Source organism: Poecile atricapillus, chromosome Z, assembly GCF_030490865.1.
Source record: "Poecile atricapillus isolate bPoeAtr1 chromosome Z, bPoeAtr1.hap1, whole genome shotgun sequence".
NCBI classification, from domain to species: Eukaryota; Metazoa; Chordata; class Aves; order Passeriformes; family Paridae; genus Poecile; species Poecile atricapillus.
This window is the reverse complement of record NC_081289.1, coordinates 44,819,769-44,963,947: the sequence shown is the minus strand read 5'-3', so window position 1 is coordinate 44,963,947 and position 144,179 is coordinate 44,819,769. Positions and strand designations below refer to the sequence as shown.

The 144,179-nt window shown below is 35.9% G+C and overlaps 1 protein-coding gene across 1 annotated transcript; it reads left to right on the top strand.

The window, feature by feature from the left end:
* The first annotated feature begins 24,488 nt into the window (after positions 1-24,488).
* Positions 24,489-104,002, top strand: LOC131592831 (monocarboxylate transporter 2-like). Its single transcript, XM_058864635.1, has 5 exons — positions 24,489-24,771; positions 71,862-72,105; positions 91,877-92,020; positions 93,587-94,399; positions 96,801-104,002. Exons 2-5 carry the CDS (start codon positions 71,892-71,894, stop codon positions 97,070-97,072), a joined length of 1,443 nt encoding a protein of 480 aa, XP_058720618.1. The 5' UTR covers positions 24,489-24,771; positions 71,862-71,891; the 3' UTR covers positions 97,073-104,002.
* The last annotated feature ends 40,177 nt before the right edge of the window (positions 104,003-144,179 follow it).

Sequence of the window (144,179 nt, the reverse complement as noted above, 5' to 3'; positions counted from 1 at the left end):
TGACATTTCCCCACAGTTGATAAAGCTGGATTATAATGGCAGAGGTGCCATCAATTAACTACTATTAATCCAAGTTCTACTGCCTAGGATCAAGGAATGTATTTCAGTTGGAAGTATGATGTTCAAAAAATCAGAACCATTGGTCACATTCTTCAGTTACTATGATACCCACATTTTGGACAGTCTTCTGATTTGCCCCTTGCCTCAGATTAGGCTGTTGATTATAAATGTTGATTCATGAATGACTTACTGCAATTCTTTGAGTTTCTTGAAAGAATTCTTCAACTGAAAAAAACCAGCAAAACGCATTTCTCTTTGCATCCTGTTATCCTGATAATCCTGATGGCCTTGATCATTGCATAACTCAAATCTTTCCCTGTTGCACCATTCCTCTGGACACCATCTATAAACACGCCTCTTTTTCTACAGATACTGTATCTAATGAAGTCCCTGTAGTCTCCAGTACTGTCAACAGGAGACTCACACTTCACCTCAGAGACAGACTTGAAATTCTCAGTCAAAACACAGAGAAATTTGTTATTCTGAATCCAGTTACCCAGAATGGAATTTAAACACGATGATATATCAAAATTTGTTACACTGTGATATCTACATAGGAAAGTTTTGTGGCATCTTTCTGAGCTCTAACATCTTTCTTATACTCTAAAAGGATACTGCAATAATCCACTGGGAAACTCAGTGTTGAACTGTATTTTTTTACTTTTGCCTGAGGACACAAATTAAGAACAAAAAAAGGAATTAAAAAATTCATTCTATGTCAAGCTCTTGATATAATTCTTAATTATAAATTATATCATAAAAATGCAGAGTATGTGAAATGATATTGAATACTTGGCTGCTTGAAAGATGGCCTAGTCTTCACTTATGAGAGATAATAATAATAACAACAATAACAATATTTTGATAAAAATTATTTGAACAACAAAATTCCCAATATGTTTGGCTTTCATGTTCCTTATGGAACCCTGTGATATTGCCAACAGATGAGGCTGCTTTTATTGAAAAGGGAATTTTAGGGGAGCCTGCTATGCACTGGCTGTGACTGCTAACTAGGTTAATTTCATACTGGTCCCCTAGGAAAATCATGATGGAAACAGACACTCTTGACATTGCTATATTTTCTGTTGCCAGTATAGAAATCCTTATTATCATCAGACTTATTCTTTGTATTGCTAAGGAATTTCTGTGAGGGAAAAAACCCCCAACAAACAGCTCAGTACGAAAAAAAAATGGAAAAAAAAAGCACGAAAAAAAGCACCCCCAAACAAACAAGCAAACACACAAAAGAAAACTTCATATGCTAAAACATGTTTCTCTGGAGCCACTTCTTTTTCTCTGTACTTATGCTCTTAATACAGGATATGGAGTTCTGTCAAAGGATACAGATTTATCAGCAGCAAATTGACACCATTACAGTCCCTTCCACTCACTAACAGAGAGGATGCTACAAATGTAAATGTCTTCCAACTATTCCAGACCATCTCAATGGAAAACTTATTTAATATTTCCCCTGTAAAATATTTATTCGCCTGTGTACACATGTAATGTTTATCCTGTTAAATGCAATGTTTTCCTATGAAAGGAAAAAACACCAAACCTTCTTACAGAAATGGATGTATTTCTCTATAAGAGCAGGTAGACCCAAAATCCAATTGCTTAGAAATTTTGCAATTCCATGTAATCTTTATAAGAATGTAGAATTCACCTTCCAGATCTACAAAACAGAATGACTTTCATGATGGCAAAAGACTAAATATTCTATGAGGCACAGTTTTTCGTCTGTGATTATACTTGTGTGCTTAAAGTGGTTGCCTGTCTTGCTGGTTTACAGAAATTCTGTTCATCTGCAGTAGCTGCTCTAAAATAACATTGATGTCAAATCACTGCAGCTTGATTTTCTTACTCATTCAAGCATATGCTTCCTAGAGTCTCATATGTGGAAGGAGCATTAGGATTTCTTTTCTCTTTTACTTCTGTATCTCTCCTTTGGTCTGTTTCTGTGCTCTACACATAGTGATTCCAGGGTTACCGAAAAACACACTGCATTCATTTTTTTGACAGCATTTTCACAGAATGGTGAGATTATAAAAGATTGAAGTATATAAAGCTACATTGCAAAGGGGACCTTGTCACTGCAACTTAATATTTGAAATAGTAATCTTTTCACCGTAAAGAGATGTTCATATAATCATCATAAGTTTGTATATTAAGTCTTTTTTTGATGCAACAAGAATTGCTTGCTCTTTTTGCAGCAGTTATATGATCTCATAATTCAAACTGGCAGATTCAAAAATGTAGAAAAGTAAAAATGAATATATGTATGTTTATATATGTATGAATGTGTGTATGTAAGTATATAAGAGAAAAAAGACCCTGCAACATAAAAACTAGGTAATACTTGTAAATTACATTCTGGTTGAATATTTCTAGGGAAAAAATGAAAAAGGATCACTTGGAATAGAAATAGATCTTACAATATGAACTATTTATTCATAGAAATGTCATAATAGACAGTAATACCAGCATGCTAAGAGCAAATTATATTTAGGAACAAGTCTGACCTTATTTGTCACAGACTCATTTTTCACTTTCAGTTTTGCTAATAATAATTTTCAGGAAAACAGAGGAAAAAATGTTGAATTGATGTTGTAGTTTTTCAAAAGCTAGGGACTGAATATTTTAAAGACACCTATTATTTTTTTATTGAAACTACCTGTGTTTCCAGTTTAGGAAATATATGAAAGAACCAAAGGTTTTTAAAGCAGGTGCTTTTCTTTTGTTACAGGTACACACCCACACACCCCCACACACCCACATAACCCAAGACAACAGGCAGAGCTCTGGACTGCATGTCTTTCAGCTGTTTAACTGGCTCTTTAACTCAAGACTAGAGCTGTAAACTTCCTTCTGAAGGGAGGCATTGCAAGTTATGTGCCTCCCTTGCCTGTTCTTCTCCTTGGAAGGAGAAGAAAACACCTATCAACCAACTTTTGTTCATGGCCATGCTTGCGAAGCGCATGTATTTGTGTTGTAGAGATGGAGCAATCTGTCAAGGACAGAAAGAAATTGTTAGAATTCAGTTAAGGGAAACTTAATTCAACTAAGGGTAATTGTCTGTTTAACATAGGACCTGGGAGAATACTGTTTTGGTTCAGTCTGTTTTTAGAATGGGGAATGTTAGGCTAATTTGTATAATAGGAAGTTGAAAAATGGTGGCCATGCGTAGGTTATATGGGTATGAAAAAAATGCTTGAAAAATAAGTGGGAATATCAGGTGTTCAGAGAAAACTCCTGAAAAAATTAAGAAAATAAAGATCCCAGGAGAGGTTTATCTACCTTGAACTTATAAGATGAAGAAACTCAGGATAAGCTATGCCACCCAGACATGCGATGGCCTCTTGACAAAGCACTGAACATTGGGAAATTGTGGATAATCAGCCCAAAAAGGGATCCTTAGATTAAAGAACATGTCTGATATTTACTGAAAATGTGGAGATTTTTCTGAAATCACCTGCCCTTCGTACATGCCAGGTGATTGTCTTAAACATCAATATCTCCATGCAGTTGTTTCTCTTCATATAAATGACTGAATATTCTTACTAGAGAGAAGGAAACAAAAATTCACCCCTGTGGAGAACCACGGTAAAGGTGAATTCTCTTCTTCAATTTTTATCTGTGTGGAAAATTAATTGCAACAGGAGATGTGAAGACAGACTTTTTCTGCTTGTTCAGTTGTCTCATGTTTTGGGTATTAATTTGAGAGAAGAGGCAATAAGATTAAAAAAAAAAATAGTAAATAGAGCATGAACAGGTCTCACCTTGGAAAAGAAAAACATTTCCATAAGGAAAAATCTGGAATGTATGTTATTTCAAACTATTTTGATTGATTTGAACTTGGCAAGAAACTGTTTCCTCAGAAGGATCCTCTTCTGTTCTGCTAAGTGCCCAAAAATTTAGTTCTGAATTCATTACAGTGCATTAACTATTTGGAAGAGAAAAAAAAGAATATATTCTCTTTCTTCTCTTTCTCTAACTCCAGTGTTGATGTCATATGTACTGACACAGTACTAACAATGCCACAAAAAACCCCAAAAATTATAGCATTCTGTAATAACCTCAAGACAGAGAAGTTCTGGAAAGAATAATGTTAAATAGGGCAGACTTCTACTGACAAAACTTATAACCAAATTTACTGTGGAAGGCATTTTGTCTCATTAGAAAGTAAAAGTATAAGACATTCATTAAGATGAAAAATAATCTTTCCTACTTAATAAAAATATAATAGTTGCCATATCAGCTGGGACACTCCAAGAGTGAAATTACTACATATTTCATATTTCTAATTCTAACACAAACATACCTTCTCTTTTATAAAATGCAAATCACTGTACTTTTTCCACAGTTCATGCTGGATACAGACAATAGTAATGGCCTGGAATAAAATAACTCTTACATTCACTGCTTAAGAATAAAAGGATAATGTTCATTAATTCTACTGAATAGTCCTCTGTATCTTAATCTGCACTTAGTCCTGATACCTTTATTTTCCTCCTTTAATATATGAGTGTGCTTTCACTGAAACATATCAAACTCCTGCATTTTAAAGTTGGACTTGTGCTACTAAACATAGAAGGCTCATGTTTGCCACCTTACTATCTTGTGCAAAAATACACAAGAAAAAGCATATTTATGCACCTCATTTCATATCAGCTTCAATTCTAAGCAAAAAATAACAAGAAGCAAAAACATGTAATAAGGGCACATGGAGAAAAAAATGCTTTTCTGTTGCAAGGTGATATTTCTGACTGGCAAACAGCTGACAGTGAAATACCTCACAGTGTTTTCATTAGGAATATGCAAATTGTTAATGCAAAAATGTTCCAGACCATTAAGCATGCTAAAGTCAACAACGATTTTATTAAATCATCCCAAAAACTGACAGGAAGGTTATGCAGTGTCTGAAGGACAAATCTTATGTGCTTACAATGGCTGAGCAGTGTCATGAACAAACTATGTTGGAAATGGATTTCTCAGGTAACAATAAAACTGGAAATACTATAGCCTTAACTGATAAAATCATACAGAAAATGCCTATGAATGTATACAATATTTTGGCTACAACTAGCTTTGAACCTTAATTACATCTTAACAAACAATTCCTTGCAGTCAGATTTAAGCACTCTGATCTTTTTCAAGGGTAAGAAAAGCAGCATGGTCTGCAAGGAAACTGAAAAACTATTTCACTAACTCATGACCTCTTAGATATTATTAGTATTTCATGTGTTCCCATTCCAATCAAATCATACTCCACCAAAATATTGTTTTCTTCTGTAATTTCTAACTACTCTTCAAACAGTAGAAGCTTTGCAATAAGTCTACGTTGCAGACAGGTAAGCATTGGATACAGTATGCAAATTCTCTTTGCTAGTGCTTGCACTACAAGTAGTTTGTTCAATCACTAGCCCCAGCTGATTGTTTTGGAGCTTTTTCAGGCTTTTATTTTATAAACTGCTAACTAGTTGATTTCTCCTCTGTTAAAGGCTTGTGTGATAAAACAATGGCCAACAGTCTGTGAAAAGTTAGCTATCTTGGAAGTGAAGTGAAAGCTGATCAACTTTCTATCATTATAGAGGATTTCTTCAGGACAGTGTTGTAGGCCAAAGAGGTGGCAGAAATACGTATGGCAGAAATACGTATGGCAGAAATACCAGTAGCACATTACTGTAGCTGAGTTAGACACTCTAAGCCATCTTTAGAATTTAGAATTGATGGATGACACTAGACAGCTCAAGAGCAACTTGTTAGAGCAATTTTAGATCACTATATTAAGATGAGCTGAAACTTTTCTGGAAAAAAATCCATGCTCTTAATAAATTACTTGACTGGGTGGCTAAGGCTGATCATCATCATCTCATCTATGCAGATCAGAGATCTTTTTAAGCCAGTTTAAAAACCTCTCAATACAGTATATACACACTCAAGTTTGTTGGGATTTGTGCTTGTAACTGGCCACTGGAAGAAGCAGTACAGCATCTTTTCTCCTAGTCACGAAGGAGATCTGGATTTCTCAGGCTCATCAGTGATTGCAGCCCTTTGGGCTTTGTTCTGGAAGAGAAATCCTTATGGTACAAAGCCCTTGTGATAGATTTGTTCTCAGATTTTCATCTTTAGATGGTAATGCGGAGCACAGAGCTGTCATTCAAGCTTTTCCCACTGTCCTCTTTGCTAGTAAATAATGTACTTGATTCAGTACGTTTGCAGCTTCATATGGCTGTCAATGCACTAAAAAATAATAGGTTAGTGCTCCTGCCAGTAGTAAGAGAGAGTTATAGTGGGGGGATCATCAAAGGAATCAAATGTGCTACAGTTATATCTTATCCCTCCTTCCCAACTTGGGATCTTGATTTCTCAGCAAACATTTCTTACAGATTTGCTTATCCCCTTGAGAAACTAGAAATAATATTTCTCAGAGAGACACTATGAAGCCATGTCCATGAGATTCTAAAACCAGCAGGCTGATGATTTACTTTTCAGTGACAAAAGGCTTGATCAGCTCTTCACTTCAGGCCATTATTCTGTGAAGTACCTCTCACTCTAAGTCTCAAAAATCATACTGGAACTGAAAGGTAAAAACACTGCATGGAGAATGACTTGCCAGTTCAGCCCTTTACAGATCCACATTTCTACTGCAGTCAATGCACTTGGTTGAGGATGTAGTCACAGCATTAAATTTATCTTATTGAAATAAATAGTATAAGCATGTAACTGATGATCACCTATAATATTTTAAAAAGTGATTTAACATTCCTTTAAATAAATATGTCACAAAACTATCAGCATGGAGCGTTGTGAGAAAATTACAATAAAAGAGACTTTTTCAAGAAGCAACAACAATGTTCTGCATTTTAAAAACATTATTAGGACTGAATTGTAATATAATTACAATTAATTCAAATTAATACAATTAGATTATTTTTCTTTACGTGTCATATTATTTGTTTCAGAAACTTGCCAGCTGCAAAATCTCTTGTCATTTCTGTTGCCCTTAAAAAATTGAAAACAGTAATTTTCAGCCAAAGATTCACAAATTATACTAATGGTAGGAATTTGAGTAAATTGGAGTCAATTTACAAACAACCAAAATAAACAAAATCACCACTTAGGATTAAATGATAATATAAAAAATCTATGAAGAATGGAATAAACTGCCATACTTCCATGTTTATATTTTGAATGTATTTGTGTATTTCTATTTTATTGTTCTTTATAGACATACTGTCTCAAAATGTTTCAAAGGATGATGTCTACTTTAATAATTTTTAAGATAAACAGATTTGGATACCAGGGTTTCCCAAAGATGTATCAGTTCATTTTTAAAATTCAAGAAGCTTTTCTATTTTACTGGAGTATCTCTAGACTAATTTATTACTTGGAACTGCTATTTAAAACAAATACCTGAAAAAAATGTGATGCCATAGGTGCGATGTCAATAGACTTTCCAAACCTCTATTGTTGGTCTAGGATGAAGGTGTCATTGAAATCTGCTGTACTTATGAAAGTCCTGTTTAAAGCCCCTCTTTACTCACTTCTCTAGTTCTGGATTTATTACACATTCATAGTTCTTCTGCATATCTGTGATCTGGTTTCCTTTTACTTTCCATTTGTGATCTGGTGTCCCTGCAGCATTCCCATTCTAAAGAAATCAGCTAAACACATGTGTGTAGTAGAGGGTAAAAGAATAGTTTACTTCAGCTGTGAAGGGGAAAACCAAGCCTTCTGTGCTACCCTTGCCCAGTCCTTGCTATTGAAACCAGCCTGATGTTATCTGCTTCTATCTCCTTCCCTACTCATGTTTGAACATTTTCTGGATTAGGGAAAATGACCCCAGCAGTAAAACCATATCTCATTTGTCTATGTCTACACTGCTGAATTAAGCAGGATTAGAGAGCAAGCTCAAACCCTGAACTCAGCCATTCATACTGCTTAATAATTGACATACTCTGGCATGGTTTTCATGTGTACCCTCTAACTCTTCTGGAAAATGCTTGCCATTGTAAGAGCCAAGGGCCATTCCCCCACCCAGAGCTCTCTCCACCCTGCAATCCCATGCTAACCTACTACCACCTCCAGCACTATTCCAGCAAGTCTTCCACCTTGAATACACCCACAAGTCCTATCTATGACACCTCAGAACCTATAACAGATGCCCTCAGTAATAAGCTCTGAAAACAACATTCTGGGCTTCAACATTCTTTCATTTCAAACATATTAACTGAAATATAAAGCAAATGAAAAGTCAGTCTGTCAAGGATACTGCCCCAGGCACAGGCCCAAGGCTAAGAATATTATGTGGCTGTGGCCAGTCTGTGTCAGTTGTCCTTAGAGCTGAAGAGCGTTCCCTGGCTGCTACAAGTAGGAGTGTCACCAGTTGTTGCAGGGTGAAGATGCAGGTCAATGTTACTGCTGATACACTTGCCAAGGCTTAGATATTTATGGGTCACATATTCTTAGTATGAAGGCCTGGAGGGATACAGAATTTATATGAAGGGTTTGACCAACCAGTTTTCCTTTTGACTTCGTTTTTTTTAATCTAAAGAGACTTCATTAAGCATTTTGGATCCAGGTGCTAAATTCTTTCCTTAGGCTAATCACATAAACAGTCAAGAAGGGCTCAACTTTTTAAAAGCACATCTGATGCTACCTACCCTTTGAATGCAGCTCAGTATATGTTTCAGAGAATGATGTCTTTCCCTTCTACTCCAACAAGCTTAAATCCACAGCTTTCATATCTCAAGTAAACTGCCTCCCAATTAAACTATAGCTTAGCTTGGGGCTGACAGTGATATCCAAAGCACCCAGCTAGAAATGTTAGTTTTGGATAGGCTCCATTGTGGGTGAATAATGTTTTTGGCATTATTATTTTGTTTTAATCCTACACTAGATGTGATGTGCATAAATTATCTAGGGAGATATTAAACCTATGTATATTGCCTTCCACCAGGATGCTCTGACCTCCAAGCAGTGCAACATGTAAATGCACCCCAGTAATCAGTTTTTTCTGGGCAATGTTCTCTGAAGGAAGCAGCCATGTCACGCCATAGATCGAACTCTCTCTTGCCAGTTCATGAGACTGTCCAACAAGCATTTTCTAGATTGGATCTTTTGGGAAACAGTCTTCAGGTTTCTAAAACATAATAGAGTTCAAATGTAGAGAAAGTGTTTTTCAAGACAAAATAATTCTGCAATCATATACATAACTACAAAGATTTAGACAGAAAAAGAGGGGCTCATTACACACAGACATCTCCAGATTCAGAATAGCAGGAGTATGTGTCTTCTGAAACATTTTGATCAGTTTCAGGTATGGAAAGCATTGAACCAAAAATCCAATCTATGTGTATCACAGAAAATCACTTTTAAAGGTCTTAGCAAAAGACATTTCTCCATAAAAATAATATAAAGGCTACTATCTGAATTAGAATAACTGTGAGGAGTAGGGAACTCAGTGCTGAACGATTTAAGAATTATATTCTTGGTTTGCGTAGGAAGTTGAAAGCAAAAAGAAGTGTAGGGAGAGAATCTGCCTGGCCTCTGCAAATGCAGCAGAATATTATCAGCTTTGGAGAGAATAACTACTTGTCATTTGGCAAAATTCTTATGGTGTGTTTTAAAAATAGTTCTCTGCATGAGACATCCCAAGACTATTGCTAAATCAGTGGTTGCCTACTGTTGTGAATGGCCTCAATCAAGAACCAGGGTAAACTCCACAGATTGATGAAAATGCTTGCATTAATACACTTCTTAATGGACAGCTTTATTTAATTGCATAGTGCAGTGAAAAAATACTTCACTCGTACATTTACATCATGAGTTCTTTGAATGAATAAGTTTTATCCTTTCTTGAGTCAAGACATAGCTAATAGGTCAATAATTACAGGGAGCAACTTGAAGCTTGAATAAAAAAAGAAGACATATTCAAAAAGCTAATTCAGAGCTTTTTTTAAAAGAGCTTTTAATTTTAAAGCAATGTCAAAATAAGGTAAATATATATATGTGAGTAAGGAGAAACCTTGGCTGTGGCTAATACTGTATCGCATTTCAGTAGAAAGAGATCATAACACTTATCAGACAAGAGAACCTCTAAAAGGCATCCATTTGGAGTGAAGAGCTTTGGGAAGAAAATATTGAGGGACTCTGGAAAGAAAAGTTTGTTTTAATGTAGGTGTCCAAATCTTTAAAAATATTGAAACAGCATAGTCAGAAATAGCGGAAAATTGAACTTGATTGCCAGAAATGTCATTTGAAATCCTCTTTCTGAGACTTACAGAAAGAAACCTGTGATAGCACTGTGCATGCACATTTCCTCTCCAAGAAATTTTAGGTTCTCAGTTACACACTTTCATGACTTCCCTAAAAACTTCAAAATTGCATAATCAAAAGTAACTTTAGTTTAAACAAATATAATTTACATCATTTATGTTCTTTCTTTCAAAAACAAGTCTATATAGCACTAATAGGTTAAAATGGCCTCTTGTTTCCTTACTAATTTGGATTTAGTTTAGGCTCCAATGTCATCCACAAACAGAAACCATCAGATTATGAAAATTCATTTTTTTCTTGATTTTCTGTGTGTAAGTATATATTTGAAGTTGGAACAGAGAGAAAGGAGACTTTTGCATTAAGGAGGTAATAACATGGCAGAAAATAGAATGTGATGAAATTCTGGTTGATGTCCCTTTCTTCAGTCTACAAAATACTGAAATATGTGAAAAAGAAAAAAAAATCTGTCCAAATAGAGTCAAGGAAGTCACTACACCCTATAAGCAGAGGAATAGAGGGAGCTACTGCTGTATTTGTAAATTTATTTTTTTCATACAGTCATGTTCCAAATTTACAATGCATCAGTATCTTCTATTTATTTTTTTTTTCTGAAACTGCATTTGAGCTTTTCAATTCTTAAAGTCAAATGTTTTTATTCTGTAAGTTCAACACTTGGTGCATTTGACGAACTAGAAATAGTTCTTCCCCCCTTTTGTGTAAGTGCAGTAATTTAGTAACATGATGCAAAATGAAACACACTCCATATCAAACACCCTTATTGTGATAAGTGTTCCCAATGGTGTCTTTTATTTCTGCTCCATCTTCATCCATTGAAGGACTGCAGCTAAGGCTGGTGTCAAATGAGGAGACATGAGTAGAGATAATGATGACGATAATCTGACGAAGTATAAATTCTTCTGCAAAATGCATTTTCAGTCCCTTCAAAATTATGTGAGACCAAGCCAAATGTGCTCATTACCAGAATTTTCAAAATTTAATTGCATACACACAAATGTATCATTATGCCTGTTTAATCTATTGCTCCTGACATTCATACAAAATATGGCAATCCATGAGTCAGTTCTCAGCTTTCTCACAGATCCTAGGTTAGCATATAACTTCAGAGTACAAAGTGAAAATCAGAGAGCATTTTTAGCTTTAACCCTGTTGTATTTTATTAGTGCTTCTAAATCCAGTGGTTCTTTGAAAGGTTCTCTGAACCCCATATTATCAAGCTATTGCTCTCTGTTTCAGTGATGTCTCATATAAAATGAAGTATACCCAACATGTCACTATCCTGTCCACAAATTTCCCAGCCTTTACACGCTCCACATCCCATCTCTAATGGTTCTTGCCTGAACTCAGGTTTGTTCTCTTTCTGACTAAGGGTAGAAATCTGAAACCATTTATTTCCTAGTTTAAATTATTGATTTCTCCTGGGGTTATAGAGATTCTAACAATAATGCAGAGAAGAGAGGAGATGAGGCTTCTCTTAATTCTGGTAGTACTGTCCTCTTTTCAAAATCATTCACAGCTTGGCATTTAGGATCAGAGAAGTTTAAGATTTAATTCCTGTAAGCTGAACTGAAAACTAAACCTTAGGTGCACAGTGCAAATGGATGTTATAACACTCAAATAGAAGATTTGGCTTTGTCCAGAAGCTTTGTCTGGATCTGGTCTATCTTTGTCTTTGCTTTTTCTTAGCTGTGCTTCAAGAAAATTGTTTATACAAGGCCACAAGATACTCTAGTCCCAAACTAAGTGACTTTTTTTTGGCATTCTGGGAACTAAAGTGGAAAAATAAAAAACCAACCTCAAAACACTTGTTTTTCAGAACAAAAACCATTTCTATTACTTAATTTGGAAGCTAAATTAAAAAATCAATTCTTTGCACAGCAATAACATATAATCAGTCTCATTGACATAAATGTACTGAAGTACACAAATGAATTGAAAACTGTATTCCTCTGTTATTGCTGAGATCTGCCACAAGTAATTTTAGAATCACTTATTGATTCTTTCATTACTAAGATTTAGAAAGGCACTCATTTGCTAATCTGAACACTTCTGAGTTCATTCACAGTAAAAATAATTACTGTACCCCTATCAAAATGAAATACTCAGAAAAACACCAGTAATTTATCCAAGTTTAATTTATACCCCAAGCATTACTCCAATATAGGAAAGTATTTTCTCCATCAGAACTTTTGGGTTGGATTTTTTCTTTTTGTAATTTTATTCTAGTACTAAATAAACACACTTCTCTAAGATAAAAAATTAATTGTATAGTCATAGATGCATAACAAAATATGCGTGTTGGTTTATAAACAAGAAATCAGTCTCATTGTGTTCACTCAAAACATGACTAGAATTTTCCAACTTTCTCTCCTTTAAAGATTTTCACTGAGAAATAAATGGAAATTGAATTCATTATATATACACATTCAATTTGCTCCTATTGAGTGTCACTGCCTTATTTTATCTGACAATTCTAAATGATCCACATCACTACTACAAGACTGGTAGGCATGGTTTTAAAAATAATTTTACTTTTTTTACTGTACTTTTGTAACTCTGATTTGCTAATTTTTTATGAAGTCTATAAGAACCAGAGAATATAGCTGTCGTATGTGGGAGAAAAAACTCACCAAACACAAGTGTTTCCTCTCAAAGCAGAAAATAGCTGAACATTGAATATTTCTACCTGTGCCAAGTCTGACCACACTCAACAAAGAGAGGCTGCACACATCAAAAGAATGCCTTCCCTAAGAATATCCCAGCTCAGCTGCCAGCTGAGGCAGGTCTGTGGTAGCTGCATTGCTGACCTGGGTTCATCAGCCGTAGCTCTGGGCTTGTCAATGAACTAAATACTTCCTGCAAAGCTTTAGAGGGTTCACAATTTCTGTAAGAAAATTCTTTATAACGTACACAAAATACAAGTGCAGCAAAACTGTGCTATTTTTTAGCTTCTGTTGGATATTATTTCCACATCTTTTCAAAGCACACTTCAGGATCTTTTCAAAGCACACTTCTCAAATGGAGCACATTAGCAACTTTGGAGTACTTTAGCAACCTGCAGTTAAGTGAGCTGACCAACAAAGTTTTATCCTTATGTTTAGTTGCATACACTGGTGGGCTGGCAGGACCAGGCTAAAATTTCTCTCATTGCATCTAAAATAAAATCAGGGAATATACCACAGTCCTCATCTTTTCAATTTTTGTCACTGTTTAATGTTCAAGACTTTAGAAGGAAGTCTATTACCCTGGAAATTCATAGGTTAGCATGCATAACATGGCTTTTTGTTTTATTTTCTTCAGTTTAACTAATAATGTGCTTATCTAGTACAGAAATATCACCCAAAATTTGAAGTCTGTAAAACATTACTGTACTATAAGACACAGAGTGGGTATAATGAACTATTGAGCAGTCAAAAGTCAGCTAAAGGAAGTATGATAAATCTGGTTTGATCCACTGATTAGTTTTTACATGAAAAAGGATGGCAATATGCAAATGAAGGAAAAGTCAGAAATAAAGAATTTTATTCTTTTAGATTTTTGAACTGCTGCTGTTTATACTTGTACTAACATACTGGTATGTCTTTATAGTCAATAGAGACAAATGGGAGGTTCCAGAACACAATTCCATCAACCCACTTTAGACATTTTTGGTGAAATTAACTGTGTCCTTCAGATACCTATTTCTAATCACTAAGAATAAGTCAAGATTCTTAGCTCCAATGTAGCTGCTACTTTGCAAGTTTCATTTGGTTTTATGTATCTCACGTAGAGTAACTGAAATTCGAAATGCCACTGGCAAAGGCTCCTCCCCATGAAGGAACTCTTTAATGTGGAATATTTGTGACCTTGCTGACCTTTCCTATGACCTTGCTGCACACACAGAACACTTTAAGCCCTTTGGAGTGGGCTGCTATATTTCACTGTGTCTGTCAGCACAACTCACCACTCTTCAAAACGTAAAGGATAGGAGCAGTAGTTTGCAATCAGAGATGACAGGTCCTCTCAGCCATTCCTTTGCCCTTAGCCAAGAGCAGGTATATTTTTTATTAGATATGTCAAATTGTACTTTTCCATGAAAGTAGCAAAATGATGTTATGAATTATTACTGAAGAAAGAATAACCGTACCAGGAAACCTAACTCTGTTCAGCTACCCCAGATTTGTGAATAGGTGGGCTCTTGAGAAAAAAAATCCTGACAAAGCTCTATTCAAATGCTTTGGCCATTCTAACTGCAGTAGTGGTAAAATGTTCCTACATTTCTTTTTATGGCCATGATGATTTTATATAAAACCTATACCCATTATTCCAGTGATTTGTATGGGACAGAAATATCTGTAGATCTAGATGGTTAATGTGCAGGCTAATGGGAGCTACAGGGTAATAGTCTGCCCTTAATTCACTGACTTCTTTCAAAGATCCAGCTCTCTGTGCAGGCTATTAATCTACTAATGAGTCAAACCATTTCTAAAGTATACAGGCATCAATTCCAGCCTTGCAAGAATTTGTTTGCATCTCACTGGTTTTCTTCAATGTCAAAGCACTATCCACAGCATCAAGCTAGTCTATTTTAAGAAGTGCTTTCAGAAAAGATGTCCTTATCAGGAAAGATTTTTTTATTTAACAGGAAAAAAATATACACAGTATACAGCACAGATTAACTAAAACTTAATGGAAAAAATTCTATTGACATAAAAGAAACCCCAGTTTGTTTCATATGCAATACCACAACACAGTTCTACGGGATATTTTCATACTGGAAAATTGAAAATGTTTAGAGGACTGGTTCTGACATCATTTATTTCCACAGCTAATTCTGAGTAATACCGACGCAGAGTAATGGGGAGGGTTGCAGACAGCTATTCTGCATTATATTCTCTGCATAGATATTTTTGAATTGTATTTCTTTTCATCCTTTTTCAGCTATTTAATTGACAGTTTTTCAATTGCCATGTCTTTGTGTCAGGGTCCTCAACTATCCAGTAAAGCAATAATATCTTTATAAATAGGATGGGAAAAATAAGTTTTTCAGCCAGCAGAGATCACACAGCTTACACAATCCATCTGAAAAATGTAGTTTTCAGAGAGAAACAGGGCTTTCATAAATAGTTACTGTTCGTTGAAAGAACAATTAAAGTACACAAGACTGAGCAGAGTATCCACATGAAGAGTGGGCTAGTTAGGGTACTAAAAACAGTATAGCTGGGATAACAGATTCTAATTCCCAGGCTAAGAAGGAAAACCAGGATTACCTTTGCATAAACTGTAATGTGCCTGTGAAGTCATGGCCTCAATTTATGGCCTCACATTTAAAAAAAAAATTAAAAAAATTACTGGGTATATGATGTATTTGAGGGCAAAGATTGTGTATGATGTACCTAGTAGAAACAAATTTTTAGAACTAAATATACCTTAAAAGCTAATATTTTTAAAATACTTTGGTAATGATATTTTCTATTTGAAAAGTTGCACAAGAAACTTCAAGGACTTTGTTTCCAGCTAGCTGTTCTAGATCTTTTCTGGGTATGTAAGGTTCTTATATAGCTTGTTCATTCCATATTAGAGAAGCTAATATCTGAGATTTAAGTCCTCCTCCTTTTGGCCTCATCTTCATCTATTCAGGCATGCTGGCTGGCTGCCACTGCTTTGCAGCTGTCTAGGTTCTGTCTCTGTAGCTGGGGCAGTAGCCACACTGTGTAACCTTAGTTTGACCATAACTTGGACTGCATCCTTTGCTATTGCTTTATGATCTTTATTTCAGGTTGGATTTCAACTTGCTCAATAGTACATTAGCTGGAGATCTTCAGATTAACCCAGTGCTTTAAAAAACCCTGTGGTGTTGGTTCTATGAGAAGCAAAAATGTCTGGGATAAGGGATGAATTACTTTCCAGAATAGACAGAATCACTACAAAGGAAACAAAGGAAAAACTATGTTTAAAGCAAAGCATTTTATTCACATGGGACTGTAAAGTAAGTAAGTAAGTAAGTAAGACATTTGGACACAAAATTCAGAATAACCTTCTGCAGGTTATTCTGAATAAATGCAGTGTCAGATTATTTCAGGTTACCAACTCAAATAATCCTTAAATGCATTAATAAGCCTGAGATCCAAGATATACATTGGTACACATTTTCAGAACAAAGGCACACAAAGATATCCAAGATTACTTTACCTGGCCAAGAGCTTTGGTTGCTATTTTTTGTATGATGTGCACAAGTCACAGCAAATGACAAGCAAAGATCCAGCAATTTTACCGAACCTTGATTCGTCTTTGGGAGAAACTCAAGAAAGTTCTTTTCACTATTTTTGTCAGGAACTTACTGATTAAAATATATTTATAAATGCATTTTCCCAGTTTCTGGGAATTTCATTCTGTAGAGAACTGCAAGACAGAAACTGATATGACATCATTTCAGATGATGCCATAATTTTTGTCTATGTTCAGATGGAGCTTGGAGAGCAACTTGGTTCCCTCTGAAACATATGCAAAGCATTTCATCAGCAGACAAGGCACTGAGAAGGGTCCACAGACTGCATTTACTCTGTTGTCTAGAACAAGAGTTTACATATATAGCTTACACCTGAGCCCTTCCATATAGATGCCTAAAATGTCTTAATCTGCACCCAAGTCTCTCCCCAGACCACAATAAATTGTTGCAGAATTCAAGCTATTTGACAAGAAGTAGATATTTTAATACCAATTTAGTATTTAGTAGACTTGTGCATCCAAAGACATTACTGACAATAAAATGTAAATGGGAAAAATAAATTATTATTACTGAGTTTGTGGAATAAACAGTGTGATCCTGGGGCACCAGCAGAAGCTCCATCAGGCCTAATTGTTAAAGAATAAGAAAGTCACCAAAAAAAGTAAGAGGACATATGTGAATATCTGCAAACACACTCTCATGCTACATATTTGTTGTGGAAAACAGAATTTGGATTAGCAATCTGGGACCTTCCCCAAACAGAAAGTTGACTTCTGCTTCCTCATACTATACTTTAGAACCACACACATAAATATTGTGTGCTTTTTTTATTTCAGAAGTCTCCTGGTGTTGATTTGTGTGTTGGGAGAACTTGTTTGGCATGTGTCCCCCAAAATGCCGACACATATTTTTGACCTAATCAGTAAGGAAAGTACATACATTATATACTGATGATTTTTACAGCTTTGAAACACGCAAAGCACTAGTATTCCAACCATACTTCTATTTCTAAGGTTTTACCCACTCCATAAAAATGTGATTATGCCAGAATTGAGTTGCAAAGTAAACCAGGATTATAATAAGAAGTCATAATGACATGAAAACTTTTCATGTATGAATTTGATCATATACTCCAGAACTTTCATCACAATGAATAAAAAGTGAAGTACTGAAGTTTAGTTCAATGTACTCATGGTATTCAAAAGGTTCACTATGTTCTGTGAACCTGTTCAGGAGTTGGACTGTCATGTTACCTTGAGTGCAGAAAATGATCCCATCAGAGTATGCTCATTGATGCTCAACATTTCTGCAAACCCATCTATTCTTGAGGGCCTTATGCAGAATATTATAGGTGCAGGATGGTTCACATGTTGCTTCTCAGGCAGCCTAGCTCTCAGATAAGAAAGGGTTTTAGTGCCACCACGATGAAATTCATAACCTTTAAGGGGGAAGCCTTTTCCTTTTTCCTGATGATAAAGCAAAGAGCTTCGGAAACACTCTGGCATGTTGTTTATCTGAGCAGTTAATCTACGTCATGTGACTATATAGAACAGAAACCTTCATTCCCTGAGATTGAGAGCACTCACTTAATATTTGAGCACAGCCAGATAATGAAGGATATCTCCCTTCACGCACAGTTAGTGCACTTGACCACAGAGTTTCCCAAACCTTCCTCTGGTCAGACCTCCTACAGTAGTACCTAAATCTCAGAGTTATACAGCATGAGCCTGAGCTGAACTATTTATTCATCACTTTTCTTGTTGAATCTGGATCACAGCACAGAAAAATGCTGAAATACTCAAAGAATTCATAAGAGAGAGAAAAAAGTAAAATAGATCTGTTTCTATCCTAATTATGTATCCCTCTGAGTGATACTTTCCTATTTCTGGCTCTGCATGTTATTCTACTTGCTCTGTTTACAACAGCATATTGTCAGCATCTTTTTAGATTAAAATTATTGATATATTTGATTCTTATACAGTAAATATTTAGGCAGATTCTGGAATTTTATCTAAAAAGCAATTTTTTTTTGGCTATTTCATTTAATCTTCTTTTAAAAGAAAATAAAATACATAAGTCAGAAAGAAAATTCTCCTGCTACCTAAGAAGTATTGTAATCTAATGAAGTAAGGTAAATCTTACAACACAATGGTATTTTACAATCATACAGTTGCATCTAAACTGAGAAACTGATATGAAAAATTGCTCTAGACTGACCAAAGTCTACCACTAGGATTATAATCTAGGAAAGATGAATCAGGCCTCAAAACAGCAAATGGTAATTTAAAACTTCCCATGTTTTTGTAAGCTTTAAAACTTTGCCATTTTTTGTTTAAGCAATCACAGAATGAGATATGGAAGGAAAACATCCTCAACAGTCAATACACAGAAGCAGAATTTACATATACATACAACTATTTCATGTCCAGTACCACAGTAAAACAGATATTAGAACAATACCTAAAAAATAAAAATGGCCATTACTTTTTAAGATTTACGGAGACTGTTCAAATGAATCATATTATTTCTGCAACCAGCAACACGGACACATGCAAATTTTTGTTAATGGATTTTGTGAAATTAATATGTTTCTCTCCTAGCTACTGTACTGTAGAAACTAATACTTTAACTGCCAGTGTAATTGTAGCAACGAATATAGCGAAAAAAATTGATGCCTGTGTTTTGCTCTATGTACTTTCAGCATTAATGCACAGAACTTTTTAGACAGAATTTTTGGAGACAGATTTTTAAAAGTGTCTTTCAAAGTAAATTGAACAGCAAAAGTCTTCCCTTTTTTTGTTTTGTTTTGTTGTTTGGGTTTGGTTTTTGTTTGTTTGTTTTGATCAGCTCCACAAGAATTAATATTACACTGGCATCAGTTATTTCCTGTGATCCACCTGAGTGGTTTAACAAAATAGACAGATGTCAGTGGATCAATTCAAGCACTTCTCTGGTGGAAAGATGCCAGTTTCTTTTTTTTAAAAGGCCAAAAGCTTATTTTCTGTGCCCACTCTCACAAAAATATCTCATGCTCTCTCTCTACAACCAATATTGTTCTACAAGAGATCAGAACCTAGCAAGAAGAGTTACCAAAGGATATCAGTTATCTTGCATGTTCATGCAAGATTTCACACTTTCTGTAGTCAGAAATTTGACAATCATAGGAGTGACTTGAACAGGAGGACTCTTTAGGACTCTTTTAAACTGCAGATACTAAGATCAACACATTCTTTTACTCATAGACATTGGCTTTTTCCTTCACTTCTCTGCACTCATGGTAAATAAAAATAGTTACATTATTTTAATATAAATATAGATTGCACAAAAAAAGAAATCACTTACCCCACACACAACTGCAGTCAGCCTGGCAAGAATACTACTTGTTGCATGGCAGTATAAACAAAGTAGCATGGAGGGTAAAAATGTTGTGCAACAACAGTTAGTAGTTAGTAGTTTTCTATTTTGGCAACTGCATTTTAACAAAGGGCTATGTTGTTCCTGGGACTTTGGTCACCTGTCTTTCAGCAATACAATCCTCCTCCCTCTATTGCAATTATGATTTGAATAACTGAATATGCCAAACTGCCTTTCCAATGACAATTTGAATTTTACTTCAGAGCTGATGGGCATAAACTGCCACTGTATTTTCAGTGTTATTAGACAAAGCTGATCTGGGAGATGAGTTCCTCAGTGACCTATCTGAGTTGTTACCTTCTTTCTAAAAAAGAGGCTTATCTCTCCCAGGTTTCCAGATTGCTTTTCAATTATCTATTTATCTTGTACAGTTCTACTTACTAACTGCTTCAGCTGATAACTGCCAGCTCCCTCAAATTCTCTGTGATGCCTGATAGAGATCTTTCACAGTCGAGTCTGCTCTTGTAGTTACAATGTGCTGTGTTCTGTGTCACCGTGAGCTGCAAAAGAAAACAATTTTATTGGGCCTAGAATAGACATGGTTGATGGTTACAAAGAAAGCCCACCTCAATGGAAAGACATGCTTTGGCTATATATTATCACAGAATTCTACATTCTAAATATATTTGTATGAATTTTATTACAAAACTTGAAGTACATGTACCTCTTTCACTAACAGGACTAGGATTAAATTTTATCCTGTGACAAATTGTTAGCTGCTGGTATAAAGCTTACAGAAGGTGGTCTAGATGATTTGCCAATATAATATTTATGATATTATCCTGTGTACCACTTGGAGACAAGAAGAATACAAGCCATACCAGCCTGCTTATGGACATGAGAGCAGTCTGAGTTGTGTATTTATGGAACCAAAATCAGTGCAGAAAAAATAGAACATAATCAGAATGTAGGCCAGAACGACACATGATCATAAACATTCACTCTTTAGATTCAGACTCCGTGACAAAAGAACACAACCTGCAATGTAGCAGAGAATTTCTAAGCTTAGAAGAGGACCTGTAAAATTCTGTATTCATCTAAAACTGTGGGACAAGTGGTATGTGGGAAAAAGGGAATATTCTAGTAGGGGACTTACCCAAACAGTGGAGAGACTTACAGAAAGTACCATCAGGTATTCAAGATTTTCAGCATTTTCTTTTTCTCTAGTGGAAAAAATAATACTTAGAGACTATATAATATATAATATCACATAAAAAACCTCAAGCTGTTACAACCAAAACAGGACAGTGTTTAACATGCAGCCTCACAAACAATCTATCAACTGGACATGAAATTAACAACCAGAGAGGTGGCTCTTCTCATACACATATGATAGATATGTTGATTTAATTTCTTCTAACAATTAGTTCACTGAAAAATACAGAATGCCCACACTCCCACACACAGACCCACACATAGAGCTCTGAAACCTTTTGTAGTTTCTGAAAATTCACTCAGAAATTAATAATTGCTATCACTCAAACATTTTTAATTCGAATAATGGGCTTCCTACGGCAAAGGTGCACTAAGACTGGAAAGATGCAGAATGACAACAGGGGTTTTTCAATCTGCAAATGAGAACCAAATTATTTCAGCCCATCCACTCTACAGAAACTCACAGAGGAGTGTATGCACTTAAAAACATGATATCACTGCAATCAAAGTGTAAATAAAAAATTAATTCATACATAATTTTCTAGTCTGAGGGTTCATGGTAATTTTTGTGGCTTGAAGCAGATTTCAGGCACTTAAGACCCTGTATCTGAATTTGTGCTGACTGTAAACCAGAATCCCACACTGTTATACCTGCAGCTAGTTTATGTTCTGACTCTGCCTCAGACTAGGAAACACCAAATGCAATGAAGCACACAGCAACAGTAAGTCAATTAAGATCACCTTTCCTACAGAGGGTTTCTGAAAAGAGGTATTGAAAAAAGCTGCATGAGGCACATAGGTGTGTACAGAAGATGTATATTACTGTAATGGTTAACATATGATAATATAATCTGCTATTTCTATATAGATGTTAATATATGAAGTATAATATAAATACAAACTTATTTACTAGTACAGAATACATCAAATTGTACTGTATGTAGCACTGTTACATACAGTATGCAGCATGAACTACGTAGTGCAGCAAATACTTTGTTTGATATACCTTACCACATATAAGTGTAAAATTATAAATTTTACACTGTGTATAATATATAGTATACATTTATAAATTAAAAGTATATATTTATATCTATATAAATATGTATTTATTTAATTAGAGCATGTCAGTGAAGGAAATAGAACTATGCAATGAAAACCAGGTATCATTTTTATCTTCATTTTTCAGCTCTATTTGAAAATTACTTTTCTAAATTTATATAAAACAGCATGTAAACTTTACAATTTCACCATGAAGGGCAATGTAGACATGCTTTGCATGTTTTACAGGAACTGTCTGAGGTCCTATATGGCCTACAATTTTCTTCAGGGCATAAAAATTGTTTGAATATGGAAGCTTTAGATTGCTGTAATTCCAAGTATACAACTTTGATTTCAGCACTGGAAGCTTTTGTTACAAAAGATTTTAAATCCAATTTCATCTTAATTTCAACATTTTTAACCCTGTAATTATGGGCCTGCTTCGAAGAGTTTGACCATGGGCATCAGTATCCAAGCTTTCTTTGCTTGCATGCCCAAGAGTTATGGATTAGTGTCTGTTCTCTGCTCCAAGAGGCTTAGTGGGCTCCTCCTGGGTCCCTGGCCTTCCCAAGCCTGCAGTGCAACCTGCTACCAGGACAGACACTGTGACTGTGAGGGTGCAGGGCACAAGCTCCTTTGACATACTTGCACAAGAGATGACTGATATTTCTACCTAAATTAATGCAACTGTGACTTCCACTAGCTGCCCTGGCAGTCACCATGTTTGCTCCTAAAAATGCCCCTAGAGTCAGATGTGTAACTCAAGTACCACATAGCTTATGCAATGTGACAAAAATGACTCTGTGCTGCTCAGTTTGTTTCAGGAAGAATAGTATTTGCTGTCTTCACCAGTGAACTACTTACTGCTCCTTACGAGTAAAGTGCCAGAATCTGCCCAGAGACTGTGTGGACCTGGCTGCTTTACAAACATGTGACAAAATACTCCCTCCTGAATCTGGAAGACTTGCCCTGGAAATGGATGATACAAAAACAATAACAACATCCTAAAGAACAAATGAATGTTAAAATGTTACTTTACTGATTTTCCAGGTCTGTGTCTTCTGATTTAATGGTTATGGTTCAAAACATAGGAAAGTTCCACTTTTCACATAAAAGCAATTCAATACATAAGAAAATAAGACAAAGAAAGCTGATTTCTATTAATTCATGCTTCAGACAGCAGTTCTCTGTGGATGGATTCTTTGATATAATAGGTATTGCTACTTATGCTGCTGGTTTTTGAGGGGTGATACGCTCCTTTTCAGATTATTTTTTGAAACTTTTTGTTCATTGTGGCTGATTCTAGATAAGGGATTTAAATATTATTAATGGAAAATAAACAGACAAAAATAAACTGCCCAAGTTCAAGTCTTTCCTTCCTTTACTAGCAGCTCAGGAAACTAGAATACTCCCAGCTACAGCCCAAGTTCTCCTCCTGTCCATACACAGGCAGTCTCAGTTCCTAACATGCCTGTAGTCATCCTGTTCATAAAGCTCTAACAAATCAATTTTTTTAAAAAAAGAAATATTAATGTTTCCTTTTGTACATTTTGCAACACAATGTCAACAACTAAAATTATTCTAGTCTTCTCACAGTACTTAAGTATTGCACATAATGCACAACCTTTAGACCAGAATAGGTATTATGGTGAAGACTTTAATTATGCAATTATATGATTACGTTTATCTCTTTCCTTACAGGATTTTAGCCTTAAGGATAGGATTTCTGGATAATTTAGCGGCCACTTTCATAAATATGTTCATCATATGTAAAAAATACTTCTCATAACTTTTTTTTTCTTAAGGAGACGAAAAGGCGGCAAATGCTGATGTGACCAAGATTTTCACCATCAACTCGATGCTGACTGGCCAAATTTCAGTTCCTGTTTCAGAAGAAGGTCCTGCGTTAAGCACAAAACGAACTCGGTTAATTTAGTTTTTATTTTTCCCGTAACTCGAGGAGACTGATACACCGTTTTCTAGATTTTCGGTGGACCAGAGAGCGCAAGCTGCCCTTAGTGTGAAATACTTGGCACTCTCAGCGCTGAAGAGGAGGAGATCGGCCTGGGACGGGGGCGTTTCGCGCTGCCAGAAGTGAGGTGCCCTCCTGTCCCCCGGCCGCAACTCGGCGTGAGGGGTCGCCGGGCGCGGCGGGGCGGGCAGGTGGGCGGGGAGCGCTCATTGCTGGCCCCAGGGGAGCGGGGCCCGGCGCTGCCCGCCCGCCCCAGCCCTGTACATCCCGTCCTGTCCCACCTCCCGCGGTGGCGCTGGCTCCATCCCCTTCTCCCCGGGCCGGGCGCCGCGCCCCCGCCAGCCCCGCGGAGCCGGGTTGGGCAGCCCGGGAGGCGTCTCCTCTGCAGCCCCCGCCCCCCCGCGCCGGTGCTGAAGCGCCTCGGCCGCTCCCCGGCAGCACCCCCGGGACAGCAGCACCCGGGCCTCCCTCCCTGCCGCCCGGCCCGGGCTCTCCCGCCGCTGCTGCGCTGCAGAGGACACCTCATGGAAAATAAATAAATTAATTCCCCCACTCACCCCCGCGGCCGGGAGAGGAGCCGGCGGCGGCGGCGGGATTAGATCCAGTCCGAGCTAGAGACCAGGTAATGTAACCTACCCGCCAGGAGGGAGGAGGAGGAGGACGAGCAGCGAGGCCGCTGAGGTTGTCCCCACCGGGGAGGGCTCCGGGGGACGGAGAAGTGGCTGCCGCAGCCGGGGCGCGCCGGCGTGGCCCCGGCGGGCTGCGTGCGAGCGGCTGCCCCCGCGCTGTGCGCGCCTCACTGTCAGTCACACACACACACGAGCCGCCGCCCACGCAGGGATGGATGGATGGATGGATGGATGGATGGATGGATGGATGGATGGATGGATGGATGGATGGATGGATGGACGGACGGATGGACGGACGGACGGACGGACGGACACCGCGTGGGACGCAGCTGTCGTCCCCCGGTACCAAAGCAGCCACCGCAGGGAGACGCCGCACACCCCGCCGTGCCCCGCTGCCACGCGGGCGGCCGGCTCTGACAGAGGGGCAGGGAGGGAGGCGGGCGGCGGGGCCGGGCTGAGGCCGCAGCTCTGGGGGGAGCGAGCGCGATCCCGCCCCCGCGCCGCTGCGCGCATCCCCGCGGGGCTCGGGGCTGCCACCGCGCCTGAGGCAGCGCCCGCCCCGAGCCCAGCCGCGCTCCGCGGCCCCCGCCCCGGCAGCTCCGCCGGGAAATGTGGGCGGAGAGCAGCGGAGCACAAATCGTGCCGCCGCGCTTGCCGTCATCAGACGCGGGCCTGCAAGGAGCTCCGTGGTCGAGGTGACCTTGGAGAAGGTGGATCTGGATGCAGCCACTATTGCCCCATACCAGCTGCAGTTCCGTGCTCTGGGCTGCTCCCACAGCTCTTGCATTATTATCTCGAAACGCTGCTGGCTTTAGTTAATGGTCGTGTACAGAGGTCCTGGTGTAAGTAATACCAGAGCCACGGAAACAGTCCTCTTTACTTGACCTCTGCTAGCGCACGGTCCTTGAAGGGAGTGGTCTCCCTGGCAAGGAGCAATCCAGGGTTCATCTATGTTGAAGTGGCCCCTAAAAGGCAGTAAATCTTCGGAGAGACTGAGAAGTTACCCTGTTCCCATTTCAGAGACCGAAGTGTCCCCGTGTACTCCAGAGAAAGCACATTACCTTTCAGTCCTGCAGGGTCAAGGAACACATGTCAAGATTCAAGTTCTCCACTGCTTTTCCAGTTATGCCGATAGGAAAACAAAACAATGCAGAAAAACATTTGCAGGTACCTGTATTTTCCACTGCCAGCCTGAGCTTTCAGTAAAAGAGCTGAAATTATTGTTGAAAGCTCTTTTGGAAAAAAGAGAGAAACTAAAGAAAGCTGGTGCCTCATGAAGATGCCCATTCTTGTTTAGTTGGTCTCCATAATAATTGCTCATGTTTCCATAGTGGTTCCCATCTGTGGTTCTCAGGTTACTGATCAAATAGTAATGAAAAGGTGTTTGCGGCTTCCATTGCAGGAATGGGGCCATACACTTTAATCACACACCAGCTGAGCCAACAACTCAAGAGCCTTAGCTCTGTCTAGATGAATCATGATGGAAAAGTTAGTCATTGAGACAGGGACGTACAGTTATATTTAAAAGAAGGAGGAAACTGACAAATAATTCAATAACAGTGATATGTACTTTTATGTACAAGTATTAAATATGCGAATAATGCATAAGTGATTACCTTTTTATTTTTAAATCAGCTCTCTCTTTCCTTGTATTATTGTCTGCCAACTTTGAATAGTGTACTTGAGCCTGAGTGCTGAACTCTTTCTACATGATGGAATAAATTTATAGAAGAGATTATACTACAGTTGTTTCTATTATTTGTGCAATTCATTACAGAACTGTAACTTCATGTATCTGTAAGGGCCCAGCTTAGTTTGCATGATAGTGTTTACATTGTAAGTGGCTTCAAAGCAAAACAGCTGATCATTTTGAATAGGCAGAGGGGTGGCTGGAGGTTATGGTGTTTATTTTATTGCAGCTTGAAATAATTTTGGTAGTGAAAAAAACCTGATTTTATTTCTATGGTGAAGATGTACAATAGCCTAAATACAAACTGTGGTCTTCAAGAAAGGTCTTTATGGATGGTGGAAAACCAAATTCACGCATTTTAAAGATAGGAAAACTCTGTGGATTGTGCAGTGATACACTGGTTTGAACAGGTATTTTGCATGTAAAGGGGGAGACTTTGAAATATTACAAAAAGCAACAGCAAGAAAAGCCTAGAGTGTAGTTTAATATTGTGGCTCTGCAGCTGCAGTAAGGAGTGAAGGAATTATTTTCCAGCAATTTTCATTGTAAATAAATACATTGTTAATAGTATATTTTAAAAGTTTCCTTACGGCTCTTTAATCTAATTTCAATTGTTATTTCTCTGTAGTGTATATTGTATTTAAGCTCATTCAACTCTTGCTATGGCAGAATTTTTATTCTAGAATCCAGGTTTTATCAAGACAGGAGATCTTTGGGCAGCCTAAATTTATGGACAGGCAAGTTAAGGGAGAGAAAAAAACATTTCTTGAATCACAAGCTGGTGTTTTCTAAAACTGTTTTTCTTTCATTAGTCTTCTTTCTTGGATGTGGTTCATACTTTTATTTCTTGATCATTTTTTTTCCCTGGAACTCAATGCTTTTATTTTTTCTTCATTTTAGGAAAAAAGTCCTCTCAGTTTCCTTTGTTTATTAAGTAAATTATCTTGTCCTCTTTGCAATAGGGAGGTGCCTTTATTTCCAGTGAATATGGTTATTAGACCCATTTTATTTCAAGGAAAGAGGCTATGACTTAGCTGATTTTATTTCCTATTGCAGAATCACATGATGCTTTTGAAGAGTTGCATTTTTCTTGAGAAGTTTGCTTTAGCAAGGATGGTGTCTGAATATAATTCTCAATTAAATGGTATCCCTTAACACCATTTGCCAGAATTTAAGCTATCAATTTTCTTGTATGAGAATCAAGAGGAAGATTCTTGGGCCATGCAAATAATTTGTGTTGTTACATTAATTTTATGTTTCAAGGTTGGTATAATTGCAAAAATGTGATTATCTTTGAGTTTTATTGAAGTGGTTAGGTCATAGCTATAAATCATTGATAGAAAATGTTACCAGTTTCTGTGTCTGTTTGTGTAATATATATATGGCATAATGTTTGCACAGCACCAGGGAGGAGGTTAGATGGGAAAATGTGATGTCATTGACCAACTGTTTTATGTGTCAAATGAATATGAGGAACTGGCTGAGTCCCACATACGCATCTCAGTCCAGACCTGCATTCCTTGACTTGCATGTATTTGTGATCTGTTGCTCCAGCTTCTCTAATTTTTTTGTGAATTTTGGAACGTTTGAAGAAAAGTTTGCGGTATTCAAACAAAAGTAATTTGACTACAGGAGTAAGGAGACAATATTCTATGACTTAAGGAGTAGAAGATGTTGGACACACTGACTGCAGAGCTCTATTTGGCTTTACAACCTATCCAATATTTTTTTTTTATTTCCCAGTCTTATTATCAAAAAGTCTTGTTAAACTCTTATTGAAGAGCAAAGGCTTATCTAACTAGGTCACAGCAGCTGATGAACTAGAAAGAGTCACAGTCTTTATTTCTCTGTTTTTATCTTTTCAATCTTAAGATTTAATTCATAGTATTTTTTGAGGGGAGGCGGGTGGTGGTGGTGAGAAGGAAGATTCATCATCATCAGCTCCTTTTGTAGATCTTAGTTTTGGTTTATGTACTGTCTTGAAGTAGTTCCTTTATCTGTACATTTTCAAGGTCAAGCTTCCAGTTCCATGCTAATTTTATATTTTTGGGAAACAGTGCTTTTCTGTCTTAAAACACTTACATGAAGAGTTTGATACAAATGAAGAGGTTTCCATGAAGAGCTGATAAAAATTAATAAACATTTCCAAAAAGGATATGAACATGACTAGGCCACTTTAAAAGCTTCCCAGAAGTGAAGGAGGAAAATAATGGAAAAGAATTGAGCCTTATAACAATATACTCTTTTCCTTTGTAGTTGTAAGATTTAAGATCTTAAGAAATGGAACTAATATTATTTCATAAAGGCAGGGAGCACTAGAGGACAAACTTAAGCCAGGTTTGTTTTTTGTTTTTTTTACAATTTAATGCTGATGCATTTTCTTTCAACTTGGTGTCATGATCATTGAATGTTAGCTATTGAATGTATTTCAGTTCCACCCAACAAGAATGCAGTGCTTTGGAAAATATTATAAATCATATAAAATTTGCTACAAACTTTAGACTTTAGGAAACTTGTACTCTTAAGTTGCCTGTCTACAAACAACAGGATGCCCAAAAATTGTAGAAATTGGAATATTTTGGAATAGGTGGATTTGACATTATTTTCATATAGTCACTAAGAAAGATAAAGACAGTATGAAACTCTGCAAAAACCAGTCAAAGCATAAAACTCTACAGATGTTTCCCAAATACACAAGATTGTTTAAGAAGTGTTTGTTTTTTTCAGCATGAATATTTGTCTCCCCCAAAAGAGCACTTTCCAGTTGTTTTGACAGCAAGCTTGGTAGTTATTTCACTTTTGTCTTAAGGTTTTCCCATGGAAGACTCATGTGTAGGTGATGATCAAGGTTCACAAAGCATGTTGCACAGAAGATGACTTGGAATGACTGTATTTCATCGTTTTTCTTATTTATATATTTTAAATGTTCTCATCTTCCCATAGCTGCAAGCAGACTCCTGTTGCAGCTTCAGGCATGACCATTGTGTAGTGCCCTTCCATCATGTGGCCCCAGAATCAGCAAACTTGGCAACACTCCCAAGTTTGGCACCTAGGGGTAGCACATAGAACAAAGGGTTGTTAATGGTGTTCAAAATGTGCTTGGCGTCAAAAAACTTCAGCATTTTTGTCACTGCAGTGGTGGTAAGGAAAGTGCAATGAGGTACGTTGCCTCTTCCATATGGTCTACAGTTTTAATCAAAATTGGTAAAATCAGTCACAAAACAGCAGTACATCATTCCAAAAGATAGGATTTTTTTTTTTTTTTCCCATAGAAATAGGTTAATTAAGATTTTAGCATTCATACTTGCCCCTCAGCACTTCAGCACCCTTAGAGTCTATGGTGCAAACAAAAAAGAGACAAAAAAAAAAAGAAATCTCAGTTTGTATGTTGTGTGAGTTTTAACCTTATCGTGTCACCTTCAGAGCTTTACTTTTCAGTTTGTGTGCTCTGAAATCAGGAAATACTGAGAACAAGTATTTGTTTTAAAGTACTAAAAACATGTGAAGAAAAAAACCAAAAATAAATCCCCATTTTTGTGCTGACAAAAATGGCGAAAGCATATATGCAAAATGTGTATTTGATTTTTTTTTAACATAGCTAGTTCCTACTGCAATGTATTTGATTCGTATTTCAGACAGAGAAATGAGCATATACTAAATTCCAGCATATGCTTTTGTAATTAATTGTATTAAAGTTGTTTTTTAAGCCATTAGAAACTAGGTTCTATGTGGTATTTTCAGAATTCTGGGATAACAATATAAATACTTGGTGGCGAAGATAAGAAGTTTTGATATGATGCAAGACTGTGTTCAAACTACCAGCTTTAACAATTTGGCTTCTGAGAGACATAACTGATTTTCTGTGCTGACCTTATTGAGAGATGGAAATTGGAACCTAAAAATATGGGGTATTTCAACAATTACTTCTGCTATTGAATTAAGATGCCATAGGAGTTGTCATTATTAGATTGAACTCCTATAGTTTGCATTTTTGCTATGGCCCTCAGGGCAGGTTCTCAAAAGAAGCCAAGAAAAGAACAACTTAATGATGCAAATAAACTCCCCTTGGTAATGTAAGTGTCTGATTTCTTAACAATTGGAATTTTATGTGCTAAATTCCTTGATAATTCAGCCTTTGCTGAGTGTATTTTCCACTGAACAGATCTTTTCTGGAATTTAATTGCTTTTGCATGCTCTGCCAGGGATGGATTTGGGTCTGAATCAGGACAGTGGACCCTGTGTTCTCAGCAGTGCCTCCTGCTGATGGTAGAAAGTTGTTGAGATATATACTTTAAACTGGAGCTGAAGACTGGTTTCAAAGACAAAAGAAAGTGTGCCTAGGACAAAAATTCAAGCAGGCTGAGCAAGGGGATTGCATCTGGGAGCAGGTGGAGAGAGCTGAATAGACTATGGAAGGGAATCACTGCTGGGAGCTGAAGGCGGCAATGGGCCTATCATCCTATTACCAGCCCCTTTTAAGAATGTACAACTTTATAGTAATTTGTACATAGTGCTAATCTAAAGGATTCCTTTCTGCCCTGAGGAATTTGTAAGATCTCTACTCATTTTATCACACAGGGATCCTAACTCCTTATCTTCCATTAGGCAGCCTCTTTCCCTTCTTCCCACCAACACTATAAAAGGCGAATCAGGGGACTCAACAGCACATGATTAGAAACCACAACAACCTATTTTAGCAAGGAACAAAAAAAGCTTTTGTATTTTTTGACCTCTGGGTTGTATGTATATATAAAATTGGTAGAAAAAAATATGCCGTAATAGCTTGTATTTACGAGGTATGCTTTATATTTGTGAAGAATAGGAAAAAAGAGAACCTGTTACCTTTTTCTTGTGCAGATATAATTATGTTGGCTAGAGGCATAAAGTAGGTTTTTCTGTCACATTTTAATTATGAAGTTATTCAAAAAGTAGTATGTAATATGTAGATATGCTGGAAATAGGGGTGCATTATTTCAATTTAGCATTACCAGCATTAGAACGTTATGAGTGCCTTGCATGACCTGTGGTCTGTTTCAATTTTAGCTCCATGAAAATAATGAAAGTGGTTTTTAAGCTGATTAATATAAGGGCCATGCTCACATGAGGTAGAGAAATCCAGGAAGGGCATTTTTAAGTGACACCTAAAGGCACTGTGGTGATTTCTCTCAGTCAATTAATATGTCAGTGTTGCTTGATTGGCATTTCCTCTCTTTCTGTGACTGCAGGTCCACACTTGAGCTCCCTTTCTGTTATCCCCCGGGTTATAGGGGATTACTCATGGTTTACACCCAGTAGTAGTAGTGGCTGAAGAGACTCTTTGATCACTTCTTAAGACCCCATTATTTAGTGTTTTTGATCGCTTGCTTTGACTTGCCTGGTTAGGTTAAATGGAAATTATTTCTCATAATGATTACCAAAATGATGTCTCTGTTTCCAAATACAGGCTTTAATATGTCCATCTTCTCTGCCATTCCCATCTTTATTTTGGTGAGAACTTTGTCTTTCTCCCCATTTATTAGAATGAAAACTAAGATACAAGTTAATATTTTACTCTGCTCACCCTACTAGCATACTGGGTTTTCCACTTTAAACTGTGAGTGGCAGTTGTCACTTGTAGGATGCCTTTCATATGATACAGAGGATGCTCCTCCATAGCTACCAGTATTGATGTTTTACCATGCTGTTTTTAATATTTAGAGTTACAAATGTTTGCTTTCTTTATTGCTATTGTTTTTAATTCTGTCTCTCAAGTGTAGGGTACAGAAAAAATGTAGCCTTTGAAGAATGACACATTAGGAGGTAAAAACAGGGTAGATGGGAGAACACATTAACCTGAGGAAATACTGTTTTGAGGAGTTTCACAGAGGCAGATATCTTCAGCCTAGCAGAAGTGGAATAACATCTCAGTGTCATGTATTCAGTCAGAGCTAGTTTTAGTTGTCTTCTGATTTTAATTTTTTTTTGAGAAAGGAATAGAGAAAATATTGGCGTTTGCTTTTTTGTTCTCTTTATTCTAATTGTAAGCCATAGGAAGGTTTTTGTTGTTGATGAATGGTATCATAATAGGATACAAAAGCCTGTCCTTCCCACAATTAAAATAGATTCTTCTTTTGAGTGTAATAGCACAGACAGGTGTTAATGAAACAAGATGTTGTTGCTTAATTGGATAATGAGCTTGCAGTTCTGGACACACTTCAGCATTGCTGAAATATTGTATATGTAAAATGTTGACTTTAATGTATTGTTCTCAATGAAAACGTATTTTAGCTATGAGGCCATGATTTTTTTTTCTTGAAAGTATTTCCTGAAACATTAGCAAAGCTATGTAGTTGTCATATCCAAACTTACTTTTGAATTATTATACTTAAAATGATAGTTCAGTTGCACTTAATTATATGTTTTATTAAGTATCCCGGATATGTTTTTAACTTTAGTAAAGTAGTTACAAATTTCTTCTCAATTTTTTTTTTCTTGTCCCCCATTTATTAGTTTTATCCCAAATGTATAAATAAAACAATTTTTTAACGCAGGACTATATTCTTGTTACACCTAAATTAGCTACCTAAATTAGGCTGTCTAATTTCTGTGTTAGTGGATCCTGGGTAAGTAGGTTGTTATCTCTTAATAACTGAAGCTTAAATCCTACTTTTAAATCTACTAATGAACATGTACTGGATGAAAACGGAAGTTATAACTGTATGTTATGCTCCCTTTTTTATAAGTCCTTTGAACAGCAGTTATAGCTGTTTTATATGCAGAGAATCTTGCATTCTGGTGTAGTCTGAAGGAAGCATTTACTTCTCAATATGGCAGCTAAATTTACATAAGTGAGTAGACAGTTTTCCTATAGTAATAATTGTATGTATACAAATACATAAGGTGATGCGAAAATAGGAAGAAATATGCAACATGGTGCATACTAGGAGATGAAGTGGGGAAATGAAGAAAGCCCTGGAAGGGTGCAATTATACTGCTTTGATGTTTTGGTAAATTCTAGTGTTGCAGTATGTTATTTACAGCCTGTAGTAAGCAGCCATAAATACCATATATACATGTGTATGTGTTTTCCACATGATCCTTTTGACCTCTTTGGAGCAGTTCTATGACCAGGTGCATAGAAGGAGTAGTAGTGGGTGATGGGTGATATTGGCAGTACAGGAGTGTGAGGAGATGCAGGATTTGGACCAGCTACGAAAACAACAGAATCAAATGCCTGGGGGAGAAATTTCAGTGCCTGTACTTTGACGTGGCATGTGATGTCAGAACTGAATGGATGAATTTTTAGTTGGCAATTAATACTAAGTTTAGCTCCTCATTCTAGAATGGAGGACTTCTGTAATCAAGGAAGTTTTTAGTGATCCAGCCAAAGCAGAGCAGGTGCTGTTTTCCTGTGCCAAGAGGCTAAGGCTGTTTGCTTCATAGCTGTTCGCACTGCTCCAAAGGGGATTTTGGACTGTTTGGTCAATCCCTGCTGCTTTCATTAACTTGGTGTGTTTGTTTCTATTACCCCATTGAGAAGGGAATGGTAAGTGTTTGTGTTCCTAAAAGTTTGGACCTGATTTATTTAACCAAATCCCACTGAGCACAGAACCTTTTATATTTGGTTGAACTCATGCTCCCAGGCGCATTTTATTCTGCTTCTGTGATTTTGACAGAGGGAATCCCTATTTGTTTCTTTGTTTGGTAGAACTGCTTATCTGGGCCCTGCTGAGGATAGAAGTGGGCTGCCTACTTTGTACTGCAAACAAGAACCATAAGAGACTCTTGTCCTAAAGAGAGAAAAGCATATCCAAGATGGTTTCTAATTTTTTTTTTTTATCTTTCAGAGAACTGCTAATATGCAGAGGGTGTTGCAGTGATTCCTTAAGCAGGAGTAGAAAGGTTGGTGACAGCAGTGAAAAGACACAAAGTCTTGAAGATATAGGAAGAAGGAAGGAAGGGTACATCATAGTTAATATCAGCTACTGGGCTTTAATTCTTGGCAGTCCAGCAACTCACTGCTCTGCTTTTGAGGAAAGCCATGGCAGTATGAGCTACCCAAAAATCCCACTGTGCCTCAAAGTGGAGGTTGTCAAAGCACTGCCTTTAATTTCCATCCTAAATGCAGCAGCATAAAAAGATTAAATGGAGCAGTTCTGCTGTGGACATTGGGCTGGCCTTTGGGAGGTGGTTTGTGTTACGACTAAGGTTACCATCTCTAAAATAACATGCTGCTGTAGAGCTACAGTGAGACTGTACAGTCATCTGCAAATTTCACCTGTGGCAGCGAAAAATGTTGTATTTATCTCAAATAGACCTACTCAGGACTAACTGATTAGTCCAGAGCGCAGAAAAAGAAAAGAAAAGTGAGCTGTAAGGAGAAGGTGCTCTGTTGTTGCAGTTCTCAGACATGCTAGGAGTTGCATAAAATGTTTCTGTCTTCTGAGGACCCTCAGTAGGCATGATTTGTGTGGATTTTTACCTGTAAAAAAATCTGCTTTAGCTTTGTAGATGCTACAGTCAAGAGCTGATCCTGCAGGGGTAAAAACTTTTAGCTGCCCTTCAAGGCAAAGTAGAAATATATTATACTACACCCTTTAATCAGTTTGGGTTGCATATTCTTCTTGTCTTTAAACAAAATTCCTTTGTCAATTGCTGAATCTTTGTATCACTATGCTTGTCTGTTTAAGTAGTATATACCCAAGCACAGTTGTCATTTTCCCACTATAGCATATACCTACATTTATTGCTTACTTGTTTTAAATGCCACTCTTAATCATGGTCCAAATCCAGATGAAAATCTGAGTGAACCTTCAACAAATATAGTACATTTTTAGCAAGTTATATATCTGTACATAAATCATAAACTTTCAAGCTCAAGAACATCTTGCATTTTCTTACAGGTGAGAAACAAGTATTTTTTTCTCAACATCATAATTGTGCAAAGATTGCTAAGTTAGAAGTAAGAGGTACTAGCTTTCAAAAGATGTATACCATTAAAAATTAATTGCTAGTAAAATTATTGCTAGTAAAAGCAATAGTAATATTGCATTCAAGCTCATTATACTTCTCACTTTTATTTTGCAGTGTCTCCACAGCATCTTCTCCCCTCTGAAAAACACCCTTTAATTTCTAGTACTCAATCTCAAGCACACACTCAGTTCCACTGAATTAGGCTCGCATACTTTATCTGATCTGACTAGAAAAAGAATAACACTCTAAAAAGAATACTTGCCCACAAATAAGTTTTAAAGGGTAAAGAAATGGATTTTGTATAAGCATCTAAAATTATCTGAGCAACGGAGGAAAATTACCATCATGTATTAATGACTTGAATATATTTGGTCGTCATGACCTACTGCAGTGCTTTAAAAAAGCAAGAATGTTAGTGGCTAAGTTCATGCTTCTTTATTTAAGGCAGAAGGTGATACTCAAATAATCACAGCTAAACTCTGCCCTGACAGCGTAGCCTTGAAAGTTACTTCTTAAGTATTTAATCCTTTTATTTTGCGTATGATTATCTATGCATTTATACAGATACATTTAAATACAAGATAGTGAGGACAACTGAAGGGAAATCAAGGAACCAGAGGAAACCTAAAATACCAGTTTTGTGAAGAAGAAGCTGTAAGTTATTTGTGGAGTAGCTTTTCCTTACCTTGGACTTTGTATGCTGGCATGTTTTTGAGTTACTAGAGCAAGGAGGGGTGAGACAGCTGGGTGAAGCTGGGGGATTAGGGAGGAAGAGTGGAGGGAGGGCAGTGGGCAATCTGTGGAGCAGTCTGAAGTGGTGTCTGCAGGTGGAGAGGGCTGGCAGACTAAGGGGCCGGTGAGGGAGCGCTCTCACTACAGAACCATTGCAATGAGCGTTAGTGTCCTGCTTGGAGAGAAGGAAACCGCTTCTTTACTTCTCTTTAACCTCTGTGTTTGTGACTTGTGCACAGGGGGTTTTTAACCCTTCAGTGTGTCTGGCTCATTCTAAAGGGTGGTGTACAGGAGGTAAGAGTTACTGCCACGTTGACAGATGAGAAAATCCATTTCACATTGCTCAGCTACAGCAGGTCTTGTCCTGCTCTTCTCCATTCGTGGTTCCTGATGGTATTCTCTCTTCACTCCTTAATATCCTTTGAGTCTACCCAGTGATAAAGAATGCTTGCACAGAAATAGGCAAGAAGCAACCCAAAAGCTGGGATGTTGGGCAATATGACCGGCAACATACCTTTCAGGTTTGTATTTCTTTCATACCTAACACACGCAAACTTGTGTACTGGCACACCCTATGGCATGTCTAATTACTCAAGCTCTTGTGTATCTGCAGTTATCTAAGCCAACAAAACTTCAGGCTGCATTACAATACTTTTCAAATAATTCACAGAGAGCAGTTTTTAAATTAACATTTTTTATTTTTTATTTTTTTTTCCCTCTGGAAAGGGATCTGCTATGGAATTCTTGGGCTTATTCAAAAAGGTTTTGGCAGTATCTTGAACAGTTACTGGGTTTTTTTTTGAGTTTTGAGCAGTCCCTGATGCATATTTGGTATCATAACAGACTGCCCTAGCTATTTTGTTGCCTGAATCAAATCTAATTCTCTATTTCACATTTGGAAGAAATTGTATTTACTGCCAGGTACTTTTATAGAACTATAGAATGCCACATATTCAGATATTATGAAATACAGTCTCACAAAATTTCACAAAAATATGAGACAAAGTATGTATGCATTATAAAAATTGATGTCTTGTTAGCAATTTAATCAGTGCAGTCAAAAATTGGCTCTAAAAATGATGCCTCCACTTCTGCAGATCTGGGCAAGTGTCCAGCCTTTACATAAGGTAAGCTGTCCTCTATGTTGTTCTGTAAGGCGTTGAACATTGTTTCAAGTTTTAATTGAGTGGTTTATCCAGTGACTTAATTGAGTAAATTGTCAATTAAAATTGCACATATGCAATTTGTCACTATTTTATTTGACTTGGCAGTGGTATTCTTTCTTACGCTTTTTTGTATAAAACTTGACTTCAAGATTTACTTTCAAAAAAAATAGTTGTATGCGGTATGCAAAGCACAAGATGGTTTGTCTGCACTTTCCATAAATTTTCTGCTATGAAGCCATGGCAACCACAAAAATGTTTGTGATGCAACAGAGTTGCACATTTTACAAACACAGAGACAAAATACAGGTCTTGCAGCACATGCTTTTCAGAGATGCAATACTCAGCTAAACTGGACATATTTTTCTCAACAGTACAGAAAAGATTGCAGAATTTCAGATTTCAACATCCTGCTGTTCAGCTGTGGATCAGTTCCAGAGAAGATGGAAAGAACATTTTTAGAATCTAAAGCATACACTTTTTACTTTCTTATTTTGTAAGAGCTGAATAAAGCAACAGGATAACCCTTGTCCTACCTATGCCAAAACACTTAAGATTTAAAAACACTGAACTGGAAGAAGGGAGTGGGTCATTATTTTCAGTGCATTGCAATACCAAGAAACTCTATTACAACTTTATACGTAGGGCTGGAATCATCCAAACACAGACTTCAGTTGCATATGCACCTGTAATTGAATGACTTTTCCAGATGTACTTTAAATAATGGAGAGATATAGGCACTTGTAGGCCACATAACATTTCCTTATAGCTTACGTGTCTAAAACAGGTCAGGGAGAGATGTCCCAGAGCTTTGTTTCTGCCCACTGATTATAAGTAAAACCTACATATCCAGATCACATGCAGATGTCAGCACTCTTAATGTCAAAATAATGTGAAGGATTGCTCTCTTAAATGAGAATAAGTCAAATTATGTGTAAGTCAAAGAATATCTTACAGATCTGTATCACAAGCTTAAATCTTCTCTGAAATGTGTAAATCTAGTGTGTATACTAGTAGGAGAAAAGAAGGTTATCACCCAGTACCTTAGGTCTTGCAGGGAGTTATAAAAAACAAAGTAAAAATTCTCACCAAAAGAAAACCAATTGTGACCAAATATCCATTATTAGAACAAGCTGCTGTATAGCTTTATGTATTATTGTCACTCCTAACACAGGTCATTCTTTCAAGAAGGCTTGGACTGAGACAGAAGGAAAAATTGTGCTGCAGTATTAAAGGTAGCACTCAGCCATATGCAGCAAAGATTATTTCTTTTCAAGTTTCTATTACTAAAAAGTAGTGAGGCAGATGTTAGTTAGTTAGTGTGTAGAATACCTGAGCTGAAGTTCACATCAGCAGCCAGACTAAATGCGCTTAATGATGAGTTTACTTCAATTTTAAGTTTCAGTGTAATCTTATGGTCCCAAAAGTTTTCAGTTTAATCTTATTAAGTTTCAGTTTAATCTTATGATCCCAAAAGAAATTCTCCTTTGAGGTCTGGCTCTCTTCCAGGGAAGAATAGTTACATTTAATATATGTTACATTTAATATATGTGTGAAGGGGCAGCAAGGTGCAATAACTGAACCAACTCTAGGCACCCTTCTCAGAGGAGCTCTCCAGTAGCTGGATTCATATTATATGTAAAACTCTACTGTATTCACAAAATACACTGTTAGATACAATTTCATATGGTGAGTTGAGTAATAGCCCTCTTGGTATTGATGTAGTTTTATACAGACAATGGTCCAAGACTGTATTAACTTTTGTTTTTGTCAAGTTCAAGCTGAGGGTGGACTGCAGGCCAGCTGTCTGACACTAGCATGCCCATGCCAATTAGCTCTGCCACTTAGAAGTAAACTTTAGTGCTACTTCTGACTTGCTACCTCATGTTCAGTTCCCTGAATTTAAGAAGCTGAGGCACAGGATAAACACAGACTTTAGTCCTCGTTGCTTTCAGAAGTCAGTGGACAAAAGGTGGCTGTGGTCCCCCACCAAGATGCCAACTTGGTGCTGTGCTGTGCTTGCTTGTGTGGACTTTGTGGTCAACATCCCTGGAGACCAGCAGTGGTACCTGCTGTTAGTCCTTCTTTCTGTGGCTGTTTCTCATGGGTACAGAAATCTTGGGGCCAGAGGTGATTTTCTCTTCCCCTGCCTGGGGTGGGAAGGGGATCCTTCCTGTGGAAGGAAGAGCCTGCCGCCAAAGGGCACAGTGGGGGAGAGCAGCTTTGCTGACACAAGTGAGAAGCTGTACCCGGGACTAAACACAAGTTGTCAAAATGTAATAGAAGGTGTCCAGCAGTAACAATGCCTCCCTTCCTACTTCGCTCCAATTATAGGAAATGTGGTATTGTTACTGCAGGGTCTTTGTCAGAGTTCAGCAACCCATGTTTACTTCTTTTGTCGTCCTCTTCTTGTGTGCTTGTGTCAGCAAACATGTTCCCTTCCTGCTGTGTCCTCAGTGCTGAACAACCCTTGCAAGTATCCTCCTCACAGTTTGGCATTAGAGGCTCACCTATCACTGCCATGTATTATCTCCAGTACGTTTCATTCTTCCTGAAAGAACTGTTTCAGATTCAAATTAAAGTTTTAGACAATACAGAGATCAATTAAATGATAATACTTTCTCATGATTAGTCTGGTCTTTTTCTTTAAGCAGGTCTCCTATTGAGTTAGCTTTCAGTAATTCTAGACCTCATTTCACTTTTCATGTGAGATTGCCACACATCCTGGAAATGCAGATCATCATTAGCATAATTATTTTCAGATAAATTAAGAAATTTATTTTGAGAATTTCTTTCTTGCCTATGAACATTCAAAGTGGTGGGCAGTGAAAGTAACAGCAGTTTGCCCATAAAATCTTTCCCAGAGACCGCCAGATATTCAAACAAAGCACTTCTAAGAGCTTTGAGGCTTTAATATCTGTTGCTTAATGAATATCTAGGACAAGAGAAAGTTTAATTTATTTTTTTTTCCACCTGAGTCATCACAATATTTTTCTGTTTCTTTTGGCCAGGCAGCTTCATCCTTTCCAGCATTTTTTGGGTCAAGGCAAGTATGGTGCGTGAGCCTGATAAAAAAATAACAGTTGTGAGGACATACACACCTTGTTGCCTGGTTTTCCAGCAAAATAATTAAGAACACTTTTGCATTTAAAAAGAAAAGGCTTTTGATCTGAACTTTGAAAAGCGTTTTGCTCAGAGTTTTTGAGTGAAGGTATGATCTGGTCTTAAGTGCAACCTACCTTCTAATATATTTATTTATTCTTTCATCAGTTCTGCAGATGATTCCATTTTTTTTCCTATACAAAAATAGTGAGGTGTTTTTTAAATTTAAGAAATAATGGAAAATAATTTTTGGAGCTGTACAGCAAATTCTGCGTTATCTCCAGCAAAACACAGCTTTTAAATATTGTCATGGCTAACATTGCTTATTAATACAAAGTTTCTAATTAGTCTATAAAGCCTTATTGCAGTATTTTATACTTCCACTGTTAATTGAGCAGTCTAAAAACATCTAAGTTAATTGCACACTTACTGTTAATTGCTGGACAATTTTGTCCAAATGAGAAATAATTGGACTTTTGCAACATGATAGTTCCATTAAGTGCCTCTAATTTTCCTTTTAAGCTTTTACTGATGATCTTTAGAGCATTTTTATTACACTTTTTATTCTTTGAACAAAATAATATTAATGTTGATCTTAACTTAGTGTGTGTTATAAAAGGCAGTTTTCCAGCCAGCTTCACCATATATGCTGAACATTAGACACAAACCATGTTCAGGTTTCTTCAGACATTAGCACTCATTTTAAAGGCTATATATAGCATCTAAATAGAATTCTGAAACAGAACGAAGCTGTTAAGGAAAAATCCTGCATGTCAGACAAAGAAGCTGTGAAGGAAATCCTAAACAAGTGATGGAATGTTAATAAACTAAGGATGTCCTTCTGTGGGATTGTGTTCTGAATGTTGAGCTTCACTATAACCTCTTGCACCTCAGTAATTTGAGATGCTTTTTGGTTTGGCAATTGGTCACACAAAATAAACTATCCAAACATCATGTGCAATAATCAGCCAATCAGGTCTCCAAAGAGTCTTTAAATGTTCAAACTGAACAAAGGCTCTGTATCTCTCAAGTTCCGATTATTGTCTTGGACAGCAGCTCTCTGCCAGGTAATGTGCTGTTTTGCTATTTCCTTTTAGCTTTATTTAGTAGCAATAGGTAGATTACTGTGGTAATCCATGCAAAACTAATTCACTAATTAAATGCAAGACAAGTCAGTGCACCAGCACATGTTGCACAATATTTGCTGTTGGCGTTTTAATGATTATCTAACAGGTATTGACAAAACAGTGTGAAGCACTTCAAAGAAGTGATAGTCTTATACTCTGTCTAGTCCTGAAAAGTTATAACAAGGTTTAACCACTGAATGGTGACAATTCCCAGTCTAACCAAACTCTATGGATTTCATGGACATATTTTGTTCATATAGATTGCCAACATTTCTGAGAAAATAAAGACTTCAAAGATAAGTCTTCCAAAGAGAAACTTAAAAAAAGGGGAAGCATCAGTGTAGCTCAGGTCACATAGGAAGACTAATTTATCAATGCAAACTCAATTTTACTTACAAGACAAGTCTTCATGATAAACATCTTATTTTCATAAGGATTTGGGAGGGAAGCAATAACATAATCCCCCTGCATGAAACCAAGTGTTGGAATGACGGTTATTCATCTCCTCGCTGAGTGCTTACACAGACAGTTCTTTTGCAACACCAGAGATTTTTATAATAAAGATTGAGGGGTTGCTTTAAAGCAAACAATATGGGGGTGTATTTACTGACATGAGTAACTCTGTTTCAGTCTTTTGCAATGTCAGAACTCTGTGTCCTATGCCTCATTTTGGATATAGGAACTTAAAAATTACTAGATTCCTTAGAATGAAGTGCAAAAGTAATTTCCAATTAGTTTTTTTTTTTCATTATAACAACCACTCAGCAATCTCCCGGCAACCTAAACAGTTTTGCAAATAGTCCATGAGCAGTTTTAGAATGGTTGATTATACATAATTTTGAAGAAAAGTTTGCTGAGTTTATTTCATGGAGATAACCTGATGATTTTTGGGGCTGTTTTTGTCATCCTTGTTATCAAAGCTTAAAGGTCTAAATCTTTGTTTACTGATCTCAAAACTGAGTTTAAAGTTGTCTTTGTTTTCACCGGAGTAAGCTGGTGGCTTAGAGGCCAGAATTTTGGCTGTCATCTTTACAACTCTTCTGACGTCAGAAGCATTGTAGAGGCTTATCACACACTAGGACTTAAGTGGGTCAAATTCTAGAAAAGAAAAATGGAGTCCTCAGACTTTTTTTATACCTTTATTTTTTTTCATTTGTGTTTGCTTATAATATGATTCTTAATAATTCTATGTGAAATACTATTTATAAATTGTTTCTAAAAATCATTGGAAGATTGAAAATGAAGTAATATTTTGTTTTTCACCAGTGGCTGCGACTTCAGTGTATATTCTCAAAGTCCCACTCTCATGTAGAACTGATGTACTGTAGCACTCCAACACTAAAAATATTGCCTTGACTTAGCAAAACCAGGAGATAACAGAAAGGTATTCTGACAGGGTAATAGTAGAGAGGTCCCCAAGTCCTTACGAAAAGGAGTCATGCTTGAACAAATGATTTTTCACAATGCTGTATGCAACCTTAGTGAAGTTTCAATATTAAGAAAATTCCTTTTAACTTGTCTCCTAAAAACCTGAGCTTTTGTCAGATTTTTACACAAAATTTATTTACTAGTACAATTCCCTATCCACTTAAACAGCTACAAGAAGGAAAGAAATTGCGTGGGGGGGAAAAATCCAAATCAGCCTGACTCTTCTCCCCAGAGTCCCAGAGAAAAGGAAGCATTGTGCTTGATCCGTGTAACAGAGGAAAGCAGGAGAAGAGTGAAAGATGTGTGTACAGTGTAGTTACAGACATTATAAAACAATCACTGCCTGATGTTTGAACATTGCTTTATGGTGTTTCCACTGTGATACTCCATTAGTATGTGATGATAATAAATCATGGTTATACTTCACTGAGAGCTCTTGGCATGACTGCATATTTTCTGAGTTTTTTTCCTCCTGTGGACTGTACATGCAAAAAAGAGAGAGAAATTATTTGAAGAACTTAACCAGAATAGAAGCTGTGAAATTACAATGCTGCTTAGAAATGGACAAATTTTTCAACACAGTTTTATTTTGTTTCGTCAATATTGTTTTATTCAAGCTAGAAGTGCAGCTTTAAATATGTGGAGAATGTGAAAGAATTGTTTGAAAAATGTCTCTGGGCAGGGCAGTGCATATGTGTTGACAAAAGTGTGTGGGGAGGGGGGGGGGGGGAGTTTAATACTTTTTTTTCCATTTCTGTAGACATAGCTTGTCTACAGCAACTAATTTGAGAAAGAATATTTTCAGTTAAGGAAAGGGATTGAAACAAGAGAAGTGCTTCTTTACTGGTAAGGATCTCAACATGTATACAGCATCTCAGTTCAGCTGAAAATGTTTGTTCCAGATCTAACTCCTACATGCTCAGGGGGTAAGTCTTAAGAGCGGGGAGAAGTGCCATCTGGTGATTCACAACAGTACAAAACTGATGGAATCAACTTCTAGGAGATGACAAATGGAAGTGGTCATCAACCTCAGATAAAATTGCCATCTGTGATGTTTGGTTCTAAAGATCCTTAAAACTGACAAAACACTCCACTATCTCCATCTTCAGATATGCATTTAAATTTTTATTCTTTCATTATACTGCAGCAAATTAATATTATATGTTTAGCAACAGTAGATCATAACTAATGCATTATGGTATGATGTCTGCTGATACAAAGGCTCTATATACTATATGCACCAATTATATGAATTATGGAAATTATGCATGTATACTTGTATTTGTCCTTTCACCTTAGATTTTGAACTCTGATACATGATTTGTCATTTACATTAATATTTTAGCTCATGGGTGTAAAACAGTAGCAGTAATATCTGTGTGAAGAAATGAGAGAAAATAATAGGTTAGAATAATTCTAACTCTTAATAATAATTTTAAAATATTTGACAGTTGATAAGTTGGTAGTGCTCTGTAGGTCTCAAATTTAAGAGCAGAGAGATCATAAAAAGGAATAGGGTTGGCTCTGAGGTTGCAGAAAGAGAGAAAACATTAAATTAGCAGCATTTCATTCAGCAAGTTCAGCTTCTTTTTCTGAGTAGAACTATATCATATTAATCTTCTGTTTTGTGGTAAGGACAGATTAGTGGCTTAGAGAGTGAGGTAAACTCAATTCTAGCTTTCTGCATTTGGTTAAGGTTCATATTTTTAAACATTTAGACTGAATGTTAATTTTATTTGTGTGAGTCCTCAGAGTGTCTAGGTGCTTTTTTTTGTAGAGCATATTATGCAAAGTTATGGGTCTTTTTCATCAAAACTCTCTTTAAAGCTCATCAGAGTGAAATATATTGCTGTGGGGTCGAATAGGAATATGCTCAAGTACTGAAATGCTGTAAGTGTTCACAAGAACTGCTCCCTTAGTTTGAATACTGAAATACTTGTTGATAATGAGGAGGAAACTGTAAAACATTGATTCTTGTTCTTAGGCAGATATTCTTTGAAGTCATGAGGCATTTCAAAATGTCAGACTGTATATGTATTTCTGTGAACTGATCTTTCAGTTTAAAAGAAAGGAATTACATAATACAGAAATGGTATTTAATGAATATTAGATCATTTCAATTTTTCTAATTTGTAATTTGTGTGCTTAAAAATAATTTATTACAGAGTTGTGTTTGTACATCACTGTTAATATGTTACAATTTTTACTTGAAATCCTTTTGAAAAAAGAAAAGGAAAAAATTATCCTTTTGAACACTTATGCATATGTATAGAATTGTACAGGCATTGTTTGCATAGAAATTCTAATCATCTGTGAAGCATGAGCTCAAGGTGTCTTGTTGTACCCTCTTTGTATGCAGCACCTCTGTTGATAATGCAAAAAAGCAATACTTCTCAGCCAAATCCTATTTTGTAATCCCCTTTAACCTGCTTTTCTATTAGTTTATATTAGTGTCTTGTAACTTAACCCCTGGTGTGGATCTAGCACTGCAATTGAAGACTGACTTTTATGGTATAGATAACCTTATCCACAACAGTATCTCTTTTTAGGAGATGAGGAGATGAGATGATAATTGTTTACATCGACACACAATGACTAGTTGGGTCAGGGTGAGTTTGCACAGTGGAATGAGTTCCTTACAGTTGTTTCCAGACACCTTGATAATGAGAAGTGGCATGAATGTTTCCTTTATTAATTTCATTCCATTCAGAAGGTCAGAATGAACTGGTATCTTAATTTCTTTTTCTCTAAGTTTTCAACTGAGTTTTACTTTTTTGTTTTCAAGTTATATTTAATTTAAAATATCAAAAGGACAAAATTAAATTATTGGTGTCTAACAAAGCTAAGAGAATGCATAAAAGATAAATCAATTACCTTGTAAATTGCAATAACAGTCTAATTTTAATGCAGCTTAACTATTTTAGAAGTCAATTGGTGGTCAAAGCTAATGTTACCATAAAGCAGAATGAGCAAAACCAATAATCCTTGGGGTGTCTGCAACTGATGATGACCTTTTTACATCTATCATGTGATTAGAGAATTAAATAATTTTCTTCTTCAAGGGGAAAAAGTTTTAAACTGTCAGCAGTTATATCAAGTTCTGCTCATAAAACCTTTCACCTTAAACAAACAAAAAGAATTAAGAGAACTGACTACTTAACTCTCAACACAAACACCAGTTTTGAACTGTAAATGACTGAACTGTTTAAGGAGCTGATAGACAATATAAGAAGTTAGTTGAACTCTAGGGCTTGACTGTGGCTTAAAGCCAGGCCTCCTTAGGAAGACCAGTGCTGCATTAGAATTAGAATTCCTTCTGGCCAGCATGTGCTGCAACAGGAACTCAACCAACCTGTGAGATGGAACAGCATATTGCCATCTGTTGCTGGCCAGCTGTCCTGTACATACCCCTCCTTTTTATGAGATCAGCCTGACAGCAGTAGTTATGCTCTTGAGCCATCATGCAGCTGAGCTGCAAACATGAATCACAAGGGGTAGGTGCACTTCACAGTCACTTTCCTGTCTAAAATTCAGTCCTTGGGTGTGTTGGGCTTTCTAGCTTTGACCCAGAAAAATATTTAGTTTGTGTTTGTGTCACTGAATCATTGAGGAGTCTTTTCCTAGAGAGAAGAAAAAAGGCCTTGTTAGGACTTGATAATGAGATTGTTTATTGAGGCTTGTTCTGGGGAATATTGTTGAAAGAAATCAGTGCTTTCTTGGTAACCACTCATTTACAATGCTTGGTAATTAACCAACTGTTTAATATTTCTTAAAATATACCACTGCCTTGTGTCAAGAGATATCACTGTGTCTAAGGACTTACTCCCACATTTGCAAATAATAGTTATTCTCCCTTTTTTCAAAATGGCTAATTTTGCAATATAATCAAGAAATGCTCTGACAGTGACTGCAAAAGGGCAATTCACAGTGACTTCTGAAATCTAGACCTGTGGGAGCAGGATAAAATACCAAGAAAACACCCCTTTAGTGTTTATTTTGGGAGAAAGGGATGTTGATGCGGCTTTTAGGATTATTTGAGGAGCTGGATTTCTAAGGAAAGGGTAGTAGATTTTTCTTTGGTTCCCCCCACTCCCCACTTAGGTTTTAGGCAAGGTTCAAAGTTTATTTAGGGAAGTATAATGAAATACAATTTAATCTTTGTAGTTTTGCCTAAAAACTTGCATCATTCAAGAATTTGCCTTATCATTTATTTGATTAGCTCATAATCCTTGTTTTGTGAGAATAGCATATAGTTGTCACCTACGGTCCTTCTCAGCATATTGTGGTTTTACTGTGTCACAGACATAGAGCAACAAGAATATGTGATTGATGCCATTACATCATCTTTAGATTGAGTGTGAGGAGCCTTTTCTTCATGTATTTCACTTTATTCTGGGTATCTATTTGTGGTGCTTGTAACAAACATTAATTCATTTTTCCACCCTTTCTCACTGCTGTCAGATTCATTAAAGCTGAAACGCTTTCCCTGGTTGGCAGCAAACGCCAGGTATTTGTGAAAGAAGAATATGATAGAAATGGATATTGCAGAAAAATCCACTACTCAGTAGATAACATAGTGGTTTGTCGTGTGTTTGCTTCACAGCCTGCACTTCCTTGGGAAGGCAGAGATGGAGACATGCTGCCGCAGCCTGTGTGCCCGGGTTTGTGGTAGAAGGGAAGCCCCCGGCAGGCTATGCACTGCAGCCAGCACTTCTAGAACTTAGGAGGTAACTCATGTCTCTGCTCCTGGCTAGTCCTTGCCAGAAGGCACCTGAATTTGGGCGCCAGAAAAAGAAAGTTAATCTAAACTGAAAATAGCAGGTTCGTACAACTTCAGCCTGAGATCATTGTAACTTCATCTGAGCGCCTGATGGTGGTGTGCAACTCAAGCAGTATGTGATGAGAGTGCATTAGGTCAAGGGCAGGAGGAAGAAAAGCAAAACTAGGACAGCTGATCTGGGAAAGAAAGACTTTATGAGCCCCTTAGGACTGGCTCTTTTGCACAAAGGAAATGATGGCAGATGTGGAGTCAGGTGAATCTTTAAACATGCAGTTGAAAGGCAAAAGAACCGAGGAGGTAACTGGTATGAATTATGTGATATATACCATGAAGAAGGCTCCATGAGAAGCAGCCAAAAATCCCTTCCTACTGGTGTTCTCTGGATTAGGACAAATGCATGGGTCTAGAAGATTAAAAATCAGCTGTTTTGAGGCATGGTTAGCCAAGTTAAGCTACTTCAATGCAGAAATCCTTAAGCTGCAGGAGGGAAAGCCATCACCCTTCTCCCTGTTACAAAAACCATCTTAAGGCTAAAAGTCAACTTGAAAAAAATTATTTTTTCAGGACAAAATTACACCTTGTGCCAATCAGAAGGATAAGCATAGTATGAAGAACAACCAGTTTTTCATTTCATGCACTTTCTTGTCCACCAAACAGGCACTTTTAAATATTGAGTAGAGAAATAAAGAATGGAAATGAGAGACAAAATCCCACCTGATGGAACTGGGAATCTTTAAAGAGTATTTTAATCAGACATGGCATTACAGACACTTTAAATCAGTGATCACAAATAGACCATTGCTGTAGTAAAATAGGGATACAGTAAAACAACCATTTTGGGCTGTCTGGACTTTTAGGTGTCTACTTCTGTATGTTAAGTGTCTTTCTTTTCCTTTTTCTTCCTTCCTTTCTTCTTTCTTATTTTCTTCCTTTCTTCTTTCTTATTTTCTTTCTTCCTTTCTTTCTTACTTTTACTTTTCAGAGGGTAGGAATTGAATTTTAGTATCACTGCAATACATAAAATTATTGATATGTCCTCAATTTTAAATTCAGGTAAATTACTCATTTTAATAAGAGTAATTTTTAGCATGTAAATAAGAGAACTGGTGAACAATGATGTAATTCTGCATGCAAGAAATTTTTGCTTTACCAATGAATGCTTTTCACGTATTAATAGGAAACTAGTTTGTATCAATCAGTATGAAACAAACTATTAGAAAAAACATTAATTTTTTTTGTTTAATATTTTATCTCTGACTTATGAGGAAGACTTTCTATAATGTATGAAAATATTAAAGTTAATTACAGTCTCTAAAAAAAAGAGTGTTGTGAGATGCATTGCATCCTTCACATAAAACACATTGTTTTCTGTCCCTCAGTAAGTATTTCATTTGTTCAAAATGAGCCCATGATGTTAATTTTTGAGTTGGCAAGAATAATACAGATCAAGGGTATGTACTAACATCTGGCCACATAGTACAGCTGAATTAGTCATGTGATAGCAGTAAGAGAAGAAAATGGCATGCAAATATACATAATTTTAGGCCCAAGCGCCCAGTTTTCTCGTGTAAAGCTGATTAAACAAACTGACAAAGCAGAAACATTTTATATATGGGAAAATACCATTAGTTCCAAAATAAAGTTGCTGTAATTTAAGCAGTTGGTGCAAACTGGGGGAAATAGTGCTGCTAGCCCTGTGTGCAATCAAATGAGTTGTAAGGCTTATGATTTGGCAGGTATTGTAATTTTGAAATAGAACATTTGAAGAGAAATTACAGAAGCAAGTCCTTCACAAAGAGAAGCATTATACATACCACAGTGAAACAGAACAATCACAGAAATTCAACTTTATTAAGTTATTGCACCTATATCTGATGAGACATCAAATCACTTCTAAAACCTGGAGTAGTAGTAATAGAGTTAATGTCTATCCTTGGGGAATATTTAATTTCTAGCAGGTTGCTAAAGGGCAATTTAGACTTAAGTTTACAGGAAAGTGGGTATGCATGAATTTCCTTATGATAAATGGAAAATGTAGTTTTTAGCTACATAAAAAGTCCTCATCCTTCTTTCCCTGCTACCCATAATATTTAAGAAGTTGAAAATATTTTTTCTTGTAAATAACATCCTTGTCCTTATGTCTGTATCCTGATGGGCACATGTAATGGGGCATCAGAGAAAAAAACATTGCAAATGAATCTGAGGGTAATTTTAAACTAATGAGTTAGATCTTGTTTTGTGAGATATATCATTGTGGTTTCTCAAAATGGTAGGCAAGAGAGAGGTGTTCTTTTGCACGAAGGCTTACTTCCACTATTTCCTCATTTCTTATGAGGACAGTGTCTGAACTTGCTTTGAAAGCACTGCTTGTTTATTTTTTCATGGTGAGTACTATAATTTCTGAAGAATGTTTGACTGTATAATGAACTGAAAGAGGATTTTTCGTAACCTGTAGCTTGATTTAGAAGTGCCTAGGTACTGGCATTTAGCCACTTGTTAATCTTTCCTTTTGTTGTACAGTATGAACAGTACCAATGTGATTCCCTGCTCAGAACTGAAAAGGTATGCACAACATTAGAGGTGCTACATTTCTATAGACAGGATTTCTGGGAGGAGATGTCAGAAAGTAGTTTTGACAGCATTACAAGTTATTTGCATTACATTAATATTGCCACAAAGCTACCTGTTGTTACATCAGCACATCTCCTCAAAAGTCTTTTTTACTTACTTTAATCTTTTTATCTCCTGTTCTTTATTGTTTTATTTTCACCTTGATTTCTCTTCTATCAAATTTCCACATCTCTGTATTAAAAATCAGAAATGCCTTACCTGTTTAAACAGGTATTAGGTTAAAGTTTGTCATGGAAGTCTCAAAGGCATATATAACTTCTTCAGTTTTTGATCATCCTAACATATTTATGAATAGAGAACCAACTTTTTTTCTTTCCTATGCCCTGTTAGTGAGGATGAAGTCCATTAAGGATAATGGACTGATGCTATAATGATATGTAAGCCTGAAGCTTGCTTTACAAATTTCTTATTTCAGCATTTAACATGATGTGCATACCTGTATTGCTAATAAAAATAATTTCATTGCAGAATTATTGTAATCTACAGAATAACAAGAAGGCATGAAAGTAATTAGAAGAATATCAGTAGGCCCAGCTTCAGGGAAGCAATTATTTGCTGTGACTTTCCTTTCAACTTTCGTCACGTGTGGCTTTCACAAGGTTTCTTTTATTGCCCTGTGCAGTTGCCATAATAACAGCATGTCTGTTGTTGGAAACCTCAGGCTGTATTTGTCACAGGCATACCATGCAAGTAGGAAAATTGTACTTAAGCAATGCTGCAGTACAGCATGCCATGGTTTGTTTGTCTGGATTCAGGCAACTGAGGGTGGTTCAGCAAGTTTCCTGTTAGCACAAAATTTACTTCTGCGTCATTTTTGATGAAGTATTAATTACTCTTGTCAGGTAGCAGCAAACAGTTTTGTAGCTTAAGTCCTGCAACAGGTTTTGTAGGATGTAGAGTTATTGCTGAGCTTATGTAGAACAGAACTAAAATAAGTTTGGGTTTGGTTTGCTTTTATACCTTTTAACATAATTTTCAATATTTCTCACTGTGCTTTATTTGCCTTGTTTCTCATGTTTCATAAAATACTACAGGGCCATGTGTGACATGCTTAAATTGCTTTTTGGTACATATAAACCAATGTGTTGGATATTAAATACTCTGATCCTATTCTTCATTTGCACTGTCAAGATGAAGTTTCATATATATTGTTAAAATGAAAATTTCAGTTTTGAAATTGGAAAGTGAAATGAGCATCATTGCTACTTAATGATTTCTGATTTAAGAGATAATTTTGAAATACTTGGTCAGTGTCTTGCATACATGGAGTCATGTTTCTATTACCTTACATCCTAATTATACCATGTTACTTTGCAGAATGTGTTTTCTACAGTTTTTGAAAACAAATATTTTCTTTGGCATGGCATGAGTTGAACACTCAGAAATTGAAATTCATTAAATAACTTGTTGATTTAAAAATAATTTCTGGGTCCTCATTGAAAGCTAAACAGTTGTGAGATTTTTTTTTTTTCTAGAGAAGCTTCTTTTAACATTTGCATGCACAAATGAGAGACATGTATCAAACAGAATGAATCTGAGGAATTAATTCAACAGGTTTTAACATCATATTGATTTTGTTTGTTTACCTATTTCAATCAATTTTTTTCCAACTACTTTGGCAGCAACATTAATGTGTCATATAACTTTTGTCTTAGACATATTGGCGAAAAAATAAATCCAAAGCCCAAGTTTCATCTAGATTTAATGGTTGGAAACTTCTATTAAAAGAATCTGTGAAAAGTTTTACATAATTTTGTTCCAACAATAAAGACTGGTTGATTTTCGACCCTCTTTGTCCCCCTCCCCTATGTGTAAGAGTTCTGAAATTGAGGGAAGGAAAAAGGTTTATGGTAGATATTTCTCTTCTGTAGCCCTAGTTATTAACTCCTTTTGATATTCCTCCCTAATTTGGTTCAGGACCTGATTGTTCAAGGTAAAAAAACAACTGTGCTGCTGTATTTTCTTCATTATAGCTGACTTGTGTCTGTGCCCGTAGTACTCTGTTGGCCAGCAGTGTTTTGGAGATGCCCATGCGTCTGTATTTCTTGCAGGAAATAATGAATCTGATAATTGTAAAGGAGGAACTGGGTATATGCTGGATTCCAGGAAACAAACTAAAGAGTAAGAAAACAGTTACAGAGAGTAAAAATTACCTAAATATAGTGTTTAATCACACCACTTGATGAAGAAAGTATCAACTATTAAATATCCCTGAAATTCTGTGTTGATAAATTCTTACAATAAAACCTAGCAGTTTTTCCCAGTTGGCTGTATTGTTTCCTATATCTGTTGAATGATTTCACAGTTGAAAGCTTTCTGGCTTGGCAGTTCTTCTCCAGAAATGGCATGTTGTTCTGTGCTGGTCAGCTGAGGTGAGAATGGCTATTGGAAAAAGTGCTTCAGGGTGTCAGCAAGCCACAAATAGTTTTCTAAAATACCTGTGACTGTGCCATAGTGTACAAAAGAAAGGTGCCTTTAATTTTGTGTGAAAGCACAGGATTTGTGTCTGGCTTGACTAGAAGAGGACAGAAAGAAAAAGGCAGCTGAGCACCACAGAGAGATGCAAACCATGCTGAGAGGAGAGAGCGAGTGCTTCTTTTCTAAGAAGTGCATAAGGTTATACATGTTACTGAGCCTGCCCACATTTTGTTGCATAATCCTTTCCACCTCCTTGCATGACTTAACTCAGAATATAGTACAGGCAGGGTCAATGAGGGTGAACCAAAAGCTCAGTCATGAGACTGAAAGGTGACCTTGTTGTGCTGTGATGCCAAATGTCATCTGAGGCCTCCTGAGAGATCCTTGAATTGTGAGCACAAATACTAAAATATTGGAGAAATAAGAGAGTGTTTAAATAAGATCAATGTGATGAAGAAATCAAGCCTTCAAAAAATGCTATGTATGCAATGCTGATCCCTCAGACTGCTTTTCTCTTTTGTTCATGGCAATTTTTTTTGTTTCTTTTTTATGAGTAAATTCTACTTTGGCACAGAAAAATGCTAATTTTCTCCTCTTTCTATGTGTGTCTTTTAAAGAAGGACTTGCTCATGCTGCAAAATGCAATCAGGCAATAGCTTGATTAGTGCTGAGTATGTGGACTTTGCATGTCTAGTTTCAGCTAAGTGACATGTAACACCAAAGCCAGCATTGATTTCAATTTTTCCAGTAAATCAGTACATTTCAGGATGAATGTTGGACTTTTTTTACAGATTGCTTCTTCCATTTGCAATAAATAAAAAGATTCTTGCTACATTTCTATTCCAGATTTTCAAAATCAAAATATAATATTTTTCCAGTAGAATGACTTGAATATTGGATTTCCACTTGACCCACTGAAGATGGAATTTGTTGTATTCAGAATATACAAAAATATATATTTCTTTTGCCTAGGAAAAATAATATGGGCTGAACTGCAGAGGGAGTGTTGTTAGCATACAGTAAACAAATTAACACTGCTACTAGGCTTCATTCACTAGCAATTAAAAATGTGATTGGCATTGAAATTGCCAAGTTTGTACTGAAGACAAAAGGGAATATTTTTTCAAAGACTGGAGTGTTAGCTTCATTCTGTAGTGGTTTTACATATCACTAAAACTTCTCATCTGAAATGTTGGCTTTCATGATTTTTGTCTCTTTTTCAGCTAAAACCAGACTTGTTCACCCTGCAAAGTATATACATTTATAAATCTTGAATGAGTGAACTGGACCAAATAAGAAAGTTACATTAAAAAGTGGGAGTGTTATGAATTTTTTTTTTTTTTTGGGGGGGGGGTGGTGTTAGGGAGTGGGGGAGGAAGTTTGCTTGGTTTTTTTTGCAGTTTTTATTTTATTTTAATTTTCATTTTGGAAGAGAGAGAAGACTCTGAAATAACCTTTTCCCCATTGAGGTAAGGTTACTTGTATAAACAAAGCACCGATGGGTTTTCATGAATAAGGAAAAATAAATACATTACAAAAAATGTGAAATTTGGGATTCCCTACTACCACTCTCCTTTTAGAAAGTTTTCTGCAAAACCTTAATTTTTTTTTTTTTTTTTTTTTTTTTTTTTTTTTTTTTTATGTTGCCCTTGATGTTCAAGAAAAACTTCATGGTCTCACAGTATTCTGAACACGTTTTTTCCCCTGCCTACCTGCAGACAGCCTGCCTGTTGTTTTTTAATCCTCGACACCACTCTGGTGGCAGTGCCACAGTGATAAATGCTTTAAAAATGCAGATAGGTTAAGTAAGTTGTGACAGTGATCAGTGCAAAAGGCAGCTTCAAAGGGCAAAAGTAATACAGTGTTAGTAACCTTTCATTGAGTAGAATACATAGGCTCACACTGAAAACTGAATGAGGAAAGAAGAAGCTGGTAGACAATATATTCTACAACAGCTCCCCCTCATCACTGAATTCTCATAATGGCCAGAACAAAGATAACACTAATCATTTATCTGTGCATATGTATATATACAGATATACACATATATATAGAGAGAAGCATTTAAACTCTGAGGTTTTCATAGTTGGGGAGAATGGACTTGTTTGCTCTTTGAACTGGAGGCATGTATTTGACCAGATCTCATCATCCTTTAATTCACTATAATAAAGTTTGATACAGAAAGGAATATAAGTTTTATATGTAAGTTTGGTATATGATAATAAAAATAAGCATATATATAAACTCTAGTAATGAAAACCTCAAAGAACTTCTGTATGATAGTGAGGGCCCTTAAATTTTTTTTCCTAGTTGACTTACAGGGCTAAAGTTCTGCTTCGAGCATGGTCAGAAATGCCCCACTTTTATTATGTGGGATGTCTCACTCCCATTGGGTATATTAAGTAAACAACATGAGGTAATTCTTTAGGTCTGGACTGTTCTACATTTTACAGATTACCTGTTAAATAGCGTGCCACAGGGTTGATTTTGTTAAGTGACACCGATAGTTCCTTGTTTAGGCACTTGGACAATAATTAGGACATTTCTTAATGTTTAAGTTTGCTTTCTATGCAAGAAGATTCTAGCCAACATCTTTCCCCTTTCAGGGGATAATTTTAATTCTGAGACTATTTGGAAGGATATTGTCAGTTGATCTTGATAAAATTGTTCTATTTTGAAGAAAATGCTCTCATGTTCCTCAGTTGTTAAAAATGCAAGTACTAACAAAATGTACTCTGAGCAGGAGAAATGGCCACTTTGGAGGTGGAAATGTAGACTTTAGGTTTTCCTGAAGTGACTGTCTTTACAGGCATTAGACAACCGTAATCAACAACCAGCTTGCAAAGGTCTTGAGCCTAAATGCTTTGTTTGAAATACAAATGGATATATGTATATTTTTATGCTCTTTATGGAATTGAGAGATAAAATTCTTGCCTAAAAATACAAGAAAAGTTTGATGCAGAATGAGGGAATGGGTCCAGGTCACCAGAAACCTAAGTCATTGCCTTGACTGGAAGATTGTGCTTATATGTTAGGCATATATTTAAAAGTCTTCATGTGTATCCTTAATATTTATTATTGTTACATTCATAAGTACAGAAAATGAACAATTAATCATTAAGGTAAAAGAATAAGTATAGTGGAAGCTATGAAAAAGCAAGAATTTTTAAAAAGGAGGAATTAAAGGTATCAATCAACTTGATACAAACAACTCAACTCATACTGGAGTGGAATTATGTTATAAACAGAAAGACCTGATGTACACTTTTAAAGACATCTCTCTTCTCCGTGTTTCCTGTGTTGTTTTATTTTTTCAATTTTTTTAATGCTTTTCCTTTATATTTTTAATTTATAATTTATTTATGTTTTATTTGTTTTATTTTATCTATAAAATAAACATTGTAAATCAGAGAGGCTGCATATTTTTCACTTTCAGCTACCCAGCATTGATATCCAGACAAAACAAAAATCTATGACCAATTAATATATTTATTTGTATGCACATTCTTCTGTGAAGTGTAATATCCTGGAATGGAGATAATAATTCTATTTTGGTTAATGCTTTATTAATAAAATATATCTTTCTTTGTCAATAATAGGGATAAAGACTTCATCTCGAATTGTTAGGGAGCTATTTTATTTCAGTCCCATGATGCAAATGTGCCCTGTAGCCATCTTTGCTGTGCTTAAATAAGCACTTTATTTCAAGTGCTTTATTGGCAATTACCAATGATTTTGTAGTTATTTGGCAGCACATGGTAGGGTGATATTTCACATCAGAGCAGGTATGTAGGATATATTAAAATAAATAGACCATCACTTTGCTCTGTTAACAGAAAATAAATTTCTTGAAGTAAGGTATAGCTGTTCGTAGGTTCATCATAAAGATTTGTTCACATATTGGGCATGTGAACTGTGTAAGGTAAGTTATTTTTTCCTTATGTGATTCTGAGGAAGGCCTGAGTATGTTTTTGTTTAGCTTATGTCAACAGCATTACTATGGCTAAGTAATGTTCACAATTATGAGTGATTTTTGATAGAATATAATCATTATTGAGAAAGGATATTGTCCTGTTTCACTGTCTTAGGTTTTTAGAGAAAGATACTCTTTGTAAGGATTTTCTTTCAACCTGTGTTAACTCGTAAATATGTTTTTATTATAATCACGAAAAAAACAAAACACTAAAAAATTCCACAGTATCTGCATTAACATATTTTCCAATGAACTTTGGAGGCATTCCTCATGCAGATGCCAAAATACAGTGAATTTCAGTGAACAAAATAAAAGTGTTGAAGAGGGTGAAAATGAGTGACTCAAGGTTCAGATAATGGACAGGGTGGCCTATTCCAACACTTACTTAGGAGCAACCCATAGCAATGAAAAATGCAGATAGATGTGGTATATTCTTCTGGAAGATTTTTGTTCTTGATATTTTAAGAAATCAGGATAAACTGGAGCATTTATAAAAGAAAAAAAAATAGGTGATTCTGCCACTGGTTTGAAATACATCTGCTTAGCATTAAGTTATGAATAATCACTCAGTCTTAATCTTAAATCTATTGAAGTCTTGCTTTAGTGTTACATGTGATTTTTGTCCTACATGCCTCAAAGGAGGTGCTTTGTTTTATGTATTTTTTTGCTGGATCACAGAAGGCATGCAACTTTGTATGACAGGAGTGCTCATTTGTTTGGTTTTGCATTTATGTTTTATTACACTGCTTCTGGTCACAGTTTTGGTCAAGTATTCTTATCAAGAACTATATTGTAGGTCTGTGTTGGGCTTTTCTAATAGTACAAATTCAGTATAACAGAATAAATATTTTAAGTGCAGAATTTCAATCTGTTAATTTTATATCTAAGAACAATTAAATTATTTGAGTACCTGTTCTGTTTTAAAAAGGTTTTATCTTTGTTTTTGTGGGACAGACTTCCAGATCAGAATTAATTGTCAAACCCAAATGAAGTTCAAGGGAGCCTTTTTTTTTTTAAAGTTCAGTGAGCACTCATGCTTTGCTTTGCAGGAGGTAGATGCATAAACACCCACTTGTTAGAAACCTCTGCCTACCTGCATGTTCAATGTGGGGTATGAAAAGTATCAAAAGTACTTAAAAAGTTAGCTATCATTCAAAATCAATTTTTGCAGTACATGTTGTTGCTTTTCTGCTCTTTTATTGTACTGATTTGTAAGGTATGGAAAATCCCCACTGTGTCTTTTCTAGAAATATGACTGAAGAAGTCTGTATTAGCAAATATTTTATTCACTTACACTCAGAATTTGTACATCATCTCTGCATTTCTATTTTCTTTCAAGAGTTGTAAAAAAATCTATGAACTGGCATATGAAAAAAATAGTCTTATTTAGGGATATGCTAGAAAAAGGTTATGATTTTCTTTTGATTGGTGAAAATTAAACAGTACTTCGTGCCAATTTACCATTTAAAATATTCTCAGCTGTCATGGGTAGTAATAATAGCAATTTTGTTATGTGTATGAACTGGAAATGTATTCAAGACTACAGCTAACCCTAGGCAGAAGGTTTGGGTCTGATGCAGAACAGATAGAAGCTAGAGCCAAATAGCCAGAGCCAGATAACGTCACATGTGGTCCCACCTCAAAGTCCTGTTTTGTTTTGCAGAAGAGTTATACCTTTACTCACATTTTGAGGATGAAAACAACACTTTTTACTTCATCTTTTGCTCTCTGATACTTGTTCTGGAAATCTGTTCTGTTGTTGTCCTTTTTAACTTCCTAAAATTTCAAGATGTATCAGTACTGCATCTGCAGGAGCCAATCACACTTTTTCCTACAAAGGTCAAATAAAAAAACCCAGTGCAATGAAATTTCATTCCATAGGTACTATCATCTACATGCTTCGTACTATTTCCTGAGATACACAGGCACAAACCCCCAACTTAAATGTCTTTTTCATCATATATTTCTTTCATCCTGTAAAGGGTACAATAAATGCATGTGGCACTTTACAGACATGGTTGTTGAATCAGCAAGTTATTTTAGGGAAAAGGAAAGAAACAACCCGTTTTTTTTTTTTCTATAAATAAAAGCCAGTTTGTTTTACCCAATGTTTCTTTTTTCATAGAAACATTTTGTTGACTGATGAATCTCACAATGCTTGTCTTAAAGGGAAGAAAAGAAAAAGAACAAACCCAAATTCCATGTTTAATATTCAGTTGTAAAATATCATGAAAATGAAATAATGCTAGGATTGAATAGAAAATAGATTTTATGCTTGAATCAGATTACAACAAAAACAACTTCCCCTCAGGAACATCTCACAGTGTATGTAGTAATATTTTGAGAGGTAAGAGAAATATTGGAAAGTGTGTTTGGAGAAGAATCTGCAAAGAAACAAAATTGTAATTAAACCCAGTCATCCCAGGAGGTGTTGGTTGTTTCATGTGCAGCTATTGACTGAGGAAATGATCTAGCTAAATAAAAACTTGAATGGAGTTCAAATCCATTTACTCCCCTTTGAAGTCAGTCAGGCTGTATGTGAAAGTTTATGTATAGGAAATGTATGCTTAGTCTGTGCATACCTATGCATAGATAGATAATAGTTTAAGACTTCAGTGAAAATAAGTAAAAGAGGTGTCTTTAAAGGCTTTAGAAAAATGCATAAACTCCAGAGTTGCTTTGTATATAAAGAAGAATATTACTGTCTTGAAGACTGCAAGGGGTCTTCAGGGGACTATAATGCTCAGGCTCTGAATCCCAGCATTGAATTGCTTTTCAAGGAAAAACCTTGGGATTTACACCACTCCACTACCACTTCTTTGTCTTGTTATCAAGACAAAATGAATAGGTGTGTGGAGTGTGCTGTACATGTTTTTATGCATTACAAACAATTTTGCATATAGAAAGTTTGCCTAAACTCTTATGAGTAGATGTGCCTTCATAGAACTTACAAACAACCAAATGTGTGTATATATATATATCTGCTTTTTACAAGGAAAAACATAAGTCAGTGTTTTGCCTCTTAACTGATTAAACTTCTGTCCTGAAAGGGACAGTGGACTCATCTCTTAGATTGATGTGCACGTTGCCCTACACTGGATATGGTTAACTCTTGATTTATTAAGCTTCCTGGTAAATATGACTTAACTAGTCCCTTCTGTGAATATTTTTCTCGTGCCCTTTTGCTAATTGCAAGGATGCAAATGCCACAGACATCTTTGTATTTCTTGTCTCATTTGCTACATATTTTTGTAAACTCTACCACGGTTTTTATGTAGCTACTAGAGTCAAATTTTGAGGTTCTGAATTCTATTGTTCTAGATTCTCAATAAAGAGAATAAGGAGTATTATTTCAGTTTGCAGAAAAATAATCTGAAGTGTAAAGCTTTTCTTGTGATGATGCAGAAATTTAAAAGCTGATGCTTTCGAGGCTGTTTACACAGCTATGGCTTTGGCAAAGAGGGGTTCTGTAGAGAAAAGAACTTTGTTATGTGGGAAAAGCTTCACAGTAAAGAGTCCAGCATAACTCAACAAAAAGGAGTCTTGTAGTGGATTTATTTACGGTTGCTTTTGAGCAATGAAGCAGTGCTACCCCATATTCTCTGTCAAGCAAAATGAGAAATTTGCCAGCTAAAACAGAGCTAACGCATGAGCAAGTTCATATCCTGTAACTAACAGGCTGTTGCACTTTAGGGCTTCAGCTTTCAGGTCTACCTTTTGGGTCTGCAAGCCAAAAGGTGGTGCCTATTTGGCTTGTCCATAGTAAGTATTTGGCTTGTCCCTTCCCTTAACATATGAAAGGAGCACTTTCATACCAGGCTGAGATAGCTGGTAAGTTCTGGTCAAAAGGCTTATGTTCTAGAAAGCTTATGTTTCTCATCACAAATGAAATGGAAAATAGATGGTATTAACTTAAATCTGTAGTGCTGGGACTAAATGGAAAATCTATAATAGGAGATGGAAATATATGGAAATATGGAAAATATGACAAAAAAATTGGGAAAAACTTGATTTCTAGATTAATCAGAAATTCTTGATGTCAGCATGAGAAGGGGGGGTTCAGAAAGACCTAGCACTTCTCATGAATCTTTCAGTGGTTGGTCATGTCTTTGAGTGTACTGACAAGCACCAAACAACTTTCCAGTGCTACTGTGCCAGAGCAGAACCCAGGGGTTCATGCTTATATTCTGAGTATTCTATGAGGCGCTAGTAAGTGGCAGAGTAAAAAAAAGGTACAAATGATACATGTCTAAACAATATGATTACATAAAATCCTTGATAAATGCTAAAGCTTGTTGGAAATTGTTTGGAGATTGTTTTTGCTGCTGCACTGTATAACTGTTCTCTAAGAGGTACAGCTATGTGTTGTACTCTTTGGATGTTGTGTACTTTCTGTGTTAGGAAAAAGTGTCCTCTGTAATAATCAAGAGAGGTTTTTTGATCTCCCCATGCTCAGTTTCTTACAATGGGTGGAGGAGTACGTGTCAGAATTCGATTAAACCATCTTGGTCTTTAAAGTTGTTTTGTATATATACCAGCAGGTCATCTCATTAACACTTGGACAAAGTACATAGTAAGTTTGTAATTAAACATCCTCTTCCTTCCCATGGAAATCAAATACAATCACAAATTCTTCCTTCCCTGTATTTGTTTATGTTAGAGCATTGCCACTGCCTAAATTATGTTTGTTTTGGTACATACTTCAAATGAATTTTTTTATCATTATGTTCCAGACTGGGCAAATAAATATCATACGTGTACTTATTTTATGTAGCACCATGCCATGATACTCAAACAGAGCTAAGTTCCCCCAATGGGATACTCAACTAACACAGCTCTTCTGTTCCTACTAGCCATGTTTAGTCATCAAGAGATGGCAAGTGTCTGTGTAGTACTACACCATCCCATGTAAATGCCTCCCCAATTTTTTAGCTGTTTGCTCAAAGTTGTGGGTTATTAAATAGGAATATACTTTTGTTTATAATTTCTTACCAGCATAAATATCAGTATAAGAAAGACGGAAAGTTGAGTGGGCTGGACTTTAATGATAGGTGGTTAGAGAAGTTAAATTCCCCTGCACAGTCCTCAGGGTGCTATTAGCATCTGATTTCTGCACTTAAGAAATGGCAAGTGCATCTTCAGGGATGGCCCTTGGTTGTCCCGAAACATAAGCACCATGTTAGCATACCTGAAAAAATACTGCATGATTATGTGTTTGCTAGGAACTGGAAACAGCTGGAGAGGAGAGTATACCTTGCTGTCACATTTTCCTTTTTCAGAGCCATGGCTATACCTGGCCATGAGATGAAAATTGATGAAAATTAGTTCCTCATTTGGTTGTACATCTCTGTGAGAATAATGTCGACATTCTATAATTCTTCCACTTTGCTTTGCAAAGTCACACTGATTTAGTTCTAAAACTGCTTTTTTATAAATGCATAAAAAATTTTGTCTCTATTCTATTAGTGTGAAAAATATTTTTCTCTCTTTCTCTCTTTTCTTTCTCTTTTCTTTCTCTCCTTTTTCTTTCTTTTCTTTCTTTCTTTCTTTCTTTCTTTCTTTCTTTCTTTCTTTCTTTCTTTCTTTCTTTCTTTCTTTCTTTCTTTCTTTCTTTCTTTCTTTCTTTCTTTCTTTCTTTCTTTCTTTCTTTCTTTCTTTCTTTCTTTCTTTCTTTCTTTCTTTCTTTCTTTCTTTCTTTCTTTCTTTCTTTCTTTCTTTCTTTCTTCTTTCTTTTTCTTCTTTCTTTTTCTTCTTTCTTTTTCTTCTTTCTTTTTCTTCTTTCTTTTTCTTCTTTCTTTTCATTCTTTCTTTTCATTCTTTCTTTTCATTCTTTCTTTCTTTTCTTTCTTTTCTTTCTCTCTTTCTTTCTTCCTTTGTATTTTCCTCTCTTCCTCTCTTTCTCTCTTCCCCTCTTCCTCTCTCTCTTTCCTTCCCCCTTTCTTTCTCTCTTTTTTTTTCTAACCTAATATGTTTTAGTAATTCCAAAATTACTTTTGGATTCATTTACTTTATGGCTACGTTGTGTTTGGAATCAGTGGCTCACATTTTAACTGTCATTGGCAGAAAGAACTCACACATCAAATCTTTACAGCACAGATGAATCAATTGGATTTTGCAGATTCAATTATCTATGTTTTTAGTTTTATTTCATACAAATAGATGGTTTACGTCCTCTACTCTCACACAATTTAAAAAATCTATATTAACTGAACAGCTTACTTACGACCTAAGTTCTGGGGAGGTTTTCGTACTGGATACTCAGAATTGCAGAAATTTTGCTGGTTTTTTTCAACATGCAGTAGTCCCCAAGTAATTTCTTTTGAACGGTATTTTCCTCATAAATTTTAGTAGTTCTGCCCTTTTCCTTCTTGCCTTATTTACTTATTTCTCTATAAAGTATGTAAGATAACTGTAGCTTTGCTGAAAGGTGATTTAGAATTCATTAGCTTTCCCAGTTCACACTTCTAAAAGACTATGTTATCAGAAGCATTCCTAAGTTTGTTTGTCCATTTTATTAGCAATAGAGAAAAATTTCTTAAACTAGTAACAATTTCCACATTGGCAGGAAAAAATGAAATGTGAACTCTGTATAAACTTCTGCAGTCTGGAGTTGTTTTCCAGCCTTGGCCTGCTATATATTCCCTGTCATATGCTCTTAGGAACAGAATCCAGATCAGTTTACTTCCTATTACATAATCTAAGTAGTCGTCACTGAGACTTAAGCATTAGTAACTATTTCCACCCATGGGAGTCATGCATTGCACTAGAATAGAAGAAAAATATTTTTCCAGTATGTGAGAGATGATTCTTTTAGTCTGGGATTTAAACGAGTGGTAGGACATAGACAAAAAATACACCGGGCCATAATACTGGGGCCAAGGGTTGGATTCTGATTGCAAGAGCCCAGAGCAACTTTCATAAAGTTTACAGAAATTAATATCAGCAGAATTTCAATTGGAATCTATTGCATCTTATTAATGTCAAATATCCATCTCACAGATTAATGTGAATATTATCTTCAGCAATAAATTAATTAAATATTGCCATTTCCAAGTTACATGTTTATGTAAAAAGATACAAATTTAGATTTTGAAAATATTAACTAGTGATGCAGCCTAAGAATAGGCTAGGTTTTCCCATAATTAATACTTTTTCCTGCAGCTTAGTATTGAAAAATGGTATTAAAATTAATATCTTTTATTGTGGATAATAAAAAGTCTGCTGCTTTGGAAATATTATGTTATTTATTAAGCAATGTTCAACATCTGTGCAGCTAACTCCATTAACACTGACTTAAAACCTTAGTTCTTCCATTTATAAAATATTACAATTGCATGAATCCATAACTTCCCACTTCCAAACATCAGAATTCTTCAAATACCTATCAAACGTAAAGCTCCAAATTTACATGACTTCTTTTATTCTGGGAAGTCTTATATTTAAAACATTTATTCAATGTGAATTTTAGAGGAGGTAAGTGTGCTGATGTAGTTGAAAGGCAAACGTTACCAAAAATTGTTCAATATTGGTCTAAAAGGAGTTAAATTTTCAAGCATCTGCAAGTTGTCAAGCTGATAACCGCCATAATTAAATATGAGGGAGTACTGCTAGAATTTAAGAGATGCCATAAGTGGTTAGAAATTAATTAATAAATTTATCAATACTCTTGCAGTGTAGGGAGATAAAACTTTGACTTATAAAGGGTTTAGCTGAGCTTATTAAAGCTAGTTCTTTAATGGCAGAAGAAAGTTTTGGTTTAGGTTTTTTTGAAAGGTTAACTAGTTTGGTGGTTTATTTTTTTTCAGGTCTGCAGAATTTTACAACTTCAATCAACTTATTGTTAAATCTGATTAATTCTTCAGGCTGGATCACTGGCATTTTCAATTTAGCCATCAACAGTTCATTTCAGTGCACTTCAATTTGGGCAGAGTGACAACCTCTTTCGGTTAGATATTCTATTGACTGTCTTTTTGAAGTAATAAACAGAATTGCAGTCACTTTGGTTGGAATTCATTTCACTTAACTCTAGTCATTTAGTCATCTAGAATAAGCCAGTCATATAGGTTTCCCATAAAAACAATGAAAAAAGGTAGTAACAGAAGACATGATGAATGGGAGTCCACCTCATGACTGTGACTATGAACACAGATAATGGATACCCAGGAGAATGTGGCACCACAACACATGAAGTTTAAAAGAAAAAAAATCTGAAAAACCAAATCCAGCAACAAAAATCAAATTAATTATAAATACTGCATTAGTATTAGTTTTGACAGATTATGTTAGTCATCTCACTACTGACTTAGCAATGCTCCAAATCTGCTTTCAATGATGTAACATTTCCAATATATTTACAATATAATTTTCTCAGATGAAGGTTCCAGTACTGTAAAAACCTCACTTTAGTTACTGACTTAGTAATAACATATTGACATAGTGCAAATGGAATTTTAATTACACTAACAGAGTAATTTATATGTTCTTGCTTTTTATAGGGCAGTATCTTTCAGGATTCACTTCTGTGTCAGTAATCCTATTTTGAGGCTTCTAAGAAGGAGAAAGGAACTATATGATGTGCCTTTATTCTTGGTCAAAGTGAATTAGACCGTCAAATACACTCTGCACTGGTGCGGCCTCAGTTTGAATATTGTGTGCAGTTTTGGTCACCACAATATAAAAGACATTAAGCTATTAGAGGGTGTCCAGAGGGTAACAAAGATGGTGAAGGGCCTTGAGGGGAAGCTGTGTGAGGAGTGGCTGAACTCACTTGGTCTGTTCAGCCTGGGGAAAAGGAGACTGAGGAGAGACCTTTGTGCTCTACAAATTCCTCATGAGGAAGAGGAGGGGCAGGCACTTGTCTGTGGTGACCAGTGGCAGAGAGAGGGAAGGGCCTGAAGTTTTGTCAGGGGATATTTAGGTTGAATATTAGGAAAAGGTTCTTCACTCAGGGTGTTTGGGCACTGTACTGGCTCCCCAGGGCAGTGGTCACAGCGCCAAGCCTGACAACGCTCAAGAAGTGTTTGCACAATACTCACAGGTGTGTGGTGTGACTCTTGAGGTGTCCTGTGCATGGGTAAGAATTGGACTCGATGATCCTTGTGGGTCCTTTCCAACTCAGCATATTCTGATTCTGTGATTCTGTGATCCATCAGGAGCTCAGATCTGCAATCATCCTTGTGTAGCTCAGCAAACAGATTTTGCTGTAGCATCCAATTATCTGCCCAGTTGATGCTGTTCCTAAGAATCAGTCCACTGAAACGCTAGACCCCAAGAAGAAAGTTATGGGGATTGCTCATTTATTTTTATCTTACAGCATGAGCCTTTCCCTCTTTTCTGCTTCCCTCCATGGAGCCTGCCTTTGCCAACCTCCTAGACATTTGGAACAATGATATGCATATGTCTGCCTTGGATATGTGAGGGGCTCTTAATTTCCCACACTGCTTCAAGCACTTGTTTAGTTACTGCTTCAGTGGGATGACAAGTACACCACAATACTGATTCTTAATTACAAATAATTCCATATTTGCTTCATAGATACGAATATTTAGAGCTAGTTCCTTCGTCTGGTCTTCAAGAAAAAACAAAGTTTTGTTTCTCAATAAGCTAGAGATTTAGACTTTGAATACTTGTAGATATATTTTTTAAGAATGAAGTGAAATAGGCTTGAAGTAACAATGGTGATTTGGGGATTCTTTTTTCTTAGACTTTTAACAAGAGTAGAAAATTCTTAACATTAGCCCTATAAATACCATTTAATGTAATATATATTATATGTAAGTTCTTTTATTGTCACGTAGAAGTCTGGAAAGCGTTTACAAACATAACCCTTAGATTCAAGCTTGTAGGAGAGACTTTACAAACCCCAACATCTTTCTAAAATGCTGTCTAGCTTGGGCGCATTTTTAGTAGTTTTGGTCTCACACAGGATCTGTTTGTTCTGAAGATTAGACCCTAGTGGAAAAAAGGCAGTGAAGTCCGACCCTGAGTACATCTTTCATCTGCCTGGGTTTTATTTATCACATACCCCTTAGTCTCTGAATACAGACTAAAAGGAGACTATTTCCCTGTTTCAGGACAATTAGCTTGTTCTTTAAGGCTAGGTACAAGAGCTCCTTAGGAGCTACTTTGCCTCCAGATCTGAATAGTTAGAGCTAAAAGCAGACAACATACTGTCTTGCTGCCTTACAGTCTTTGCACATCTTCCTTTTCTCCAGGAAAAAAAAAAACAACAAAAAACAATCACAAGTAGGAGCAGAGCCTTCTCACAAAACTAGCGAGAAAGATTTTTCTTCAAAGGCTCAAAGTTGTTTCCAAGAGCTTGACAATAGCTTATAGAAGTTGGTGAGGCAATACCATTTGAAGAAATGGTACCTGCTATTCTACCATCCTGCTTAGAACTCATTAAAGAGGGGTTAATAAAAACTCAAAAACTTAGAGCATTTAAGCAAGGACCTTTGATTAGAGTATAATTCTTATTTAACTTATTATGTTCTAATGCTACTACAAAGTCATTTATTTAAAATACAACAGTGTAATTAACATGTGCTAAGGGTAAGTTGGAGAAGCAGATATTCAAACCTATAAAACAAACACTGTACCCCACCTCAGCTCCTAGCTCTAGTATTAAGCGGTACAATAATCTGCATTTGCTACTTAATGAGATTCTAAAATACACACGTATTTAAAAATCTCATTACTCACATCTTATTTGGACATTAGTCTATATGCCAGCTCTGACACTGATCTGGGACAAGACTTAGGTTACTCAGTCTGTTATCACATTTGTTTCCCGTGTCTAAAAGTGGATTATGCTTTTCAGTCACCTCACAGGGATGTTATAAAACTGATTTTGCTCAAGTTTGCAAAGCTTTTTGCAGTTCTTGGCTTACTGTCTGGAACTGGAGGGCAGTACACAAATGCCAAGTATTTCTACTATCCTACAGCAGCCTGGGACAGATTATTCACATGCCAGTTCTTTTACTCTGGGACATGTGGCTGCTGAGTCAAGTGGTGATGGGGCACATTGAGGACAAGGCAGACAAAATGCAAGCAGAAGAAAACAGTTACTCTAACACTGCAAAAAAATAAAACTCCCAGTAAAATCAGTCTTAATAAACAAGAGAACAATATAAACCCTTCTCTTTGACAAGCTGTTGTATTCATAGCTGATTCTGGCAGCTGGCAACTGCAGATTATTAATGAAGCATTGGTAGGAACATGAGCAGTTTGAACAGGTTGATTATAACTGACTGAAGTCTAAAATGCACAATATCAAGATACATTGTTTGTAGCATTTGCTCTTAGTTTGACCTTATTGCTTGCTTGCTACTTTTTCCTTTTTTCTTTCTCCCTTTTTAATTTCCTTCCACATCTATCCTTTCTTCTGCCTTCCTTCTTTTTTTCTCTTTCTCTCTTTAGTTCTCATACACCTAAGTAAGTTCAAATGTGCTGAAAACTGCAATAAAAATGTTGCATATCAGATGTTATAAAAGTGCCCTCTTGTTTCTCTCCTATTATTTGTTAGCAGACACATGCAGCTCCTATTACAGTTAGATGAGTTCTTGTTCACTGCTTACATAAATGGGATTTATACAGGGGAACTAGAAAGAACTGAGGAGAAAATCCTTGTGCACATCTGACAGGGTATGTAAAGGCTGAGGAATCTCTGTGTATTTGACAGTGAGGAGTGAGATTGATGGTTTCACTCAGGACCCACTCCAGTCACTATTCCCCTGCTGCTTTCCTGGGAGAGGGAAGGGGGTGTTCCTCGCCCACTGCTTGCCTATAAAGGCATAGGTATAAGCAATGCTCTCCTGCCAGCTTTAAGCACATGATGGAATTCATATGACTGACTAAAAACACTGGTGGTGATCTTTATTTACTCAAGCACTGTTTCTCTTTTCTTATTTTGGTCTGGTACTGTGTCCTTCACTTGAACATCACCACACATGCTTGTTTTTATAATTTTTACCATATTTCTTTTTATTCTTCACAGCCCACAATAACCTATAAGGGTTCTGAAAAGGTTTTTTGATTACCACTACTTTATTCCTTCATCTTTTGCTTCTTCCTTTATCAATGTTTGTGTCTACTAATGTAAAATTCTGGGTTTTTTTTGATTGTTGATGGATTTTGCACTTGTCATAATATTGCCTATATTACTCAACTCTTACTAGTTAGGCTTAGGTTAGAGCTGGGTATATTAATGGGTTAGACGTCTTTAGGAGGGATTCAGTTCCAGGGACTGCGGCAGGACATTAAGTGGAGATTTTGCAAGAGAATGCTGCTTTAGGTCCTGGGCATGTATGGAATGTTTGAGATGTTGGATTTAATGTTTGTGAGAAAATAAATATTTAGTTTCACCTTGGTACAAACACATATTTTTTATTTTTCTCCTCTTACCTTTTATTGACTGGAGCTAATATTGGCCATGATGATCATAAAGCAATATCAGGGAAGCTATTCTTAGCCATACTTCATGGGATAAACAGGAGGTGTGAGATACTATGATCCAGGCTCCTCTTCATGACAACATAATGCCCACTGTAGGCTGGCAGACAGGACCATGCAGTGGCCTTTGCACAAATTTGCCTTTAGGTTAAGGCACAGGAACAGCCACTGCCCCTTTGCTTGTCTCCTTAATTCTCCTGTAATTTACTGTGAAGCTTTTAAAGGGAGGAAAGCACTGAACTGTCAGAGCCTGTTCTTCTACCCTAAAGGGATGGATATAGTGGGATCTCTCCAAACCACTCATTAGTGACATTCAGGAACCTTCAGCATTCTTTTGACTAATGTGGTGGCTGTGATTTTTTCAAAGTGCTTTTGTATTATTTTTAGGAAAGGAGTGCTTCCTCAGTAAATTGATAAGCCCCTTCCATTTTTATGAAGAGCAATGTGTTGATGTTGTTTGCCATGACAAAAATTTATAATAGCGATAAAAGTGTTGTCATGTGAATATTAAATATGAAAACAAATATGTTGAAGCCTTTGAAGTGTAAGAAAACAATAGTTAACCTTTTTTTCATGAAACAACCAAAAGTTTTCTCAGATGAGCAGAACAGCTTTTCTGGGATAGATGGCAAACTCTCGTTCTCTACTTCCACTTAACTCACAGAAATAGAATTCTGCTTTTTGTGGCAGTTTTGAGGTTTTGTGCTCTTGAACATACAGTTGATCATTTTTATTTGTGCTCTAAGTTACAGTGGGCTTTCTGAGATACTCTTTCTTCTAATAGATCTATATTAGCAAAAACAAAACAGTATTTATTAATAGTATTTATTAATAGTGTCGATGGTGTCGACAAAGTTAAGTCTCAGCAACCAGAATTGTTTCTATTTGTCCAACTTGCTCTAGTGGCATGCCCATTATTTCCTCTCTGAGTTTTATCAGTAAACTAACATTAAACTGAGACTGGGATAAGCAGAAACAAAGTACATACCAGAGGTTCTTTCTGGACGTGTGTCTAAAAAGATGTATATGCTCTGTGTACAGAGCAATAGATACCTATTGCTGCCAGCAGGAAATCTCACTTATATGTTGCAGAAGCCAAACTACCTGGGTTTTTAAAATTTTGCCTAAAATCCAGATGTTTTAGTCATTGATTTAGCTTCCCCCAGGGGTGTGCCAGCTATATGAGATTGTAGCTGATGTCTACAGTCAGCTTCAGTGAATTGAAGAATCAAAAGTACACTGGGTTTCTATCACAGGGATAACCTAGTAATAGGTAATCTTAAAAGCAACATTTTGCTTGTTTTGTGGCTTATATTACATGCAGTGCTACATGGCATTTACCCTAAAAGTACTCCAGGCACTATCCCAAGAGATAAGTATACGCTGACACAGTTGGGTGTTTTTAGTTTTTGTTAAGGTAATCATCTCACTCCCACTGCTAATGCAGTTTACTGTGAGATATTGGAATATGCTGTGAGTGGCACAGAAGAAATCATGTAGAGACTTGCTGGTAATAACAGGTTGCATAACAGCAGCCTACTCATTGTTAGCATCTGCAGTTTTCAACACTAGTATGGCAGGAGACCAATCAAGAGTAATAAGTTGCCTAAATGCCCAAAAAAGAAACAGGGAGGAAAGAAGAATTTGCAGTTCATACTGTCTGTGTAGCCTGCTTTACATAGAAAAAACCACAGTGGACTCCAGTTCAGTGTTTAATAACAATGGTGTTTGTTAGTGGAAAAAAATCTCAGAAATAAAAAATGGATTTTCACTGCTACGTATTTTCTAAAAAGGTAATGCAGAATGTAAAAAACATAAGGTTTTAGATATGAGGATGATATTAGCAATATGAAATTTATTTCAGTCTTTAGAAGTTTTATGTGGATTTGAGCTGCCCAAAGGTGTTGGCTACACCTCTTAGAACCTCTGTAAGGTATCATGGTGTTGGCAGGTCTTATGGTCAATTCTAAAGTAGAAGAGCTGTGGAAATCTTCCTGATGTCTTCTGATATGTGGAAACAGCAAAATTAGTACCATAAAGCTCTACCTTGTTCCTGCAAGTAATATCAACATCAAAATATCAAAATCCTAAAAGTAAAATGTGGAATTTTAATATTGTGTGTTTATTTTATGGATACACAGGGAATTTTAAATCTCTGCTTATATCTCTGCTTTTCAGATGGCCACAGTTTGTTCCTCTCTGATGTTGTTGATGATGATGGTTTTGCTGCAATACCAATAAATCTCACTAAAACTTACATATAGCATTTACTTATAATTTAGGTGTAACTTTTTTCCATTGTTGCTTCTCCATACTGTAGATGGTAGAGCTACATAAATTAACCCACACAAACTAGTCACTTTGCAATAAGTGACTAATTGCAAATACAACTTCAGTGACTGAGATCAGTGATTTTTAACAGTTGCCACATTTTGACTAGGCTATTGGAAATATTCTTGCCACAAGGTTTTTTGCAGAACAGCTTTGCTTCTAAAAACAGACAGTCTTGTTCCCATGAAAGTCAGAAATTGATCTGAGGGTTTTTTATGATCCCTGCAGATGACTATTGAATAATGTAGTTTGATATGGAAAAAAGGAAAATAAAAATGACATCCTGTTTCTTTCCTTGTTTTTCAGTCTAGTTGGAGAAGAGACAGAGACCAAAAAATGCCACCTGCCACAGGAGCGCCAGATTACCCACCTCCTGATGGAGGCTGGGGATGGGTTGTGGTCTTTGGGGCTTTTATCTCCATTGGATTTTCCTATGCCTTCCCCAAAGCCATCACAGTGTTCTTCAAAGAAATACAAGAGATCTTCCACACATCATATAGTGAGATAGCTTGGATATCATCGATAATGTTGGCTGTCATGTATGCAGGAGGTAAGACATTTGTGAAATTAGTAAATAGCATTGCTTGGTTGTTTTTTTCACATGATCCTAAAGCATTTTTTTCCCCTTAGGGCCTTTTCTTTGTTCCTCCACCCAAGTTTTAGGTAATTTGGATTAAAAAATATTTTGCAATCTTTTCCTAAATTCACAAAGTTTGAGAGTATAATTTCCCAGCAAATCATTGCCTAAATAATTTCTTCTGGGTCTAGGGGGTCATTTTCCACTGCCTTGGTGAGATCTCTCAGTAAATCCAATGATGAAGCTTAATCACAGAAATTATGACAATGAGGGTTCATTCTTGAGACACAGGTATTTGTCTGTAGACAGGGGTTTTATATCTGGTCCTTATTTGTCCTAAAATCCTATTTTCATTTAGGCCCAGAGTGATGTTTCAAACATGCCATTTGTATGACAGCTAAGATGCAGACAGTCTTATTCTTGGGACTGAGCCGTGAACATAAATTGTCTGATACCTTTTTTCTTGTAAGCAAGCAAGTAAAGAACAAGACAGATGTAAAAGGATTTTAAAGTACAAAGCTATGTTTAAGAACTAAGTGTCAAATCTGCTTTGACAGGCTTTGTGTCCATCAACCCCAAAGACTAACTTGTTAAATTCTGCGTGGTTTCTTCATTTTTTTTCAGAACTTTTTTCTCTTTAAAGTATTGGTGAGAGCAAGCTGCTGCTTAGGCAAAACACTTAGACCCTTCAAAGGTGTGAATTACATTAATTCAGGCATCAGAACTGGTATTTCCCTTTCTTTTAATGTTAAGAGGTAACCATCTGGAACATCTGACTATTTGCAGTGATGGGGCAATTAAATGCATACATTTATAGACATGTGTTTATGTATATGTACATGTATGTACAGAGACTGAAAACATTGTGCTGATAGCATATTGATACTGAAACTCTTTAATCACTGAAGAGTATAGCTCTGGTATTTTCCAGAAATGGTATCTGGGTACTAGTAAAGTGCAGTGTCACGTCCAACAAATGAATGAAGTCTCATTTTCAGCATGATAGTTTTTTTATCTCTTATTTCAGCCTCCCTAAGCTCTGACGCATGAATGGCCCTTACCTTATTTAGCAGTCAGGGAAGTAGGGAGCATACCTACAAAGAGGATCAGGCTATCTGGACTGGTCTCTCCAACTACTTCTTTTTCCCCTCTGACTACAATAATGAAGCTGGAGCCTTCATAGCATTAGTTTTAGAGCCTCAGTTGATGGGATGGAAAAATGGATCTTTTTTTCAAATTCTGTCATTCACAGACACTTTATGAAGACATCTTGACGGATGGTATCAATATCAACAAAAGCATGCTATTCAGATATTTTGATAATATTTTTATTCATATACTAATAGAAAATCGTAAGTTATTCAGATGCCAGTGGAGAAACATAAAGTATTTTATAGGATGAGAGACAATAGTCAAGTTAATTCACCAATATTCACCAGGTGAAGAAATAACTTGAAGCAATCAAGAGTGGAGTAAAAGAGGGTATGTCTGATCACATTCAAGTCGCCCCTAATTCAGGACTTTCTTAAGGGTGCATCTGCACTTGCACTGTAGAGTGTATCGATGTAATTGTGGAGGCCTCTGAACGAGTGCTGAACCCTTCTGGGGCATAGGAAGAACACAGGTGTTGAAAAGCTGGATTTTTTTTCTGCTTTCTCTATGCTGTGACTTGCTGACCCTGAGCTCCTTCAGCTCTGTAAATCAGGTTTGCTCTATAGTGCAGGTGTTGCTATGTTGTGTTCTCTGCACAGCATTTTTTTTATGCCATTTCTGTCAGGTCAAGGTTCACCCAGGTTTTATTAACAGTGCATGTCTCAGGACATTTAGCTGTGGTCATTTCTGCCTGTAAGGTTCAATGTGCAAAACTTTGCTATTAAATACAAAAGATTATTTCTGCCTTTTCTCAAATCTTCTTTGACTGTTCAGATTACCAGTTACTAATTCCACTTGTATATTGACATTAAAAATTACAAAATTGTTTGCTATTCATTCTGCTAACACCTACCCCATTTACTACAAAGATTATCAGCACAGGAACAGTAAGCAGAGTTGTTTGGGTATCTTGTTGCACACTAGTGGTTTTAAAATGCTGAGAATGACGACCCTGCCTGATATAAACACTCTTTGAAGCCAAAGCTTCTCTAGGACCACTTCCTAAAAACTAGGCCATTTAGACAATCACTGGCAGAATATGAAATAGCAATCCGGAAAAACATTTCTGAAGGAAATCACTTCATTGTTTTTGCTGTCTGAAGGTGGTTTGATTCTTTCTTCACATTTGATGTGCTGTAATGTGAAATACACATTCAGGCCACAAGGTACATTGTTTACTATGAAGTGTGGTACATACACCTGCTATGAGCACTGTTCACCATGCTACTAATGAAGGTAACCTGAAAACATCTAAGATCTGTCATCCTCATTACAGCTTAGCATTCAACCTATTAATCATCACAGTGGGGTCAGTGAATAAGTTAGAGTCTGTTCAGACACTTTTTGCTTTGGAGGCTGCACCCTCTTGCAGTAATTAGCTGGCATCTGTGTTTCAGCAACAAGGTATCAACTTACCTTTCAGTGCCTCAGAAAAAAGCTCCAGTAAGGAGCTAAAAGAATGTTAATTATATTTATCACTTACTTCATACTTAGAATAAATGGCATTAAATTATAGCAGACCATCTGGCAATCCATATGGTCTCCTGCAGTCCTGGTTAATTCCAGCAAATAGGTCAAGCACAGCATTCACCCTGTTAGGAAAGCACCAGACAGAGGTGACAAATCTGATAAATCAAATCGATATGAAACTCCTTTTCTCTCTCAATTTGTCACAACATGCAGTTCCATACAGTTTTCTGTTGTGTTTTAGAGGGTCGGTTTGTTTGTTTTCTTAGGCTCTCTCTTCCTTCTTCCCCCACCCCCAACCTTTTGATGTTTGTTAGATTTTACTAAAAAGGCATCCCAAAAAGCAAGATCCAGTGATGTGATTAAGGTTACAAGTATTGCACAGCCTCTGCTGTTCAGACCATGCTTGATAAAAGCGTCCTCTGGAGAAGAGCAGTTGTCCAGTCTCCATGGTAACTCCTTCTTCTGCCTCTTTTGAGCAGACTGTCAATTGCATTAAATTAAGGGTGATGCGTTTGTGATGGATTCCTTCACCCAAGGGACTGAGTTTGGGACCAACAGACTTTTGTCACTGGAGGTCAGAAGCTGGGATAAAATGGAATTAGTTGAGTTATCCTGACAGCACAGTCTGTGTTCTTACATGTGTGTGAACTGATTCATGTATAAAATGCATGTATGTATTCTTATGTATATAAAATATGTGTCCATATACTTACAGAGTCATATTTCTGCTCCAGCACACAGAAAAATTAAGGAATTAAAGAAAAAGGTCAAATACATTTGACCTCAAGTTCTCTTAGTTCGTTCTTCTCTTTTCCAGACCTTTACCTCTCACTTTGTGCAGTGTTATCAGCTAAAGGTGATTAAGGAGCTTCTTATCAGAGCTCGATCTGTTTCCTGTAAAAATGTTTTCAATGCTTTCAGTGTGGGTTTGATAGGAGCCATAGTGGCAGCTATGAAAGCCATGTGACAAGTCTGGTGATTTCAGACTGAGCTGACCTTGAGTTTTAGATTTCCTCAGGGAAAAAGCAGTTTTTTCATTCACTGGTTCTTAACTCTTTTGCTGTCATTTTTCCAAGAACAGTTTCCAAGAACAGTTTCCAAGAACAGTCTGTGGTTTTTGTTTATTTTGTTTGTTTGTTTGTTTGTTTGTTTGTTTGTTTCTCAAAAAAGAATTTTTTGGGTATAACATTAAGTTATGAAAATTAGCTTGAGAGCTGATAAATCCTTCAAGCCGTATCCAGCTGTGAAATGTGGGACAGTCTTGCCGGTCTGAAGTTCAGAAAACATAAAAGGTTCATTTAAATTCTGGATATTATTTCTGAGTAAATAGTTTAAAATGCATCTTTAGGCTGCTTTTGAAGAAAGATGCTATAAAAATGTATGGAGAGGCCACTATAATTTTTCAAAACACTCTCATACTTAAAAAATGTAGCATTTAATATCTTCCTTTCTCGTCAGTATTGCTTAAGTTATTCAAGTCTGAAGTTAAGCGTTTCCAAACAGTAACAAACCCTTAAAGGATTTTTCATGTGACAGCACAAAAGTAACCTATAGACAAGTCCTCATTTTGACTTTGTCTAATATTAATTTGGAAAACAACGTATCATATGGTATGTTCAAAATATTTGTGATTTTATCTCAGTGGGTGTTTTGGTGATATTGCTGTGAAGATGAAATGGCGTGCACAGTGGAGATGACAGTTGTGAAATCCATGTAACACAAACAACAGATGGTTATGGATTTTTACTTTTGGGTAGGACCTAGGTTCCTACACTTTTCTTCCTCCCTGATAACATTTTCTAATTTTGGTTTTACAAATACTGGCACAAGGAATTCAGTGGCCATCCATATGGAGATTGAGAAGCTTTCTTGAATTGACCTATCTCCTTTGTTGTCAGGGGCAAGTGTTTTTCCCCATCAGAATATGCAAAGTGTTGAATTTTAATAACCTCATTTAGAGTGCCCTTGAAAGCAGAACTTGCTAACTTTCTGAGTGCCTCATGGGCATGAGGGAATACTTCACATTTAGTCTAAGATGTATGTAAAACATCTATGTCAAGTTAATTTGAGACTCACAGATAAAGGAAAAGGAGTCATAATGAGGTTTCACAAGAACAGAGCATTTTGACTCTTACTAGCAAATGGAGATAAGAGTAACAAAATATTATAAATATACATTAGTTCAGTTCTTAAAAAACAAGACCTGAATGCTAAAGTCTTTGAAGGGTAATACAGCCAGGTCTTATATTTCTTGGAAGGCTTTGAGTTTTAGTAAAACTTGATGTTGTAGGGTAGTGTTCTACAGTAGCAATATGTTGTTTCAAACAGAGATGTTTTAAACAGAAAGGTCTTCCTAGATGTTTAGAAAACACTCTACAATGGTCAAGGGAAGAAAGGTGAAAAAAAAAGCATATCTGTTGTAGATGGTTTTATACATTTTCTTTTCAAACAGGTTTGTCACCCTACATACAGGATCAAATTTTGTCAAGTTTTCATGAATAAAAGGTTTTACTGGGATCTGAATATATTCAGGAAGACAGTCTCAAAGCTCCCACTGAGTGAAATAAGGAAATTTTTGTCTTTTATTGCATTCTTGTGTTAATTTTGAGTAATTGTCAGAAATTGATACAGAGCTCCCATTGTGTTTCTATGAGCCTCTACCTATGAGCCATAGGGTATTGGTCATGGTTTGATACAGAGAATCACCTGGGGCGTGCTTTAGAGGCAAACATGGCAATGCTAGGTTAGTGATTGAACTTGGTGATCTTAGAGGTCTTTTCCAGACTTAATAATTCCATGTTTCTATAGAAATATTTGTGGCAACTTAAATTTAATTAACATGAGCCTTTTACTAAAACAGGTCTCATTTGCATACAAGTAGGCAATATAGATTACATAATGAATATTAATTAATAACTCTTTCCCTTTGTAAGACTGTCTTGATCTTAACTTGGTTTTATACACAGGGATTTCAATAAGTAAATCAATATTGACAGCTTTTTTATCTGCAAAAATGATGCTTTTTTGATTTCCACTTAGTTTCAATTAATAGGTCAAAGTCTAACAATAATAAATAGCATGCATCGTTTTCTAAGGGGCTAAAAGTTTGGGTTTGTTTAAGAAAGGTATCAAGGGACAAACTGAGGCCTTTGATATGTTCATAGAGCTTGTAAAACTTTGAGGAAAGAATGCTTATTTTGTGAGTACTGCAAATGTTGGATTAGTTCCCATATAGTTTTTCACTGGACCATACAATGGTTGTGTTCGTGATGTGTGTTGGGTAATTCAAAGGTAATGAAACAATGGTCTAGCGCAACTGGGAATCATAAGACATTTATGCAGATACCAGAGAAGAACTGTGGGGAAGGAAAAGTCTGTGTATACCATTGTAGTCACCCAGCACTTCAAATGAAATAATAAACCCAGCACTTTACAAAGAACTTATTATAGAATTTTACTGGTCCATTGTTTTGGAATGTCTAAGAACTATTCCCTTGTTTATTTTGGAGGGTATATTCAAGGGAAACAGAGTTGTACTGATATGTTTAGAAGATATTCTAAGCCAGTATCAAATGGCAACAGCTGAGACGTACTGTGATTCATAAAGATATGTAGTTCTGCAGTCATTTAGAGAGATGTGTGTGCCAGGGACTCAGTGACAGGTTTGTGGTGATGCCATAGGAAAAACAAAAATAAAAAATGTGATGGTTTGGAATGTATTTTATGATTATATTGGGCACTCTTTAAAATGATTTACTGGTTTTGAAGATATTTGCAAAGACCACATGGCACATGTGTTTTAATGTGTAAGCCATATGAAGAGTTTTTCAGGAGTCAGAACCTTTTCATCTAATAGTGATATTCTCTTGGGATTCTGTATGTCAAAGATTACAAACAAATGCAGCTTTAGTAGGTATTACATGTTTTGTTGGTGCATACAAGCCAAAGAAAATCTTGTCTTTCTTTTCCACAAGTTTTGGCAAATATTTTTTCATTGTCATTAAACAGTTAACTATTTGCATTGCAGCTTTACCCGATTTTTGTTTGGGGGAATATCTACTATGACGTGACATCTAAATGAAGGAATGTGATTAAAACAGGACCTCTGTTGTGAAATAAGATGTTGATTTCCTCATATAGTTCAAACACATTTTTTACAGCTTCTCACTGATGATGGGCATGTGTGTCTCGCTTGGTTTCCTATGTGTAATGCTTTGAAACACTTGCCATTAAGAGCTTTAACATTTAGAAAACTTTGAAGAAAGTAATGGTATCCTTACAGCTGGAGATAATATGAGCAGGATTCACATGTTTAGTCTTCCTTAGCATAGGCACCTACATCTGACCTGTTCTGTTGTCAGTCAATAAAGACGGGAATTTCTAATTCATTCCTTCTGAATGTCCAAAACACATCAAATATAATGACTTTTTCGGCTTTCAATTGCTAAAATAATCTAGAGGTAAAGTTCAAATTTTGTACATATCTGAGTTGATGCCACCGTACATTATTGTTGCACTACACTGATACATTATATTTTGCTACCTAGAGACCTTGAAATCTAAGAATGTTCGTATTAGAGATACACACTCACTGTTAGGGATTTTGAGCTTGTTGTGTTTAAGATTTGATTTTCTTCTTTAATCTTCTTTTATGTTTAATGGGTTATAATTCTCCCAAGTTCCAGTGACATTGACTCAGTTGCATTAGTTTTAATGCTACTAAAAACACCAGGTAATTTTAACAGTGCCTTTGAGCTTGTAAATTTTCTCTTACCTTGCAGTGACTTTCCTCATACTCATAATTCCCTTTCTTCCATACCCAGATAAGAAAAAACCACAACAGGCTTGTCTAATAATTGGCCAAGTTTACATTCTTCTGTAGCTGATTATAAGCTGACAGGAATCTGTGGATCTGTTATATTTTCTTATGTTCTGTGAATGATTTAAAGTTAAATACAGTTCAGCCTCTTTGTAACAAGATCCCCAAACACTTCTCTTATCAGTATCAGCTGGCACCACCAAGCTGGTGGTATTCACCCTATTGAAGTAATTATTGGATATACCTTCTGGCTTATTTGTTAGCAAGCTTATCTCTATTTCATAAATGGAAAACAAAAACCTAAGGGTACAGTACAATTTGACCTTAAGTATGAATCTCCTAACTTCAATTTTAATTTATTGGATTCCATAGAGCTCCAGTGCTGCAAAGTTCTCTGAGAAGTCAAGAATCAGGCACTGTGACTGTAAGGATATTCATTGCAGCAACAGATTCTGTAACAAAACACTTCCAGGTAGTGACCTGAAATTGTATGATTCTCACATGGGAAGAGAATGTAGTCAACATTGGAGATAATTCTAAGGTGCCCATGCCCCCTTACATGAACAATCACTCGGATGACTGCACGTCGCAGAATGAGATTTCACAGAATTTCACAGAAATGATGTGGCAGTTCATCTCAGAGAGAGATTCAGTGTCCGTTAGGTGACTGCATATACAGTAATAAACAACACATTTGGCTTGTATTAAAATAAGAAACTATACATTTGCAAGTTTCCTAAGACTGGTAATGAAATGCAATATGATACCTAATAACCTTGAAAAAAATGTTTGTAATTATTTTGAACTAAGAGGAAGAATTAGTTCATGGTAATGCCACCCAGGTATATTTTTAATTTGTTTATTTATATGGCAGAACACATTAGGTATATTTCAGAGTGAGTTTTTTGAAGACTTTTCATTTAGCTGAAAATACTGAGGCTTACAAATTTTATTTCAGCTTGGGAATAAAATCGGTATTAAAGCATAAATTTAGTTCATTGTTTTAATTTTCTGTATTGTTCCTTAAAAATCAACTAGCATGCCACATAATATATGTGGGAGAGATTCTCTTGTCTTTTACACAGCACCATAGTTTATACCTGTGGAAAGAGTGTGCAAGGTTATTACATTTGCCATTGTGATTTGGAAGCTCTTTATATTTACTTACTCAAATGTAAACAGTAAGCTGAGTGCAAAGCACTTGACCCTATGCTCAGAGAACCAGAGCTGAAGTGGCAAATGGGGTTAAGACAAGAACAAATTTGTATTATGGAATTTCTTCCAGATTATTTCACCTGATGTTATAAAAAAATTACCTGACAAGGTGTTCAGATACAAACATTGCCTAGATCAGTCAAAGTTCTGACCAATTGCTTTCCAGTAAGATGTATTGAAACTTACCAAAGAAACATAGTTTCTCCTGTAGGAAGAAAATATTACTTTCCCCAGTAAACCTCAGTAATTATCACAGGCACACATGGTAAATCTTTGCAGAAGTAGGTATATTTCATTGGATTATTTTAATATGTTCTTGCTGAAGAATGTCAACATAATTCTTTAGTTGAAAGGTGACTTCAGAAATGTATGATGCTTAGGCAGTATCTGTAATACAAATCATGAAAAGCCTGTATTTTAATGGGCACTAATTTATTTTGAATTGATGATGAATCACAGTCATTAGAAGGAAGCTGCTTCACATTACTAGATGGAGAATAAGGTTTCTGCCAGTGGCAGGTTGTTTTATTTCTTCACAGCAGGTAAAAAACCCCTCCTTGTTCAAAAGCCACACAAATACTACCTTCAAGTGCAACAAGCTGGGACTAGGTCACCAAGCCCCTTCATGTTGCTTTTTGGAGCAGAGCTCAAATACTCCTTGTTCACGTAAGCAGACCTGATCTAGACTTTCCCACCCTCACGCCTTTAGAAAATCTTGTCTATGGAGGTGCATCCTCTGCTACTACAAGGGAAAGGACTGTGTAGAGAATGTTATGAATGTTGCTTCCTCTCTAGTCCAGCCAAAATGCAAATACCATAATGGCCTCTGTCCAATTCCCTCATATTTCTTGTTCACTGTCCAAATCCCAGGCTTTTTCTACTAATTTTTCATTACTTTTTCACTCCTGACTTGGTCATAATTTATGCTAATTTCGATTGAGTCCGCAAAATAAATGGCATGTGACTCTACACAGAGAACAATTAAAAAATTTGAAAGTGCATTAAGTAAAACTTTTTCTAAAGTAGATGGAAATCTAAAAGTTTTTTATTTTTTTCTATAAAATAGAGTTTAAGCCTGGTGATACTAATGTGTTAAGTGCATTTGGAAATAAACTTAAAATGTTATTGACAATGACCTAAATATGATGACTTCTCTGGACACTTCCAAGTTATAAATACATACATACAGATTTTATACTTCTCATCACATTTATTTTAAGTACGTAGATGAGATTTAATGATCTACTCATGATCCATAATTTACTGAAAGTGGTCCACAGAAACATCATGGGTAATAATAGATTCAGTATTTTCAATTTGAAGTTTAATTATACAGTGCAAAACTGAGAGCAGAAAGGAATATGATAAAAGAGCAACTGAGAAGAAGAATCTTATGCTTTCTCTGAAATTACATATTATTGACTGTAACAGTGTATAAGGAATCATTTCCAAATTGAGTTAGTTACAATATTCTGGAAGAAAACAAATAAACTGTAGGATGAGGTGCAGAATGGAAATGGGATATTGTATGAACTTTAGTATGATGGGCAATTTGTGGAAGACAGAGAAATCTAAATGACAACATTAATCTTAAACAAAGTTGGCTGAATTTTTCAGTGTGAACGCATTATCTGAAAAATGTACTGGTTTGATTAGGAGACAATATACTCTGCGTTCTTAAGAACTACTCAATAGCCTGGGCTATTGTATTTGTTATGACTTTTTGCTCTCCAAAATTCTGCTAAGCAGAATTTACAAAGTAGTATTCTAGGAAAAGTAGACAGGGATTTTGAAGTAGAGGTATAAAAATAATGAATGATAATAGGAAATAATCAATAGAAGGTGGTAAGTAGTGAAAATTTACAAATATTGTGTTCACATGTGCATACACCCAGATTTTTAGAAAAGGCAGACATTCCTCAAAGAGGAAGGAAGAAAGAAAAAAAGGAAAAACCATTGTAACTATCTAATAACTTAGTTTAGGAAAAAATATCTGTGAGGAATTAAAATATTTGCATGAACTCCTCAGATTGGTTTTAGTTTTTTGGTTTTTTAGTTTTTTTAATTGGTTGGTTGGAGGTTTTGTTGTTTTTTTTTTTGTTTGTTTGTTTGCTTTTGTTGGTTTTTTTTTAACACTGTTTTAGTTCCCAACAGCTATGTCTTAGATTAGCTACATATCTCTTATTTTCAAGTTACTATAATTTTTACAGTGGTATAGTGTAGCCTCTGTCTTTTTTTTTTTTTTTTTTTTTTTTTTTTTTTTCATTTTTATGATCTGCAGAAAATCGCCTCCACCTTTGTAACAGCAGAATATACAGAACTTGTTTGGCAATCTGGTTCACAGTCAGCAAGCTGTAAAGACAAGTCTGATAGCTAAAAATTGTAACGTGCTTTGGAAAGGTGCAAAGTACTGAACTCTAAATCTTCAATTAGAAATTTTTGAGTTCTTTGAAAGTGAAAGCGTGAGTTCAGAAGGTTTCAGTTGAAAAACACTTATAAATGGAATAAGTGCCTTCTATTACTCCTGGAAAAAACCAACCTGGTTTTATAGTTGAATCCATCAATCAGATGAGGGAAAGCATTGGGGTTTTTTATTTTGTGTTTGTGTTAGTATGTAGTCTCCATGTCTGGGCATAGCAGTTTTTAAATAAGATTATTTTTGAGACAGAAAAACAATTAGATAGTTTCTTTATCTATCTACTATTAGATAGACTGGTTATCTCTAAATAAACATCTAGTCTGTGGTTAGTACCAATTTCCCTTTGTTCCCTCAAAGTAGACTTATTAGGATTTCTTTTAAATATTCAGAATATTAATGAATTAATATCAGGGATACTTTCAGTTCATGTGCTCAAAAACAGATATTACCAAATTGAACTTAGCCTTTCATTTCAGTCATCTACAGAGACAGAAGGATAATACTCCAAAGATGGTATCTCAAAAAAAAAAAAAAAAAAAACTACACATTTTCATGAGAACATTTGAGTTATGCCTTACGAAATACCTTAGAGTTATGCCTCATGAAATTCCAAATTAATCCCTGAAAGAAATGGAAATTTAATTTATTATTACCTTGTGTAGTTTATAATGCTGTAGATAATTACATTTATTAATATTTATATATTAGTATTATTATCTTTACTGTATTTCCAGGGAGGGATAGTGAATAAGTCCTTGTTTGGTTTTTCATTTGAAGGACAAGTAGCTTTTAATGGGACAGGTTCATTGTGCATTTACCAGTAATATTATTTAAGTTAAATCCCCAACACATTTTTTGAGTCAGAAAAGTTGTTTGAAATTTAGATTCTTGCAAGCTTATGACATTCTGAGAACTTAATTGTTTAATTGTTTAATACATAGCTTTAAATTCCTTGTCTTTCTTCTGCAGAAAACTTTCATTAATTTTTCCCAATACCTCATTATTTGCCACTGAATTTTCTAGTGTTCATGTCAATACACTACATGCTCAAGTTACAAGCTGGTTACTTTGGTTTTCTGTGAAGACATGACCATTTTTCTGAGAAGGTTATTTGAAATGCACATATGCTGCAATTATATTACTCCCCTTTACAGAGTCATGCAGACCATTTCTGGAAAAATACGTGCTTGGTGTTACAGGATCTGTGTTTAAAAATACAGCACTCTTATAGGAGCTTGTGTTCCATCTTGTTCCCTTCTTTCTTCTCTATTGTTTCCTACCTTTTTCTAAGTTGAAAGAGTAGTTTTTGAAAATATCTCTGCATGGGCTTCACTCAGTGATACTGAGTGTAACAGGAAACCAAATATAAGGAATTTTTTTAAAAATGCTGAAATATTTTTCTGCACTTTATTTCTTTTCATAATAAAGATGTCAATGTGAAATTTGGACAGTTAATTTTGAGCCAGAGCTTTTTTAGTCAGTGATCATATATGTTTCTGAAATCTGCTGAGTGTTCAGTAGCTCATAGAACTACACTCATTTTCTATTAGAAATGACAAAGTTTCATATTGCTCACTTCAAAAAAAAGTCATAATTTATCTTAAAGTCTTCTGAATTGTGATCAAGTGTTTTAGCCTTTCATGAAAAAAATTCTGCAGCAGAGCGTGTAAAACATAATTAATATAAAGCATTGATACGTATCCATGTAAATAAAAATCAGCATGGCTACTCCTTGATTAAAAACTGGGCATTTTTCCAACTTTTTAAAATTCATAGATATAGAACAATTTGCTAACTTGAAGACATTTTCTAAATTACATGGTCCATAACTCCATACACATTTGTGCCCTAACAAACAAGAAAAAAAGCCTGCAAGCCAAACAAGAGCTTTAATCAAAATATGTAAAGCCCTTGATTCATGTCTCTGATGTATCGCTAGAAAAACACAAAATACCGAAGCAGATCAAGGATCTGTGATTCCTCCATAAAAGCAATACATCTAGAGCAAGTACCAGCAAAAGTCAGCTTATCTTTGCAGTCAGGCATACCTGTTTGTGACTTGAGCATTTCACTTCAAAACTTGCAGGTGTAACTTTTTTGGGAGGAGAAACTGTGAGGAAGCAGCTAGAGCTGAGCACTCGTCCATCAGTCAGGCTCCTGTGTGTTACCACACACACAATTACTGCATTCCTCATAAACCTTCTAAGGAATAGATGAAGGTCATTAATGTTCATTAGAGATCAAGAGATAAAAGCTTGGTAGAATACAAGGCTCCTTCAGGACACAAGTGAGAAAGTGAGCATTCAGAGTAATGACAATGAGAAAATGTAGTTAAGAGCAGGGGAAGTGGAGAGCAAAGTGTGATGGATGGTTGAGCAACTGACTGCATCCTCCCTGGCAGGTTGAGCTTCTAGCTGCTGAGCTCTCCTAACTCATAGTCTAGCAATCCTAACTTGATGTTACACCTTTCTGCTTGGTGGTATTTACTGCAAGAGTATTTTTTCTCGTCGCTTTCTGTCAAGGTTACTGTGTTATCTAGATTTATGGAATCAGTGCAGCCAGTTGTAAATGTTATATGAAATGGGAAAAAAAATATGCTGCCAAATGCACTGAGGAATTACAGACAAAACTTCCCAATGATTCTTGAACTAATTTACTTCATTGGTGTTATACAAACACATAGGATGTGTCAGAAATGCAGGTTACCATTCCCAGAAACACAATGAAGAATACAAATATGAAAAATAATACTAAAATAGTTGCATGACTTTTTAATATTTCTAATTCTTTTTTCTGTGTAAAGTCCAAGAGTACTAAAAGAATATAGCCAAATGTTTTTGAATGAGAGATAAGACTGTCACAGAATGCATAGTATTTTGACTTAGTCCTGCTTGAGAAACAGCATCTTTTGAAAATATTTTCCAAGTTAATGAACAGGTTTTAAGCATTTTGAGTTGCTTTTCCTCTGAATACCAGGGATAGGATTCCATTAGCAGTACTAAGTACTTGCTTAAAGCCTTTGTGATTGAATGAGTTTTTGTTAGTGGACTTCATATTTTATTAAACAAAAAAAAAGAGAGAAGAAGTTGAACTGCTCTTAGCAAATAGTTTATACTAATATTAATTCTTGGAGCTTCTTTGGCTTTTCCAGCCTTGTAGGAAACAGAAGGAAAATATAAACCTTCACTGGAAAAACAGCTGCATTGACTCTGCAGACAGATGGCTGAAAATGTGCTTAAACCACTTGACAGGATGCAATCCACAATGTAGCAATAGTGCAATTTGAAATATTATTATATTTATTTTCAACTTCATTCAGCAATCCCCTTCATTTAAATAAATGTCATATGGTTCAGACTGAGTTATTTCATGTTGCTTTGGGTCGATGACACGATGAGAACTGTAATGACATTGTCAATACATGCTAAAAAAAAGTACCTTTTTATCAGGAAAATTTATCTCTAGTTCCATAATAAAATTAATGGAGGTAGAAAAATAAAAAACCATAAATGCACTGGCAGTATGCAAAACAAATTACAGCATGATCTCTAATTATATCACTGTGCTACAGCAGTAAGAAATCAAGCTAGGACTAATGGAGCAGCTCTTCCTAGAAGCTTTGCTAAGACATGTGGAGAACAGGGAGGTGATTCAGGACAGCCAGCATGGCTGCACAAAAGGCAAGTCCTGCCTGACCAACCTATTGGCCTTCTGTGATGGGGTGACTTTATCAGTGGACAGGAGAAGGTTTACAGATATCATCTCTCTGGACTTCTGTAAATCCTTTGGCCTGATCCCTCACATCTTTGTCTCTAAATTATAAAGAGATTGACTTGATAAGTGGACTCTTAGCTGGATAAGGAATTGGTTGGACACATCCAGAGGGTAATGGTTAATGGCTCAGAGTCCTGATGGACATCTGTGACACATGCCATCCTTCGGGGGTCTGCACTGGGACCATATTTATTATTATAATTAATTATAATATTTAATATTTTCATTAATGACAGAGATGAAGGGATCAAGTGTACCCTCAGCAAGTTTGCAGTTGACACCGAGCTGAGTGGTGCAGTTGCCACACCTGAAGGATGGGATGCCTTCCAGAGGGACCTGGACAGGCTTGAGAACTGGGCCTGTGGGAATCTCATGAGGTTTAACAAGGCCAAGTGCACCGTGCTTCACCTGGATGGGGCAAACCCTGGTACCAGCACAGGCTGGGGATGAACAGATCAGAGCAGCCCTGCTGAGAAGGACCTGGGGGAGCTGCTGGAGGAGAAGCTGGACATGACCCAGCCATGGGCACTCCCAGCACAGAGAGCCAAACGTGTCCTGGGCTGCATCCAAAGCAGAGTGGGCAGCGGGGCCAGGGAGGGGATTCTGCCTCTCTGCTCTGCTCTGCCTCTATATTCTGCAAACTGCAGTGCTGCATCCCTCTGTGAGACCTTCCACAGGAAGGACCTTGTTGGATCAAGTCCAGATGAGGCCACCAAGATGATTAGATGCAATGATTAGAGTGATGGAGCATCTCTCTTGTGAGGAAAGATTGAGCGAATTGGGATTGTTCATCCTGGAAAAGAGGGCTGATGGGTAACCTAATTCTGGTCTACCTGAAGGGAGCCTGCAAGAAGGATGGAGAGGAACTTTTTGCAAATGACCTTAAAGGGTTTGAGATAAAGTCCCTTCCAAGTCAGGCCATTTTATGGCTGATGCTATGATTTAGTTCCAGCCCCCTTGCCATGGACAGGACACCTGCCAGCAGACCAGATTGTTTAGAGCCGCATCCAACCTGGCCTAGAACACTCACAGGGATGGGGCAGCCACAACTTCTCTGGGCAAGCCCTTCCAGCACCTCACCAGCCTCACAATGAAGATTTTCTTAATGACATCTAATCTAAGCATACTCTCAACATCCACAATTTCTCTGTGCACAAATGCATGTAAATGCTCTTTTGAGCCTTTGAAACAGAACATAGGTGTCACAGTATTATAGACTGTATGAAACATCATAAACAGCTCCAAAATGCATGATCCCATCTCTGCTCACACAGCTTAAATTACTTTTGCCACTTTTCCTTTGACATAATGACAAACAATGTAAAAAGCAGCTATTTTTTTCTTGTTTTATAAAGCACAGCGGTTCCTGAAACTGTTTTTCAGTGGCACTGGTTACAGTTGCTGTATTATACCTTCTCACAGCCTGGTTCTTTGCCTGAAACAGAAAGATATAAAACAAAAATACAGCTGTGAGAGTGTTAGCATATTACCATAATGGTCTTAAATTTGGTTTAGGGAATATATAATCTTTCGTGGCTGATGGTTTGTGGGTGTTAAGGGAGAGACCAGAATAAATATTCTTGTGGGTCTCCTGACTTAACATCTGCTATGCAGTTACTTCAGGCATCAGGAAAGTAGATTCAGAGATCGAGTAGTCCTTTGGTGCATTAACATACATTAATGTATAGGAAGGTTTTGGCAGTGTGATGTCGCTTTATTGGGAACGGCGATAAGAATGACACAAACTCTCTTGTGAGTTGAACAGGAGAGTTCTTTCTCTTCTGGTTTATTATCTCAGATCTTCTTTTATAGACTGACACGTGAAAGTACAGAGAAGTAAAACTCTTGTTGGTTAGTAAATTAACACATTACCATCATAGGTCAGTGGGGTTCACCACCCCTCAACCTTCTCTTGCAAGAAAACAAGAAACTGACAAACAGCACCTGCAAGGCTGTCTTCTGAGGATTGTTTTAATTCCTCCTTATGATTTCCCAGGCCACTTTCTCAGGCGAGACTGAGAAAGTTATGCGGCCTGCTTTTCCACAAGCACTGTGCTCTCTGCCTTTGCTCATAGTTAGCATCCATAGTGTAATAGTATTTAAACAGCTTAATCTTCCTTTGTCTAAAAAGAAAGAATACACAAGGACCTATGCTGGCAAGTGAGCACTGCTTAAATAATTGTAGAAGAAGTTAGATGTGACATGAAATTTGTACAAAGCTATAAAACATATGATGGCAGGCAAACAGCTGGAATTTATGTAGAATCCTCTATGTTAAGGTATGTATATGCATTATTTTATAAGACTTCATAACCAAGTGTATGCACAGATATCTGAATAAAATGTTTAACCTACTTACCACACTGGAAAAGTTCCTAGATAATTTAGGGAGCTTAAACTAACTTTATGGCCTGTAAAAAAATTGGTATTTCTCACATGTGCAAATTTTAAATCAGAATACTGGAATATACCTAAAGAAAACCTCAGAATAAGTGGAGCTGTGCTGGAAAGTGCACATCATTAACTTAAAGAATGCATCTCAAAGAGAGTATGTTTAAAGGATTTTTAATTTCATCATACATTCCAGATTTATGTAATTTGAAAGTATAGAGTCAGGCTCAGATAATCTACCTAAATGAATACATCCATATTTGAGGTCAGCTATTAGTTCTTGTAGGTGAAGCTAACATTATGTCCTTTGGTCAGGAAAGCTGTAACTAAAAGTCCCAGCCTAACTGCACAGTGAAGATCTGCAGAGATTCAGTCTTCCAGTTCCTGGTAAGGAACTGTCTGCTAACAAATACTAAACAAATTTTTCACATTCAATTTTGTAAATACTTCCATCTCATCACAGGAAGAACTGGGAAATTATTTTTTAACAAATTTTAAAAATAACTGTTTTGATATGTCTTAAGTGAATACTGTCACTGTGTTTAGCAATAGCAACCCTTAGAATTTTTTTACTTGCCTTAGATTTATTTATTTTCAGACTTATAGGATACTGGGATGAAATCTTTTGCTTTGAGTTAAAAGGAGATTCCTGCTTAAAAGGGTCATTTTTTTTACTCAGAGAAATTATTTCTATTGTTTACATATTGCAAAAGGGTTTGCTTTCTAACTCAGACATGAGCCCAACCACTGATATTCCAAACATAGCTCTATAAAAAAAAAATAAAAAATCATGTTCTTCTTTGTTTCACTGCTTTCTTCTTATGGTCTCAAAGAGGAAAGCCTTGCTTGTCATAGTTCTGCTGAGTGGTTCCCCTTGAATGGAAATAAAGAAATGTTAGTTATGTCATCATATAAGCTGTCAGTTAAATGTTTTAGTGCTTCATAAGTGTTCTAAGGTCTTTTAATAAATTGCTGGGCTGTTGTCTATTTGGGTATCCATTCCATGCTGTGGATGTTTAACTCTGTTGGCTTCAATATATGGTTATGCTTGAAACTCCTTGGGACTCAAACTATTTAATGAATACACAAACATCACTCAAATCTTTGCTTTCCAGTCAAGTTAATTTCAAGTTTATCTATGTATTCATGAGCTATTAGAAAAGACAGTCAGGCACAGGGCAACTCTATTGCAGAAGCTTATTTCCATACAGAAGTAAGGAAAAAATTGATAATTTGGCATATTCTTATGACTTCTGTTGTGTGTATACAAATAGTAATTAACATTTCAGTCTACCAATAATAATACTCTAATACATTTAAGGTAATTCAAAGAGTGGAGTCTAAAATATGACTTTGCCTATGAAAGCACACTTTTAAATTTCATCGGATTTGGCTTTTCACTGCATGAAGTTTCTGGCATTTATTCCATTAAATATTTATAAAAACAGAGACTTAAAACTGTTACGAGTATAGTGAATAAATTGTAGTGAACTAAGATGCAAATCAAAGCATTCCACTTTGTGCTAGCTGCCTGCTCTATCTTAAGTTTGAAACGCATTGCTTTTTATGATGCTGCATTTTTTGGGTTCTCTGCTTTAATTTTTGTAAAAATATTTGTATTCGATAACTTTCGTTATTGCAAAAGCACGACTATTTGTAATGGTTGGGGCCAAATATAGTGCAATCAGATGGTATGTAGGTTTACCTAAAGAGTTTTGACAACCTCTTAATCTTGATAAGTAGCACACCATCTATTCTAGCCCTGGTTGTTCAAAAACATATAATGTATGTCATGCTAAATTGCTCACTAGCTGTTTGGTTAGTATGGATGTAATTAAACCATAAACTGAATTGCAGTTGAAACTTAAAAATGGACTTATAGCAATATTTTAGGAGTTTATAGGTTTTTATGCTAAATCACATTTTAGATTTTCCCAGACAGCCTACAGTCATCTTACTGCCCATTAACACTGCCCTGTTGATGAAGTAAGGGAAAGCAAGCCTCAGGGGCCAGATATTTACGTTCTGATTTGACAATATTTTTAAGCCGATGTGTGAGGATCGGTGCAGGACCGATGGTAAGGAGGGGTGCAGGACATGCTGCAGTATTAAGTAATTTTAGTGTGCTTGCCTGGAGGTTTTTCCTGCTCTGTGGAGTTTTGATACCTGTGTCATACTTGAAATTCTTCAGTCCTTATACTTTCAAAACTTCCATTGACCAATCTTGGTATTGATTGTTCGTGAACTGTAACAATCCCTCTTGGTTGTCTGATGTCTTTAATCTTTTTATCCATCTCCATAACTAATCAATACTTATATTGTCATAGAGGCAGTATGTCCACATCCAGTCTTGTGTCTGCAAACTCACAGAGTGTTTGTAAGACAGATTGGTATAGAAACAGTTTAACATTTTCCAGGATGGAAGAGGAAAGCATTCCGACATGTTGTAAATACAAAGATAGAGTTACCTGTTACCTGAAATTGCATTTTCTTTCTACCAACAGGTCCTATAAGCAGCATTTTGGTGAATAAGTATGGTAGCCGGCCTGTGATGATTGCAGGGGGTATCCTGTGTTCTTTTGGAATGATTGCATCCTCTTTCTGCAATAGCGTCCTTGAACTGTATATATGTATTGGTGTGGTTGGAGGTAAGAGTCCTGTTTAAAAGGTTATATTATGTTATGTTATATCAAACTATTTCCAATATAGTTCTACAAATGAGCCTCACTGATCAGGAATTCTGAGATGCAATCTAAGAATTAGTAAGATCAGTTAATTTCAGCTACCTGAACTCTCTAATCCTTTAAATTAACTGGTATGATGTTAAATTCTTTCTTAGGACGATTCCAAAACAACGGATGAATTTATTCAATAAATGCTGTATGTATGTACTTTTCCACATTGCACTATAATTATGGTATAAAAATGGATTGGCTCATGACAGCACTTATTACAGTCATTTGTGTACAATTTCACATTCGTTGTTGTGGCTTTCAATCATGTTGCACTGAAAACAGGATGGCAGAGGCTAGCCAAATTCTAGTAGCATTGCAAAATCTTGTATCAGCTTTCTGTAGCTGGTTTGTGCATTCATATACTCTCACAGAAAATATAACAACTCTCAGTTCAATAGTTTTCTGTTTAAAATCCCCCCGGGGTTGATCGCCAAATAAAATTATTCATAATCATCTATCAACGGCCTTAATATTGCCTAAAGTAATGACTTAATGTTATTGTAATGCCAGTAAATAAAAGAATCTCCTTATTTAAAGTTGTGGGGTTTTTTTAAACTCCATTCTCAGAATAAGGGAGGAGATGTGAAATATTGGCAGGTAATAAATTAATAAGATAATATCTGTATAATCAGGCTCATCCTCCTTTAGGGTGAGACTTAAAGGAGTCCTTTTCTTATTCCTTTATTGATTAATCCTTAAAACTCTTATTTTTGACATCCTAAACTTGGTGCCTACTGAAAGAGTAAAGTCAGAGTTCAGGAATGGGCCTCTCAAGGAAGAAAGCTTCTCTCCTGTACCATCAAGCAGATGCATATTAGGGTTTATGGCTTAGATGTCTTAATACAGAGAGAAAACCTAGAGGTTCAGCTTTGGGTTCAGTTTATACACTCAGCTGATGTGGGTAGGTGGTCTGCTCCCCTGTGTGTCCTTTACAGCTCCTTAGTAGTGACCTGGGGAAGGAGAGCTGAATGTGCTGGAAAACAATTTGCCATTTTATGCTCCAGTTTTGCAGACAAGTTGAATCTTAATTAGGGTTGGAAATAAGAAATTAGGAGATTTATGCATTTAAATAAACCCTACATTTATTGTAGCTGAGGTGACATTTAATAACTTCTGTTAAATGAGCCAAGAGAGAATTGTATTATAGTTTAGCAAATATAAAAATGGTGAGCCAAGGCACTGATACCATCATTCTTCTGTATGTGATTCCCCTGTCTCTGTCATTGCTGAAACACAAAAAGGAGTTTTGACTTTCAGTGCAGCACTACAGGGAAAAATGACCAAATGCCACCATGACACAGTCTTGTATGAACACTCATAGACAGCAATGAGGCTCTATTTCGTTCCCTGCTGCTAGTTGGTTTGTATACTGAGAATCCCTAGATTGGACACTGGTCATTTTAAAAATAATTTGAAAGATGTGGGATGTGTTTTTCACTGCATGACCTGCAATAATATTGTCTTTTATGTGTTGTTTAGGTCTGGGTTTAGCATTCAACTTACAGCCTGCCTTGACCATGATTGGCAAGTATTTCTATAAGAAGCGTCCCATCGCTAATGGACTGGCAATGGCTGGAAGTCCAGTGTTTCTGAGCACATTGGCACCTCTCAATCAATTCCTCTTTAATGCTTTTGGCTGGAAAGGAAGCTTTCTTATTCTGGGAGGACTTCTTTTGAACTGCTGTGTGGCTGGGTCACTTATGAGACCTGTTGGACCGAAAAAAGTCCCTCCTGTGAAAAAAGATGTTGAAAAAGGCACAGGAGATTCTGCCTTGCACAAAAACAACAAGAAGTCTTGTTGGCAAACTATGAATAAGTATCTAGATCTGTCCCTCTTCAAACACAGAGGTTTTCTGATATATTTGTCCGGAAATGTCATTATGTTTATTGGTTTCTTTGCTCCAATAGTATTCTTGGCTCCTTATGCCAAGCACAAGGGAATTGATGAATATTCTGCTGCTTTTTTGCTCTCTATCTTAGCCTTTGTAGACATGTTTGCTAGGCCTTCCATGGGACTTGTAGCAAACTCCAGGTTTATCCGGCCAAAGATTCAGTATTTTTTTAGTTTTGCTGTCTTGTACAATGGTGTCTGTCATATCTTGTGCCCTCTGGCAAAAAATTACACTGGCTTGGTGATATATGCTGTATTTTTTGGGTTTGCATTTGGAATGGTTAGCAGTGTTCTTTTTGAGACATTGATGGACCTTGTTGGAGCTGCCAGATTTTCCAGTGCGGTGGGACTTGTCACCATTGTGGAATGTTGCCCTGTGCTCATAGGCCCTCCTCTAGGAGGTAAGAATCTGTTTGTTTCCATTTTTCTCAGACATTACTGCATAATCTCGTATATAACATTGAATTATTATAAACATTGTTCTCAATGTTATTTAATGTTTTCACTGTGACTAGAAATGTACTGTAACAGCCTGATAGTAAAAAATAACTGCATCAGTTACTTTTCTCCAGCCTAGGAGCAGCTTGAGGAGTGCTCATTTACGCTTGCTTAAACAACTTTAATTTACCTAAACAGAGAGAATTGGCATTTCCAGAGAGGAAAAACTATTAGGAGAGTGTCAGAAGGAACACAGGCCTGCTCAGCATTTTAGGTAGGGTGCACACATGGTGGGATTCCATCAGCATGCTATGGAGCATTGCGCCCTGGACTGATTTCACATTCCAGCTCTGCTCACAGCCAGTTCTTTAGCCTGTTGCTATAGCAAATAGATGTGGGCAAGGCAATTCAGAGGGCCACCTGACTGAAAGATGTCAGTGTCGCCAGCTTCTCTTTTCAAGTGTAAAGGGATCTTAAAGGGAGCCTAGATGTATTGCTTAGACTATGTTTATAACACTTGGGCTTCTAGCAGCAAAAATGAGGAGTATTTTCAGAAGATATTTTCAAAAAGTATTTTCTGTTTACTAGCTTTTTTTGTCAGTATTCAGTAATGCTGATAGTAAGCTTCGTATTATTGAGATTTCTGATGATATAAGAGATTAAAAAAATAGATGCTCTCATTTTATTGAGAAGCATTGGTGTGTATCTTGGTGTGTGTGTTGCAGTATAAGCCCAGCAGTATGAAAATATAAAGATAGTGAGATTGCTAGCCTTCTGAACATATACTGTACCCACATTAGCACTGCCTCAGAAGTCTGCAAGATTATGTGTGCCTAAAAGCATTTATATATACCGAAGTACTTCAGATTACTGTCAGTATTTCTATGAAAATTGCATTGTTGTGTGCAATTCTGAACATGCCAAAAAAATTCCACTCACTTCAGTAAAATAATATTTGGACAAGTAAATTTTTAATGCTTCTAAAGGCATTCCATATTTTTCTCATAATTTAAAATACAAATCCACTTTGGCAAAGGTAGAGCAAAATATATCCTCACACAGACTCTTTCTATGCCACCTAGTGGGAGGTCTGAGTCTGTAGCCTCTGGAGTCCAGACTTTTCAGTCAGGTTATGAAATCAGCATTAACTCAAAAGATACTAAATCTAGTATTTATGGAGCAGTAGCTTCCACAGTTATTTATTTTTCAGTATATTAACTTTTCAGGAGTTTTGGAAAACATTTTTTTGTACTATAACACTATGAATAATTGATTTAACTTGTTAAAGAGGGAACAAAGGGGATGAACACATGGAAAAGCTAAGCTTCAGTTTTGACTAGTTCATATGTTTCAAAATAGTATGCTGAAGCATTGCTAATTCAGAATTTTGTTTTTAAATAGATTTTTATGAGACTGCTCATTGGTAAAAATCAGCAAATTGCACTGTTTACACTAATAGGTGAATTATACAGTTGCAGTGCTATGTGAGTTTGTCCTAATACTAGGTTTGTGAAAAAAATCGAGAAGTCTGGAATAATTTCATGGTTTGTAAATGTGTATCAGGTGAATAGACTGGCATTTTGTTTTCAACCCACTAAAAGCGTCTAAAGACATACTAAATTGAAGCATGCAGGTTACCCTGTGATTTTCAATTATAGTGTAGGAAAGTTCAGAGCTAAATACTTGGATACGTACAAATGTTAATTTGGGAGATGGGAAAATTTAGAAGGAATGTCTCATAAATGGGAAGAACTGTTATATTTTACTCTTCTTGTCATAAAGAAATTTAATCTCAAAGATCTGAATGTAAGTTTTAGGTACAGGACTCAGAGTTTAAAACTCAGCAGTTGAGCATGATGGCTGAAGGGAAAAGCCTTTCTCTCACTTTCACCAGTCACAGGAAAGTAAATGTGAAAAGCAGGCAGCTGATGCACGGAGACAGCAGCCTAAAAAGGCACATACCTCTTCATTCTATTGTGTTTATGCAGTCTCAGTGAGTGTCAGACTGTCACTCCAAACAATAGGAAACACAATTAGGAGGTGAATAAAATAATAAGGCAATTAAAGAATGAAAATAAAAGAACTGAAAAACTTTCTGCCATTGTTCATTAAGCTATACTTACTTTGCTCTTCAATATTTTAGTATTGTCAGTGTCTTCAATGGCAGTTGCTATCTTGACTAATTCAGGGGTTTTTTATGAGTTCCACTGTCTATGTTAGACAACTTTAACATGTTGAAAATGCTTTTCTGCTCCAACTTCAAAACCAAAAAATATATAGATATTTCTCCATGGGAAAGATGTAGATTGTATTTGGTATCTAGCCTAAATACTCTTTTTCTCTCCTCTTATCTTTGTATTTCAGGTTGGCTAGTAGATGTCACTGGTGAATACCAGTACATGTATTTTGTCTGCGGAGTGATTGTGACTGTGGCCAGTATCTGGTTGTTCATTGGCAATGCCATCAACTACAGGCTTTTGGCAAAAGAAAAGAAGTTAGAAGATGAGAAGCAGAAAGCACAGAAGAATGCTGACCCAAAGGAAGCAGAACCCTTAACAAACAATGAGAATGAAGATGCTTCCAGCAGAGCTGATAAAGCTCTTGAAGATCCGTCAGAAAGAGAAACCAATATTTAATCTGAAATATAGCTCCGAAGGCAACATTTATGACTTCCATTAGGAATATGTCTTCAAGACACAGGCCAGGTTTTGTGGTAATAATGATCAGTCACAGTATTGGATGGGAATAGATTTTTGCCCTATGGCAAGACTCTAAGCTAAATTACTATCTACAGTTTATTTGTTTCAGCGATACAAAATTACTATTACAGAGGTAGTGACTCAATGCAAACAAATCCATTAAATTTTGACTCTGGACAATCAAGAGTCAGATAAACCAGGCTATAAAGCCTTCCAATGACAAACAGTTTTGTTTCAGAAGTATATGTAATGAAAAAGTATCTCCTACTCTTATTTGGGAAGATACTTGCATTCATCTTTATGATGTGGTTAAAATCTACTGAAATAATCTGCCCAAACTCTACTTACCACTAATGTTAAAGAGAATATAAAGTCAAAGGTTTGTTTCAAAAGATCCACAATACCTGACTGAAGCACACTGAAACATTCTTCTCTTTCATCTCTTAGATGAAAAATATGTCTGCATAAGCAATTATGGATATAAAGGTTAAGTTTAGGAGACAAATAATTGGTGAACACATCTCTAAAACACAATAAAAAGTTGATTTATAATATACTCCAGAGTAGTTTCTTCCAGTGATAGCTGATTACATAGTACTTCAACATATATATTTGAATTCAAAGTACATTCACACTTTGCTAATTCAAACTACGCTAAACTCTGCCTGTACATAAAAGGTTTAAACCCAAGATTTACATTTCTAACAAGAGTGGCAATCAGTTTGTTTGACTTTGTATTTCTGTGTAGCTGAAGGACCTGGATCAGAATGTGAAGCCATTTTCCTAAAGGGACTAGATTCATAATCTGCTGATGTTAAAAGGATACTAACCCTTGGCTTTTTTGGCCTTAATGAGTTTCATGACAATGACTTCAAAGTAGATGCTTGGCTTTATTGACAAGTCGTTAGTTGTTTGATGGTGTCCTGAGAGGAGATTTGAGATCTAACTTCAGATCTTTGCAGACAGGTAGCTTCATACCAGTTCCCCTTCCCTTTCCCAGGAATTTAGTGAAAAGCTACTTCTTTTTATTTTTGCAGTGCTGCTTTGAGCAAAATGCTGCAAGGCACCTTGACAATGCCAGTCTGGAAGCTTTGTATTGACACATCAGTTTTATGCAGGATGTTTAGTCTTGTGTCTACAATTTCCTGCAGACTGTCATATAAATTAAAATGCACACAATTGTTCCTCTTCCTTTAGACAAAAGAAAGCATAAATCTACACTTTTACTTTATAGAAATATTGTAGTATTTTGTTTGAAAGTTAAAAGTGCAAGCTTCTGAAGGTAATATGTGAAATTATTTCTGTTCTATTTCTAGGTAAAGAAAGGTGCTATTCATTTTGGAGGGATGCTTATAAATGCCTCAAAAATTGTGAAAATTAAGGGTCTGATTCATAAAACATGTATGCACTGTTTATGCAGGATACACCTACACTCAATTCCAGGAAAAGAAAATTACTCATTTTAGTCCTCTTCTAAATCTCAAAAAATGGAAATATATTGGACAGAAAGCTAACTGTGATAAACACCCTTTGAAGTGCCAATAACAAAATCTAAAAATCAATGGTAAAATCTGTAGCTATAAGAGGGCTTTTAAGAAAGTTATTTCTTAATATTATTATGTTCAATATTCTTTTAATTTTTTTTCTAAAAATGTTGATAGTGCTTGCTTCTGTTTTGCTGGTTTATCAGTTTGTAAAGTTCCACAGTACTGCTGAATTTTTTAATTTTCTCATCACTCTTTTGGGGAGAAATATCATTAATCTACTCTCAGCATGGTACAGAATTTAATACCTACTTTTTACCTAGCTATATTCAGGAAAACCAAACTTCTCCAACAAATCCTATAAATTTTTAGGAGCATCAGAAACAAAATATATACATTTCAGAGTTTTGAGAGAAAATATGAGTTGCACATTCAGATTTGAGCCATGTACTGTGTAAAGAGGAATGATTCAGTCCCAGTAAAATTACAGTTCTTCTGCCAACCCCCAGGTTCAGAGAGGAAATAAATGCATTGCACCTTCCTCTGAACCTTAGCCTTACCAGCACTAAAAAAAGCTTTGCTCTCTTTTTGGCTGTACAAACGTACTGAGTGAATACCAGGGTCTGTGACGGCCTTGTGTGCCCGTAGCCAGAGAGTGATGAGCTTCATAGACACTAAGCTTTCATACAGTGAGGATTATCAGTTATATATACTGGATTGTGTAAGATGAACTGAAATTTAAGCTGAAGAGTAGTCATCAGGAATATCACTGCTCTTGACAGCCACCGATAGAAAGGCAGAGATTATTTGAAAAGAGATTAATAGAGGAGCTGAACCAAAATGTCTGAGGTAAAATTGTAGGTGCTTATTATCTCTTTGCAAAAAAGCAGCATGATTAGGAATACAGGGTAGAAGACAAGAACTGTCAACTTTTGACTGAAAGCTGACTAAAAGATGCTGTTGAGTAAATAAAGGATTCAGAAAGATGATGATTAAAAAAAAAAAGTCTCTCAGGAAATATGCAGGCAACTTGCCTGTTCAGTGCAGGATCTCAGAATACAAAACAACATGGCATAGGAAATAAGGGAAAAAAGAAGTTCCTCAAGCCATAGACACACCTGACCACCACTAGCAAAAATTACGTTACTGTCTCAGAGGAAATAAAAATTTCTATAAACACTCTACAGAGATGGTACTCTTTCATCTCTGGTCAATTATGTTAAAAGATAATAGGAGTGCAAGGGCTGCTTTACCACCACTCACCAATGTGCAGTTTTTAATCCCATAAGGCAAAATGACATGTCAGGCAGCTAGAGCAATATAAAGTAGGAAGAGTCAAGTTCAACATTTCCTTACACCTCTTTCATTACTCTTTCTCTTAATAATAGCAACAAAATAAAACCTATCAACATACTCTTGATACTACTGAATATTAAAGAAGTTAAAACCCAGAGATGAGCGAAGAAAATTGGAACCATATCTATGCAAAAACTGCCTCAAATTAAAAACCTGTGTCTTCCAAATAACAGGTCCTAAAGGGGTAATTTCCTAGTATAGGTAGCTCTCATTTCTAAAAATAATGATAATAATAAATCGCCTTGAATCAACTGTATTCTGAGTATCAAAGTAGCAAAATGAGTATAACTTCCCTTCGAACTCCTGAATATCACTCCTACTTGCACTGACCTGTAATTTGTACTGTAAGTCATTTCATCATTACGTTTCTCCTTTCAAGATTAGACCTGGGTATATACATAATCTCTCTAAATTGCTCTGTGTTCTCTTAATTACCTCACCCTCAGTTTAAACAACTGAAGGGTCAGGACTAAGACATGCCCCTGATCAGTGATGAAGAAATGTACTCAAGCTTCCTAGCACATGCATCTCTTATGTGCTCTAGGAATCAGTAGTCTCAGTCAGTGCAAGCAAATCCTTAATTCGTTTTATTCTAATTTATACTCATGTGTACTTCATTCTTTCAATTTCTCTGCTAATTATTTCTAAATCTGATTTCCCTTTTTCTCTTCTAGAAAAAAATAATGCCAAAATTTTAAAACTAGCAGGAAGGTGGATAGCATCAATAATATTTCCCCCAATTTAATATCAGGATTAAATTTCAAGTAGTTTTAAAGTACACATCCAGATACTTCTCTCTCTTTTGGTTTTTTTATGTCATATATTCTATTAGCTGGAGAATTCTCCTGTATTGCCCTTTCCAACTCCAGAAAAATACTCTTCACTAATAATTCTCAGTACTATTTCAGGAACGTATCGAAATTTCACCGCACCCTTCTCTCCCCATTGAACTGTGGTTACAATTGATGTTAGTTCTTTATTTCTATGAAGTTCAGAAAAGCATCTTTTTATATGAAAGACTAGAATGCTTTTATTTCAAGAGTTTTGTGAGCTGTTTTGACAGAGCTAGGGAAAATCTTACTTCATCTTCAAACAGATTTTTTTAAGTGATGCTGTCCTTATTGAGAGGAAGTTCAGTTTTACTTACTGCTGAAGTGATACTGATGGCAGCAATTTCACTGACATTGATTCAAAATTCACATGAATTTTAATGGTCATGTTGCATATCAACATCCACTATGCTTAAAAAACATTTGGCAATGTGTACATAATTGTTCCTCACAGAAAATTCTCATTTCTTTTAAACATTCCCCGCCTCCACCATCCCATACTTGATTTTCATGTAAGACAAAAAATTTGGACTGGGTATGTAGTGATTTATCTTTAATTCTTTCTTGTTGTTTTTCCTGAAATGACACATTTGGCATGTTGTCAAATGCAACACTTTTCACTTGCTTCTTTCGCATCTGGTTGTGAATATTAGTAGAGAGATATTACTGGAACACATAAGTTACAGATACCACATGCAGCCAGATTTTGAACTGCTATCAGGATTTCACTAAACAAAGCCAGTCACCACTTTTATAGATGAACATGCTATAAATGATACTGGCAATTTTGCCTTTAACAAAATTGAATCTGGCAATTTTTGTTAGTTTCTCTATAGATGACTATTTTTCTACTCACAGAGAGGAATATTAAAGGAATTTTAAAATAATTATTTTCAGAGATGGCTTACCAGTTTTAACAAGGCTGGATTTTTTTCAGGGTGAGTGCACTTCTGATATTTGTGCAAATATAGATATATATAATGAAAGTGTTTGCATGTACTATCACATTTTTGATCATAATTTGCATAAGCATTGCTGTTTGATTTCAACATAATTTGCATGTTGTAGTTTGGCAGTTCAAATTTTTCTTATCATCTACCTCTCAGTTGAAGTTCGGAGACTTGCACAACCCTGGAACAATAGAGTTAACAAAATGCATTATGGTAAAACCTGTACAGACTATTAGAACATCTCCCAAATATTTAAAGCTGCTTACACTTCTGTTTTCAAGACAGTGCATATCTATGACCACATATTTGTATCAGTTGGCGTATCTTTATTCTCAACACATACCTGTGAAGTTTTTGCATCACTAATCTGGTATAAAAACTAAATGTGTCATTTAGATATCCAAAGTCTATGGATCTTTCTGTGAGATGCTGGCCCGCTTTTCTTTTTTGTTTTCTTACAATTTCTGAATTAGGAAAATTAACAAAGTTACTATATCCAAACAGTTTTAAAAATAATTACAGAACATTTTGCATCCATGAAAAAAAAAAAAAAAAGGTGTTTCTGATTTAGAAATTTAAGGCTTAAAAAAAAGCATTAAAGCATATAAAAGCTTTTCCTTTTGTGGGACAGTTGAAGGAAGTAGTCACAAAATATTTGACTGGGGCCAAGGAATGATGATTATTCTTCATATGTTCTTTATAAAACCAGAGATGATTGTTCTTTCAAAGATATTCTTCAAACCATTCTTGCCTTCTAGGACCTAGTACAAAGTCCACTAAAGCCAACATAAAAATACCAGTCAAAGAGCTTTATCAGACATTGGAGGTGATGTGGCTTCAGTGGAGATTTCAGCCTTATGTTCTCCATTCCAAATCTCAGGACTGTCAGATATAACACAGCAAATGCAGGATTTATTACAACTGGCAAATTTGCTATGCCTGCATAATATTCCTAATGAATCAGTCCCTAAATTAACGCACAATATGTGTTATTTTAATAGTCTATGTAAATAAATTTTAAAAAATCCCACCATACACTCTGAATGTAGATTATAAAATACAGAGGATCTATTTAAATAAATATCCAAATAAGTCTGTTAACCCCAAAGGAAATTATCTATTTCCTTCCAAGCAATCTTTGAGCAGTTTATAACCTTCATTTTTCCATTTTTCTTATTTCCAGAGAAAATGGTTTATGTCTTCTGTGAATGTATATATGGACATATATAAGGGAATATATATGCAGGTGTGGTATTTGTGTATATATGTATTCCCCTATATATAAAACTCTAATTTATATATATTATATATATTTATGTATATATAAAATATATATAATGTTTTAGAGTAAATTGCATATTGTGCCTGATAAATGAAACATAATTGTAAGCAAATAAAAAACTTCCACAAATGACGGAAAATCTGAAGCTTTTCTGTAAAAGCATATGTTATTTTTCAGTATCTGCTAGATTTATTTATAGTAGAACTTCATTCAAAAAGATGCAGTATTACATAACACTGGTTTCCAACCATGACTCAGTTCAAAGCAGCCTAAGATCACTGAGAATGTTCATTGAGGTAAATGGCAAATCCTACATTGTTGGCAAACTTGTTGGTGGGGTGTCATTGCTGTGGAAATATTAACTAAATGATCTCTGAACAGACTGCAGCCAACATACTGAGTTTTCATATAATGTGATATGTATGGCCTGCTCACACAAAGTATTGGTGGACATGATGTTCTTGGAACAAGTATGGAAAGTGAGGCTATTCAAGCGCCTGTACACAATATTCCTGTTAGATTATTATCTGAAATTGTCCAGAACACTATTCACTAAAAACACTGATGATGTGTCATACCTTTTACAGGTTTTGGGGGTTTTAATTTGTCTGCAAGTAGGCAAGCCCATGGAAAATCCACATTTGGCTCTCTTTAAAAAGTTTTACCTTAAAGTTTACCTTGAAATACTGGGAGATTTTTCGGAGTGGTACATAAATCACTGACATAAATTCCTTTCCTTGAAGAGTGATACAGCTGCATTTTCCACTTACAGCCTACTTGGAAAGTTCATCATATCTGCAGTTGATCAACAGAACCTGGTATTGCTATGCAATAATTAAACATGCAGTAACCATTGTTGTTGACTAATAAAGTTGTTTCTTCCTTTCTGTATTTTGCAATACTGTATGGTTTTTACTTGAATATATATTGGCTTGATTTTTTTTTTTTTTGACAATCATTTATTAGCTAGAGGTGCTATTTATGTTCCAAAGAGATATGAGCGAATTATAACATTCTCTTTATAGATGCCAAATCCTTTTTTTTTTGACCTGACAAAATTCATTGTTCATAATGTATATTAACCCTGTAAAATGCTTATGCATTGCATTAAATTGTATTTAAATGCATTTTTGTTACTTAACTTCTATTCCAGGCTTGTACTACTGTGTAATATGTCAAGTTTGTCCATATATATATTTATGGGAAATTACAATGAAATTTGTGTATAGTAAGCAATTGAGAGAAAAAAAGAAAAATGAAAATAAAATTTCCATGTAAAGTTTCTGAAAGGATGTAAATTCTATTTTCTTAGGCTCCTTAATAGTAAATTATTTACATCTTCAGAGTGTGCAAATATTCATAGATATTTAGATTGATTCACTATTCAGTTGTAGCAAAGATCTCAAAATCACTTCTCATTGCATACAGAAACAGAACTTCAAGATTTTCTTTGAAGAAAAGATACTTCCAGTAGCAGAACCTTGTACCAACCCCTTGCTCTTCCAAATTTTGCCATATTAGGATTCATTCTCACACATAACTCAAACACCATCTGGAAACCAGGAATTTTTTTCCACATTACTTGGACTGGGATGTGTTCCTATATTCCATGTACATGGAATGTTATTCCTTAATCACCAATACTCTTTTTGCTACAGAAGAGGAATTTATCCACATCTTGAAATAGTGTATGTAGATAAGCCTTACTTTGAAAATCCTCCGTTCCTATGTTTTTGTCAATTGACTTCAGTCTAGGATTGCTTGCCACAGTTAAATTGCTATTTATTTATGGAATGTGATTGGATATTTAAAATGAAGATATTACAAGGGATGTTAAGAGACAATACTAAGATGCACCTTTGCATACTATCTACATACTTTTATACGGATGCACAGTAAGCTACTAGGAAACAAAGATGTAAAAGATGAACGATTGAATAAGAAAGAAATAACTTTATCATAGCAAATGGTTGTTAGATTTCTAATAACTGTAAAATCTATTTTCAAATAATTATACCTATAATCTTCATGATACAAAAGTTTTGATTCAGCTACCAAAATATGTTTAGATATTGTTTAGATAATGGATCCTTGCAATAGTTGCATATCTGACTGTTTTAATATTTATAAAAATCCATTTTCAGGCGTTGACGAAGCAAAAGAATAAAAAATTAGTTAAAAATATCTACTTGTAAAATTGTCCCTTTGAAACAACGAACAAGATAGGATATTTACCCCTGCTCAAAGACACAGCTGATACCACTTTTATGCCTAAGGATATATTGCCTCACTGAATCTAAATGCATGACTAAAATTCATTGCTGAGAAAGAGATACTGATTTCAGAAAAATCATTCCTTATTACTTAGGTTTTGTATTTTGATAGTGTAGTGGCAAGATAAATGGAGACCTCCGTCTGTGCCCTAGAGATCAGAGGTACCAGAATTGTTTTTGAAGTATAAAGTCTGAATCATAAGTCAAAGAAAGTTAAATGATATATATAGTGCATTAACAAGAGACATATAATTGGTGATTGTGATTCACTGGTCGAATAAGTAGCTCTGTTTCATTAGGCGACTTCTAATTACCTGTGCTCAGTGACATCAAACTGTCTTGGTTAAAATATATTCACTCGTTGAGCGCCTCTTTTTGTCATGGAAACTTCTTATAGGATCCTATTATATAACATAATGATGTTCTTACCTCAAAATTTATATGAGAATATAAATCTGTTCTATTTTTGACTATCATGATACCTTCCTGGTTTTTCTGTACAATGGAACTCTTGACTTAATCCAAAGTTTCACTGTTTTTTCTCAAAAGATATAAAAAAAAAGATGATGCACCTGGACAAAATCCAGAAACACTGAGTCAGATTGCTATTTTGAGGACATTTTATGCACTTTTTATCAATCAGCACAAATGGATCTTTAAACATCTGGAACTGTACTGTCTTGAATTCAGTTTAAAATTTTATAATCACAGATTTCCTGTATTATTTGAAAATTACCTCAAGTCAATATTTCACATTAATATATGAGAATTTAAAGTAACTTGTCAAAATTATTATTCATCTTAGATTATTTTCTTTTCTGGGATTTTGTCAAAATTTAGAGTAAATGGGCCTGGAAGGCAATTAAGTTACTTCCCTTCTTTCATATGTTCTTCTCCTAACTTTTTCACTGATACTGGTCATGCAAATGTGAGAGACTGAAAATGATTAATGGTTTAAACATTATTGAGATCATCAAAGTACTTTTGCTCACTGTAGTGGCTACTGACCACTGAAGGCCACCCCTCCCAGAACATGCCTCCTGACAGGAATTTGCACTCTGACTGGAACTGGAGATAAGATGAAGGTGGTACTTTTGTCTAAATATCTCAGGTCTAAGGAAAAGTAAACAAGGCTGAGGGAGAAGAATGAATCCAAAAGGAAGCCAAACTCAGCAGCTGTGCTGAAAATCATCTCTGCCTGGGTTTGTGGTGGGGGAGGCCACAGCCCACAGGCCCATCTGCTGAGGCCAGGTTTGCAGACACTCTGATGCTCAGGGAGAGGAGGAGAGTTTTTGGGGGGATGTGACTGACAGAAGGAGTGAACATCCATACATAAACCGTCTCAGTTGTAAAATCTCCCAGCAACAAGGGTAAGTAATATAAAAACAAAACAAAGCAAAAAACAAACAAAAAAAGCCACCACAAAAACAAACAAAGAAGCCCCCAAAAAATCTCATCTTCTTTTCTAACTGTTTTGACCTTATATGATAAAATGCACCTCTGAGAAATTTCTTGGAAATTGTGAAGCCTCCATAAATAAAAAATGAATCAAAATGCATGCCTGGAGGAGACACTGCTCAGGATTTGCAGATATCATCCCAAAATCATGCACATATTATTTCAATTTAAGAATGAATTAGATTCTATTGCCTGGAAATTGTCAATTTTACTTTGAGTGTTTTTAAGAGTAATATCTATGAAAGGATTTATTTTGTTTTGTTAAAAACACAGATGAATTTTCTTTCTTTTATATGTTTCTTTTTTTCAGAATTTAATTATATTTTTTTTTCCCCAGGAAATTGTGTAAATATAGTTAATCAAGCAATATACATTTATATATATATAAAAACTGTGTATAAAACCAGAATAGTTTTCATGCCTTGTGTATCAACTATATAGGGTTTATAGAGTTCAAATTAGTTCTTATGGCTGTTCCTACTTCCCATTCATATCATTTTTCATAAACTGGAAATGTCTGCAGCCTATTTAAACACTTTCACATCAGTGAAATTGGAATGGAAAATTTGCTAATGCTGCTTTACGTGTTTCTTAATTTAAGACAAGCAGAAGTTCATCAGCACAATCTGTTTCATTTTTATCATCCCCATCAAAGTTCATGAAGACCTACAAACTACACGAGCATTTAATTAAACTTTTATATGGCATTAAATTTGCAGCACAAAATTCATGTGAAATATTTAGGAAAATGTGTTATGCAAACATAACAAAACTCTCAAAGCTTTCTTTTAAACTAAGTTTTAACTGAATACTAAAAGAAAACATTTATCTTAGACTATCTAGTTCAGATATCCCTAACTTTTTTGTGCTTGTATTTTCCACAAAATGAATATTTTCAGAAATGGTCCTGTAGAACTCTAAAGCTGTAGCTAGGTACCAAAAGAAATGGCATAAATTTTTGATATATCATACATGGATCAGTTTTCACTTACAAAGAGTTTATTTTGGAGGAGCAGTGATTCATTTTGCCAACCTTCGTAATATACTTTGATTAATAACTGCAATTTCAGTTTGGCCTGAATGATAAATGAATAGCAGTTAGGCACTATAATTTTTCAGTTCAATCGTTGAACTGAATAATTGGGGGAAAATGGTTGAGGATGAACTAAAGAGGTTTTTTTCCCTCACAGAAAAAGTGTTTATTTGCCTTAATTACAAAACAAAGCTTTTCAATTTCATTTTGAGCCTTCTAAATAGACACAAAAGGAAAAATGGATTCAATTTATAAAACAACAGAATTTAGCCATGATCACATTATTCATCAGACATATTGAGAGACAGATTCAGTTCTGCCCGACATTAATGACCCCATGATTCTGTCTTCTAAAACTGCTGGGGATTCAGGACTGAGTTTCTCTCCTGTTCATATTTTTTACTTCCACAGAAGTGAGCCATCTTTTGTTCCACTTTGCATAATAACACTCCACTATCTGGACTATATGTCTTCCAATATTCAAATATTTTATGTAACGTGAAGGAACACCAGTAAAAGTAATTGCTAGTACCTGCACATCAAAAATCCCCCATCGAATAGTGTTTCACAGCAAATACATTGGAAGTAGACTGGCATTGATAATCTATTTCTTTTTACTCAGCTGATGTCTACTGCAAATAATAAAAGGCTTTTTTGTTGCGTATTAATAAAATCCATAGTAATTTGTTTTGTGTTTACATGGACATTGAATTTATTGTATTTGTTTGAGGTACAATTTCACAAAGGGACCCACAACTATCATCAAATCCAACTCACTGAGTTCAAGCCCTGGAAAAGACATCCCACACCATGTGCCTGACAGTGTTGTCCAAATGATTCTTGAAATCTGTCAGGCTTGGTGCCATGATCACTTCCCTGGGAAGCCTGTTCCTGTGCCCAGCCACCCTTTGGGTAAAGGATCTTTTTTTAATATCCAACCTAAACATCCCCTGACAACCTCAAGCCATTTCTCTAGGTCCTGTCCCTGGTCACAGGAGAGAGATCAGTGCCTGCCCCTCCTCTGCCCCTCACAAGGAAGTTGCAACTGCAGTGAGCTCGCCTGCTCTCCAGGCTGAACAGACCAAATGACTCCAGCCTCTACTCAAAGCTCCCTGTCCTGACCGTGCACCAACTTTGTTGTCCTTCTTTGGACACTCTGCAATAGCTTTATATTTATTTTTATATTTATATTGTAGCACCCAAACCTTTACACAATATTGAAGGTGAGGCCGCCCCAGGGCAAAGCAAAGCAGGACTTGCCCAGATGGCCATGCTGTGCCTGATGCACTCCAGGACACGGTTGGCTCTCCTGGCTGCCAGGCCACACTGCTAATGGAAAATGACTGTCTCACAGAACTAAGTATTTTTCTCCCCATCCGCAAACCCAGAGGCATAAAAGTTTGGTCTGGATACAAAAAGTTACTGAAAATGAGAAATAATGCCTCAAAGTAGCAATTATTTTCTAGGACAGTTAATCTTTCTGGCAATGTTATTCCCACAAGTAACAGTGTCATTAAACAGTCTTAATTCTGGGTTCCACTCAAGTTTATTAAAGCAAGATTTTTCTCTTAAAATTAATCAAGGGAAAGATATTAAAACCTCATTCTTAAGCTCTGTCTTTGTAACTGCAGCAGCAGCAACCTGGAGATTCAGTGCATCTGGCAAAGGGTTGCAAGTGGGCTCTTGGCAGAAGTATGTAGTCCTGGGTATTGAAAGTGTGATATACTTAATTGTCCTTAAGAATGACACTAACAGGAGCTTGCAACCAGAGAACAGTTTTAAGTTCTTCAGTTGATGCAGGGCATCAACAACAAGCATGAAACACCCTGAAGCCATTTACAGTCCCTTTCTGAGTATCTGTTAATGACTTATTCCCACACCTGTGTCCTCAGAGTCAGCAACGTGTTTTCTGTTTATTGAAGCAACAGTCACTGAGAAGCCTCCAGGACAACCTTTCTCTCACCTTCCCCGAAGTGCTGTCGAGAGAGCTGACTGTAGAGCCTGAAGTGGAAATTGCTGGCCTCACACTTTTTGCACATTCTCCAGAATACAACTAAGCATCCACGATACACGGCTAAGTAATGCCTTGCTTCAGTGCCGCAAGGTGCTCGGGTCAGGGGCTTGTCTCGCTGGGTTACATCAAGAACTATCTGTTTTAAACACAGTCCAGACTTTTCCTCACTCTGCCCCAAACCCAGCCAAGGGATGATCACAAAACTTTTAGGCTAAATAGTTTGTGTGGTTCTTTCTTTTGCCTTTGTAAGCTCAAGTCTAAGTAAACATAATAGACAGGGAAAAGGTAAAGTTTTTAATTCGGGGAATTCTCTTTCTGATATATTTTACCAAAAACAGGAGAAAACTCACATGAATCATTAAAAGGATTTTGTGAATAGATTCTTTCACACCAAGGTTCCTGTACCTAGGAGGGTTTCTCTGCTAAGAAACGTTCAGTCACTTTATGGAAAAATACATTCTTGGTCAAAAATTTTTTGACCAACACATGTGACTGGGAAAATTCTTGGTAATCACATGCTGGAAGTACCTTAGGCTGGGTGCAAGTAACAAAAAAACAAGTTTCAACAAGATTACAAAAGAACACCTCCATAGGTCCACCTTCCATTCCTGTTTTGTTTGTTTGTTTGTTTGTTCGTTTTTTAAAACAGAGTTCAGAGGAAAGATTATACCTTTAGAAAATTGTCCTTTTGAATATAGTAATTATATAATAAAAAGGAATTAAAATGCAAGATACTTTAAATTTTTTTCACACCTGTACTATGAATTTTTATGGGAAATTTCCAAACAACTTTCTGGACCTATTTTCCTACCTTTCTAAGTATACAAGGAGTCAGGGCTAGACACCTCAATAAAGAAAGGTAAAGTCTATTAATGTCAGTGATTACTAATATTTTTATGTTCTCAGAACACATACTGCTTTCCACATCACCTTTTAGCAGCTAAAGAACCACTTCCCCTGTTACAGAATTGCAGACAATAAGTTCTCAGCAAGAAATTGCTTGCATCCTTGAAGAAAAAGTACAAAACAGCTACTCACTTTCTAACACATCTGGCCTGAAAAGAACTTCATGGTTAAGAAAAATTTGGATAAATTTAAAGGCATTTCTCTATTCATCTGCTTTTTTAATTTTATTTTTTTTAATTTTTAATGGTGTATAGGTATATATATGCTACCATATATATATGGTAGCATAGATACAGGCATTTCTAACAGTGCTAATGGATTAGATGCTAAAAAGCATATTATGTTCTCTGATGCTAAAAATACAAATCAATCACCAATTTCACAAGCAGCAAGTAATCTTCCTGAAAAGTCATATAACAGTCACTATATCTCCTTTTCTACTACGAAGACAAGTATCTGAATCATCTGGTTGCTCTACCTGTAGAGGATGTGGAGCAAAAGGAAGGTCCATACAGCCTTGTACTCCCTGCAGCACTTCTAGCTGCTGTGCTGAAACACAGACAACACATTTTTTGTTGCCAGTGGTTGAAATCAAGGCCATATGCTGCTAAACTGATGTTCTTTTTCCATATTTTCCTGTTTCACAGGATAGGGCATGCTCTTCCATAGTTCCTAGTCTCAAGACAAGATGCAAGAATAAAGGGGAAAATCTCTGCTTTCCCATTAATATGTGAGTAATATCTAAGCTAAAAGCAGGTAAGTGGAGTCTAGGAGCTGCTCTTTACCCAACTAGCTCTTCTCTCGCATTTTTTCTTTAACAGGGACTTTCTAAATTGCACTTTTGTGTCTCTCAAAATGGTCTCTAACTGAAAATACATGATTACTGCTGAGTAGTATTCTTACTGCAATATGATTTTGCTTCTGCTCGACAGGTTTTGCATATTATGTTGTAGTCACTCAGTGAAATATTTATGTCACAGTAGCCGCTTTCTTCAAAATAGAGAAACAGATTACCTAAAACAGGAAAACAGATTATTTCTGTTTATGTATCATCCACACCATCTCTGTTCTGCTATCCTTAAGCCTGGCTGATCTACATCAATAAGAAAAATAGCTCTCCAAACCACATTATTTTTGCTATTTGCATCTTCCTGAAAGCAACTCTGAGCAGTGTGTGTGTGCGAGGATTATGGACTGCTGAGCAGCACTCCAAACTAGCTTTGTTAATAAGACTATTATGTGAGCAGAAAGAATGGGGAGGTTTTCTAGACACATGCTGTGTTTGCTTCAGCTTTCCCAACCCACGTGTGCCTGTGAGTTGCCTGTTGGAACACTACAACGAAAATACACTACAATGTCCTCTCAGGATTAGCAAATCTCTTCTTGTCCAAAGCCTTTATTTAAAAAGCACAAATAAAAAGAAGAAGGGAGAAAGGAACCAAATAGCACTCTGTGGAGTGCAATCCACAGAGGGCACGATCAGTTCTGTTTCTTAGTTAATGTCTGATTTACGGAGTTTAAAGTGTAGCAGTCTCTGCTTCAGTTAACAATGGTGTTTCTGAAACATTTTATGAACTAATGGAGATCACAATTAGCCTCCTGCCTTCAGTTGCAATGTATGACAGAGACTTAGAGGCTCAAGGCTGAGTTTATGCCTGCTGTGATGCAATTCTGAATGCCACTTTTTATTTACAATATGATTTCCATTACATTATAGAAGAGTTGAAAGAAATAGATCTTTAAGAAGACAGTTTGTGGCCTTCTAAAGTTAACCTTTTAGTACAGAGCAAGAATGAACATGCCTACTGTGATCTTCATCCAAAACATTGGGTTTACTGAGTTTCTGAATACATATGAAAAGGAGAGTCTTCGTGACGCCCTAGAAATTTCAGAGTCGTTCAATAGTATTTTTGCTTGATTGCAACCCGACTTAAATGAGTTGATGGCTCTCAGCAGGAGATGTCAGGAGTAGTTTTGAAGCTAACAAATATTGAAGCATATATTTCTTTGGGTAAATCTTACCATTGAAATCTATCAGCTGTTACGCAGGTAGCAGTTCTGAAAACTGACTGTAATTGCAGGGAATTGCAATTTTAAAATTAATCCCCAGGAACATTATGTATATCTAAATATATATAAAATAAATATAAACAGAAAAAATAATTAATTTGCTTCAAAAAGTAAATACTTTATAGAGCTATTTTCCTGATCTCTTTACATTTCAAGAAAATAGGGTTGTAAAAAAAGTCAGTCAAGTTCACTCATCACTAACCCAAAAAATTCTCATCCCAATCAAAATAATATAAAATCTCAATTCTGAATACAGCTTTTATCTCTTCACTTTCATTTTCCCTAGAAAATATGCACAGAGTTCCATAAGAATCTGCTATACTAAACATACCCTTTCTATGGAGCTCTCCAGGTAACTTTCAGCTGAGTTTCCATTTGATTCCCTGTAATTTTAAAATATTAATCATTTAAAAAGTTTCATATTTCAACTTCTAAGGCTTTTCTGCTCATAGGGAACAATTCTCATTTAATTCAGGCAGTTTTTTCTATATTCATAATTAACTGCCTATTTTATATTTCATCTACTTAAGTTCTTCTGTTAGGAAGATTATTAAAAAAGAACATATATGAAAGTGTCAGAAACTTCATCTGCTTGGACAGATCAGTAAATGAGATCTATCTTTTTAATCTGAGTCATCAAGAGAATCTTCTCAGAAGATTAAAGAAATGGCCCTGAAATGTTCTGGCTATCAAAGTTGTGTAAAGTCAAAAAGCATACTTGCTGCTCTGTTCATGAAATCTATAGTTTCACAAAAGAAAAGAAAGGCATCTTTGGCCTTCTCAAACTTCAAAACTGCAGCTTAGAATTGAGTTCAGAAGAACAGAAATTTAGTTTCAAATCTTTAAAGAGTGATGCAGGTCTTCTTGTAAGAAGTCCAGGTGGGACTCTACATATTTAAAGTAGTTTCAAGAGGTGCACTAAAATACAACAAATTGTATACATTAAAAAAATAATTTAAAAAGCTCATCAAAGACCAGGTTAATGTGCTGAAACAACTATTTATTTAAGGATCTGAGAATTTTCAATTTCATGTCTCTCTACAGCTTTCTGACCCTCTCTGTTAAATTGGTCTTCTGGTGTGCTGCTCATTGCATTGCAGTAAATACTTGTGCAAAGGAAGCAATCATCTGTTTGTTTCCACAGCATTATGGAAAATGTTGTAGTCATAACTCTCATTTAGTAAGGGTTTCTTTCCACTCCAGAGGCAAAGAAGTTTCCATGAAGTTTCTTGGCTTATATATGAAAGATATTTTTATTCAACATAGGTATTTGTATTCAACACTATGAGAGGGAAAAAATTGCTGACAGAATGCAAGAAAAAGTTAAGATTACCTTCATAGAATTAAATGAGATTTGACTACTATATAAAAGAGATATATCAGCCGATATTTGACCATTTGAGGAGCTCACTGTTTAAGTCATGCATCATATAAAGCACTACAAGCCTGGTGCAAAGATCTGTCAATTTGTCACAAATCATTTGGGAAAAAAAAAGAGGATTTGATGTGTCATGCCTAAACTGTAAAAGTGATTGTATATATACAGAAAAGATTTACACGTGTTTTAAGTAAATATAGATCCAAGTTAAACTGTATTCATAGCTTGGTTAAGTAATGGCATTTGAGAACTCAGATCTTTGTCTGATGTAAATCAACACTTTCACTATAATTCTGCACAGCACGAGCACAATGTATTTATTTTTAATTTTTTTTTTTCTCTACATAATAATTATACCCAGCTAGCAAGAAAAAAAGCAACGTTTACAGCACAGGTTTTATGAAATTTGAAGAAGTCATAGTGAAAAGCATTACAAGAAAGTGGAATGGAGCTCCTAATCCCCATGTGCTGAGTAACTAAACTGAACATTTTCACTAGAAATGCATTGGCTACATGAAAAATCTGACATTGTAACCCTATTAACAATAAACTTAATGGTTATTTATAGATGTATTCTGCAGCTGAACCAGTTTAACACTATTTGGAAATATCTCTCTACTAGTATACTACTTGTATTTGCCACCTCAGCCATTTAACACATCAAGTCACTTGTGTCTTTGTTGTCATAAATTCTAGAAGAGGATTTCTGCTGTCCTCAGAGCTCTAAGTAGCTTACTTTTCAAGACGCCTGCTTCTTCCTGCACAGTGTGAAATATCTATCCCTGTCCCTATCCCTCTCCATAACCCACTCCCTCTCCTTCTCCCTCTCTCTCTCTCTCCCATTTTCCTTCAACTTAATTTGCTTTCTACAAAATTTAGTTTTTCTTCACAGTGTTCAGCTTTCATTAAAAAACACATAAAATTGTTTTTGTGAGTCATACAAAAAAATCAACAAATTTATCAAAATAAAAAGTCTTTTAAGACCTATTTATTTATCAAGTAGTAAAATTCAGTATTATAAACCCAGTTTACCCCTGGGGCAGGGCTAGGTCAGGCTGAGGTTCATAAGTTTATTTTTCACAGAACCCTGACCCTGATGATGTTTTGCAAAGAACAATCTTCCTGAACTGTTTTTCTCCTTTCAGGAACTGTCTAATAGATTTCATAGTACAGTCATCACCAGCATAAATGTGATAACAGAAATTTGGTCTAGTACTATGTTTCCCTATAATGTTAGTAACAATGGAAATGATCTAGTAACCTTCACATTGCTCTGTATTTATTGAAGATCATAATGTTTCAGTTCTTAGTTTTTTCTTGACCTTAACTAGATTGAATACTTACATTCAACAGGCTAAGAGGAAAATATGATATATGATATGTGATATGATCTGATATGGTATGCTATGATGATATACTGACTTATTCCTGTTGAAATATTAAACTGAAGTTCTACTATTTGTTAGTAAACTTAATATTGTCCATAACAACCAGGGAAAGGGATTGCTGTAGATTCCTTATCTTAGTACAAATAACATGATATGGAAATTTAAAATACAGAAATGAAAAGCTTTAAAAAAAATAAATCAAGCTAGCATTCATTCATCACTTTTATGTAGTAAGAGAAAAAGATGTATATTTTCTGGCAGTGTTTCTGTCTCTATGTTAGATAAACAATACATTATTTATGGAGAAAATTTCTGTTGATAAAGCCAATTAAAGCAATCACAGTTAGGAACGTTTAGACCTGGATTTTGAGCTGACACTCCACTTCACTGATTTTGTCCCCTTTTTTTAAACTGAGCAAGATGATACAGCTCAACAGTCAGCCCACATATTCCAACTGAGCTGGGGTAGCTGATCAAGTTCCTAATATTTTTTAAAACTAAAGTAGCTGAAAGTGAGCTAATACCTTGATGATATAGAGACAAAATCATTAGCGACGCCATCTGAGGGTCAATAAAAGAGAACTGCTGCATCCTTGAAACTAATCTGCCTAATTGGCTCCTGGAGTCTCACTTCAATGATGCACTTTTGTTTTCTGAAAAAGAGATGTGATTACTAAGTGCGAGATTGAGTCAGCCTTGATGAGGAACAGAAAGAAAACCAAAATGGCTTGCCACCCTATCTAGTCTCTTTGTCACTAAAGAAATGACCAAAATATGTGTGACTTTTCAATCTTTTCCAGTTTGCAAATATTATTCCTCCTCTCTCAGTTATGTTGGTATGATTTTTTGTCATTTCTTTTTTCTTTATTTTTGAACTTAATTTTTAAAACTCTACAAGTATGTGCTGGTACTTACTACAATATCTCAGATGTGAGAGAGAAGTGATGGTAATTATTGTTTCCTCCTGGTCATTGTTAAGAATCAGATTCTGCTGAATCAAGAGAATAATGAAATAAATCCAATAAAATACAGGAATTTATTCATATACACCTCTTCAAATTGGACTTAAGATTTTTAATTTTCTAGTTGCAAGGGGTTTTTTCCTAGCTGCTAATTTTCTTCTCTGTTTACTCTTATGCATCTTCTGCTATAAAATTCTTTCTACATCCTCTATCCCACTGAAACAATTTTCTCAGCAGTAAGTGATGTTTTATAGGGTATGGAGATACTGCGGTTATTTGTTGTCTGCTTGTGTTTCCTTTTCTTTTTGAATGGGACATCATAAGTGACAAATCACAAAATTTACTTCAGCCACATTTACAAATTTAAAGGGAATAAACCCACTTTTATTTTCACTGGTTCCTAATTTTTTCTCACTTATCACTGGCACATATAAATTACTTCAGTGTGGGCAAGGGTTGAGGGGTTAGAGAAAATAGAACAAGGATAACTGCCATCCATGTTCTGAACTCAGTTCTCTGCATTAACAATTGAAAAGAGTTCCCTATCTCTGGTGTTTGTATCACACCTCATAATTTATCCAATTCAAAACAAAAATATAGGTAATAAATTAACCCTTGTATTTCTTAAGGGAATGTTTACAAAGTGCTTACAAAGTACAATTTCCTTTCCCTTTGTAATAATCAGAAATAATTAAATCTGAAATTATTACAGAATAACGTGTGAATGAACTATACTATTTATTTAAAAATAAACGAGTATTTCTAAATAACACCTTGAGAAATTACCTTTGTTTTTGATTAGTATGAATAATGGAACGTTATCTTGGATGTTGTTCTCACAAAAGTCTTAAGCAACATCTACACAAAAATACTTTTAGTAGAAAATGCCTTTTATTAGCTAATTATTAAATAAAATATAAACTAATTCAGATGCATAAGGTTATTGCTTTAATTTTAGTGAGCTCTAGTTACACAAAAATGGCTGTTGCTTTATGATTCATCTTCTCTCACCTATTTGCTCAATCTTAATTCTATACTTGTATTTCAAGATTTTTTTCTTTGTATTTCTTTTAACTGTTCTCTTCTCTCTTCTTAATAATTATTGTTTACCCCAGTGAGCCCCTGAAACTTTTGATTAATGTAATGACATATACATATATAGTGGAATCTGAAGGTTTTTGCTTTTAAGTGTTAATAAGAACATAAAGCACTTTAGGATACATCATGGCATATAGATGAAGTATGTATATGACAGAATTAAAAAGTTTATTAAAAAAAAATGTTCTTGCTAAAAATCTGGAAATATCTGTTCTTATCTGACACTTCAAGGAATGGGCTAATATAAAACAGAGACAAAAAAAGAATGTTAGTGTTTCTAGGAGCACTCTTTCCTGTCCCAGCAGGGTTCCATATACACTCCAAAATATAAAATATTGATTTACTTTAAGAAATGCAGTCTCACTAGTTGTGTTTGACAAGATTGATAAAATTACTTTGAAGACAGGAAAAGAATATTACATTTACAAACTGTATCTCTTCTTTTAACTAATCTAAGAAGACTGTTTGCAAAGGGTAAGGCACATATATATCTGTACTTGTAAGCCAAATCAACTTGTGGAATGATAATGAGATCTCAAATCTGTGAAAAAAGGAAGTTCTAAACCTTTACAGATTCACCTATAATTGTACCTTCCTCAGTTTGGAGGAGTGGAAGAAAAATGGAGGTCTCGTGCCACCATTCTTCAAGTGCTTCTGCAGACCCTGCTCATGTTAACCTCATGGGGAAAGAGCCTTTTTTTGACCAAGAAATAGCACAGAAAGGCCATGACAGGCAGACTCCAATGTCCCAGTCAGAGGCAGGAGCTCTTGCCCTGGCCTCAGGACTGTTTTTCCATTTTGAGAGAATATTAACAATTTTTATCATGTGAGTAGGACTTCATTTTTGTGCTATGGAGTGTCTGCAGCATCTTCTGACTTGCATTTGTAAAATTAAGTGCTACAATGAAAAATAAATTCCTTTTGTAGGTGTTAAACATTTATTTACGTGCCCTGCAGGCATATTACTGTGTATTGTGAACCTGTCAGATCTTATAAGTAACATGTGGATGAATAGAAAGGTGAAAGCATTCCATCTGGAGACTATCAAGGAAAATATGCATGATCCAGGAATTAGTACAGGCAGTTATTAAATAATATTTTTCCTTTGAGTCAAAGCATGAAATTATATTCACTGGGTGCTGAATGAAATGGAAAAGAAAAATAATTTTCTCAAAATAGTAAAGGATAATAACTTGAGCAACCTATTTGTTAAGTTAGTACTAATTTCTTGTTCTGCTGTTTTTGTCCTTTACATGTAAGCAGAGATAGTTACATGTTAGAAGATTGTCCTGCAAATATCTTCTTAGAGTAGATCCAATTAAATGCTTAGGTGCCTTCAAGTTAAACAGGCAGTGCCTTTATTTTTCCTTTCCAGAGTTATGATTGGACTTTGAGCTACTCATCAGGCTATTGATCTGTACCTCAAGTATTAAAACTACTGCTTAGAAACTGGAGCCTGAAAGTCAGAAGATTGCTACTTGGAATTTATCCGCTGGTTTTCTAGTTTGGTTGTTTGGTTTTGTTGTTGTTCAGGTTTTTGGAGGGTTTTTTTGGTTTTGGTTTTGAAGGTTTTTTGGTTTGGTTTGTTTTTTTGTGTGTATGGGGTTTTTTAAAATATTTATTTATTTATTTATTTATTTGTTTGTTTTTTATGGAAATGGTACAAGAAGTTCGGGGTTTTGCTTATACTTTTCTTATTACCTAAAGGGTTGTTAATGAGAGAGATACTTTGGTTCAGCATTCCAGGGGAAACTAAAATTCAAAGTTCTGCATGCTAAAAAAGCTCCTAAACTTCCAGCAGAAAGGCTGTCTAGTGACTAAGAATGTTTTATCTCTCTCCTGTGTAATTGCTGAGATGTTGGATCCTTGTCCTGCAGGCAGTAGATGAGAAAAAAATTCTGTAGTTTTATATTAAACCTTCCCTGCCAAAGGCAATCTTAGATTTTGGTTTGCCTGTATTTTGTTGTTGTTGTTGTTTCTGTTGTGGTTTCATTCAATAGCAGTATAGTGCAAACTGAAGAAGGGCTTGAGGACTTTTGCTTAGTAGCATTGAAGACAGTCAGTAGTCTCGCAAACTGCAGTTTTTCATACTGTTTCCTGACGAGGAGGCTATCTGGCCTATTAAACCTTTTTTTGTAGGAAATACAGAGATTACAGAAATATGATTTTAGAACTTTGCATTCCCCTCCAAGGTAGAGAAATAAATATGTACGTAATACTGTGAGAGTCTAATCATTATGGTGTGTAGACTGGGTAGTATCAATAACCTATGCCTTCCATCCTTTAATGCCTTTTTGTATCATTAGACATGAGGAAAAGGTGTCAGGGTACAACTCAACTGACCTTTGGGTTATTCCTATAATCTTTAGAATTCACTGATGCTTAGGCAGAAGTAAATTTTGTGTGTCCAGGTGCACGCACCAGAACCGGGTGTGCAGAAATCAGGGGAACTCTCATATCAAAAACTACCTGCAAAAAACCTTGACATGCAAGCAGCTACTGTAAACAGTTTAATTTCAGTGGTAACTTTGAACTTTTGTAAGTCACTTAATTAATAATTTTGTTCTTCTTCTATGAAGATCAATATTGTGCACATGTCCAATAGATAATGGTATTACCACAGGATAATCCTTTCTTTTTCCTTTGGTTCATTTGTTTGTTTTAGATGATGACCTGGTATTGGATGCAGGAATTCCAATTCACCTTCTTGAAAGCTGCTCTTTAAAGCTGAAAGCAAAACAAAACAAATTCAGGAATTTCTAATCTTAGTAAGCATGGTTTTCAATAATGCAGAAAATGGTGGTCAATATTACCTTACTAGTGTTTGTATATCAAAAATTACTAATAATATTATAGAAAAGTTTTGTCTTAATTGCTAAATATTTATAGAGAATTCATCCCATATTTCTTCACTTGTTTAATTGAGTGCCACAAACTGTAATGTGAAGATAGTCAAACTCAGTGCTGAAAATTATACAATTTTTTTTATTTTGGCAGGCTTCTGCAAAAATATAGGTATTCAAAATTATTAATTGGCCACGGCATGGAAATTATTTTTGTGACCAGTTTTGGGTTCTTTTTGGGCCTTGGAGCCTGAAATTTTATTCAGAATATGTTACAAGATAAACTTTATAGATTATTAAGCAAGGAAAGAAAGAGCTTCTACCAAGGAAAAAATAGCTCATGAAAAACAACCGTGTTTAAATTGGGATCAATTATTAGGCAGTTAACTTCCCAAGGTTTTTCACTGCTGATTGATAGAAATTTAATCTAATTTTTTTAATCAAAGTAATCCATAATTTTAATGACACATAATTGTTTCTACTAAACACCAGCTGCCTGCTCCTGGCTGGGGCAGTGGGACAGCCCAGACTGTGGGGCTCTGCCCTGTCCCCCACCACGCCAGAACACCAGTGCCATTGGCTTTGGGGCACACTGACTGCCAGCTCTGAGATCAGATCAGGTTGCTTAAGGCTTTATACATTTATGCTCTGAACACTTCAGACCGGAGATCTCAGAGCCTGCTCAGACCACTGGCTCTGTTGCCTGCCTGCCCTCATGGTGAAAAAGGTTTTCCTGTGTCCAGATCCAAGCTCTTCTGTTTCAGCTTGTGCTTGTTGTCTCTCATTCTCCTGCTACACAGCATCATGAAGATCTCAGCTCCATCTCCTTCAACATCTTCCTTCAGAGCTCCAAAGGTATGCTGGTAGGTTACGTCAAAGGCTTCTCTTCTCAGGCTGAACAGGTCTGGTCTGCTCAGCAATCAGGTGACATATCTTAGTGACCCATCACTTCTCTACCACAGTTTACCTGTATGATCCCAGAAGTTTTCACATCAGGTCTACTCTGGTTTGGTTTATCTGAATCTCATCCTTAGATGATAGGATAAACCTACCTCAAGAATTTCCCCATGACCAAATAATTCTTCCCAAACAGTTGGAAATTACTTTCTAAGAGGGAAAAACCAACAAAGCAGCACTAATCACCATTTACGATTTTGTCACATAGATTCAAATCTGAAATATAAAATCCCTTATTTTGGTGATTTTTCTTCCATTGAGTAGTATTACCATAGATGAGTCAAGGGTGTATATCAAAAACATGAATCATGTACAGAGTGTGTGCCAGCTTGGTGAGATCTTGCTTGTCTAGTGAGTCACACAGTGCATCTCCAAGCCATGGGCATTCAGCCTGTCCAGCAGGTGGGTCTGGCTCCTCACTCTCTCCTGGTGCCTTCTACACTGCCTCTATCACATTTTACAAGTATAGGTTATGCATCCAGGTACCGGGATTCCCACAACTATGACTTTCCTCTGCATTCTCCTGCATGTCGGGCCATCTTTTGTCACGTTACCTAATGGGACACTTCACAATAAGGATGGACAGAAGTAGATTAACATACTTCTCAGTACAGAATTGGGTGTGATAATATTGTCATAAATATGTGATGGGAAAATCCCATTGAGATTCCCATTGTCACAGAGAGTTATGAAAGTCAAACTTTCTTGACTCAATTTGCCAACTGCTCAATGATTCAACAGTGCTCTAACTCTATTGAATTACTCCATTGAGTAAACTCTATTTACATATTTTTACTCTTAGAGACTGCATTTTTATAATCAGAAATATATTCTTCAAGTCCAGGCATGTGGAATGTGAGGGACTAATGACACCATTATTCAGTACATCTCAATCTCTGAAAGCCTTTGTTTACACGCTATCTTTGTTTACAAAGGAAAATGAGAGAGATAAGTGTTTTCAACTTAAACCTTTCCCACAGCCCCATTAAAAGACTGAGAATATATTTGTGAATGTTAACCCTTTACTGTGTGTCCCAAAGATGAATCACATGTCAGTTCCTAAAACAGACTCCTGTGGTTACCTTCAGCAATGTCTGCACTGTGTGCCAATGTGCATTGTCAAACTTGTTGAAATTTAAATTTAATTCCAGTTTAAAACCACTGACATTAGATGTTATAACAGTAAAATAGTACAGCTTTCTTTTTCCTGCAACGTGATTTAATTAAGAGCCAGCAATTTCATGGTTAAATGTGATTAAATGTGGTTTAATTAATTAATTGTAGAGTTTTAAGGGATATATATTATGCCAAAGATAAATTTTCCTGAAAGTCGCTGAATTGAAGTTTTAAGAATAAACAAAGCTATTTTATTTAAAAATGATAATTTGACATGTCTCTGAAATTTTTAGGAATGGAATTATCTTCAAAACCTCCTAGGAGCTGAAGAAGAAAATTGTATTTGATGTAATAGGGAACATTTGTGATTTTTTAATGCAAAGCAATGTGTTCTACATGCTTGCTGTCAAAAAACTTGTTCAATCTTCTCCTGCCTTTGGGATGACACTTCGAATGACTTTTAAAATGAGAGAAGGTGGCTCTCTAGGAAAGATTGGAAATATTCGTACGTATACAATGGAAGTCTACTATCTGTTGTGAAGTTTTGCTCAGAAAATAGTTAGAAAATTTCCTCTGTACACATTAATCTGGCTGTCACAATTACAGAAAACATTTTGATTTTGATCAAATTACAATTCTGTGGAATTGGGTAACCAACAGGTAAGTATTAAAAAAAAGAAGAACTAATAGTATGTACTTTTAAGAGATTTTTCTCTCCCACAGATTTAGTGGTTTTTTCTATTTATTTAAAAAGTTTCTTTACTACGAGGTAATGAAACTCATATATGATTTTGCTAACCATTGTAAGAGGCTTGTGGAATCTGAATATAAAAATTATATCTATTATGTATATATAATTATAATATAAAAATTATACATATTATATATATATATATATAAATATATATATTACATATACAGATTAGTCAATTGTATGTATCAGTGTGTGTGGTTATGGTAATTTTTTTCTAAGCAGTTCCAGGAGAAAATATAAATGTAAAACAGAAATAGAAATGATGATGGGGTCCCAAAATTTCTTTGTTCAATTCCATAGGAAGTTGTACCGATATCTATCCATGAACTGAGACAGATTGTCATGGAATTCATTCATTAATTAATTCAATTGTTAATGAATCTCTCTGGAGACTGCATCTAGAGAACATCTGCTACACAAAAGAGTATTTTCTAAAGCTATGAATGACAGGTCCTGTTCATGAAATATGTTGTACTGAAGTTGTTTTCTCCTTTAAAATCTTACCCAGAGACAGAACTAGTAAAAATACTTGTTGCAAATTGTTTTGGCAAGAATAAAGCACAAATTCTGTTGCATTTATCATCTTGTTGTTTTTGGATTTTGTTTGTTTGTGGATTCCCTCACATTTTTAACACCATGGCAATAATTAATATGTAACTATAATGAATTAATATAATGCAATTAAAATGTAATAATATTTTCTTATTAATTTTTTACTTGCCTCCTTAAAAGCTTCTGGAATTTCATACCTATTAGTTTAATAACAAAACTAAGGTTAAAGATCTAAAAAAAATAAGGGCAACTTTTTCAATTTAGCACCAAGGGGGAAAAAAATCACTTCTGGGCTGATCTCACAGGTTTAAACAGCTGAAAACAACGGTCTTCTTTTCTTAAATTTTAAGTTCTTACAATTCCAAAACTGACTAATATTTAAGGGAGAGTTATGAGAAGAGTTCCCATCCTTAACATTAGATAAACATAAAATAAATCATGCTAAACAGAGATATTGCCACAACAAATTGATGGCTGAGGGAGCTTAGCATATCCAGGTATTTAATAGGGCTATAAATAAAAAGCAATTTATTTTTATGACCTTCTGTAATAATTTACCATTAAATTCTTTTTCTCTGATAAAATTATCCAAAATTCCTAGGTATGTTTTTTGTTAGCTTATTTTTCAGGTTCTTGTTCTAGATTTTTTAGGGAGTTTTTGGTTCTCTCTCTCTTTCTGTCTCTCTCTCTCTCTCTCACTCCCTGTTTCTCTCTCTTTTTTTTCCTTCTTTTGGGTCAGAATTTTTTTTCCAGTCTCCCCTTCTCATTTCATGAGTCTTTTAATTATGCAAAATCACTGTTCTATGCCCAGTAACGCCCACCACACCATCTTCTTCATCGTCCTTGTAAATATTTTGGCACCTTCTCTTTCTTCCTTGGATGGTTATGTATGTGTCCTTTCATACACATGCTGTCTTGGTCTATGTTAGTAATAGTAAAGGTTGAATAAAAGTCTCAGGTTATATATTTGTTACTACAAAATGAAAAGAAAGTTTTTCTTTTTAGTTCATTTTCTGACAGCTGTCTGGACAGGTTATTTCTGGACATACATAGCATCTCAACTTCATGGCTGCATCTACCTTTGATTTAACAGATAGAAAAGATGTTTGCCTGAAGACATCTAAGAAGAAATAGAAAAGACAGTATTTCTTTGCCCTTTTATGCCTACAGTGATGGGTATCCACATCTCTCAAAATAAATTGTAAGGGTGGTCATTCTAATTTGAAAATTTTGTTTAAAAGTGACAAATATTATTTTTAAAATTACTATTTGGGAATTAAGTGACCTTCACTTCAGAAGACAAGATGCTATTGAGAACACAGGAGGACAGTGTGATAATGTATTCAGCAGCCTTCGTATTATTGGAAGGATATTGCATAAGTCAGAAATATTGTTATTCTGTTGATTCCTTTTCTTCTTTCCTTCTTAGTTTAGCACTTCCTGAGAGAAGAACTGCTTGTGTTATTTCTCCTTGCACCAGCTCTTTGGTTGGATTAGTCAGGAAGCCCATTACCTTTTGTCAGCAAGAGTGCAGCTACAGAGTTCATGTTGGGCAATGTCAAGTCTTTCAAATTGTCTTATTATCCAGCTACATCATGGACTCTGTTTGATGAACAAATTCTCTCTAGCAAAAGACCTTTGTGTGGAAAGGATACTCATATTCCTCCTCCTTGCTTGTTTTAATTGATTCTTCACTGGCTTGGAAATCTAACTTCCTTGTCTTGTTGTAATTCATGCATTTTAGACCACCCAAGACAGGTATAAAGGGACAAAACCAGTGTTTGCATTATGCTGTGTACAAATTGCAGATATTTTTTTTTCCTGTGAACAAACAAAATAAAGAAAAAAAGCATATGCTGCAATGCCAGTGGGATAACTATCAATCTCACAACTGCAGGTAAACTAAAATAAAAAGGTATTCATCAATAATTTATGTAAATCTCACAATATCTATACAGCTTTTTACATTTCACTAACCATATGAAGAAAAGAATTGAGTACTTGGCTCAGCAAAAAATGTTAGGATAAATTTGGGTTATTTTTATATTTTTTCCTTCTTAATTTATACGTTTGTGCTACCAGAAAATTAAATGCCTGGGTTTCTGTCCCCCATATCAAGACAGCACCAGATTTTGCTTCTCTTTAATTGGCAGAAGAATTATGTCTTTGAAATAATCAAATTTCCCTTGAATCAGCAAGCTTCTCAGTTTGCTGCATGAATGAATAAGAATTTAATGATTCCAGGCAAATTATTCTATTCAGCAATGAAATGGGACACATTACATGGCTTCATTTCTTGCCAAAACAGTTTTTGCTGTGGGGATTACTTTTAAAATTCTTTTCAACATTTTTTTTTTTTCATTATGGAAACTTTAAAGGTTGGGAGGCAGGAGAGACATTTATTTTCAACCTGAAATAGAGAGGGTCTGCAAGAATTGCGATAGTTCAATTCACCATTATTAATTGGAGTTTTGAGCCTTTTATCATTTTGAGACAATGAATATTGACAAATGTACTGACATTCAAAATTACACCTTCAGTCAAGTATTAGAACTTTTTGAAATAAAATATACCATTTCTAACAGCCTTATCTCAACCTCCAAAATGTATACAGATCTCAAGTCTTTAGCATCATATGATTCATTCTTAAGGATCCACTTCTGTTATCTTTATGACTTGCCGATTTAGACAGAGCTGGAGATGGTTAAGGTCCCCCAGTAGAATCTTGAATGAATACCAGCCTGCAGTCAAATCACGGAAAAAAAGACAAAAAACTGCCTAAACCACACACTAAAAATCACTTGTTCTGTGGAAAGCTGTCTGTTGCTTATTATCATCATAATTTAAAAGTCTAATGGATTTTTGTGCTCATCATAAGCTGGTCTATCACATCAAATACAGTAGTTTTTTAAAATTGCTTTATTGTCAAGGTGGCTGTGTGCCATCAAGAGAAAGGAAAATATAATCTGAGCCCCCATATACTAATTAAACCAGATGGATGTTTTTTCTGGGGCACATACAGTCAAGTATTAATCACTGGGGAAGTTACAACTCCCTGGAGGCACCTTCTTGGTGTCAGTCCATACAAGTTGTGTTGAGTACACCAAAAATCAATGGGACATGAATGAAAGGGGAAAAAAATACTTCAACTGCAAAACTTTTTTTGATGCTATTTAAACTAATTGCACACCTGGAATATATGCCCTCAGGAGATACAGGTGCTGCTATTGGATCTGATTTAATTTCAGCAATGTGAGGCTCAGTCCTCTAGAATCCAGCAGGATCCTCAAAGAGTGATTCAGTGCTCTTGCAGGCTTAGCATGGAGCAGCTACAAGAAGACAATGAAAAAAGGTAGGCAAAGAACATCTAAGGCCATCTCTGATGACTTGGGAGTTGAATAAAGGCTCCTAAGGAATCTCTTAGCTGGGTGTCAGTACAGGCATACAAACACTGAAGAGAAAAATAACTTTGCTTAGAGTAGTTGAAAAAAATCAGAGAAACTTGCATTAGGTAAGGGTAATTGGAAATCAATGGATCAGAGATAATTCAAAGCCTTACTTACAGTATTGTCCATTTATGGGTAAGACTGTGACAATCTGCCTTTTCACTGTCAAAGGAACTTCTGCAAGCTCTGTAGAATTTATGGGGCAAAAAACTGATAAGGAAGACCATGTTGAACTATATCCCAGACCTGAGGACTCCCTATATTCTAGTATCTTAGAAACCTTGACACTTACTGTATTGAAGAAAAATAGGTGCATGATCCCCTGGACACAGAGATAAGAAGTTTTTTGAAACCATTGAATTACATTATTCATTAGGCTGGGTCCTCTGGTTGTCACAGACTTGAATGAAACTACCATGACTGTGGTGGACAAATGCTCTTTAGAATGAACTGAATCCCTTTTCAGGGTCTTCAGCTGGGTAGAAACGTAATTAGTGCTTGTATACCTCTTCCAATCTATCTTTGAATTTTGATGTGGTTTACAGTGGCTAGATGGTTATATGGAGTATTTGTGAGCAAGTGTGTGGGGAAGTTTTTTGATTCAAAATTTGAATAGTCTTTTACTTAGAACGCTACCTGAGTTGCAGAGTATATTGTCTGAATTTATCTCAAATTATGTTGATTTTGGATTCTCTAAGTTTTCAACTCTAGTATGGAAAATTCTGTAGCATGTCTATTGGTTGCTCATAATGTTGGCTGCTGAATTCTATATTAACCTTACCAGAATTTTCTGGACTTCATTATGATACAAATAATAAAAAAACCCCATAACTTGAGTATTTGAACTGAATAGTATTTCTTGTCTTCTCCTCATGCACACCTGAAAGCATTAGGAAGGTTCTCAGGAGAAAAATTCAACACTGCAATGGCTACAACTCAGAGACACACTCCTAATTTCTATTAGTTAAACAGGAATGACTGAGCTGGCCTTATGACTTAATCTGTGTCACAGAGGCAAACACTAACACATCATTCATAATAAGCTACTCTCCATGGGTCAGAGAGCTACGGGCAAACCTGGAAGGTTTTACACGTATGAGTAGTCCCTGTCTTCTCTTTTTCTGACATTATTAACTTGGGTCTTACAACTTGAGCTTTACAGGTACTGGTAATATGCCCTTGCAGACATAAGTTGTTTCAAATGAGCAAAATTGGTGTTTCATGCTACGTGACTAATTAGTATAAGCAATTCTTGTCTCATAGCAACCTAGATCTGATGATGAACACCTGCCAGCCCAGATGGTTTGGGGAGGAATTTTCTAGTTTAATAGAATAAAGTACTTTTGCTGAGCTGCTTCAAACTATTATTCAACAGGAATTTTGGAAGAGGTCTGAGAAGTGATTATGGTGAAATCTTAAGAAATAAGAATCTCCAAAATTGTCATGCTCAATTGCCATCACTTGTCAAGGTATGACTTTTAAATAATGCATGGCTGTTACATCTTATTCTGTCTATGTGTGCTAAAAATAGTATTGAAAAGGCATAAACTTGACAATACTGCAAAACTAATAAGATCTGCAAAGTTAAAAAATTTGTCTTCTTATTATAAGATTTTCTGGTATTAAATTTATAGTTCTAAAAATCTGTATGTACAAACTTTTAGGGGAGATTATTATAGGAGATTTTTGTAAAATTTCAAATAAAAATTTCAAATATATAAACTCTTAAATATGAATTGACTGGAATTTTATAACTTATGACAATAGTTCAGAATAGATATATGAAAAATTCCAAAATATATCTGTGTGCTATTGTTGCAGCAACTTCATAACTTACAGATGAAATTCTGATCTCACTAATACAAAAGATACCAATATTTCAGCCACCAAATATGGGGAAACTTAAACATTTAAATTATTTTTTCTGTAATCTAGAAATTTTAAAAGATGATGAATTTACCTGAAGTTCTTTCATCAACACTGTTTATTAAAATTTGAAGAGATTATAAAATCTCTAGGAAGAGAAGCAATCTTATTAGTTTCAATGAAAACTCTATCATAGTCCCTTCTGCATTTTAAAATCAAGCACCAGATTTGTCTCAAATTAAGAGACTGACTTTTCCATTGCTACATATTTTGTTTCAGCTTTATTACTATACCTAAAAAAGTGAATACTTAGTAACAATGAGTAGAAGGAGTTCCTCTTGGAAATTTTGTGTGCTATTTATTTTGCCTTAGATGTATTTATAATATTAATTAGTTAATATTGCTGCTTAATTTTAGAGATGATGAGGCAGACTGATCATAAAAATGTTCAAGGTTATAAAAACCCAACCATTTTTAAATTATTGTGCCACTTTCCTGTGTATCTTCCCTTCTTTTTGTAAAACCATTCAATATGAAACACGAAGAAAAGACTGGTTTATTATGAAGTCCCAGAAACAATTTTGGCAGGCACTACATATGCTAATATATTCCCCAACTGGAATTTATCAGTTCTAGGGTTCTATGAGTCAGAAGAGAAAAATCCAAAGTTTCAGGTTTTGTTTCAAAATTTGGCTTAATAGCATTAAGAGTAGACCCATGTTTTTTTCTCAGTAATCTAAAAGAGATCCTTGAGAAAATATGTAAGGTGCAAAGATGCATATATGACTGTTTACATTCCCTTTCCCTGATGGAATCAACACTTAATTATATGTCAGAGCTAAAATGAAGGTATTTAACCAGTTGCATATCATTCACTGCAGATCTAGAGTACGAATTAATCTTTTAACACATTCCAGAGTTGTACTTGCTTAGAGCCCTCAGCTGGGAGAGAAAAAAAATATCGTATCATTGGCTACTTAGGACTGGAAGAACAATATCTTCATATTATAGGGCAAACTCCCTATTTTTCCCCAAATACCAGCAAACCACAAGGCGAAAGAGCTACACTGAAAAATGTGTACGGGGGAAGCTGGGATATGTCAGGCTGTAAGAATAGCTCAAAGCATTTCTATCAGAACTTACAATGTATATTTTGGTTAAATTTATGAAAAACTAGCCAACTTTCACTCATCAGCTTCTTAAACTACTGTACCACAACTTACACTGCAGGATTTTGCTTCGGATTTTTTCTCCTATTTTTTAAATATTTTGCTCTTCTTTTTCTTTACAGGAGAGAGAAGGAATAGAACCATATTATTTTAAATAATTTTATTTTTTCCTCTGTTTTCACAAAAATAGCAGGTGTGATCCTATGATACAAAAGTGGTAAGTATAAATTCAAGCCCCTGTGATACAACATCTAAGGCACAACTTTTCTCATTAAAGAAAAAGTCAAGAAATCTGATTATTCTGTATCACACATTCTGGCTCTTTCTTAAAATAAGATAAATTTAGAAAATACTGTATGTAACTGTCACCCTGAAAACTCAGCTTCTGAGCTTGCTGACATAGTTTTCTAAGGACTTTCCCAGGACAGTAACTGTAAACACATATGTGTACATTCTTTCTGTTACACGTCTTGTGATGGGCATCTCTCATTGCCAGTGCAGTGAGAAAGTGTTATCCTGACCACCCAATCCCTGGCTGTGGTCAGAAGCCTATAAATCCTGGGAGGAAAAATAAACTTTCTCTTCTTTTCACGACACCTTGACCTGTGTCCGTGTGATCTATTCATCTTCAGCAGCAACATGTAACTGCTTACTAATCATGTTGAGAGCAAACTCACAATAGTGAGAAAATTACAAACTGTCTAAGTCAAGCATCAGGTAGTTAAAAAATTGTATTGAAGCTCCAAGATTAAAGGCTGGATTAAAACTGAGATAGCATTATACTTGTAAAGATCCTGAACAGGAGCTGACAGAGAGGTCTGATTTCCCACTTCCACACTGGATATCTTGCTACATACTACTTACCTCATTCTTAGACTTCGATGACAATTTTTTCTCAGGTTTCATTTAAATTTTGGCCTGAAGTGCACAGGACAAAATAGATGATGTCATCAAAACCAAGCATGACAGACATTTCAGAAGGAATGTGATGAAAATAGCACAAACTGTCATCCAAGGGTTTTTTCAAACCAAAGTCCTTGGAAACAAAGAAAATCTGTTAGATATGCATATAGGTGCATGTGAGGTGTGCATGTGTGTAAACATTTCACATACAAGAAAAGGAAATTAAGGTTAAGGGAAGAATATCCAGGATAAAATAGTTTATTCTGAATGTCAGATGGCATTGTTTAGGCAGATAATGTGGCTGCTTGCTGAGGTTTCTGAGCAAATCTCCATACCTAATCTATTTTCAAGTTCTGTATCAGGTTAAAAACTGAGATGTAATATGAGTTTTCTCCTGGGAGGAATGGACTGGCACATGAAATACATTATAGCACTGTATGGGAATTCTATAAATGACTAAATACATGTGAATATGTAAATATGTGTGTGAAATTGCAATGAGTCAGGTTTGTCACTGAAAGGTCATGACCTTTCCAGTTCAGTACAGCAGAGTTTAGAAATATCTTCCTCCTGGATGGTATATAGACACCACTGTAATCCTGAGTAACAACATGAGGAATTGGGAATTATTATTTTAGGAAATTCCTGTCATGAATTAATTTGGGTAAATCAGCAGGTTTTTTTCTTCTGCTGTAATTTTTAAGGTATACTTGTATTTTCTTCTGGACTCTAACACGTGTAAATATTTTTGTTCACTATTCATCTCAGCAATTGCTCAGTAATTCTATCTACTCCCCATTCTAAGAACTGACTCTCAGCTGATCATCAGCTCTGCTTACAACTTCTCTTCAGAAATTGCTCCTCTTTCATTGCAGTGCCATGATATATTCAAATGTCTACTCTCTCAGATAAAGGGAGAAAACAAATGAAATTAAAAAAAAAACCAAAAAAAACAAAAAAAAACCTGACTGCTTTCAGATCTACATTTAATTTCTACAGTCCTGTCTGGTCTGATTGGGAATTGTTAATGTTGTAAATAGAGGCAGCAAGGTAATTTAAAGTAAGAGATTAATTGCACTCTGGTGAACTGCAGGAGATGCAAAGGCATGCTTCTACTGCCCTTATGAGGAAATGATGAACCATTGACTTAAATTCTCCAGAACAGAATGATTTGCATCAACAGTAAGAGTTCATACTGATGAGTCAGTCTAAAAACCACTGAAACCATTTCATTTCTTATCCAGTACCTTCCTTCTTAAAGGTAGTTCTCTTGTAAACTTGGAGTGTCAATTCTAAAAGGTTGTGTCAGAAATTTTATTTAATGCTTTCTGTGTCATATGTTCCATCCTTCAATTAAGCAGCAATACAATAATTAGGAAAAATAAGGCCTATTTCTATTTCAATCAACACACTCTATGTTCTCTCATATAAGATCAAAGAAGAAAATTCTGGTTTAACACTAACAAAATTAAACAAACTGCCTAAGACATTTCAAAAAGAAGTTCCAATAACCTAACGTAATTTATTTATTTGAAACAAAGTTTACTAGTAGAGCAAAAAACCTAAAAAAGTACATCTGTAAAGAAATTCAGTGTTCAATCCTAGAAATTGGTATTATGTCATTCCTGTACAACCATATTAGTCCAAAACTCTATGCAACTGCTGTTTATTTGCTCTAAGTATTCAGCATGATTTACCAGAGACATTTGTAGGAACAACTTCCTTCTTTTCAATTTTATTAAAAATTCTTACTGTGCAATGAAAAGTGAAAGGTATGGCCACAAGAAGCAATATAATGGCTTTTTTCTATCTTAGTCTCCTTGCTCACTATAGCATCAAGTTATGTCCAGGATCAACCTCAGTTCTTATTGTTAAAGACTGTATGGTGAGCAATCCAAAATCTCTTAGAAACATTCTTTGGTACTACAAATTAATCATTTAGACAAGTTCCAAGTTTTTTTAATATTTGTTTTACACAGACATTAAAGAAATGCTGTTTACTGTCATGAATGCTATGGAAATCAAAGTTAAATTACTCTTAGCATTTGTGCTGAATGAGTTTGATCTCTCATCCTATCAGGGATAAGAAATAATTCACAGAATCATAGAATATCAGCTTTGAAGGTATCTCAGGGATCATCAACCGGCAGATGAGCTTGCGAAGCCGCTCTCCATCATTTGCCAATAGTCCTGGCTCACTGGTGAGGTTCCAGATGACTGGAAGCTGGCCAATGTGACACGCATTCACAAAAAGGGCGGGAATGAGGATCCTGGTAATTATAGGCTGGTTAGCCTGACCTCAGTACCTAGTAAGGTTATGGAACAGTTTGTCATCACACAGCACTTACAGGATGGCCAGGGTATCAGGCCCAGCCAGCATGGGTGGAGGAAAGGTAGCTCATGTTTGACCCACCTTGTCTCCTTTTATGACCAGGTGACCCACCTGGTGGATGCTAGAAAGGCTGTGGACGTTGTCTGTTTGGACTTCAGCAAGGCCTTTGACACTGTCTCCCACAGCACACTCCTGGAGAAGCTGGCAGCCCACGGCTTGGACAGGAGCACTCTGTGCTGGGTTAGGAACTGGCTGGATGGCCGGGCCCAGAGAGTGGAGGTGAATGGGGCTGCATCCAGCTGGGGGCCAGTCACCAGTGGTGTCCCTCAGGGGTCTGTGCTGGGGCCTGTTCTGTCCAATATTTCTGTTGACAACATGGATGAGGGTATTGAGTCTTTCACTAGTAAATTTGCAGCTGGCACTAAGCTGGGAGTGTGGTGTTGATCAGTTGGAAGGGAGGAGGGCTTTGCAAAAAGATCTGGAACGGTTGGATGGATCAGCAGAGACAAACAAGATGAAGTTTAACAAGTCCAAGTGCTGGGTCCTGCATTTTGGCCATAACAACCCCCTGCAGTGCCACAGGCTGGGGATGGTGTGGCTGGACAGTGCCCAGGCAGAAAGGGACCTGGGGGTGCTGATGACAGCCGGCTGGTGGCCAAGAAGGCCAATGGTCCCTGGCGTGGATCAGGAATAGTGTGGCCAGCAGGAGCAGAGAAGTCATTCTCCGCCTGTACTCGGCACTGGTGAGGCCACAGCTGGAGTGCAGTGTCCAGTTCTGGGCCCCTCAGATTAGGGGATGTTGAGATACTTGAGTGTCTCCACAGGAGGGCAACGAGGCTGGTGAGGGGCCTGGAACACAAACCCTGTGAGGAACGGATGAGGGAGCTGGGGCTGTTTAGCCTGGAGAAAAGAAGACTCAGAGGTGATCTTATCACCCCCTACAACTCTCTGAAAGGTAGGTGTACTCAGGTGAGGTTCAGTCTCTTTCTCCAGGCAGCAACTGACAGAACAGAGGATACAGTCTTAAACTGCACCAAGGGAAATATAGGCTGGATATTAGGAAAAAGGTTTTTTACAAAAAGGGTGATAAAATATTGGAATGGTTTACCCGGGGAGGTGGTGGAGTCACTGTCTCTGAATGTGCTTAAAAAAAGTGGATGTAGCACTTGGTGCCATTTTTAGTTGAGGTGCTAGAACATGGGTTGGACTCAATGACCTTGAAGGTCTCTTCCAGCCTAGTGACTCTTTGATTCTGTAATCAATCCAGTGAGAGCAGAACATAATTATTGGACAGATACACTCATGGCAACAAGACAAGAGTTCATCATAAATATATTCACTGTAACGAGTTAGTTAATTTATCGAGTCTGCTATGAAGAGATGAAAGCTTTCTGAAGCTTTTTTAACATAAGAGAGGAGCAATAACTTTGACAAGGAGTAGAGAATGAAATTTTATGGATATCTTGTTTGACTCTGTAAATGAGGGCAACAAATCAAATAGAACAAAATAAAAATAATAGAAATTCAAATTCACTAGTTGTTCCGGTTATTGTTTGTTTGTTTGTTTGTTTGCATTTTGCCTAATGTGCTGGTCCCTCCTGAGAGATAGAATCAGAGATAGTTTTCAAAAGAATCAAATTAAAATATAAATTAAAAGCACTCTCTGAATCTTGATTGAATGTGGATGACAGCAAGAGGTGTCAGGAAACTGTCACAGGAAGGTTTCAAGGAAAGGCTCAGAAAATCAGGAATACTGATTGGGTGAAATTCAAAGGCATTGAAATTGTAATTTGAAGGGAAAAAAAATCTACATTTTATGGAGGCTAGCTTTGGAGCAGGCTGTAGGCCCATAGCCTGCCAGCCCTGCCTGAGAAGCTGGCCTGGGAAATTCATGGGAGGATTCAAAACAATCCTCAAAGACAGAAAACAGCCTGCAGGTGCTGTTTGTCTGTTCCCGTGTTTTCCTTGCAAGAGAAGGTCAGGAGGTGGTGAACCCCACTGACCAATGATGGTAATGTAGCACTTTACTAACCAATAAGAGTTTCCTTTCTGTACTTTGCACGAACCAGTCTATATAACATGACTGTAACAATAAACTAGAGATTCTCTCCTGCTCTGACTCCTTTGAGAGTCCGTGTCGTTCTTTCCGCCGTTCCTAATTAGAACGACAACATTTAATCTCATATGTGATGTGGATAGATAGGGAAAGCCGATCAGAAGATCTCGCGATGTACGTGAAGATAGGGCCCCTCTTTCTCCAATGTTCTATAACCCATAATATTACGGTGATTACGTCATCATAACTCGGTGATATAAAACCTTGCACACCGGAAATAAACGCTCTTCACCGTCCACCACATTGGTGTTAGCGCGTGATTTGCCCAACAGGCCTGTAAGTTTAGCCATCGTGTCACTCACGAACCGGGTCACTACGCCTCATCTGAGGCTACACATATGCATGTCTATACTCTGAGTTTCTTTGTTCTGCAACCAAATAAAATTGCTGTGAAAGTACTGACTTGGCAGGTCTTCCAGTGTTCCCATTACTGGTAGAACTGGAAATCCAAACTTACTCGAGCTTTTGTTTCTTGTATGATTTTTCAGGGAGGAAAGATTCTGACAGCTGCTGAAACCTTTCAGCTGATATTCTGTAGCCACAAAGTAATGAAAGGATAAAATCTTCTTTCTCTCCTTTCTTTTCACACTTTCTGAATATGAGGGTGGTACTGAATGACTCCAGTCTGTGAGATGTAGATTTCTAAATAGTCGTCCTGGATTAATATCTGTATATCACTTTTAAATATGCAAACACACTCTAGGTCCCCCACATAAAGCAGTGTCAGAGCTCCTCAAAAGAGTGGACTGAAGAGCCATGGCTTTTTGGATCCGATCTGTATTCACTGTAGAGGTACAAGTGAAATTTTTCCTCTTCATTCTCACTGATTACAGATGGATGCATACTGCAGTCTCAGGACATCTGTCTAAGCTTGTAACTCCAAGTCTAATGATATCTGTTGGCTTAGAGACTCTTCAATGATTTATTTTTGTCCTGCTTCACTGCGACTGCTGAACAAAGTCTGGATCTGAGAAATCTTACAAAGTAGCAGGATGCACAGTTTTTTCAGTGGACTATATTCAAACTCAGTGTAGGCTGAGTTAGATCAATTAATCATATTTGTTCTAGACCAGAGCTCCTAGGTATAGCCAGGCTTTATATATTAACTACAAGAAACAAGTTTTGAAGTGTTACATTAAAAATCCATTGGCAGCAGTGAATGACTGTATCTGTCATGCTCTTGTGTAAATTTTCTACTGTAAGCACAAAACGTTAATGGGGAGTCCAGACGTTCTGCAAAAAAGAAAGAAATATCGAATATTACCATATTTTTAATAGTAAATAAATGGGAGGAGAGAAACCAGTTTGCAAACACAAACCCACCATTCACATATGAAATAATCTAAACATGCACCATCATCATTCATTAATCATCATTAATAAGTCAATACTATTTAAGAAAATATATTTGCTTCTATCCTGAACCATATCCAAATTATATATATATAAATAGTTATTTATACATAAACAGTGTATGTGCAACTATTCTACAAGAACTAAATCCAAATTCCAAACTCTGCTACCCCGTCAGCAAATAAATCATGATGCAGAAGATACCCACATGGAATCCACATTTTAAAAAGGCTAGTAACCAAAACTTTCCATTCTGTACTCATTATTGACATAAAAGAAACAGAAACCTGCAAAAGTTACCTAAGAATAAATTGGACCTTGGTTGAATTGAAGTTGGCACTGATACATCATTCTCTCCTACATAATCACAGGAGAGACTGCATTCTTTTACTTGGTTCTTCTCAAGTTCTTGGTTCTTCAGTCAGGTTTCTTCAATTGTCACCTTCTTTCCATCTTGCAAATAAAATAAATGTACTTAAAGATTTCTTATTCTACCTTGATATGCCTATTATTTTCTCAAGTTGTGACAAAACCACTTTCAAACTACCTAAGAATGCACCATAAAAAGTGCTGTCTTTTTAATTGAAACACATAGTTGATAATGCAGTATGATTGTAAATGGAAAATTATTGAGGAATGGAATATTACATTTAATGTTCTAATTAAAAAAAAAATAGTGGAAGCTCATAAAAAACCCATAATTAACCAGAAAATTGGTTCCTAGGCACTTAAGTACTGTTTTATTACAAATTTTATTGTTTTATTTTTTATTTTGGGTATGTTTTCCTCTGCATCTTTTCTGCCTCTTTCTGGTTCAGTTCTAGAATGTATCTTTAAAATTTAATGAAAATCAAAATTATAATACTGCAGCTGCTTCCATTCCAAATATTTATTATAACAGGTTTTCTGAATTATCCAGAGATCCATCTCATAAGCACTTCCAAGATAAGCAACTCCAAGCTTTGTTTGTCTGTGAAGTGTTGGGGATGATCACTATTGAAACAATAAAAGATGAAAAGAGCATCCATGATGACAATAGCAAGCTATGCTGAGCCCTGAAGTAGGTTTGTCTTGAACTTCAGAAATCAGGGTACTCCAGGCCTGCTTTTATAAAACAATTATAATACTAGTACAGCTTCAGAATTTCGAGATAGAGCATGTTGGGGACATTTGGGCACTAAGAATGATGATTACAAATGCAAGGTATAATTTTCAATCTGTTATATATGTGGCATAATAAATCAAATTAAAGCTCTAGTAATTCAATGCCACTGAGGTCAAGTCAGGACAGGACTAAGACAAGATGCAGCAATTTACTAACAGATAAGTTGTGACAAGGCAGAGCTAGGAAACCAGTCTGTAGGTCAGGATCAGTAGGTCTATAACCAGCTTATAGCTGAGCTGGAGCCTACATTTCTGGTATGCCCCAGGCTGAGGTTAGAGTTGGTGGGATGACTGGTGTGGTGGAGGCTCCAGGTGATTCTGGTCAGGGCCCTGAGAGAAATACTGGTGAAAGAAAAACTTCAGGTTATTAAATTCTTTTATGATGGTGATATATTTAGAGAGGGGGTTGTTGTATGAGAAGTGAAGCTGGACAAAGTACTGGAGTAGACCAGAGAGAAAATCTAGGTGATAATATTTTTTTTTGTCCAGTAGGACAGATCTGATGTATTCAGAAGGTGATTAAAACATCAGTAGAGAGATGTCAAACTTTATTTGGTCTTTCCTTATGAGTAAGAGTTAGGCTGTTTTAGCTGGGAAAGAAATGAGGCAAAAAGATACGCAGAAATGTAATTTGCACATTGTCTGAGAATGTATATTTTTAAAAAAATTGTAAAAGCTGCTTTTTCCTCACCTTTTGGAAGGTGGTGCAGTGGTAAGTGCCTCCCTCAGAAGTGTATAGTTTAGCTATTAACTTAGTCAAACACACAGGTCATATTTCAAGAATACTGATAGGACAGGGACAAAGCTGAAATGAAATTATTTGCTATGTGCAAAACCAATACTGCTAAAGAATTTACCAAAATAAATTAAGAAAACCTTAGAAAGGTAGAGCTGTCAACCATTTAGGCAATTTGATAATTCCTGTTATTTTTTCCCAAAGGTTTGATGGGGCAGTGGGACTGAGTCTCTGGGAGACCCTCCTTTTAAAGGACAGCAAATCCAGAATTGCTGCAGGGATTTTCATCTGGTTTGTGCTGTCCAGATGCTACTTCCTTGCATATCTTTCTTCTGTAGAACAAGATAATACAAGTTTTTGTCAAAACTAGATAAAGCTGTGATATTAGAATATTATTACAATCAGACTGTAGTATTTTATAGCTAGAAACTTCAAGGTGTTGAAAGAATAGTAGGGAGTAAGAAGAATACCAGCTTTAAAATAGTGTTTTCAAGACCATATTTTAGCTTCTAAATTCTTTCAAGGTATTTTAAATAAAAGCAACTTATTGTGCCAAATTTTATAGCAGAGTTGTTCCATTTTCTTGCTCACTCATTTCAGTCCAGATGATAGGCTTGCTTTGACAGGATTTTAATTAGTTTCTACATGGGAACTTTATGTACCATGCGGCTCTGAAATTTTCTTTGTGTATGGAAAAAACCCAAACAATTGAAGCAATTACAATTATTTGCCTGCATCAGTTCTAACATTTCAAACAGATGGATTTGACAGTTTTATTATTCTTTGTGTAGGTGTATGTTTGATATACATAAATATATGTAAATACAAATCTGTTATTTATATTTAGCAATACAAACTTTATTGTACATATATATGTATATGAGAGCAATACACTGTACAATTTTTTGTATATATACAGCAAATACAGGTATATATATTTATGTGTATATATGTATTTACTGTTGTTGTCATTCCACATGGTTCGTGTAGACATTTTGCTCTCTGAGTAAATGTATTAGAAGAAGAAACAAAGATAGACAGGAGGTCAACTGAAGGATTTTCAGCTGTTAAACTCAATTACAAGCAATGACTGAAATGAATTTTAAAATGCCTTTCCTTGAAAGGTGAATGTACTCTACTCTCCAATATCTGATATGACAATGCTTGCAGGTGCTTTCTGAGATGAAATAAGTTCTGCTTATTGTTTTATTTGTTCAGGGAGGAGTTGGGCTTGTATTGTTTTGAGTTTTCCTTTTGAATCAGTTTCCTTCAGATTTCATGGGAGCACTGAAAAACCACTGTCAAGTGTACCATAATTTTCTGTATTCCCAGAAGAGCTATTAATCTGACAGAAGCAATTAATTTACAATACACAAAGCATAAAAAATGTTTTATTCAAAGTTGCAACAATTTAAAACAGCAAAATGAAATGTCAGAGTACAATTTGGTATGAATTACAGGAGAGGAGGCCCAACTCCTATAAGCAAGAAGAAATGCTTGATGACATTATTTTAAACCCATAAAATTAAAATAAAAAAAAAGTATTTTCACTTTGAGGTCCTTTCTCTTCTTCACTGTATAGTTGCTGACATATTTGCAGTTGTATAATTATCTGCTCTGCAGAATTTCTAGGTTTGTAAACTTATTTTTATGTAATCCAAGTAAAAATATTTGCAACTCACTACTGAATCCATAATTAAAATCTGTAGAATAAATTCTAAAAGTGGTGTTTACTACCTACAATTAAAAACAAGTGTATTGTTGGTAAAGTGTTTTTTGTTGTTGTTGTTTGGCTGTTTGTTTTTTTTTTTTTTTTTACTTGATTCACAAAACAGTATTCCCTTTTCTCTAGAATTTTCCACTTGTTAAAAAAATAGTTTTAGAACTTAGAACTTGGTACAAAAAAGCATTTATGCAAATGCCTGAATTAGTCACAAATCACAATAAAATTAACACATTCATAGATTTTACCCTGGAAGCAACAATTAGACCACCTAGCCTGGAACTTTCTATGACAGTACTGGAAAACTGAATGCACTTTTTCATTTAATAAGTCCTGTAAGTTGTCTTTGGATAAAAACAGGTCTTCCAGAAATCTGATCTTGACTTCATAACTTCAGGTTATGGTATATTCATCAGTGGAGTTTTTACTCATAAATACTTCATGAAGGTAATCTTTGATTTATGGGATTTAAATATATATTAAAAATTAAGGACCTATTTTCTCTGAAGGAAAATATTTTTGCATATCAAAATCTTGCACATGGGCATTGTTGAGGGATCTAGATCATGCTAACATTCCACTTTGTTCTCGTTCCTGCAGATGGCAAAAATCCTACTTGTGTGAGTATGGGAAAAATGGATTTGTAAATGTAAATCCAAAATGGATTTGGATGTAAACTGCAGTGATTTCAGGAGAAGACTAATTTTATAAGGCAGACTTAACCAAACCAATAACACTCTACTTTGTAATATTAACATAATTCTGATGGAGCCTTTCCCATCATTCTTTAATACCATGAAGATTTTAAAATGTGTCTTATGATTTTTTCTGATCTGCCTTATTAAATTAATTCTTGAGTTCTTGAGAAGGTATACTAAGTTTTCAGGACCATATCAAATAAAAAGCCTTACATATAACACTAGATCACATAATTATAGAATAAGACTTCAAATATGAGAAACTGCAGATATTTTACATGTATGTTGGTTAACAATTTTATGGATTTGGTTGTGGGTTTGGGTTTTTGGCAGGGGCAGTCATAGGAAGGGCTTTTGTTTGTTTTTTTCTTCCCCTGGAGGAGAAGGAAAAGAAGTTTGACAAGAGCATCAGGGTTCTGGTCCTTTTCCAAGTAAGTTTGACAAGTCTTTTTTAACAGATGTCAGCCTTGCCCCCAGTCTGTTGAAATTTTCTGTCAGATCTTATCATTAGTTTTAATGACAGTGGTAAAAAGCCCTTAATAAGAGTGCTTTTACCCCTGTGGTCATGAAATTCAGTGACAATAAAAAGGGTAAAAGTCAATACAAGACTCAAAAGCTTGCCTGAGAACCCCAGAATGCAGGTTTGTTCTTTACTGCCTTATTCTCTTCTGGGATTTTGTTTTTTTCATTTTTGCTATTATGATTGCAAAATTCTTATACCCCCAAGGTTCCTATTTCACTAGCTTTTAGGCAATATGGCTAAGAAAGTTATTACCCAAGAAATTTTCTAAAACTATAAACGGTAGAGAGTTCAAACTGCCAGAATATCCCACTTGCCTCACTGAAGGTGTTTCAAAAGCATGTAGAGCTTTGCTTTTAGCTTGCAACCACACATAACACAAGACAAGGGAAGGTAAAAATTAATATCTGGGGTTTTGTCTTTTTTATTTCCAAAACTTGCAATAGGAAACAAAGGTACAGTAATTAGTATGAGATAAAAGGAAGCAAATGAACCCTCATTAGAATCAAACCCAAACATCCCTCTTTGTCCATATACCAAGATGGAACCTCACTCATTCCCTCCTTCACCTGGAACATGGGTTGGTGGTTACACTGCTCTCTAAACAAATATTTGAGGTAGTAAATTTGCTTCTGTTTTTACCCTAAATATTTGGGGGTGAAGAGAGGGATTTGAGGATGTAGTTTACCATTTCAAGGAGGGATTTTTTCCTAAAGGAGGCATTCTGGATCTTCCAGACAAGCCTCTGAGCTGTTTTTCCCATCCCTCCACCCCCCATTTTTTATTTTTTTTTTAAATCTGTTTATTTAACCTAACAGAAATACATCATTTAACCAGAAAAACTACTAGGAAAAAACTTAATTCTTTTAAGTATAAAATTCTCTTCTCCACTTTATTCAATAAACTCCACTGTGACCCAGAATTATGATTTCTCTTTTGGCAAAATATTATTTCAGCAGCAGACTTCTTGCCTCTTCTTTTCTGCTCCTTCCGTTTAATTAATCAGTTCTTGCTTATACTGCCATAGCTGCTAGTGGCGATCTATGAAAGAAAACACGTCAAAATGGTGAAAAACCCCCTACAAACCAATCAAAAAAACCCCACCCCAATCTCCCACTCCCCAGTTAAAAAACAGAAAGGTTAGCAAACTCTTTTGGGCTGAAAATCCAAATTTGTACCCAAAGGATACAAATTCATTTATCAGTTTCAGTAAATTGCTGAAATTTTATGTAAAATTACTTTTACATAAAGTGCTGCTATGTCACATTGTCATTCTCCTTCCTCTGTGTGCAGCTTGCATTCTGCTTCTCCTCACCTGCTTGGCAGAATTCCTGCCACGAGCCGTGGCTGGTGCAGACAGCAGCTAAAAGACAGTAGCATTGCCCCATCAGTTTTATACAGTGATGAGTTTCCATCACACAGCAAAATTTCTCAAGAACTTCTCCCACTGCTTCATTTTCACGTTCTTCCACAAGAGCAGCATGAGATGAGCTGATGGCCTGGAAACAGAAACTGCATTCTTTGTGTGGATATGCTTTAGGCTGAATAGAAAGGACCACATGGGTCAGCCTATAGCTGTTCAGCTTAAGTTCTTTAGATAACTTCTGTTTCCTGATATAGCAGGAAAAAAGCAGCTTGATTTTGTGACATTTTGAAGGTAATGGCCTCCAGTTCAAGAGGATTACTAAGCACTGGGACAAAATAGTAAAGCATAAACTGCTACCAAGCTTTCTACTGAAAAGAATAGTTAGATGTCTTTCTTGTAAATCTACATACATCAAAATATGCATATTAGTATAAGCATTACTAATAAAAACTGTTAAATAATTTAGACATCCTTATAGTATAATTTTATAATAGAAAAAAATTGTATTTTTCCTCACAAAATACTTTTCCTCCTTTCATTCAACATTTAAAAGGCTTTTCCAAAACAATAAAAATGGCTTTACATTATTGCTTTATTTTTTATATTTCAGATTTTATTTTGTGTATTGTAGGACTTTTGTTTTACCGCTCAAAATGGCAACAATTTTTCCTAACAAATTCAGCTACTCTGGGTGTCTTATTCTCTCCAATGTATCTGTGTAAATCTGTTACCATCATGTGCATCAACTTTGTTCATAAATAGAACAAAAGATTAAGAGGTTCTTGTTTGTTTCTTTGGTTTTGTGGTGGTCTTCCTTTGTTTTGTTTTGTTTTCTTATGGAACTGCTTGGTGTATAATTACAGGACATTCTAGCTTAAAAAAATAAAAATTCTTGACTTTAGAAGTTTTTTAAGAAGATCCAGGCTTCACAAATGGTTTCTGTCTTAT

What these genes read in the sequence shown, in the direction of transcription:
- LOC131592831 (XM_058864635.1), top strand. Translation starts at nt 71,892, where the DNA reads ATGCCACCTGCCACAGGAGCGCCAGATTACCCACCTCCTGATGGAGGC. An exon ending in ATGTATTGGTGTGGTTGGAG is followed by an intron (nt 92,021 to 93,586) that starts GTAAGAGTCCTG and finishes TGTGTTGTTTAG; the next exon opens with GTCTGGGTTTAGCATTCAAC. An exon ending in CATAGGCCCTCCTCTAGGAG is followed by an intron (nt 94,400 to 96,800) that starts GTAAGAATCTGT and finishes TTTGTATTTCAG; the next exon opens with GTTGGCTAGTAGATGTCACT.